This window comes from Diospyros lotus, chromosome 14, assembly GCF_014633365.1.
Source record: "Diospyros lotus cultivar Yz01 chromosome 14, ASM1463336v1, whole genome shotgun sequence".
NCBI lineage: Eukaryota > Viridiplantae > Streptophyta > Magnoliopsida > Ericales > Ebenaceae > Diospyros > Diospyros lotus.
The window spans coordinates 10,321,610-10,462,027 of record NC_068351.1 but is presented as its reverse complement, the minus strand read 5'-3'; the positions used below and the strand labels follow the sequence as shown (position 1 = coordinate 10,462,027).

General features: G+C 35.9%; 7 protein-coding genes and 2 non-coding genes across 18 annotated transcripts; 3 read left to right on the top strand and 6 right to left on the bottom strand.

Moving 5' to 3' along the window:
• The first annotated feature begins 13,618 nt into the window (after positions 1-13,618).
• On the top strand, positions 13,619-16,876 carry LOC127791193 (uncharacterized). 3 transcript variants are annotated; one of them, XM_052321033.1, is made up of 3 exons: positions 13,619-13,891; positions 14,036-14,146; positions 15,676-16,876. In XM_052321033.1, exons 2-3 carry the CDS (start codon positions 14,062-14,064, stop codon positions 16,506-16,508), a joined length of 918 nt encoding a protein of 305 aa, XP_052176993.1. In that variant the 5' UTR covers positions 13,619-13,891; positions 14,036-14,061; the 3' UTR covers positions 16,509-16,876. The 3 variants fall into 3 exon arrangements, with proteins under 3 accessions (XP_052176993.1, XP_052176991.1, XP_052176992.1); XM_052321031.1 differs by having other exon boundaries at positions 13,620-13,909; XM_052321032.1 differs by having other exon boundaries at positions 13,620-13,914.
• A 1,897-nt stretch (positions 16,877-18,773) lies between these two features.
• On the bottom strand, positions 18,774-42,392 carry LOC127790331 (folylpolyglutamate synthase). Of its 4 annotated transcripts, none has more exons than XM_052319786.1 (18): positions 42,211-42,392; positions 41,980-42,114; positions 39,377-39,491; positions 37,770-37,981; positions 35,942-36,007; positions 32,475-32,584; positions 31,750-31,810; positions 29,642-29,725; positions 25,430-25,486; positions 25,154-25,214; positions 24,764-24,810; positions 24,535-24,612; positions 23,828-23,986; positions 22,489-22,827; positions 22,286-22,364; positions 21,651-21,806; positions 19,528-19,721; positions 18,774-19,064 (listed from the first exon to the last, which is right to left on the bottom strand). In XM_052319786.1, exons 3-18 carry the CDS (start codon positions 39,474-39,476, stop codon positions 19,005-19,007), a joined length of 1,863 nt encoding a protein of 620 aa, XP_052175746.1. In that variant the 5' UTR covers positions 39,477-39,491; positions 41,980-42,114; positions 42,211-42,392; the 3' UTR covers positions 18,774-19,004. The 4 variants fall into 4 exon arrangements, with proteins under 4 accessions (XP_052175746.1, XP_052175744.1, XP_052175745.1 ...); XM_052319784.1 differs by having other exon boundaries at positions 39,293-39,491; positions 42,211-42,391; XM_052319785.1 differs by lacking the exon at positions 41,980-42,114 and having other exon boundaries at positions 42,211-42,391.
• Positions 42,393-51,857: 9,465 nt separating this feature from the next.
• LOC127791136 (peptide chain release factor PrfB3, chloroplastic) lies at positions 51,858-70,194 on the bottom strand. Of its 2 annotated transcripts, none has more exons than XM_052320925.1 (6): positions 69,923-70,194; positions 56,764-56,981; positions 56,325-56,525; positions 54,890-55,102; positions 53,668-53,824; positions 51,858-52,253 (listed from the first exon to the last, which is right to left on the bottom strand). In XM_052320925.1, exons 1-6 carry the CDS (start codon positions 70,089-70,091, stop codon positions 51,964-51,966), a joined length of 1,248 nt encoding a protein of 415 aa, XP_052176885.1. In that variant the 5' UTR covers positions 70,092-70,194; the 3' UTR covers positions 51,858-51,963. The 2 variants fall into 2 exon arrangements, with proteins under 2 accessions (XP_052176885.1, XP_052176886.1); XM_052320926.1 differs by lacking the exon at positions 51,858-52,253 and adding an exon at positions 52,269-53,552.
• Positions 70,195-70,625: 431 nt separating this feature from the next.
• LOC127791239 (uncharacterized) lies at positions 70,626-103,570 on the bottom strand. 3 transcript variants are annotated; one of them, XM_052321099.1, is made up of 14 exons: positions 103,326-103,570; positions 103,143-103,244; positions 102,729-102,797; positions 102,554-102,618; positions 101,240-101,337; positions 100,971-101,022; positions 99,267-99,359; positions 96,435-96,545; positions 94,285-94,618; positions 93,332-93,768; positions 77,359-77,468; positions 71,853-71,911; positions 71,568-71,755; positions 70,626-71,043 (listed from the first exon to the last, which is right to left on the bottom strand). In XM_052321099.1, the coding sequence occupies exons 1-14, from the start codon at positions 103,378-103,380 to the stop codon at positions 70,879-70,881; spliced, it is 1,938 nt and encodes a 645-aa protein (XP_052177059.1). In that variant the 5' UTR covers positions 103,381-103,570; the 3' UTR covers positions 70,626-70,878. The 3 variants fall into 3 exon arrangements, with proteins under 3 accessions (XP_052177059.1, XP_052177058.1, XP_052177060.1); XM_052321098.1 differs by having other exon boundaries at positions 70,626-70,997; XM_052321100.1 differs by having other exon boundaries at positions 70,626-70,997; positions 71,568-71,686.
• A 2,976-nt stretch (positions 103,571-106,546) lies between these two features.
• On the top strand, positions 106,547-107,923 carry LOC127790896 (UPF0481 protein At3g47200-like). The gene has a single exon (XM_052320626.1). It carries the CDS (start codon positions 106,547-106,549, stop codon positions 107,921-107,923), a length of 1,377 nt encoding a protein of 458 aa, XP_052176586.1.
• A 13,313-nt stretch (positions 107,924-121,236) lies between these two features.
• On the bottom strand, positions 121,237-123,664 carry LOC127790673 (protein EARLY RESPONSIVE TO DEHYDRATION 15). Its single transcript, XM_052320263.1, has 3 exons — positions 123,501-123,664; positions 121,834-122,215; positions 121,237-121,598 (listed from the first exon to the last, which is right to left on the bottom strand). Exons 1-3 carry the CDS (start codon positions 123,654-123,656, stop codon positions 121,447-121,449), a joined length of 690 nt encoding a protein of 229 aa, XP_052176223.1. The 5' UTR covers positions 123,657-123,664; the 3' UTR covers positions 121,237-121,446.
• Positions 123,665-125,803: 2,139 nt separating this feature from the next.
• On the top strand, positions 125,804-126,017 carry LOC127791286 (small nucleolar RNA U3). The gene has a single exon (XR_008020923.1). It is a non-coding gene; the product is annotated as a small nucleolar RNA U3 (small nucleolar RNA).
• Positions 126,018-127,728: 1,711 nt separating this feature from the next.
• LOC127791288 (small nucleolar RNA U3) lies at positions 127,729-127,942 on the bottom strand. The gene has a single exon (XR_008020925.1). It is a non-coding gene; the product is annotated as a small nucleolar RNA U3 (small nucleolar RNA).
• Positions 127,943-129,126: 1,184 nt separating this feature from the next.
• On the bottom strand, positions 129,127-135,488 carry LOC127790742 (tyrosine--tRNA ligase, chloroplastic/mitochondrial). Of its 2 annotated transcripts, XR_008020814.1 has the most exons (3): positions 133,708-135,488; positions 132,868-133,004; positions 129,127-129,486 (listed from the first exon to the last, which is right to left on the bottom strand). XR_008020814.1 is itself a non-coding variant. In XM_052320394.1 (2 exons), the coding sequence occupies exon 1, from the start codon at positions 135,310-135,312 to the stop codon at positions 133,714-133,716; it is 1,599 nt and encodes a 532-aa protein (XP_052176354.1). In that variant the 5' UTR covers positions 135,313-135,488; the 3' UTR covers positions 132,624-133,004; positions 133,708-133,713. The 2 variants fall into 2 exon arrangements, 1 of the variants encoding a protein (XP_052176354.1); XM_052320394.1 differs by lacking the exon at positions 129,127-129,486 and having other exon boundaries at positions 132,624-133,004.
• Positions 135,489-140,418: the final 4,930 nt, after the last annotated feature.

Below are 140,418 nucleotides of genomic sequence, written 5' to 3'. Positions count from 1 at the left end.
ATTACAAGAGATAGAGCCAACAATCAATCCCTTAATTTTATTGTAGATTCAATCAAACCTTGAAATTTTTCTAAAATAATCATGACTCTCCCTCCTTTGTATTAAATAAATTAATTATGCACTTTCTAAAATTTAAATATTTTTTAGACACCCCAAATTTTATTTTTTGCTAAATTGGGTTTTAAACTTTTTATAAATAGTCACAACATCCCTTTATAAGAAAAAAAAAATATCAATTAAACTAAAAACAAGGTAAAATTATCCATAATTTGTATTTAATTAAGTTAAATTAATTTAAATTTAATACAAAATAATAAATAAAATTCAAAAAATAAAAAAATGTCACAAGTTCATTGGAATCCATCATTGATATCTAGTCCCTTATTCTTTTTCCCTCTTTCTCTCGTTAGCATTTTAGAACTTAGTCCATTAGTGAAGATGACAATTAATTTATTTTATTTCTTATTTTATATTAAGTTTGACTTAATTAGATAAAATTATGGATAATTTAACTTAAGTTTGGTATAATTAATATTGTTTTTAATGGAGGGGTGGCGTGGCCATTTTGTAAAATTTTAGGGACCAATTTACTAAAAAATAAAGTGTAGGCGTGTTTGGGCTAAAGACTAAAAATTTAAAAGGTATATAGTTAATTTAATTAACACGGGCATTGTGATTATTTAAAAAAATTAAATAACTAATTTGATGAAAAATAAAATTTAGATAATATATAGGCTAAAGGTTCAAATTCAACAGGTGTATGGCCAATTGACCTTTAAATTTTACTTAATTAGATCTTATTTAACATGGTTTTGAATTAAAGTTCAAATTAGCTCTCTTTTTTTTAATTATGGTCAATTAGATTCAATTTTTAATTCATGACTTTATTAGGACAATACTTCTATTTTGTGGCCAATTAAACCTAAAATAGCATTCATTTCGGTGGGAAAGATTCACTCGGCTAAAAGAAAAAATTAAAATAATTTTTTGTAATTATTTAAAAATATTTTTAAAAAAATTACAACGCAAATAAATTGGGGCAGGCACAAGTCCTAAATAAATTATCAAGCAAATAAATTAACCTCTTACCCAAACACCTAGGGGCAGGCACAAGTCCTAAATAAATCCCATTTATGCCATCTCACGGTCCCATCCTAACGTGCACTTGTCACCCATGCACGGACATAAATTGGGACACAGACTCTCACACGAATCAACAACTCAACGCAGCCTGACCTATTCGATTCATCTAGACGTCCCTAACTCTACCCGATAACCTTGGTGTACAGGAACTCGTCCCTCAAAACTAACTCAACAACACTCTGATACCAACATTGTAAGCACCCCCTGCCCGGATATCCCCAACCACCAGGACTACCCGAACGGGAGCGCCTACGGGAGGAGAAAAGTAATAAACACAGAGACAAAGACCACCCCGGCATGCATACGAGAAAAAAAGAACAGCGGAAGCAAAGCTCAAGACATGCATGCACTATGGGTACCCCGCTAAAACAACGGTCACAAGATAAATAAATAAACACAAACTCCTGTGCCGACATACACAAGACTCGAGAAAACACCTGGCACAGTACGAAATAATAGAGTAAATTCTACTAGACATCAGAGTGGATAGGGATTGACGAGACTGCCTGTACACCACACCGACTCTGCCGTTAAAGCTGACTCCCTTGCCATGGCCCACGCCGCCACTACCTGGAATGATGGAAAGCAAGGTGAGTCGAGAGACTCAGCAAGCATAAGGAAGAAAAGGCTGAAGGCTACACAAAACCAGAAATCTCACCCCAGAATAAACCCCCAGGTACACACAAGCCATGAGACGCTACAACACAACAGCTCAATAGCATAATAAAAGCACATACCGGTCCTTGGGGCCCACATAAGACACTTGGCACCCAAGTCCCATACCAACCTGCCGCTGCCCTTAAAGGCAACAAATGTCTCCACAAACCTGCGCGCGCTGTCCCAGGCCGGTACTCCCGTCACCTGTATCCGTCGGTACTCCCGACAACCGAGCCATAGGCTCCCTCGGAACGGTACTCCCGTCCGAGAACTAAATACTACCAGTATCCATGCAATGCACATAGAAATGCAATGGCGTAGTGAGCATCAACGTGATACAAGGCGCCCATACATCCAGGCATCAGGCCATGCTCCGCCCACATAGTAAACCACACGCCATGCATATGCTCGCGGTGGATGCAACCTAACCAAACTAGAATGTCCGTGTCCAAGCATACTCAATAAATGGATATCCCAATATGCATCCCGTACCCATGTGCATATCAAATCATGAACAGTAATACAATGTATCTAATCATGCAGTAAATCACATACCGGCAGAGCTAGTCAGCAACGCCCGGCACCGGTCAACGGCCAGTGACTAAGGGTGTCCACCCGACGGTCCACATCAGGGCCGTACCATAGTCTACCCCAACGTCACCAAGCGGTTGACCCCTACCCCACTGCTCAACAGCTCTAACCAAATCATAAGTAAATCCGGGGAAAACCGTAAATAAAACCCGCACGACTAGAAACCTAGTTCCCCAACTGGGTTCAGCATCATTCCGAAAAGAAATGGGGGCGGTACAAACCCCCGTAGGCTCACAACGAATAAAATTATAGAAGCCTCATATTTACTTTAGATTAAAACAAATGAATAATAGTTCAACTAATAAGGCAAGGTGCTGAATTAAAGTAAGGGATGTGATAAAATACAGAAAATCACGGGGTCTTTCACGGGAATTAAAGAACACGAGAAGAGGGTTAGGAGTTTGTCTTTACACGGCCGTTTCTTCTCTTTCTTGCACTCCCGCTGCGAAGTAAAACGTTCGCTGGCAATAAATAAAATCGCAGCTTTAATTAAATAAATCTACCGTGTAATATAATTAATTTAGCTGTCTAAAATCCCACGTAAGCACACCTCAAATAAATTCTCAACGAATCTCATATTTATTTTAAATTAAATCATGCTAATAAAATCCTCGAAGCCAGCTTAATAAATTAAATTTAACTCAAATGTCCATAATTAATAAACGAATTGAAACAGACGAATGGAGGGTATAAAATATGAGAAATCACAGGGTTTCTCACGGGAATTAAGGAATACGAGGAAAGGGGTTGGAACTTGCCTGAAATTAGCTGATTCCGACTTCTCTCAAGCTCCCGAGGTAAATTAAATAATTTCCTAGCAAATAACACAACCGGGACCCAAATTAATTAATTTTAATCGCGTAAAATTTATAATTTAAACATATAATGCTTCTACTAATTTTTACCCACGTACCTGATCACTTCCCTTATCGAAAAATCCCAAAATCCATTTATTTTCCCCTTATTTTCTTCTCTTTTTCTTCTTCTTCTTCTTCCCTTCTCCTCCCGCGCACTACTCTGCGCGCCTTCTTCTTCTTCTTCCTCTTCATTTCTCTTCCTTCCTTCTTTCTTCTTCTCCTTCTTCTTCCTTTCTTCCCCCCGTTCTTCTCCCAGCGGCCGAACCAGCACCGCCGCGCCCACTCGCGCGTAGCTGCCCACCATGGACGGCCCTTGCTGCTCCAGCCGCTGCAACCTCCGACCGCCTTCGCTTGCCATAGCCGGTCATCAAAGCCCCCATCGACCCCCCCTTGAGCTCCAGCGTTGCGTCCATGGCAACGGCTTCCTCAAGCCGCTGCTACTTGCTTCAATCACCGGCCATGGCAGCCACTGCCATGGCCGATCTTTCCTCTCTCTCTCTCCCTCCATCTCGATCTCTCTCTCTTCTCTCTCTCGATTACTCGGCCCCCCCCCCCAGCTTCCTCTCAAGCTCTCCCTCTCTGTTCCTTCTCCATTCTCCATTTGACAGAAAACGGACACTGTTGATGGCTTGGAGACAACGCACACGCACCGCCTCTCATTTTTTATTTTCATTTTTGTTTTATTTAATTTAAATTAATTTAATTTATTCTTTTATTAATATTTTCAAAATTTGAGGATATTACAAAAATAGTCAGTAAATTTTGTATTAAGATATAAAAATATTATTAAATTTTAATTTACGGTAAAAAAGTTATTGAACTTTTTATTAAAATATAAAAAAATATTAAATTTTAATTTTATATATAATTCTATAATTATCGTTAAAGGAAACCAATAGAATGTTAACAAATCTAACAACGTGAACCCATATATGATATTAAAATGCCATATTATAAAAAGATCAGTGATATTTTTATATTTTACTATAAAATTTAGTAATATTTTTGTATTTAATATAAAATTTAGTGACCATTTAATTTTTAGATAGAGTTTAATTTTTAACCGTAGATGGCGATAGTTATGGACTTATATGTAAAATTAAAGTTTAGTGATCCTTTTATATCTTAATAAGAAATTTAATAATTTTTGTATTATAAATTAAAATTTAATAATTTTTTTATATTTTAACACAAAATTTAATTATTATTTTTTAAGGTTTAGGTTAAGGGGATACGTTCTGATTGTGGCAAGGGAATGGATTGGAAGTCCAACCATCACGTCTAATAGGCCAAATTTCTTCAGTTCTCACAGACCGCCTTCATCCAATCATTGAAAGTCGCTCACCAACTTATTTATAGATTATAATGCAACAGTTATTGTGAAGAGTTGGATAAGGACTAAGATTGTTGGCATACTCTCAAAACTACTCTCCCATACTCTTTAAGTCATTAATGGATTTGGTGGAGGATATTTGATTAAAAAAAATACAAGAGTGATAGAGTTCCTCACTAGTTTGGGTCTTGTTAATATTTTAAAACGTCACCAATTTATGAGTGGATTTATCTTATTTCCTTAACATGTTTTATCTTCTAAACTAGATTTAATTCCTCGTCCATGATTAGGGCTTTTTTTTTTTTTTTTTTTTAATGAGATTCGATCTATCCCTAACATAGGGGTTTGTCTTGATTGAATAATAATTACGTCAAAATTTAACTTAATTTGAAGATAAAATATGTTAAAAAAATATCTAGTGATGTAACATCCCGCATCAAGCGATATAAAGAATCAGAACAACTTACCCTGATGAGCCTATGCGAATTTTTCAGGGGGGTCATCCATTTTTAGATTTCCCCATACTAAGCACGCTTAACCCTAGAGTTCTTTGCCTGCACTTAGCCCAGAAGATATTCAGCTGGTATTGTTTCATTTCTTACTTATCCTCGATATATACTATTCTCCTCTGGACTCCCGGAGTATTACAAGTGACGTTATTATTTCCTAAGAGGGCGTTGTTAATCAAGATCTGGGGTGGAAAAATCAAGATATGGGATGCATTCCGGATTTCTATAATTTCTAATATGTTTGTTAAGTTTATTTGAAAATTGTTAAAAAAAATCATTAATAACTTCTTATATTAATCTTTCAAGATATACTTATCTCCCCCTTTCAAAATAAACATATTTTGGTTTTTATAGATAATAATAATAAAAAAAACATTTGTGTCCAATAAATGCATTTTAAAAAATTTAACAAATAGCTTAATAAAAATCTTAGAATGTTTTTTAGTTTTATCTTGATCATTTCATATCTTGATCCGGAATGTATTTCAATCATATCTTGATGCCTCTTATCTTGCTCATTTTAACAAACACCCCCCCTAAGGGGGCATTTGTTAATCAATATATGGGATAAAAAATCAAGATATGCGATGCATTCCGGACTTCTATTTTTTTCAACATATTCGTTAAGCTTTTCTAGCCATTCTAATTGAAAAAATCATCAATGACCTCTTATGTTGATTTTTCAATATTTGCATATCTCTCATCACCCTTCAAATAAGCACATTTTAGTCTCTACATATAAGAAAAAAAATGACGTTTGTATCCTCTGATGCATTCAAAATAATTTAACAAACAATTTGATAAAAATTTTAGAATATTTCCCAACTTTATCTTGACCATTCTATATCTTGGTCTGAAAATCATTTCGGTCTTATCTTAATACTCATTTATGTTGCTTATTTTAACAAACACTATCTAAAAGTATCTATATCACCACGTAGATGCTAGTCTAGCTTAACTAAGATTGTGAACTTTGACCACATGTTAAGTGAGACAAACTTTTAAAAATCATCAAATAATAATGTTCTGTTACCATTTTTATTTTTTGCTAATACGGGCTTAGTTCAAATGTACAAGAGTATATTTAATCGTCTTAAATTTGGCTCTTTAACCAAAATATAGGAAGTAATGTTGGTTATTATTTATTAATTTGAAAAATAACAAAAATAATAATAATACCAATCAGTTAAATTCGGATTCAATACTCTTATTTGTTTTTGCTTATCATTTTTTCTCCCTATTCTATCCCCACTTATTGATTAATATATATACTCAATTACCAAATTATATCTTAATCGAGTTACAAATATTAATCAAATATCTACCAATATACTAACTCATAAAAATATAACATAATTTATCCTTGAAAATTATCTTATATCCGGGTATTATATTTTAATCGAACATTATAGTTTTCTTGCCATATTAAGGTTTTCAATTTTTTTTTGCTAAAATTAAAAAAATAATGTAAAAAATAAGTTAACAGATAAAGTAACTAAAACATTTGAAAATAAAAATATATATATTATCCGGTCAACTTTAATAATAAACATAAGAAGATATAAACCCTAAAAGATCTTACTTTTAAACAAAAATTACATATGTGGATATAAAAAAAATAAAATTAAATGTGTATAAAATATATATATATATATATGTTCGCCCAATCCCACCCTAAGAGGCATTAGTGATTAATGGAATTCGAAGAAACTAAATAAAATATGGTTAGGAAAGTTTAACCCAAAAGTTGATTTTCCTTTATTCATCCTGATTAATTGGATTACCAGTACTTTTCAACAACATGATTCAATAACACACTTGCCATTTACACAAGCGACGGATAGGCATCCTGGGGTACATAAATTTGTGCACTCTTCAATCGATTTGCATGATCTGTTAGTTGCAACGATCTTCGACTCTTTCAGCATCATTTGACCGTCGACGCAAATCCCACCTTCCATTGCCGGGAATGGTAGCTCTGTTGAACAAATTTCAACGTTTAATTCAATTTTAGGGTAACAAATGATGGTGATTAGAGAGAGAGAGAGAGAGTGACCAGATCCGATCAAAAGGAGCACGGCGACGAATAAAACCACTTCGTAGAGAAAGCCCTTCATGTCCCTCTCGTATTGTTGTAGATGCAGGCAAATGATGATGATTGCGAGTTCCACTTTGGATTCACTGAGATTACAAAGATTTATTGTAATATCATTATAAATTTATATAAAAACGTGCCTATTTTCTTATTATAGTAATATTTTTGGGGGGGGGTAACGTAAGACTTTATTGCTTTTGGGGCGTTTGTTACGAGAGAAAATTTTAAATTCGTGAGATTCATAATCTTTGGGAATGTTCTTAGAAATTTTTGATTCGCAGAATTTATACAATTCTATGTTTGGATAAATTTAAACATTTTCAGGAATGTTGAGTATTCTTTTCTGAGAATCTTATCTTCCTATATTTGGTTTAAATGTAACATTTTTAGGAATTCATGTTCTTTTTCCAAAATTACCCTTATTTAATTTTTTATTTAAAAATAATAAATTTCTTCTACTATATAAAAATATTGGGACCCATAATATCTTTAGAAAATAAAAAAATATTATTTTTTTACACATTATGTATATATATACATAATATATATGTTTGTATGAATATCTACTTAATATATATAATATATTTGTATAAGGTTATAAAAGGGTCAGGGGTGTGTTAGTCTTTTTATATGTTAAAAACATTCCCAAGTTCATGGGAAACTTGGATTCTCAAACCTCCTATGAAAATCTTTTTGTGAAAAAGTTGCTTAAAAATCATTCCCGGGAATCCTATTTCCCATGATTCTTTTTATAACAAAGTTGTACCAAACATGAGAATACAGATTTCTAACATAACATTTCCAGGAATATTAAAATTTCTCCTGTACCAAACGCCCCCTTAAGGTTAGTAAATGAACATTGTTTTTAATATACTTATTATATAGTATCTTTAGTTTTTAAATAATTTTATTGGTTAAGAAAATTATTATAAAATACAATACATTTATTATAAAATAATAAAAGTGTTCTAAAACCAAAAATAATATGTAAAAACTATATTTTATCTAAAAATAAGATAAAATTATTACACCTTGATCAGTATTTTCAGAACAATAGTTAGCATTACTTTATTTTTATCGATAATGCTAAGCAATAGTTAAAATGTAGTAATGCACCTTATCTTCGTATGAATGTGTACGTGCATATTTCACTTTAAATTTCAAAAATATATTAGTTAATAAAATGATACAAAATATAATGTATTTATTACCGCTCAATGAGAGTATTTTTGAGTTAAAAAAAAGTGTAATAAATATGATTTTTTTGAAAACAAAGTTTACTTAATGCATATTAATCGTTGTCTAATCATCATATGCACCATCCCATGTCCTTATATGCTTCTACCATTAGATTTGTCGCCTTACAATCGTCATTTTTGTTTTTACCATCATAAACTTTCTTTCACTATCTCTAATATTATCAGTGACGATCATTTTTTGTCTCTAAAAATCTAATTTTTTGACCACCACGAGCAAGTATTTTGAATTATTTAAATGAATTTAACAAAATATTTACATTTATATCTACAACTAAGTGCAAAAGTTTAAATTTAAAATTATTACATTAAAATTTAAATTAATTGAAACAATATATGATATTTAGTTATTTGAATGTAAATTTTTCAATAATATTATCTTAAATTAATCTATCCGAAATATCTATCTATCTATATACTATTTACTAAATTTGTTTCACTTGCATGGAGAAATTGTCACGTGGCAACTCTTTATTAGCTTCCTTTTTGGCTAAACTTTGTTATTTTTATTTTTTCATGTTCTATTTATATTGCATTTATAATAAAAAAAACTATTTAAAATTTAAGTATATTTTTCTAAAAGATATCAGTTCAAAATAATATAATATAATATTTCTTATTTAAAATTATTCCACTTGAAAATATTACATCTCAAACTGAATAGTTTTGATAAATGAGTTTGAAATTTAATATTTCAAATATGATAAAAAAAAATGTATTTCAAATTAAAATATTCTAAGTTATATCATTTAAAATTAACATATCCAAATATTATATAATAATTTGAGATTATTTAGTATTTGAATAAATGAATTTAAAATTTAATTGAAATACTCGTGTTTGAAATTATTTCATTTGAATTTCTTTTTGAGTATTCCAAATTATCTGAATTAATTTAACCTATTCAAATACATTAAATAAGTGTAAATATGGGTAAAATTTCTTTATTTTGTTATGTTTTTGGTTTATCCCATACTTGGTATGTTCTGCATATTTTAATTTTTTTTGTTTGGAAAATGGATTGAATTTTCATTATAAGAACAAGTAAAATAAAATAATCTCTGAAATTACAATTCAAAAAAAAATAAAAAACCTTTCATCAAAATTTTTCACCAAAAACTTTGATTGAAATTACAATTTCTATGCATTTTTTATTCTAAACACAAGGGTTCATTAAATATTTGAAATTGAAATTTTAATTTAGAATTTTTAAGGTTTTACATATGCGATGCAAAGAAAACAAATGCTCTTATTGCATTGCTTTTAAGTTAAAGGTATCAAACAAGTCGAGTTCTCAGTCTCTTAGCTTAACGAGACACAATCTTATTATTATTGTAATAAACAGGTTGTGTTAACACAATTCAATAATATAGATTTGTGGTTTTCAGGCCATAACTCAAGTGGTTAAATCACGAAAAGTTAAGATTCACATTTGTAGATCGTGGGTTCAAGTTTTTGCCCTACTTAGTGTGACAAATCTCTACTTGTAATTTATCTTATCTGTTGAAATCGAGAATAAAAATGATGAGAAACTGTGCAAGAACGATGATTCCAATAATATTAATATAAATTTGTGCTGAGATAGGAGTTGTAACCCTTGATCCAACATGGTATGATCAATCATTTTGGCATAGTTGACATGACATGCTCGTGGGCCAACTTGTGACATGGCCACCATGATCCATTGGGCCTGTTTGAAGAAAATTTTTATAAAAATTACAAAAAAAAAATATTCTTTATAATAATTTAAGTTATTTACTTATTTGATCATCACTCATTAGAGCATTACAGACTAATCTCATGAATAATATTATAATTAATTGTAATAAATATAAGTTATACTTTTAAAATTATAAGTTCAATTTAAGGACTTAAAAACATCATCTTGTGAGCTCAAGGTTGTGAGTCTAAATGCTAATTTCATTAATATTTGGCTGATTTTATATTATACAATTTATAAGTTTAACTAAGAGAAGTTCAGGTAAAAGATAAGTCTTTCTCGTATTGAAAAAAATAAACATATTATAACTTTTTAAAATTCTAGGTGGTCTTTAATCAATTTACCATTACTAAGAGGACATTGGACACCACTACAAGAATTGTTGCTTAGAAAAATAATTCAAGAGGAGGGTTGAATTAGGTTTTTAAGTTTAAGATGATTTTTACCAAGTTATTGACTTTTAAAACAAGTTTAGTGTTTGATTTGTTGATAAATAGATAGCTTCAATAATTTCAACAATCAAACACAATTAATACAAAAAAATTATAAAGGTTCAGTTTTATGAGCTTACACCTTCTCTCTTAAAATTTAAAAATTTAAAGATTTTACTAAAATAGAATAAATAACCTTAACTTTTATATATGAGTTAGAATCTCAATTACAGTATAATCTTGCCAATAAGATCACACTTATATAGCAATTTAAATTCCTCACAAATGAAGATTACCTCACATGCAAGTAAGTAAATTATAAATGACGATGAGTGACTTACAACTCTTTAATCTTGAAACAAAGAAGAAGAATTTTGCCGTCCCAAATTTTGTACACTCGAATGCATTGATTACCTTCAGCTTTTAAGTGCACAAAAAACTCAGTAACTGAGTTCACATGCTAAAATGTGAGTTGCTTTAAAGTCATTAAGGGCTTAAGCATTGTGTCGGACTTTATTTTTTTTGTCATATGGATCGGGCTGACACAAACCATTTTTAAAAAGGGTTAAACTCGGCTTGCCTCACCAAAAGAAAGGGCCAAGTGGGTGCGGCCCGACCCAACCCACATATTTGACGCCTCTACTTTGAGGGCAATATTTAAGGTGAAAAAAATGCACATTGCTTTTTTTTATTTTTAGCTTTAAAATAATTTTATTAGTTAATAAAATATTTTAAAATACTATATATTTATCAGCAGTCAAAACGAGTGTTCTCAAATTAAAAATAAGATGCAATAAATACTACTTGTTTGGCGTGAAATAATTTTATTAGTTGATAAAATATTTCAAAATATAATTTATTTATCACCGATTGATATAAAGGTTTCAAAAGTAAAAATAATATATAATAAATATTTATTATATATTATGATGGTGGTTAGTACAATTATGATGGTGGTTATTGTAATTAATGCTGTTATAATGGTTGGTTTCTTAATTGGAATTTGGAATAAAAATTGTACGTCTAGAAGTACTTTTCAAATGTTTAAAAGTAAAAACAAATACTCAGCTCAAGTCCGCTTTTATATTTCTTTCCATAATAATGAAAAATTTGAAAACGAAATCCCTAATCCCTACAAAAATTACTTAATATTTGTCACTACATTTATTTTACATTAAATCTACTATTGAATCTTTAAGACACTTTCCAAATATAAAGATAAAAGTGTGGGTAAAGATGTAAATAAAAAAAATATCTAAATGGCTTTACACTAAATTCGGAATGAAATTAAGACATTGGTAATGGAATGATAATTAGAATGGAGGGAGACTGCTTGATGTTGAATCCATTTCCATCTAAAATCAAAAGCTTAGGCCTTATTTTGTTATTTTCAGACCTTTTTCACTTTTTAATTTTTAGTTTTTTATAATAATAAAAACGTATTTATTTTTATATTTTAAAAATATATTTTCAGAAATAAGAAAAAAATTTGTTAAAAAAAATTAAAATAATAAAAAAAGTATTTTAACTATTTTTATCACAAACATGCTCAAAATTTTTAAAATATCAAAAATATTATAAAATAAATAAATTTTTAGCAATTTCAAAACAGACATTCAAAATATAAATCTAAAATGAATTCAAAAATCAAAACTAAAACACAAAAAAAATATTCCCATAATTTTTGTTTTTGTTTAGATGAGAACGGGAGATAATGGACATAATAGAAATCGATAGAAAATCATTTAAAGCATGTCTTGTTAATGAACATAAATGAATCAAGTAAGAACATTATGAAGTAAAAATATATCGAAATTTATAGAGGTTCGATATCAAAAGTCTAGACACTCTTTCTTCAAGTTGAATTTTAAAAATTTTACTATAAATTGATAATAATAATAACCATATATTTTGTTTAGTAGATAGAATCTCATCTCATTACAGATTTCTTTTGTTAATAAAAAAATCCTTATATCAAGTTAAATCCCTCATAAAATACAAGTAACTTAAAACATAATAAATGACTTAGAGGCTTTTACAATGATCAAAAGATGAAGGAATAAACATCAACGGCATATATATAGCTCAATTGAATAGTTGAATGTTTGCACACTTTCAGTCTTAATACATGATAACTTACTTAGAATAAAAAAATTAAATTCTAAGTCGTGGACCTAACAAAATGAGACCCCTCATACAAATGAATGTTTCAGCACCTTCAGCCTTCATACATCATACATATATACCTGCGAATTTTTAAATTCTAGCTTGTCCTTATTCAATCATTAATTTATTATTATTATTATAGAAAAATTAGAAGATAGTTTGCAACCAGAAAACCAAGAGAATTACTTACTGCACCTGGCTGGCTAACCGCATACTTAGAATAGAATCGTTTACACGTCCTTTGGTTTCCAATTTCCATCGACCAGACAGACAGACAGACAGACCAGTTCAACTCTCGTAACTAATATTACAAACTGTAAGCACTGCAGAGAGAATTGCCATTTGCCAAACAACAACCCCACTCGTATCCTTTCCGTTCCACCACTGGCTAGCCTGCTGCTCTCTGTTGTTTTTATTTAAGGCGACAAGTGAATGAAGTCATTGTCTAATTAATTAACTCTTCCTCAAACCAAAATTGTTAGGTGAAGTGATATTATGATAGCCATGTTATAAAAATAAATTAAAATTAACCATGTCAACCTTAATATTGGAATAATTTTAGTACATTATGAATGGCAAAATTTCTATTGTACCCTTTTACTGAGTTGGGTTTAGTACGTAATTATAATAATGATTGTGAAAATAAATGTAAGGTTAGGATATCAGACGCTATATAATTGTTTTAAAAATAATTTTTTATTTACTAATAATAATAGCAACATAGCCCATCAGGACGCGAGACAAACGTGCTTTCGAATTTAATATGATTTTTACAGCCGCGTAGGCGACGCGACTCAAAATCACGTGGAACGGGGACTGGCTCGTAATTTAAGTGAAAAGGAGGGCCAATCCCATCGGAGGCGGGCAAAAACGTAACAGGGGGTAGCAAGTCGGGACGTTTCAAACTTTCCTTCCGGAGTTTCCTCTCTCCTCAGATCACTCGCGGAAAAACCCTCTCTCTCTCTCTCCCCTTCAAATACGCCACCGATCTCACCATTTTCAGCCTCCGATCCCTTCTCCCACCACAATCCCTTCTACCCACTTTCACTCTCTCTCCAAACCCGCGATTTTTGCTTCTCTTTTCAGCTTTATTCGAACTGTTCATCTCCTGTTGTGGCCGCAACGTTTTCTGGGTCGGTTCTGAGGATTTGGTTAGGTTTTCTGCCGAATTCAGATACCCATCTCTGATTTTTTTTTTTTTTGTTTTCTGGTTTGGCTCCGAAATTTAGTTAACTGAATATTTCTGGGTTGTTTTGTATTTTTTGGGGTGTTTCTAGGTTTGTTCTGAGGTTGTCTTCTCGTAATGGGTGGTTGGAGAGGGCAAAGGAATGAGAATTATGATCAGGGAGTTACCAGAACAAGATCACAGAACAGAAGGCCGCCTCTTGGTATGTAGATTTTCTGTTTGATTTTTTCTCCATTGTTTGATTTGTTATCAAGTTGATTCTTGATAATTCGTTTTGTGGTAGGCTGCAATTGTTTTTTTGTTTTGTTTTTGGGGATCTTTTGTGAAGGCTTTGTTTTGGTGATCATGAAGCCTGCTGTCTTTTCTCTAGGTTGGGCAATTTTGGCTCTTGGTATTTAGGGGTAAAAAAATTGTCTTATTTTGTAGCTTGATATTAGAAGGGTTTTAAATATATGCTCTGTTAGTTCTTGAAATTAGCTTAGTTTTTTAGGTTTTAAAAAACTGCGTTTGTGCTTGTAGTTTGAGCGAGTTTTGTTGCTTGAATTTCTCTCAGGTGAATGGGGCATGAGGACATTATCAATTGTAAAGTTTCTTTCACATGCTTGAATCCTAGCATCACTGACTAGCTAGTCTAACTTTCTTTTTTTGGTTTTTCTTTGCGTGTGAATAGGCTAGTTATATCTCGTGGCTAGCTGAAGTGGTTTTCTGGGGGTTTTCTGTTCTCGTCACCATACTGCTGTTGAGAATATTTGAAAATTGATGTTTGACATCATGTAGTTTGTATGTCTTGTCTAAAATTTTCTGATTGAGATTTCCCAGTTATGGAAATTTTTATGGTTTGGGGTATTCTCCTACCATAGACCATTGCACAGGTAATTTGAATCTCTTAACTGGCAAGTTTTCCATTTCTGGTCCTGTACCCCAATTATGAGAAGCATTTGGTTTCTTTATACCCAAAATCTTGTTTAATGCCCCGTGGAGAACGGCAAATAGGAATCATTGTAGAACTGTTGGGAAGCAACAGCACGTGAGTTGAACTAAAAAAAAGAAGGGCCTTTTTGAGGGGGCTTTTCATTTTCTCTTAAGTCAGGAAACAAACATCGTGTTAGCTTATTTGTTGGTAGTGTCATTGTAAGCAACAAATATAATGCACGAGAATAGTGGAAAATAAATAAATACATTCTTAGCCAGTTTTTGATGTTGCAAATTCAAGCACAAATCTCAGATGCCATGACATTCTTCTGCTCCATTCCTCTATTTTTTTTCTTTCTTTCTTTTTTTCTCTTTATGAGATTGTTCATTTCAGCTTAAAGGTGATATGACTGCAGCAAAAAAGGTGGGAAGCCTAATAGATATGATTGAATTTGTGAAAATCAGGACACATTTGTTATTGGTCTGTCCATAAGCAGTAGGTTTCTTTTACAGCTGGGGAAACAATTATCCAAATCCTGCAATCAAGACATGCCTTATTTCAGATGTTGCCCTTTCAGTACCTTTTGTTAATTTCTGGTTATGTTTTCTGCTAACTCCCATCATGGAACTTCTATTGCTTTCCATCTTTTATTCCATCTAATATTGCAGGAGTTGTTTCTTATTTTATATCCCTGCCTGGCAGTTTCCATCTTTAGGCTTTTATTTCTATTTTTTATCTTGTTTTGCAAAGCGGGGATCTCATGCACTGGGTGTGCCCTTTTTTTAATGGCATTTGACACTTCAATATTTTTCTTTTAGGTAGTTGGCAGCCTACTGTGCCTTCATGGGAAAAGCAATTTTGTATTGTGGTTGGTGCAGTTCCATGGCGAAAGGTCATAGAGACCAAGAAGCTTTTACATCTATATGATAATGTGCTAAAATGGAATGACTCTGCTGGTGAAGAGGCATTCCATAATGCGAAGACCCGTTATTGGGAAGCAATAAATGGGCTTCCTTGTGACATATCATTACCTGATCCTGATATTTATATTGATAAGATAGACTGGAACTCTGAGATTGATCCTGAGCTCATATTGGACTTGGACCGTGATTCTGTGGTACCTGATGGCCAAGAAAAAGGTGAGCAGGTAGTGATTCTTGGCGATTCTCTCATCCCAAACCAGCTGTTCTCTTCCACCGGCTGGGGAGATGCAGAATGGGATTTAAAGCAGCCAACTAATTTATTGTTGGAAAAGAAAGGAAATCCATGGGAACCCAACTGTGCACAGGCTAATGCAGCCCCTGGGGAAAACGGATGGGGTGAAGTTTGCGATGATTCACAGTGCAGAAATCTGAGTGATGGAGCCATGAAAAATGGTGGATGGACAGACAGTTGGAACAACTCCCAGGGCTGGAATCAGTACGGCAACAATTACGATAGGTCTGATAATTTGAAATATGGGAGAGATACCAGTGTTTGGCAACAGTGGGCTCCAAGTACCAGGAACGGGAGGAACACTGGCGTGTACATGTCAAGATACAAAACTTCGCGGTTTCCCCATGATGACCATCTAACAAACCCGGGTTGGAGAAACGGCAGGGGAAGGAAAAGGGTAAATTTTGCTCATGAACCAGTCATGTACCAGGAATAGATCGATGGAGGCAATGGAACTTGGCCAAGGAAAACGAGCAGTGGAGGTGCGAGACACACCACCGGTTGCTCGACTGTTTGTGAAGTAAATATATGAGTTTTGGTTGACATTCTAGTATATGAGAATAATACTGAATGCATCAGAATGAGTGGTACATAGTAGCCGTCTCAACAGCTTGTTTTGTGTTTGGTTGTGCTTAGATTTTGTAGTTTCCTTAGGCAGAGTTGCCTCCTCTGAGATTTTGATAAGGTTTTGTAGTGTCCGAGGAGGATGGATGATGTATTTTGTCGGGTGATATGATATGTGTGTTTTTGTATTGGGTTAGTGGCCCAAGTAGATTGGCAATAATAATAATCTCTGTTCTTTCAGCTGATTAGGCTTGTACATGCTTTTGTTGGAAAAATGAATACTCCCAATTATTTAGTCAAAATTGTTAGTCCTGATGGGGAAATATCTAATATATTTTGTATTGATTTGAACAATTGTGATCCTTAAAAATTAATATAAGGATGAATTAGGCATTTATTTGCGTAAGATAATCAATTTTGATTAAATGTCATTATTCATATTATTTTATTTTATTAGACATTTTATGTGTAGTACATGATATTTGGTCTAAAATTGAATATGTGAATACAAGGGCTAAATGAGGCTTTCACCTTGTTTTTGCCTCAAATATCATTGTTCATAATATTATTTTAAATATTTCTTATAAAAATTCTTTATGCCAGCTGAAACAAATTAAAATGGTATGTTTAAATTTTATTTCTCTTGGAGAGTCTTATGAGTTTTTATTGTGACTCAACTTCAATATAAATATAAAATAAAGTAATATATTTGAGGTATAGATATATTGGGAATCTCCTAGTTATCTGATTAAGCATGTTGTAGCAACTCAGTCTCGTTCAATTTCAAAAAGACTTAGGGTGTATTTGATAGCATTTAGTTGAAAAGAAAAACATTTTTCAACTTGCATAGAAAACAAAAATCATCTCTCCCTATATGAATTTTTTTATGGAAAAGAGGCAAAAACATACTTTAATAATTGTATCATGGAATTCAATTCCATGAAAAATATAGTGTGTCAAACACCAAAGATGAAATTCAATTCATTAGATGTGACATTTTCTATGTATTTTTCACGCTATCAAACACAAAATTAGGTTTAGTTTGACTAGGTTTTTTTTTTTTTTTTTAGAGGTTTTAAGGTAGGTAATGTTTAAATTATTTAATAATGTTTAAGTTAAGTAGAGTTTAAACTGATAATATATTTGGCTAAATGTGCTTTTAACCTGTTAGTTAATAGTTATGTGTTTGGTTTGAAATAACTGATAAGCTATTAGAATATAATAAAAAGACGAAAATAAATGTTATTGAATAATAAAAAAATACATAAATATTTATTTTTAATAAAATTAATTATAAATTTCTCTTACATAAATGTATATATATGTTAAAATTAATTAAAAATATATTAATATAATATATATGTATATGTATATATATCTATATATACAGAGACAATGATGAGGAGATGGATGGACGGCGATGACAGATAGTGGGGCGACAGTGGACGGTGGGGGGACGGAGGAGACGAGGGCGATGGCCGAAAAAGCTAGGGTGACGGTGGATGGTGGGGTTGACGGCGACGGCCAGAAAAGCTAAGGGCGATGGTGGATGGCAGGAGTGATGGCAATGGTTGGAAAAGCTGGCGGTGACAGTGACAGTGACAGGCGAGAGATTGAGGGTTGAAGAAGAAGTGCAATGATTTAAAAGATTGAGGATAAAATGATCATTTACCCGATCAATCCAACTTATTTAACAATAATTTTTTTTTCAAAAACTGATAAGAGTGAAAACTTTTGTAAAAAATTAATGTATGAATGTTGTTAAAGTCAAACACTTATAATAAATAAATTAAGTAGTTTAAAGTTACTATATCGGCTTATAAGCGATTAAACTGCCCAGCCAAACAAAGCCTTAAATTCTTCCTCGGGCTGGTAAAAATTATTATTCCTTTAAATAAATTGGATTAATGTCTTATGGGTAAGAATTGTCACCCCTGCAAACAAATTGGATTAAGGTCCCTGACTAGATGCTGTAGGCAACGATAGAGCTTGAACTCCTCACTTTCGCCTCTATTAAGCGCCGAATGGAAGGTCCTTTATTTGGCACAGAAGTAAGCAAAAATTGTAAGCGAAGTACACAAGCAGACAACTTTTTTGCTTAGAATTTATGAATAAATTGCAAATAATATCCGGTGAAGATAGTTGCAATGGTTCATCACTTATTTTGTGCGTACAACATTGAGTAATTTACACCAGCTATGAATTTGCAGTAAAAGCTGCCTTAAGCTACTGAGAAACTTGGCTGCTTAAACAATGTGGATGTAAGAGATTAAAAGTAATGAAGAAGAAAGAAAAAATAATTCAACGCATGTGATGAGGAACGGCTTTGGATAGGAAATAGTTGAAGCATCTTCAAGTTGAATTTGTATCATCTCCTCAGCAGCTTCAGTACGTCCCCAACCAAATGTATTGACCCGGTAACAAGAACCTGTATAAGATATCACTTGTGGTGAGAGAAGATAATATACTTTTTTTTTTTGTTGGTTTTGGAACATTCAACTAAAACCAAATGAGTCCTCTGGAATTCTCCTGGAGGCTTCGCATTATGGCATTTCACATATGACATATCCACCATGCCGTTTAGCCACTTTTTTGTTTCAAAAGTCTGGTATCCCCGTCCCGCAGTATGTGTTTCAGCCTCAGATAGAGGAGATGACACAATTTGATGGGGCCAGGGCTTGGCAGGTGAGTAGGTAGCTCACATTTTATCGTTCATACTTGCATATAGCGAGTAGGTAGCTCAAATTTTCAGGTTACTCTTTCAATTCTTCAGCAATATGGTTTCCTGTTGTTACTTTAGATTCAAATATAGAAGACATGCAATTCAATCCTAAGTTTAAAATCAATAATTGGATACGTAGTCATCTGAAAACCTGGGAGAGCATTCTTACCTGGATTCTAAGGGAAGGGTACCTTTTAGCACAATCCCTTAACCAATTAATTGTCAATGGTAATGTAGGAATCACTGCACTGCAAGCAAAATGCCTATCTGCTGGATTGCAATGAGATGAGTCCTGGTACAAGAATTCATGAGGTGGTAAGGTTTGTAGACCATCGATCTTAGACCCCTTGTCAGCAACAGCATCTGCTTAGGCAAAAGAACACAGAGAGAGAGAGAGAGAATGCTGCATAAGTCGACTATCAAAAGCTTAACCATTAGCACATTACAAATTGCATATCAACTACAGCCAAAGCACAGTTTGCTTCTTTGTGACTGAGAAGTGATGGGTTCCAGCTGTGAGAACAGTCTCTAAGCAGGGCTGAGTGGGTGGTTCTTAGGGTAGAGGCCAATGACTAGTGCAGTCCTCAATGTCTTCCACAACCCCCCCCCCCCCCCCCCCCTCCTTTTTTCTTTTCTCCCTTTTTGAGAGTGAGGGAGTGAGAAACAGCGAGGGGAGGACGTAGGAGTTTGAAGATCATAGGTTGCTGCTGAACTGCTGGGCTCTGACTGGGTGTTGCCATAGATCTATGGGTTTGGTCAAAGGGATCTATAACTTGGGTCTCCATAGGATTTGTGGAATGAAGTTGTCTTTTTAAGGCCATCGGACTTTATTGGGCCTATGCAAAGAAGTGATACAAGCCCATTTCAATAAGAGAATTTGGGGCAGCCTGCCTGGCTTGGCTGAAGGTCAGAGTGGTTCGGTTAGTGTTTGAGATTCTAATTCGGACTGAAAGTGGCCTCTGGTGTTGTTCAAGTTTCACTTTACAACTTTAACAATCAAAAGGGAACTTCAATGACTTGGGCGCAGTCAGAAAAGATAGGGAACAAGGTGTGTGGCCCACACATTGAGGCATTGTTTGGGATGCAATTTGCAGGGTTTATCTAACATGGGCATGTGGCTTATTTCTGAAGTTGAAGGAACAACAATACAAAGATGGGGGCAGTCCAGTGTGGGGCACAAAGAGGTGGCAATCATCTAGGAGCAGACCCAAATAGCATTGAAAACATATATGTAGGCCTGTCCCGATAAACATGCAAAATAATCAAAATATCTGTTATCACAGTCCAATTTGGACACCCATCATTATCTATTGAAAATTTACAAACTTCTACAATGGATTTCATATTATTGAAGACTCATGGAAAAGCTTTCTTAAGGTATAAGATGGGACTGTATTCAACTTACCTAGTTAAAACATTTATGGATGCCCATGAACACTTGCACAACTATCACAAAACGATCAATTCTCACTAACCACTTGGAATTTTAATAACCAACCCTTTTCCAAATAATATTAGTCCCAAACTTCTCAATAATGCTTTGAACATAGGATTCTGAGATTAAACTACCCTGAAGTGATCTTTCAAAGTCAACCCTTAACCATACTGTGCTGATTTAATTTTTTCAATGGACAAAAACAAAGGGAGGCTTCTGATATGCACTCTCTTTTATGGTGTTCTGACCAATCTCAGGATCTTCTCTTTTCCTTGGAAAGGGATGTGATTAGCTAATGCTCCCTCAAAGGTTGCTTCTTTTGTTTGAAGTATAGTGAGAGGCAGCATCCTTACCATTGTCAATCTAATTAGGAGGTAACTAATTTATGTGAATTGATGTTGCGTAAGCAAGCAAAAAAGGAAGCTAGTCAACCATTCCCTACGCAGTGATCCGAGAGTTGTGGTGGCTTACTCTTTTGATCATTGCGGAGTGATGTGGGTTCTCCTGAGGAGGACCTCTGAAGTCATAGGTTGACTTAAAAAAAAAAAAAGTCATAGTTTGAAGGAGCACCTCAGCCTACTAGAAAAAGAGGGGAGCTTGAGTTTAACTCCTAAATTTTTGATACACCCTATTGGTTGCACAGCAGTTATCAAATTTTTACTAGATTGAAGGGGCTATATTTAATATGAAGCAGAGAGGTGGTTACCTTTTGTTATGTTTGTTCTTAAGCAGGATGAATGAATGGATGTTAACCATCTGTACTTCTTTTAGTCAAAGACCTTTACTTGAGAGAGGGATTGGTAACAAAGAAGCAATTAAACATGCCCCTCTAAAAGCAATAAAATGGAGCAGGTTACCTTTCCCATGGATCATCTTCTCCCATATTTTTTGGAGGTTGAATTGCCATGACAAGTCCCTAGCAGGAGTATCTGCTGGAATGACAGACATACCAGAAGTAACCTTCCTGTATGTTGACATACTTGGAACAAAAATGGCTTTAGAGAAGTGAGTACCTGAGCAAGTTAACATCAAACCCTCATCATGTCAGTGCTCCAATTGTTACAAAAAGAGGAGAAATCAACGTGAGAATGAATATAGAAACTGCCAAAACTGTGTGAATTTTGCAACCAGAAGTAATCAGAGAAGTTTTAGCATGATATCTTGTTTTCTAGATCCGCATAAAGTTTCTATTATGTGGATCATCAACTGATAAGAAAGATAGGACCAGATAGATCAAAATGACAGTGTGAAGATGCAGGAAAAAAAAAAAATAAGGAACTAGATTGAGACACTGAGAAAGGTATTGTTCCATTCTTCCAATATAATGACCAAAGAGGAAAATGGAAAAATGTGATGGGCAGTTCTTGATGAAAAGTTCTATACGTTTTGCTTCTGCAAGATTTTAGGTATGCTAAGAGCCAAAAGTTACTTGAAGAAGCAGACAATATTTCACCAAAAATTTAATATGACAGGTGTAATATAGAAGCAATACCTGAGGAAGCACATGTATTCACGAGCTGTGGAAGAAGAACTTGAGGGTCTCTCACCTCCATGCAATTGAACAAAAGAACCTGCAATGACAGAGTTGGATGTGAGGATGAAGCTAGTGAATCAATACAAATGTCTGTGAAGGAGTGGAACCTTAAAACATATCTAAAAATCATGTTATTTGACACTCATGGTTATGGGTTATACCCGCTTTAGTATTTTGCCTGATTCTTTGTCCATTTCATGGTGAGTATAATCATTTCCCCCCAGTTTCTCCACATTGCCAACTTTATAGGAGGAAGATGATGATGATAAATGCTTGTTTACTTTCACAGCACTAGAGAACCATCTTGCACAAGCTTCCATGCTCTCAGGACTATGGGCTCCATCCAAGTAAAATATTAAATCGCCAGAAGAGTTTGCTTTAACTTCTGAAGAACTGCAAGAGCTTAGTGAAGGCTCATGAATAATTTGAGCCCTTCCAGAAAGACATGCAGTTGAAAGACCCCTCAGAAATGCTTCTGGCAAAATGTCTTCCTGGCTACCCTGTGTAATACTAGGAGTAAGTTAATCATATGACACCAAAATAAACACTAAATAACTAAAAACACATTCACACCTAAACAAGAAAGCCATAACATCACTTCTTGATGCCTAAACAGCTCCTTAGTGTTATATATGCAATCAAAATTCCCGAAATGATAGTCTAAAGATGCTATTTTTCTTTTAAATACTCCATTTCCTATAACACCAGTTCATGCCCAAATTTGCAATTCCAGGAACTCATTGTGGAGAATAAGCCACCTTCCACACCCCCCCCCCCCCCCCCCCCAAAAAAAAAAAAAAAAAAAAAAAAAAGAGAATTCTACAAGGTTTCAAGGACCTATCTTGTCTTTAACACGCTTGATAGCATTGACAATCTCTTTCTAACATAACATAGGAAATCCTCTTTCAACATTTCCAAGCTCCTCTCTTTCTCTCTCTCTCTCTCTCTCTAAGCATTGCCCTATATTATCCATCCCACCTCCTCCATGAGAAGTTTATGATGTTTGAAGTCTTGAAAATCCACCTAGGTTCATCCTTCCCACCAGACCCAAACACATTAACAAACAAACATTGTAAAAGTGTTCACTTCAATCAAATTCTCAGAAATTCTAAGAAACAAGGATGAGATTCTGCAAGTTCAGAAACCAAATGGAACAACATGTACTCCTTCCATTTTAGGTTTCTTACTAGACTGCACAAACTTTAAAAGATATATAAAAAAAAAAATGTACAAAGTTCAATTTTGGGAATTGTCATTGTGTTTAAGCATAAAAGTAAAGCAGGGTTATGTAGAAGCAATTTTTTTTTTTTTAAATTTTAATTTATCAAACTAAGACACAACCCCACCTAGTGGGATAAAGACCTGGGATTGTTGTTGTCGTATCAAACTAAGATACAGGTACAAATAGAAGGAAAATAACAAACACAGATGAGACAACGGGAAGGTTTATACATAGGCCACAGAAAAGGGTCTTGAAAAGGTGGGTGGTATTTAACTCACATTCTGGAATAGCTTTTGCCAATTCCCTGTACTACGAAGCCAGCTTTTGCAAAGGGAAACAGCAAGGCCAGCATTGATGAACTGGTGCTCACCGGACAAACCTAGCGTTAGGCCACCCAATGTTCTAGGGTCAAGTGGTGGTACCACTTCCAAAGGAATCTGCAATTGGTAAAAACAGGTTATTGGCAATTATACTACCTTAAGGAACAGCATTATAAGATGTTTATATCGTCCCATAAATAGATAAAAACTATCTACATACACATTTACTTGAGTTCATGTCCTTCTGATCTCACTTAGACTATTCGTACAAGGGAATATGGGATAACTCCACAATATATGTAACACAAATAAATTAATATAGTACATTCTCAAAACTTTGGACTTAGTTTGTATGCCACAACAACAATTATATTTGTCATACACAAAAGGCAAGAAATGGTGTAGTAAATTATTTGCATAGTATTTAAGTTATACATGCAACACAGATAAAGAATCAAGTCCCCTATCTGACAACAGCATGATAAAGTAGTATGGCTGTATTCGCTATAGATTGAAATTCAATAGTAACAGGAAATTAGTTACCTAATGAGTTGATTCGGTAACACATGACACCTGGGTCAGCACATATAGCATTATTTTAACTAGGATAACAAGTTCAAATATGATTTGTCCTAGAGAAAGGGTAATAAGGAGAGATATAATACCATCAGTTCACAGGCCCTTGCCTGAATAACATCCATTGCTTCAGAAAGCTGTAGTACTGTGAATGCAGGAACTTGTGGCTTCAGGAGCAGGGAAGACATCAACCAAATTCAGAAAATAGTTGAAAATTAAAACAGCCAATTGGGATATTCAGAACAGAAATTTGCAATAAATAATAAATTACCAATCAAACCACTTTCATGCTAGTATTTTTGAACAAGAGCTTTATACCTTGAATATTCCAGCTTTCTGTGAAGCAATCTGTCCAAGAGTATCCCCTACATATTTATTATGGCATAGCCCCAAGTTAAAAAGAGACAGCCTTCATTAGAAAGCGAGGAAGAAAAGAAAAACTGTCATAATAAAATGCACTATCAACCCCCCCCCCCCCCCACACCCCGCTCCTCCCCAACAAAAAAAAAAAAAAAAAAAATGAGAGAGAAGCAAATGAATGCTAAGTGAAGAATGATGCCTTCCAATGGAATATCGTAAATGTGAAAATAAAATAGTTGGAGAGCCCATTTTTAAATTTTCAATAACTATTTCAGAGAAAGTTTGTACATGAATGAGTGCAGAAAAAAAAGAAGAAGAGAATAATGAAATATTCAGAAGTGGGCATACCCAACGTTTCCATGTGATCCATGCCCAAAGAGGTAATGCCACAGACAACAGGTTTCTTGATCTGCACAAATATATCCAAATTCCATCACTATGGATAACAAAGACTAATTTCTACATTTTCTGCTAAGAAACCAAAAGAAAATAAATGGGACTTTGTTGAATTTTCTGCTATTCTCAATTAAACATTGCTATAATGTCTTTAACAATTCATAGAACTCTAAAATCAATCAGTCTGAATGAGACAGGTGAATCTAGGAGAAAGGCATTTTAGTTTACCACATTTGTTGAGTCATTTTCCCCTCCGAGTCCAACCTCAATAATAGCAACATCTACCTGTGAATAGGAAACTACTTTGTGAAACATATCATCGCACAACAAGAAGTAAAAGAAAAATAGTGATTGAACTACATTGTAAAATCAAGGAGCAACTTTCTAGTACAAGAAGAACCAAAAATCTAGAGTCTATCGCATACTAGATAAGTTAAGAATAGAATTTTTATTATGGCCATATAATGTATGGCTTTAGTGACAAAAGAATGCATACAAATATGGAAACACATGCATTTCCATTTTTTAATGCTAACAGAGTAATTCAAAATATACATATGTGCACAAAATACAACGAGAAATGGATTCCTCTTTCATCATATATGCCATCAAATTATAAGGCTACAGAGTAACCTGTGAGAAGTTAGAGGTAGAACTTCAACCTGAAAAACTAGCTTAACAGGTGGAGGGACTCTCCTTCGTATATATAACCCACTTCTCCCTTGTGGAGGCGATGTGGGATTCTCAACACTCCCCCCCACGCCGAAACTTCTCCAGTAACTGATACATGCCCAGGTGATCGGGCAGGGTACTGGTCCATGACCATGACAACCAAGGGTTAGCTCTGATACCATGTGAGAAGTTAGAGGTAGAACTCCAACATGAAAAACTAGCTTAACAGGCGGAGAGATCCTCCTCCTTATATATAACCCAGGTCTCCCTTGTGGAGGCGATGTGGGATTCTCAACATAACCCATCAGAAATCATGCCAATGTTGCACTCCCCTCTTTCCTTATCTATTTTCTGTTAAAAAGAAAAAGGTAAAATAAAAAAGAAAAAAGCACTTTCACTTTTTCTCTAATATTGGCCTATAATTCAAAAAGGACAATTTTGTGCATAGCTCTACATTGTATACTTGGACCACCTTATCTAGCAACTAGGATATCTTGCAAAGATATAAAGAAACAAAGTCAAAAAAATCTCTAATTTCCAACCAAGTTGAGGACTTATCATTATTATATTAAATGGGTAACCAAGTGAGGCAATTAAAATTGGACATTGACTATATGCCATCAATGGACACTAACATCCATGACTCATTTATCCTTTGTCTTGCCATTGCAAAACACCACTATTCTATACAATAAAAGCTAAATGTTTCTGAACAAAACAGAAAAACAGCTGATTGAAGCAACTTGAGTAAATTGAAGTAGTGGAGTAACTTAGGATGAATACTTGATTACAAAAAAAAAAGGTTTACTCGATGAAATGGAAATATGCTTCAATACATTATTGAACTTACAAATGGATATATACACAAGAATTCTTCTACAACATCTCCTAAAAAACAGGAAAAAATTGAATATCTTTGAAGGATAAAGTTTATCACTAAAGCTAGAATTATCACTTGTAATCAACTGCCTCCTTTTTCTTAGGAAACTTATCTCTTTATCAATTTAATCTTTTGTAATCTTTTTTTATCTCCAACCAACCTTATCTCTTAGTCTCATCCAAATATGAATTTTGATTTTCCAAATCTTAATCTCTTTTTCTCGATATTCCAACAGTTTCCTATACAATAACATTATGAAACCGAGAAAGCCAGAAATGTAGTTATGTTGTCTGCCACAGTTCAAGGTGGAAAAATGGACAACAGAAAATAAATGAAAAATTATAGTGCCTTTGCCCCACGACAAATCTTGAAACTATCATCATCAAACAAGCCTTAATACCTCTAGGTAGGTCGGGTACTTGAAATGAACTAATGCACATTATTATAGTACATGTACAGCATTACAAGAAATGCTTCTATGGTTGTCTTATCGTGCTGGACCCAGAAAAGAGTTCAGTGGGGGAAAGGAATAACAGAAAAGAAAAAGTTATGTGCTCCTTGGGTTTGGGGTGCAGGATGAACTAGAGACACAATACCAAAAAGAGCGGTGGATACAGTGCTTGACATTGTGCACTGCAGTGGGGCTAAGGTTAAGGGGTCACCTTATTGGTAGTAGCTATGGCTCAAACCGGGCATTCTCTAGCAAGAAAGGGCCCTCATGGTTACTCCCAAAAGGGGTTGCTATGCTTGTTGCCCCACCTTCCTCTTTTACTAAGCAAAATAAAAAGAGAAGAAAAAGTTATATAAACAATACATATCTATAATATTTCTCTATGAATCTTATAATAAACCTATATAAATTTGTCTCAAAATTAAAGGATAAAATTTTACTTGATAAAGATAAATCTTCAAGAGTGAAGCTTGAAAGAGATGAATAAGACGAGGGGGAAAAAAATAAAAAAATTATAATGAAAAACTAACCCCCTAAATCAATCAAATCATTCTCTTTGATCGTGCAAAGCAAAGAGCATTAAAACCTTAAAGACTTGAATCGCTCAACTTATTAGCATGATAAAATCGTGAAAACCTGGAATAGTAGAATTATTTAATGTATTAATGTTTGATAAATAAGCATTTAACGTGAGCTAGTATCTGCACCATAATAATATATTTATTATAAATAGTTAGAGAAGATGTCTAATCTAGATTATTTCTAGAATAGTTAAGAAATTAAAATAAAAGTTTTAAAAAAGTCAAATATTGGCTATAAGAAATTAAAATAAAAATAAACAAAACAATTACAAAGATTCAAACGCACACCACATGGTACCGATTTGAGGACTTAAAATCACTTGGAAGAAGTACCATCTGCATTAAGTAGCACAAATTAAAAGCTAATATATGATTTTAGAAATTAACATCAGCAATAAATTAATTTAAATTTTATTTTTCAGTGGGGGTGGCTGCTCCCTGCTTGGCCCTTCTTTGGCTCACTCCTGTGGACAACTATGTGAGACATGACTCTCATTGGCTATGTGTTTGACACTTGTCCAAACTTGTCATTATTTTAAGCTACCAAGTACCAAACACGTGGGGGACAACCTATGTCTATCATGGGATTTTGCATGAACATTGATTAAACAAATCAGAACCAAATTATAAGTTTAAAACATAAGTAAAGAATGTAGATTTACATATATAGATCTGCTACTCAGATTTTTAGTTTTGAAAATCATAAATTCCAATGCTTTTACATATACAAAGACTCTTTTATCATTCATAACTTCCTATTATCTAGAATGAGGTATTTTATCTATACACACATAAAACATATAATTATTTGACATGTCCCTTCGATGTTGTGTGATAATTTATTTGAAAACTGCTGTGTTGCATCATGTCCATCCAATGTCCATAGCCGTGTTTCTTAAATGACATCCTACATATGTAAGCACCAGAACAAAGACATGGAGAATGTGCATAATAAATTTTATCATAGAAGAGTACTATGATTATCACATAAAACAAAACAAAAATCTCACAAAAGTAGAGCTGGACCAGGAGACAGTAGCACACATCAAGGTGAAATTTGGGTCACCACTAGTTAAGGCATGGAAGAATGCAAAATAAATAACCAAAAAAATTCTATGTACCAGCCAGGCAGCCAATCTGTTTACATATCATCTGGGTAATTTTCTGTCTCACTACATAGAAACATTATGGATTTTCCCTGATGAGTTCTGATGTTAAATTTATCCACCTTGGTGAACTAGCCAACACATCTGGCATTCTCTATAATTAGGCATGACATAAGAAATTGTAATTCCTTTATGAGCCAATTGCAGATTCACCAGAAAATTTCAACTTGAAGATATTTGTTCAGCAGATCTCATAGATAACTCTTAACAGTCAAAAGTTGAATGAAAAGGAAAAAGAAAAATATTAATTTACAACTTCATAAACATTGATAGTAAACTGAAACTCAAGTAACCATAACCATAACCATAAGCATTCATTTGTAAATTTCTTATTTTTTAAATAACCATAAGCATTCATTTCAAAATATTTCCCAAACTTCATTTGTAAATTTGGTTACTTAAAATAAGAAATGATTCATATAATTTGTATTTATGAGGAATTGTTGTCAGGTCTGGAATAGGTGACAAATGTTTCAAATTTTATAAAGAAGATCTTCCCAAAATAGATGACACTAAAATTTAATACAAAAAAGTTGAAAAAATATTAGGCATTACTATTATACATCCAAATTTATGTCAAGGAGAACATCTTTTTCTTTTCTTACAGAAACAAATCACAAATACCTGACCAGTAAGTCAAATTTCATACAAATATTAAATCTCCATTAAAATTCAAACTAAACAGCTGACCTTTTCAGATATGAATATCTTAAATGCCAATAAAGTAAAGAACTGGAACAGTGGAGGCATTGGCAAGTCCTCTGAAATGCTTTCCTGCAAAATTGAAATTTCCAGAATAAAAAGCACATTCACTACAAAATTGTTATACTGGCGCAGGCACCATCCAACGATCAATGTTCATTTCAATTTGCAGCAACCAGCTACAAAACTGGGTGTACAGGAAACATTTTGAAAATACAAGGGAAAATATTAAAAAAATTGGAAAAGCATGAAAAAAGTTTGGAAACAAATTTATCCCAAAAAAAAAAAGAAAAAACTGAAATCAGTGTAATGTTTATACAAGTTAGAACATTAAATGATTCAATATTTATGAAGTTTATATATCTTTTTAGACAAAGGCTACAAGTAAACATTTTTTAACTAACTTCAGCCTTGTTAAATTAGTGCCAAACAAAGTAATTACATAAATCACAACTACCTATATTTTTAAATATGCACAAGATTCCAACAAAAAATGTAGAAAGATAACAATAATTGCTATATAAATTGTAAGAAAAATGCTAAAATATTCCCATGTTTTCAACATTCATAGAGAAACATCCTTAATTTTCTTTTCCATTATAGCATTAAGAATAAAGTTCAGTCAAGGACAATAAGTACTAAAAACTTGGTTAAAACTTATACTTTGGTTAACTTCAAATTTAGGTTCACCAGGAAAGCTAAATTGTACTAAAAGCAGATTGGGAAAAAAAAGAGAAAGAAATATCTATATAAGAAGTACCTAAATCTAAAAGAATAAGCAAGGCCCAATTTCTTGTTTATTTACATCGCTTCCCGACATTAATTTTTACTCAAAATTTATATATATATGAAGGCTTTTTGATTCTCAAATATATTCACATCAAAAAAATCAAGAACTCATTAGATCTTGCCCATTTAATAGAAATCAGTCATTGTTTCGGGACGTTTCATAGTGTTTAGGATATTTCAAATGGAAACATTAGAATTTTGGCTTTGAGTAAAATTTCAAGTCATTTTCTCTAGAAACAGACACAGTCAACCATTTCAATGGAACTAAAATGAAATTTTATTCCTTAGCATCACCATGAAGAATGGTGATCTAACATTGATCTAACTCCAATAGTCAAGCTGAAATCACTCCGCAGTTCCAAGGAGTACTTCCAATTGGAATAATAAAACAAGCTCTGACCAACTTTGACTTCATCATTTCGACTGTAAGAAATGATCCCACTGAATGGATAGAATTTATATCCCTCCAGACTAGATTTTTAATGTAGTTGGAAAAGTGTATTTGGTAGAAAATGTGGAAGCATAAATATTTATTTCAAGTGAAATATTGCTCAAAATCTACAGGTGCAAGTGCAAAGTTAGTCATTTCTTAGTGTGCTCTGATGGGACAAAGGGTCTACCATCAACTGGACAAGTGTGTTAGAGGATAATCTTTTACCAAACTAAGAATTTTTCTGCCCTTCTAGTGGAAATAGAGGATCCATTTTAAAAACCATAAATAGAGATGTAGTAACAAAAAAAAGTTATTCTGAAGCCTGTTATTAAAGAACTGTGGTGTAAGTCTAATTCATTTACTTAAGTGGGCGGGTGATAAGGAGTTTGGCTAACTTTAAACTTGTTAGTTTAGTCTGGTGTATGCCCAATAAATGGATTCCAGGTTATGACTTTCAGCTGAACTAATCTCTCCTTGTTCAATAAATTTAAAATCTTACCCCATAAAAAAGGGAAAAAGAAAAAACGAAACAAATAAGCAAAATGTCTAGTATTTTTTCATCATTTTGGACAGGATTAGTAACAGCAGAACAATTTATGGGGAAGCAATTTGTTACCTTCCTTTCTCATCATATATGGCAAAAGGCAAATGATGCTAACCCATTTTTGGATACTTGAATAAACATACAAATAACCCAGTGATTATCTAAGCAAAGCCAATCAGTTGGTGTATAACTGACTGCCATTAAGACCATGTTCCAGTTTTGGTGATAAAACTGTCGCATTGTTTGTGATGGAAGCAGAAATTCCAAAATTAGGATAATTATGTTGGAGGAATATGATGTTATTATTCAAAAACAAGGATAAAATGTCACCTTCAACTGGTTCCAGCATTCCCAAAAGTACAGTAAAAATTTCTCTACTGATATGTCCAACCTACACAACCAATTTAAAGACAGATGTCAACATAACATAACAGGAAGCCATACAAATAAACCAAGCAAAAAGCATCCATTTACAATTTCAGAGGAAAGATAATTAGTCGTGGTTCAGATCCAAAGGTTAACATTTAAACGTGTCAAAGGGCAGATATCAAGGGATGTCTTAAAGAAAGCCTCCTTAGCACCCTTTAACAGATATCAAGGAATGTCTTTTCGTAGAATTGGTAGCCTAAGTCTGTTAACTAACTCCTTTTAGATAGAGCAAAATAGATGCCCAAGTTAAATACGATATGTAATCATTTGCCAATAGTTCCTTGTTCGAGTTTCTAAAGCAACAAGAAGCTAATGTATCACTGACTAAAATGCTTTCATTGAATCCTTTCACATTCATATATTGGTCTTTACTCTTTATTACTACACCATGTTTTATAGCTGATCGAGCTCCCTTCTTGCCCCTATTAAAGCCTTTATGGCTCTTCTTATTTGCCGAATCTCCAACATTCATCCAAATCTTTCAGGGGCCATGTGGTGGATGGTGTTCCTTCTTTCTAATGTTGGAAAAGAAGAGATGGGTGGGGCAGCACGCACATAATATCTAAACTTGTAAACAGAAAACATGAACTGCACAAAAATATAAGGTGATGCATTTGAACACTGACCCATCCAAACGGAATCTTTCTCTCACATCAATTAGGTGAGGGGATGTAAATAGTCCAGTTTTGAAACCACTCTCCCGTAGAATGGCCTCACAGAATGTGCATGTTGACCCCTGCAATACATGGTTATAGCAGTAGTAAAAATATCATAAAATCATATCAATTACATAAAAAATTTGCATAATATTTTGCATTAGATTCACTTGGTAGAAACTAAAAAAATGATAATAAGCTAGATTTTAGAGAAATTACACACAGTTCCACAGAGAACAAATTGAAATATAGTGATATAATTAATTAGATAATTATTTTTAGAAATGTTAAAATTTGAATTTGCAAACAAAGTATGAGGTTAATTATAAGACAAAAATAAACACTTGACTCTGCTGGTTAGGTAGTGAAAGGTGAAGAGAGGTGACAAGTTTTTGGCTCGACGAACAACCAAATCCTATTCCAACTAGGAAGGGTTGGCTTTATGGATTTTAAGTCACCATTCATCTCTATGCATGATCATATTTTTCTATAAGGCCAATATATCCTATGTCTGTATGTTATACCTAAGAGTTTTCCAAGTTCTCTTTGGTCTTTCTGTACCTCTTTCATCCACTCTCCTGGCAAGACCATTTATTAGTCTTGATCACACTTGTAAACTATCATAAACATGTCTAGCATATCTTATTTTTGGTAAATAAATACACCAAAGCACCTCTGATTAGATGTACTTAGGTACTGCATCCATCATTAGAGTAAAGAGTTAAAGGAATTGTACAGATCTTTAATGTAATCTAGTTGTAACTGGAAAGTCTCAATATCTCCTCTGAAGTCCTACACATGTTTCTAGCTATGATATGCATCTTTAATAATAAAAACACCCTTTTCATCGAAACCCTCCATAAGACTTCTTTGGCGACTCATTCATAGGTTTTCAAAGTCTACAAACATCACATGTAAATTTTTTTTTTTTCCTCTCTAGATCCTCCCATTAGACACCTTAATAGGTAAATAACTTCCTTTGTTAACCTACTAGGCATGAAACCAAATTGATTTTCAAGGACCTGAATTTTTTTCTTAACCTTACTGTCACCCTCTCCAAAAGTTTTATTGTTTTAAGGATCACATTAAATAGTTTTGTTAACCATAAAATTCCTTTTTTCTCCCATGATTTCCATGCTTCTATCAAGATATTATTTGGTCAACTGCTTTGCCATTTTCATTTTTTTTATGGCACGTTAACTTCTTTCCAGCAAAATACATCTATAGAATATGTAATTTCTATATTACACAAAATTATTAAGATAATCCAACTTAAAATTTGTTTCTATATATTCATTAAATAGCTTGGAGAAATACTTCTTCCATCTGTCCTTAACCACCCCACAATTATCAATACTTATTGTCTTTTCCATTTAAACACTTTACTTGACTCAAATCCCTTATTTTTCTTTCTCTTCAACCACTTTGTATACGTCTCTTTTTCCATCTTTTATCTCAAGTCATTAATACAAATTTTTATAAACTTTTGGCCTGCTTCACTGACAAACATCTTTGCTTCCTTTTTAGTCAAAAGATACATATTCAAATTTTCCTCATTAAGACATGTATACAATGTCTTGTAGCAACCAGTTGAGCGCCATGATTCCTTTTGGTTTGGAGCCTTTTCCTATAACTCTTCTAAAACAATCTTTTTTGCATTTCAAATAGCAGTAGTCATCTCCAAATTGGATTAGCCTCAACCTCCACAATCCAATATCTTTTGCCACACTTTTTCCTTGAAAATATACATATGCCTTTTAAATCTCACCATTTGATTCTTGAGCTTCATTTCTTATCATCCTTCATTTTCTTTTGACATTGACATCAAGAACCATAAGGCTATCTTGAGTGGTCAGGCATGTTCCCGGTATAATTCTTACAACATTTTGGCTAAAAGAAAGTGCTGGCAATAATTTTCTGAGAGTTCAATAATACATAGGGGCAAAAACAACCAAGAACTTCAGTGGACTCAAATTCAATATCTTTTATTTTTCTATTTTTGATGTCTAATGAGAAGTAGTACTTTTCATAACGTGCTGTAATGTTAAATCAAACTGTAGGTATTTAGGAAGGCTTCCAATTCGTGGATGCGTACATGGCCCACTTCTGTGAAGGTTATGACATATCCTATGTCTGAATGACTGATTTTGCTTCTAGAAAGTTTAGGTGAGACTCAGTATCAAAACATCATCTGTTTTGTGTGCCCAGTGATCATTAGTTATTGAAGGTTCAAAATAGTTGAAAATCCAGACTAGCTATAGAACAAGGACAGCCTAATCTGCCTGGTCTTCCCATGATTCAAATTGCATCTGCAATTTATATGTGCACTTTCTCTTCATTGTCCCGGTAAAGTATAATTGCACAGAAACAAGATGTCTAAGGGGGTGTTTGGCTTACCCCTTTTTTGGGGAGTTTTTAAGCTGCTTAGCTTTTAAATTGTGTAAAGCTTAAAAATTAGGTAGCATTTAAGCTGATAACGCGTTTGGATAAATGTGTTTTTACGCTATCAGTTAATAGTTATGTGTTTAGTTTGAAAGAGCTAATAGTTATGTGTTTAGTTTAAAAGTTAGAAAATAAACATGTTGAATGGTATAAATAAAATTCATAAAAATACTAATTTTTAATAAAAATGTTAAATATATTAATTCAATATACATTAAAATATATATGTGTTAAATATATATATGATATATATATATAGTGAATGGAGGAGGCGGCAGTGAACGGAGGAGACAGTAGGGGCGACGACCACGACGAAAGGAGGCGATGATGGAGGCAGATGAATGGAGACGAAGATGAATCGTAGATGAACGGAATCGCAAATGAACGATGACTGGCTGAGGCGACGGGCTGGGGACATGGTGAGAGGCAAACGACTGGGGCGATGACGATGGTGATGGCGACGGTGACAGATGACCATGGTTGTTAAACTCTCGATTTTACGGATACGATTTTACGATTTTTTGCACCGAAAACCCTTACGATTTTACATGTCGAAGACCCTCTTACGATTTTACGATTTTAACCTTGCAGATGACGGTGACGGTGGTGGTCGATGATGGGTCTAGCAGCGGCGGCGACAATGAAGGCAAAGGATGAAGATGGGGGTATGGTGGGAATTATGTATTTTGTTTGAGGGTAAATTGGACATTTCGTTGGTCAACGCAATAAGCTCTTGGCAGCGTTTTTGGAAAAGCTGGGGGGGGGGGGGGGGGAGCTTTTGTCAAATGCTGGTGGAGGAGCTTTTAAGCTTAGTAGTGTTTAAGTTGTTGGATGCTTGCCAAACACTTAACAAAATAAGCTTGACAGCTTATAAGCTAAATGAATAGCTTATAAGCGGTCAAACCGGTAAGCCAAACACCCCCTAAATAAGACTGCATATGAAGCCAAAGTAGATTCATCAACCATATTCAATGACAGTAAAAGCAAGATAATACCTTTCCCTTAGTTCCAGCAACATGGATAATGTTAAGGCCAGCTATATGTTCCTCCAAGCCTAAAATCTGGAAATTTAAGCAACAAGAACAACATTAAGACCAGCTGTATGTCCATGATTTCTGTCACTTTCCAGGGAAAAAAAAAAAATCATATACTGCTGACCAAGTGGAACAACTATCAGTTAGCAGAATGAGTATAACTTTTCTGTTGAAGAATATGATTTGGTTCCGCAGGAAAACTATCCTCATATTCTGCTAACCAAGTGGAACAGCCATAAAACATGACGGTATATCTCCCAATGCTATAACAAAAAAAAAATAATTCAAGAATCATCAGTTTATGAATCCCTAAGAGCTCAACTGGTGACATTTGCAAATGAAAATTCACAATATCATGGCAGATAAGATCTATCATTAGAAAAGTTCCTAACAACTAAGGACATCGAGGGTCAGGTTCAGATGGAAAAACAACAGTTCAACTAGAATCTACAATATCCCATTTTCTGAAACTGCAAATCTTTAAACTACAAAAAAAAGAGAGCATAAATGTGATGTAGACTGCACCTTCAACATCTCATCCACCTACATATGCACACAAAAAGGGCAAATGGAGTGCATAAAGACCTTAGTAGAACGGTTATTCCAGCAAAACTGAATCAAACTGATCTTTGTCCCAGTCCTTCATGGGGTCAAGTGCATGTCATATTTGTGTAGTTAAGATCAAACATTTAAGTCCACTGTGCCAATGTTTCAGTATAGACAACATACCCAAGCAACAGCATTTTGTAAATGAAAACATTACACGAGAGCCTGGCAAGTACAGGTTCATTTTAAAAATATCCTCTCATTATTTCAAATCCAAAATTAAGATGAAAAAACTGGATTATTTCCAAGTTGGTATACAAACCAAAGTAGTATGTGTAACTCTGGTTGCTAGAAGTTTGTCTGTGGTACCAAGCAACAAAACATAAAGTAATTCTTTGTCAAAAATAATGGGTAACCGTGTGACCATGAGGTTAAAGATCAACAAACACATATCAGGAAGCTACACAAAATTTCCCACCAGGCAGGACATAGTAGCACAAAGCATTAGATTAAGGAATAGTAAAATATTGACTTGTATATTGACATGGAGACATAAAATTCAATCACGGATCAATTACTTTAGAAGAAGTATGTCCAAATCACATGGAACTGAAACACAGGTCTTTATGTTTAACTTTTTGGAAACTTATAGAGTTCATCTGTCCAACAAGCAGTAATCATTTTACAACAAAATCCTTTAAATGCATCACACAATATGGGATGGCATCCATTAATGAATGTTTGAAAAGAAAATACAAGGATAAAAGATGATAGCAACCATATTTTGGCAAGCACAGTTGCGGTGATAGTAGGTTGAGATAGGTGTGTTATCGAGAAAAGCACGGTTATAAGTACCATAACCCATTGTAAACTGCAAGAAAAGAGAGAAGGTTCTGAAAGGAGAAGAAAAACCTCTCTAACTCTATCAAACTATTATTTCAACCTAAATTCGCAATAGAAACAAAAAGAAACATAACAACAACAGGAATACTATTGAAAAATTGTGCCAATATAAACATTCAACAACAATAAGAATAAAGAAAACAGATACTGCTTTTGTTGATGAAACATCCTTCGGAAGTTCAAATATGTTACCTTCAAGACTAAAACCAGTAAGTTGGCATTTCTTAGTCTCTGACATGGACATATGGATTATACATCATCAAATGTACAAGGTACTCTTGATGCAATTAGTTTTCAACTGTAAGCACTTCTAAACATTAGCAGAACTCCGAAGTTTTACCTTAATATACATCATCATCCCATCCAATTTCCTATATTTAGGCTCAACAGCAGGTCTATCTCCACGTTTTTTGGTAGTAATGAGAGAGGAAAGTGCTTCCATCACAGTTTCATATGCAGGTGAAAGAGGCAAATCTTGCAAGTTTTCTTTGATTACTAAATTGCTTCCTGGCTTCTCCATAAATTCAGATGATATTTTTGTATATCTAAAACCTGAAGATTAACCAATAAGAAAATGGGAAACTTGAGTAAATTATTCAAATTAAGAAATAGTACACTAGGCTTTCTTCATTGACAACATTGTAGACAAATTATAAACCATTGATTGCATCACATAAATGGAGATTCATGCAGATAATAGGTTGAACAAAAGATGTAGAGAAATTATCAAATTAATGTGTTTCCTCAAAAAGAAGTGTGTTTCGGAATTTAGTGTAACAACGATAAAAAATGGGAAGTAATAATAGGCAGTAGACATGAGACATTGAAGAAACTAAAAAGGTAAAAAAAGTCATTGCTGCTTTCACTGATCAGCTATTCAATTTTACCTACCCATTAACTTGTCCTCTCTACTCAATGAAAGGAACTACAATTTCTAGAAATAGATTTACAGGAGACAGGAACTTCAGATATACTTGTTTCTATTCTTAAAAAATGTTTCATCCCCATGTCTGGCTACAAAGTATGAAACAAAAGACAGAGAAAATATATGATTCTGGTATTTACAAGCATATACAAAGTAAGGACTTTCCTTGAGCGTAAGGCCTATCTCAAGTTGATTTCCTCGTTTTGAACTTGCACACTGAAGCCCATGTATATATCACATACATGCCTGTGGAACTCATGTTAACAAGCACTGCACAAGCTAGGAAAAGAAAAGGCTGTACCAAAAAAAATGAATTGGGCCTCCTTCACAAATCTCTGTCCAGAATTTGATGAAAAATACCCTTATGGTACTCTAATCTCTTGAAGTAGCAGAGTTTTAGTAGCAACATATAGTAAACCATCACGACCTAATCCTACATTAGTAATACAGAGGTCTTGGGTATATCACTTGGTCCCAAAAACTCAAAAGCACCTTCAGCTAGCACTTCTGGGTGAGAGCTCGAAGCCAACTTGGGACAACTACCAAGTCGAAGCAGGCCAGAAAAATGTTCAGGACTGTCTTAGGTTAGATTGTGATATGAGATTTCTAGCTTAGCAAGGGCACCAGGAATTAAAGGAGGGCAGTTTATCAGGGCTCAATTCACATTGATAGTCTACTAGGGAGGTCTTGTGTATACTTGGTCCCATGAACCCAAAAGTCACTTTTAACCAGCACTTTAGGGTGGGACCCATTGTGTTATCCAAATGACCTCTGCTACTCCATTGGTTTTAATGCTTTTTAAAAAAGACCAATCACCCGAACAAGAAAAGGAAGCAACAAGAATTATATATTTGTTGTTTATGCTTTGTCATTTTATTTATTTATTTTTTACAAGTAAGAAACAATCATCATTATGCATACATTTTGATCCAGTATACCTTTGTCTGTTTTGTTTGCCTGCGAGTGGAGCTTGCTAAGTCTGGTTAGATTAAAGACATCTAGGCAAGCTGGAAAATATGAACCTGTTCCAGTCAGTCTGTGGGAATATTGGCATCTCCTTGGATGGGAGAACGTAACACCTGTTATTCCCTGCCTCAGATCAGTGTTTGTTTGAATGAACATGAGGTGAGATCAATCCTGCAAGATATATTTGACAATTAGCAGTATGAATTGCAAGGGAAATAATAATAAGCATGCTGAGATTATTTAAAGAATATCAAGTCAAAATTTTGGACACCTAAAGACTTAAATGTGAAAAAATAAAATGCCTATCATGAGCATTCACATTGCTTGGGCGAAATTATATGATTCAAACAGGTCACAGTATTGCAGAAGCTGCTGCATTGGGTGCTAAAGCAGGCACCGGGTTGCTCGGTTATGAATCATCCTAAAATATATAAATACGGACAATAGATATGTGTTGGCTCTAATTGACCTTGACTGTGGATGCATATATCTAAGAAAAGTCAAGCTGATGAAAATAAAATTTGGCGCTTCACAGGAATTCTAAAGTGAAAAAATGAAATTAGGGTTGATTTTGGTGCTTATCATTTACGTACAGAACAGAAAAGCAGTCAAGCTTGGCAGAAGTGAGAATCCCTCTAACAGAAGCAGGGAGTATGCTCTTCTCTTTCCACTCTGTCTGAACTTTAGCCTACTCTAACGAAAATTGATAAGAATAATGCTCTACTGAACTAGTGACACATTCATTCACCTGTTCATACATGCCCTACATGCAGCCCACCACATAGGGAACTAGTTTAGAAACTGCATACAATCACCTAACTCCAAAGGAGATCACTCCGTAACTAAGAAAACTTAATTAAGTACCCAATACAACTTAATTACAGGAAAATCAAACTATTTCTTCCTCTTTTTTAGACCATTTCCTCCACCAAAAATCCTGACAATGCATCAACACCCGCAAAAATTGGGGAGAACTCAACCTGTAGGTTTTGGAGTAGAGAAGCATAGTAACACCTAATCTTTGACCCCAAACCTTAGCATAGAAGTTGATGATCATTGATGTGATTTCACCACTAACAGAAATCAACAAAAATGCCATACACTTCATCGTCATATGGAATTGGCTAAATTCTTCTGGAACACTGCAATTGACAAGGCCAGGTGACTAGCATTCTAATATTAGCTTCTTCATGTTTTGGCATGGTAGAGCTAGTGCCACATGCACCTGCACTTTTATCACCATTGTGCTCATAACACTCATTGTCTACACCTTCTTCAAGAACTACATCACTCAGAAAGATTTTTTTGCTGATACCATATATGTTCTTTATTAGGCAAGCCTCATCATTTGCTTTCGGAAACCCTCTCTTAATATTTTGCAACCATTGAAAATTACTATTATTTTCTTTTCTTAGATTGTCAACAGATTGCTAAAGATTTCCAATCTTCACACTGTTTGTTTGAATCATTTCATTAACAAAGTTTATTGCAAGGTGAAACAAGGTCTTCAAGTTGCTCTAATTCCAAAACTGCACTAGTTGTTGGTTTTTCCAAAAAACACAATCGGAAGTGGACAAAAAGACAGTTGGACAAGGGTCAAATGTACAAAGTGAGGTTTCAAACTGATTTATGCAAAATCAAACAAGCATGACTCAAATTTCATGAGTTCCAGGGCTCATAGCAATCCCTAGAGGTCGGAAAATCAAGCTATAACATAAGTATCATATCTGAAACTTCAGTTTGTTCAAAACACTTCTTTATAAAAGTGTTACAACCATATGTACAAGTGACGAGGTTACTTGCTAGTGAGTACCTACTAAAGGAAAAAGTACCCAAAAAAACCCTCCTAATGGCAACCCTTCTAGTGCAGTTTAGTCTTTTGAGACCAATTTATAGTCTCAAACCCTTCTTGTTCCATTTGCCACCTAGGGCCAGTCAATAGAAGATGTGATAAGAAGAGATAACAACAATTGAAGTTTTACAATTGGAGTGAATGACACTATTTGCTTCACAACCTAATAGTTTTTTCTTGAAATTAAATTGCTTAGATATTCTAAAACCACTCTTCACTTTCTTCCACCACTCCGACCAAGGTTTCCTGTTCTCAATGTAATTCACTAACACTTAAAATGAGCATATGGCAAGAGGTTCAAAGTTTGGGAGATTTAAAACCCCTAAGTACTAAACTGTCCTGTTTCAGCAAAATTAAATCCATCAAGCTCAAAAAATCCTATCAATAAGAGCAAACCCACAATGAACATTCATCTACTACAGAATTAATCAGCCTCCAACGCGCAGATATATCTGAATAGTTTCAACATCTATTTGACTATCTCTGCCAAGATAAATTTTCATATAACACATAAAAACAAGCAGACACACATACATCCACATATGCACAAAATTGTTAGACTGAAATTAGCCTCTACATTACCAATGCAAAAGATTAATCTTTGAATTTCATATTGGTGTTTTCCCATTTCCCAGAAACACATTCTTGAGCTACATATTTTGTTATACCCACGTCAATTAAAATGTACCATTTACATCATTTTCACAGAGAGTATAAGAAATTGCTTTCAGACACCGCCCCCCGCCCCCCAATACACAAAAATAAATAAATAAACAACTTGAGCTTTTGTCTGTTCTTTTAACCTACTACTAACAGAAAACGCAAAAGTTGAATCTTCCCAATTCGAAAGGCCTGAAACTCCCACGCACGAACCATCACTGATCGCAATAGTGCCATTCAACCATACGCCAAAATAAAAGATAACCACGAACGGATCGTTCCCTAAAGAAATCATTTCAGATGGAAGAACATAGAGAAACGTGTGCATGCAGATGTATTTATATATGCCTAAAGGGGATTAAAGTAGAAAGGACTTACTGCAGAAAGGAGCAGCTATGAAGGTTGCCTGAGAAAGAAATTTGGCCGAAACGCCATTACCCTCTTCTCTATACGCCCTCTTATCGCTTGACTTACCTTCCTATTTTTTGTCGTCTATACGCCCGGTTGCATATTTGAGTTTTCCTGTGGCTGCTATAACGGTTCATGTTTCCTTCTATAACCCACAACTTTTCAAGACATAGATGTGCGTATCTCTCTCTCTCTCTCTCTCTCTCTCTATATATATATATATATAAAGAATGCAAAAAGGGAAATTTTTATATACTGAAATTTTATGTAAAATAATATGATTTAATTATTTATGTATTTAAAAAATATATTGTAAGTACAAAAATTCAAGTCATTATATATAATAGAGAGGTGACTTGTACTAAACACTTATAAATTAAAAAAATATAAATTTTTTAACAAAAAAATATTTTTAAAATATGATTTTACGGATTGTAATTTAATTTTTATTTTTAAAAATAAAATGATAATGTAAGAAATATGAATCATAGATCCAAATCAAACTTACTAATAAGTCATAACAACAGGCTTTTGGGTCAAAAATAACTGCAAGATAGTTCCTTCCCACTTCTCTGTAAATGTGATGGTGATATCTTTTTAAAAAAAGAGAAAAAACTCTGCGTATTATTTTTGAATACTTTCTCTGCTTATTGACTGCTTATTGTTGAAAGCAAGTCATTTAAACTATAGATTTGAGACGGTTTTCACCTTATCATCTTAACTAATAACTCAAACTCTTTAGGTTTATTTATTTTCGCTACAAAAATCTGTGAGTATTATTTTCTCATTTTCCTTATTTATAACAGTGGTTTGGTATTAGAGTTAACTCGATTTGTTTTCTAGATTGAATTATATTTTTTAGTGTATGTATATAGTGAAATGTTATATTATTCACATTGAATAACATAATGTTTACTTAACGCGGACAATCTCAAAGTGAGACCCCTCTCCCCCCGCACCCACCCACTTGCATGCCCATGTCCAACAACAACATATCACCATCTGCATGTATAGTTTTGTATTTTTTTTTGTTCGGTGCAAATATACATATATATATATATACATGATTGTATATGCATTCTTGTTGTATGGTCTCTTGTTGCCACGAATTGTCCGCGAAAAATCCACAAATCACTCATCCGAGAAGTGCTAGCGATAAATTGTGGCGATAATGGTGGCAATTGTCGACAGTCATAAATAGTTATGGGCAGATGACTAGCCAGGTGATGATGGCTCTGACAACGATATTATGTCCCTTCAGTGTCTCAAGTGATGACTATTGTGATCTTACAACGAGGCCCTACCCAAATGCCAACACAGACAATGGTGGAGACATTGGAGGATCAGGTGCGGATCTAAAAATTTATGTTAAAATTATATATCACAAATTTTGGGGTGAATTGTAATTGTTTTTAATGAATTATTATTAAAGATTATTATTATTTATATTAAAAAATTAATTTTAATTGTGAGCTCATGTTTGGATCCGCCCGTGGATGATGTCTACAGAAATGGCTGCGACCCTTCGTCTTGTCTTCTCCAGTGTACGGCGGCCAAGGCGATTGCAGCGGCGTGTACGCAATCCTTCCACCTTCGAGAGTCGAGGCACGGGTCCGGCGCGAAGGCATCAGGCTCGTTGGCCTTAAAGCGGAGGGCACCGCGTGAGATTGGCTGGCAGAGCCAGCGATCAACCCCGCTCTTGACAACGGGTTGGTTCCCACGGTGCCCTTACAAAGCCTGTACCGGCGGCCACTAAGGTTCAGTTTGCAAGAAGAAAATTTTCAGCAGCCAACACAATGTATGTGTGACGTGTGCAAAACTCTCCAACCATCCATTTCAGGTGTTTGACACCACCAGCGCATAGCTAGCTCTCCGGAAATTAATATTTTTCAATATTTAAAATTAATTTTCTAAAAAAAAAATATATATAGAAAAGAAAAAAAGTCTATGTGACTAAAATATACATTGTGGCCAAGTTTTGAATTTATTAGTTAATCACAAGTGTTTGAATTATCAATATAAGTTGTTTATTAAATATTTCCATAAACAATTTTCAAATTTAATAACAACTATTATCTAACTTACCATTATTATTATTTAATAAAGATAACTTCTTTATTAAACAATGTGGTTTAAGGAATTTGGCAATCAAGTTCTTAATATGCTATTTTTCTTTAATTTAATTTTTAAAAAATGACACTGTTTGTCAGAACCTTAAAGGCTGTTCAAACTTTCACTTAAAAGAGCAAGAGTTATGGAGATGAAGAAATAATTGAATGATTATAAAATAACATTTAAATAAAATGTGCTTGAGCATATTGTTACCATGTGTAATATAATTTAATAATTCATATTTACCATGGTCTAAGAATTTGGAATACAAAAAGCAAAGTATCTGTTTTTGTTTGTCACATTGATTTGGGAAGTTGGTACCCCGACCGAATAAGACAAATAACTTGTTGGTGTATTCTTTTTTAAATAAGTATAAAGGAGAGAGTTAATAAGGGTATTATGTTCAAGTGACCTACCATTATTGGATATCGTTAGGGATATTGTTGATGGGGCTTCAAAGGGTCTCCCTTGTGAGGTCATTCACTCTATTCATGGAGATTATCTCTAGACACAACACCTCAATTAGCTTTTACATTTCCTTCTGAGTTTGTATTGTAATATTTGGATAGTATGTTAAATATTTCTTTTTCTATGAATGGAATATGTTATTTATTTTCAAAGCATGATTAATGTTGATTATTTAATTCTTATGATTGAATATTTGCATATTCCATTGATAATTAATCAAGTGAAATATGTTTTTGGGTGGCAAACACAAAAAAATAAAACATAATAATATTTGAATAATTGGAATATGAATGATGACGGAGAACATAGTCAATCTTAGACTTTGTAATTAATTGTAAATTTATTATTAATTTTATTTAATAAAATAAATGTGAATAAGGCCTATTAATTTGGTACATGAATGTCTCATATAAATTACATTTGAACAATGTTTAAGTCAAAGATTATACCCAAAGACTCTACAAGAAAAAGAACAAAATGTTTAAGTCAAAGACTATACCTAAAGACTCTACAAGAAAAAGAACAAATCGCAAGGGATTCCTTATTCCAACGATGTGAGTAGTTTTATATATGCAATGATATGAACAAGATTGGATATATATTTAAGATTATCGTTCTTGCACGATTTTTCGTCGTTCGTGCCTTGAATTTCAACAAAGGAAATAAATTATAAATGGAGGCTTTGCCTCACTACGTAAGGCAATGAGTCGAATTCATTATCTACTTATATGAATCTCAATTTATCATGCCCCAACCACTTGATCTGTGCCCTAGGAGCAGATTTGATATATACTTTATAGTTGGCATGGTCAGTATATATTAATCTAACTTACAACCCCATTGGAATGTTGTCAAAAGAATAACGAGACATCTAAAAGGAACAATGGATTATTCCCTTTGTTATCAAGAAAATGATCTGCATCTTAAGGGTTATATTGTTAATTGGGGGAAGAAATTTAGATTAAAGAAAATCTAACTTTTGATATATTTTCTTACTTGTTAATGGATCTATCTCCTAAAGCAATAAGAAACAAACTTATGTAGTATTATCAATTGTAGTACAAGAAGTTATTTGACTTAGAAGATTTTTGAATCAAGTGAGCTATAAATGATGCATCAAACTCTCTAATAGTAAATTGTAATAGTCAATTTGCGATCACATTTACAAAAGATCCCAAGTATCATTCAAAGAACAAACACACCAACACCAAATATAATTTTATTAGAGACATAGTTGCACAAAAAGAAGTGAATTTACTCTACACATAAAATGACAACAAATTCAATCACAAAACCTATTCTAGGGGATTTATTCCATGGCCATGTTAAATATCTAGAAATGCATAAATATTAGATAAATTATTTTATTTTATGAACAATAACTTATAAATCTTATTTTCCCATTCAATGTTCATGAATGAATTATGTTATTACTTAATGCCTTGTGTTTAGTACTCTTTTTGCTTAAGCCTACACACATATATAATGCTTTGTGCATGATGCTAAGTGCAAAAATATTAAGTGCAAGAATTAAAAGTATGTTAGACATTTGATTGGCCTTCTTACCTAAGTTATCATATCTATAACTGAATGGTGCATAAATGAAAGATAGTTTTAAGCATATTATAAAAGAAAGCTATTGAGAGCTCAAGGTTATAATAAAATCGTCTTGATAAGACATCAAGGTGAGGCTACAATAATATCTAATTAGTCAAAAGGTAAAGATTTCATTTCTCCCATTCTCTGTCTCAAAGTGGCAAGTCGAAGTCTTGTTTATGAATTTGTATGAAAAGTAGAGTTGAGCACTTTAGATACTAAGTATATCTAAACTATCACCTATACAATATTTATTTTATAACAAACACATGCTAGATGGGAAAATGAGAAAAATACTGTAGCACATGTTTTATATCATATGTGTAATATGTGGCAAAAAATAACATAACTAGGAATATCAATCTCTTTTTTTAGTTGTGTGAGACTCTCGAGTTCATAAGAATCTCGTAATAACACCCTTAGACCTTTAATTGTTTCTTGAAGTTATAATTCAATGGTGCTATATTCAAATGCTATCTAAGATCATGTATGATTCAAATTAAATGAGGCATATCTAGAAAAATAATTGAATTATGATTGAAAGATTTTAGGAGAAAGGGAAGACCATCTGAGTATCACATTTACCTGTATTCACAAGTCGACTAATTATATTTTATGCATTCAATTATAATTGTGAATATAAATAATGTGAGACAAATGATTAAATAAATAAAAATTTGAAGGTACCTAAATGTGATTTAGTAGATCTGAGGTGTAGCATACAAACTTTACATAAATATTGGAACTACTATAAATACCTAACAATTATATAACAACAAGCTCTCAAAGGAAAATTTATGCTGGCCACATAGCCTATCTGCTTATATGAAAGTTGTAGAGAAATGATAATATATAATAATGGGTATAGGAGCATTATGACGAACCAATTATGTACGAGTGGGAGATGTTAAGAAATATGAATTCAAATTTAGACCAAACTCATCCTTAAGGGATTCACGGGTCAAAAGTCATTTCTTTATAAGTGGAGAAGATGCAGAGAAAAGCAATTATATATAGAAATATATATAAAGACAAATATAAAAGTGATCTTTCTTTGAAGAAGAATCTTTTGTATACTCTCTCTAAATACTCTTTCTACATATTGATAAAAACAAGTCATTTATACTGTAAATTCAAGATGATTTCCATCATGTGATCTTGTCTATAATTAGTAACTCAAGCTACTCAAAATTTATTCACTTTTGTTAGAAAAACTTGAGTAAATATTATTTTATCTTTTTTATTATTTATAACAAGTAACAAGTTTCGACGCAATAGTAAAATTATTGTTTTTTTTTTTTTTTTTGTGATTTGGAGGTTATAAATTTAAGTAAAATAGCTTTTTAATTATTGTATTTTTTAAATAAAATATATAAAAAATATTTTTAAAAATTAAAAATTTTGGTGCATAGAAGAAAGATGGATATATGTGGCCAAGATGAACGAGGCAATGAGCAACGAAGTCATGGAACGATGCCAATAACAATTGAAGTGTTTCCATCAAGCAACAACTTTCAAGCAGTAATATCTAGACATGGCCACGGTTCATGAGCCGCCGGTTCCGGTTCCGGTTCAAGAAATCTTTGAACCTGAACCGAACCGCCCAAGGGCGGTTTGGGACGGTTCGGTTCCGGTTCCGGTTCGTGCCGGTTCGGTCAACGGTTTGGACCGGTTCGGTCAACGGTTTGAGCCGGTTCGGTCAACGGTTCCGGTTCCGGTTCAAATCGAATTTTTTTAATTTTTTTTAAATATTGTTGTATTCAATTTTGGTCCTTGTTCCGTTGTTCGGTTCGGTTTGGTTTCGATTTTTAATTGTTAAATGTAATTGTAAATATAAATATTCTCAACCATATTTTTAATAAAAAAACACTACTAAAAATTGAAGAAATATAAGTAATAATTTCATTAAAAATAATTAAAACAACTAAACAAGTATGTAATACAAGTAATTAATTTTTACAAATGTGAAAAATAAAAAATAAAAAATAGAATTAGACTTAATTTCATTAAAAAATAATTACAACAAAAATGTAATACAAGTAATTAATTTTTACAAATGTGAAAAAAAATAAAATATGGACTTGGATCCTACGCATCTTCATTGGAGTCGGAAGTCGCCGTTGTTGAACCATCATTAACCCATTCGTCAGATGATGATGAATGGATAAGTTCTTCTTGACGTCGCATGTTAGCTCTTTCCCAATCATCGAGGCAAACTTGAGCTTCCAATGATTCTGGAGCCAATCTTGATCTTCTTTCGTCCAAAATGTTGCCTCCACTACTGAATGTTTGTTCAACGGCTACAGTTGAAGCTGGAACTGCAAGAAGTTGACTTGCAATAATTGCAAGAGTTGGAAATGTCTCCTTGTGCCTTTTCCACCACTCAAAAATTTCAAAATTTAAACCTGTATCATCACCAAACTCAAAAACTGTGGTTAGATAAGTTTCGAGCTCCGAATGTGAGCTCGATCTAGGTTTTTTCCTCCTTTGATCTAAAAATTTATGACCCCATTTCATTGGTTGGGAGGAAGAGGAATGCGGAGCCATGGATGGAAATGATTCTTCACTACTAGGAGCAATAACATATGCTTCATATAATTGATTGCATAAAGTTCTAACCTTAGAAATTATAATATTCACATCAATTTCTTCATTATTTTCTAATCCTAACAACGAATAATAGTTAGACAAACACTCAATTAAACCATCAAATTTACACCTAGGATCAAATACCATAGTAACAAGAAAAATTTCAGGAATAAATTGATAATAACGTAACCATTTTTCTCTCATTTCTAAAACAGCATGACAAATTTCTTCAACATTAATTCCTTCCATTAATACACCGGCCACATTCATTGCTTCTATTAAAAATTGATGTGAAGTTGGTTTATAAACACTACTAAGTGTATGAGTAGCATCATTAAAAATTCATAAAATATTCAAAATTGAACTACAAACATTCCACATAGTTGGAAAAATAGGATATTGTGGAATATAATTTGCTGCAAAAGAACACAATAAATCTTTATATTCAAAAGATTGATTAAGTAATTTAAAAGTTGAGTTCCAACGAGTAGGGACATCTTTTGAAAAACGTTTTGGGATTTGACCATTGGAGGTGCAAAAATGTGCCCATGCTTTTGCAGTTCGAGGGTGTACCCAAATATAAGAAATAACATTTCTAATTGGATCTAAATAAGAATTAAGTGACTTAATACCATCTTGAACACATAAATTTAAAACATGACATGCACATCTAACATGAAAAAATCTTCCACCAAAATTTGGTTGGCAAATTCTTTTCAATTCATTAATAGAAGCAGTATTAGCTGATGCATTATCAAAAGAAATTGAAAAAATTCTATTAACTAATCTATATTCTTGTAAAATTTGTTGAATTAATCTACAAATATTTTCAGCATTATGACTTTCATCAAAACATCGATACGCAAGAATTCTTTTTTGTAAAACATAATTTTCATCAACCCAATGACAAGTAATACCCATATATGAATGAGTTTGCCAATGATCACTCCAAATATCACTACAAATAGAAACATTAATATTATTGTTTTGAAAATATGTTATCAATTCAATTTTTGAGTTTTTAAACAATTTTAACAAATTCCTTTTCAAAGTATTTCTAGGAATTGATTTAAAACTAGGATTAACAAAGTTTTGACAAAATCGAGTAAAACCTAATTTTTCACCAAAACTAAAAGATAAATGATCAATTGCTACCATTTCAGCTAAACCAGACCTACAATTAGCTTCATTATAATGAAATAATTGAGGAGAGTTTGAAGAGGTAGCAAACCCGGATATTTGTGTTTGATCGCGGCTCAATCCAACCTTGAGCGGGTGCTTTGTTTGCAAATGTCGGGCGAAAGTACCATATCCACCTCCTTGCTTGAATTTGTATACCTGATTACAATAATTACAAGATACATCAAATTTATCATCTCCTTTTGGTATTTTCTTGAAATGAATATTAAAAATATCAGAAGTAGAAATTTTTCCACCTCCCTTTTGTTGAGTTTCACTCTCTTGTGTTTGAAAATTTTGAGCTTCAAACTCAACATTTTCAACATTTCTACCTTCACTTGCCATTTTTTTGAAAAAAGTATGATAATAAAAAAATATAATAATGATAAAATAATATAGTAACAAGTAATAAATAATTAACAATATAATTGAATAAATTGATAAATAACAAAATGAGAAGATTGAAGAAATTGAAATTAAAATATTAAATGAGAAACAAAATTGAGAGAATAATAGCTTGAGACTTGAGAGAGAGAGAGAGAGAGAGAGAGAGAGAGAGAGAGAGAGAGAGTGTGAAAAATGAGTGGGGGAGGGAGGGGTATATATAGATAGGAATTATAAAATTTAAAAAAAAATAAAATAAAATTGGCTGGGGGTGGCAGCCAACGGTCCAATTTTGGACCGTTGGGGGGGGGCCACGGGGGAGGGAGGGGGGGGGAGGGGAGGGGGGGCACGGCCGCACGGGGGGGCCACGGGGGAGGGGGGGGCAACGGTCCGATTCCGCGGAACCGGAACCGGCGGTTCCAGTTCCGCAGAACCAGCGGTTCCGGTTCTCCGGAACCTTGAACCGGAACCGGACCGAATTTCGTCGGTTCGATCCGGTTCCGGTTCCGGTTCCGGTTCCGGTTCCGGTTCGGCCGGTTCCGGGTCCGGTTCCAGTTCGAACCGCCGGTCTGGTTCAATTTTGGCCATGTCTAGTAATATCTACTCAAAGCAATAACCTTTTCACAATGTAATTTCATTTTCAATTGTTATTTCACAATAAATTTGTATCTTAAATTGAGTTTCTAAATAATCAGGATTTAAAATTAACACTAAGGTTTGACCTAAAAGAGTAGATTAATTTGGTCAAGTGAGTAAAATATATATCATGTTTTCATTCAACAATAGTAGATTACTATATATTATGTTTCAATCAGTCTAATTCTTAAGCTAAATATCATTATTCTTCTAAAATTTTAAGTTTATTAAAAACATTAAATTTTGGCCTTTTTTATTTTATAGATACTTGATTTGATAATATTGACTTTGATATAATAATAAAAAAAATACAATATTTTCTTGGGTAGATAACTGAATATTTCTCTATGATTTGTGCATCTTCATTATGTATATTGTTTCTTTATTATGAATAAGATCTCATAGTTTAGGCAACTGATATTCTCCTATAATTTGTGAATATTAACATACATTTTCTTTTCTTTGTTAGAATAGAAATGCATTAAACTCAATTAACTATCATATTTTCCATCCCCCAACTGCCTTTGTTGCATAATTAGCGAAGCTGCCAGAGAAGTAAACCATACCTTGGAAGAATTACCTTACCTTACTATGTGCTCTTCTTCTTTACCTAAGAAGTTAAAGGCATGACAAATTGGAGAACAAGCAGATGATTTACATCCAGATTTTCCAACTGGATACAGAACAGAATACAAAAGCACCAAATGATCAGCAGGAACAGGAAGGCTAAGAAGAGTGAGCTACATATGCCAGCTTCATTCAGCCCATATCACTTGCTTGTCTACTATTAATATTAGCTGCAATAAGAGATTCAATATTTCCATCCAAAACAGAATTTAGGTCCGGCAGTTGCATTCCGGTTTTTACATCTTGTACAAGCTTGTGTGGGTGAAACATGTATCTTCTAACCTGATGACACCACAAATCAATGATGTCATCCTTCTTGATCTTCCTTATATCAGAAATCCCGTGGTCTCTCATAATCACAAGCAGTTTGGCCATCAGTCGATTGAGCGCCTTGATCTTATTTGCAAACTGGCTCCTTTCTCCTACAAAATTGATGGGGCACATTCTCTTATTACTCACTGAAATTATGGACCAAACGCAGAAAAGAAGAGTCATCTACAGACAAGATAGTATGATGAAGTGTAAGGAACAAGGTTTTAAATCGAATGGTGAAAGTGAAATGGTTCCGGTGATAATAACTTTCTTATCCTCTTCTCAAGTTAATCTCCACATTTGTTGAGCTGGAAAAGCCTACAATAGGGTACAAACCATATAGCAAGGACTTAATAAACGATTACCGCCACCATCTGTCTGTTTATCATAAAATCTTTTATATCCAGCACCCTTTGCCATGGCAAGCCCTTGCACATGTACAAGACATGTTCCACCTAAGAACCACAGCCGCATGTACCGATTTGGAAATATGACCACTTGGAAAACTGACTTACAAGCAAGGAGATGGAAGGAGAAAATGAGACTTTTTGTCTAGTGTAAACTACAATTACCAGTCTTCATGTATGTCCCTAGTACATGTTAGTTACCCTCTTGTTCAAGAAACTAACCTGACCCCCTTTATTTGGAAAATTATAGACAATTATAAAAGCACTCAACAGCTGATATAGCCTTAAGCTGTAACTAGTCCTCACTATAGGACAAAATCATGGCATGCCATGTTAATAGCTCACTGAATGCTTGTCTGGCAGGGGCTGAATTTATGAAACAACATATATTTATGACAGATCATGCTTCACATAGTCCAGGCATGGAGCTATGCTGTGTTATTTGAAATTATTTAGGCACCTCGTGCACCTTGTATTTGAGAAAGCACTGAAACAGGTAGTCTTCCGATTCTGTACATATGATACATAAGCAACCGAGCACAAGATAGTTAAATCTATCTGAAGATATGTTAGCAAGAAACTGCAAGCACATTTTACCTGTCTGACTGACTATCTGTAAGAAAATAATTAGTGGCGAGGAAGTGTATATAGCAAAACTTTCGCCAAATGCTTTTCTCAATATCTAGATACTCTTTCATGAGGATGCTAATAGGATTGAAAAGATGAACACTTTTATTCTTGGTCATCCAAATGTTGTTTTTTAACAGCAACCTTAGATTGAGGTCACTCAAAATTGTCTCGAGTACAATAAGGAAACTAGAGCAGAAGGTTGTCCCCAGTTCAATGCTTCTTGAGTTGATTCCTACTCCTAGCATGCCAAATGCTTTTCAAGTTGATTTCCAGGACTTAAGATTTCCCTTCCCCTCCCTCTCTGTGTGTGTTTATGTGTATGTGCAAGCATTTGCCCACATGTCATAATTCTTTTGCTTTCACCATGATAGCCTAAACACAAGCATCATACATGGAACAAGAGTAACAAAGCATGGATTGATAAATAAGATAAATTAGTATGATTCAAGCTTAACAAAGTTTTGAGTAGAAGGCTCTCAGAAAGGACCTGAGGATTCTACTCTTAAGCCAGTTGGAATATGCTGAATGCATACTGTGGATCCAGTTTGACCCCTTGATGAGATTAATAAATCTTCATCATCAATTTGTAGGTCAGGAATTGTTTCCAGGAACAGAGGAATAACATCAACTGCTGCCATGCTAGCCTGTAACAGATTAAAACTACCAAGACAGTTAAACAAGAGAACTTATTGCAGACATGACAACATGAAGCTAAATCATTTTGAAGAGTTGTGCTGAGTTTAAATCATTGCCCATATGAAAGCTTGGACTTGTGGTAATTCAGGTGAGAACATATAAATCTTGTGAACCAGTAAGATTTGACTTAACAAACAATTTTAATTTGAATAGTTAGGCTTATTTGACCTAACAAACAATTTTAACTTGAATCCAGGCAAGTGAAACATGATTTGTAATCAAGTTGTTTAAAAACGTACAATTTTCTTGCAGCCTATGACACAAGTTACAGAGTAATCGGATTGGAGTAGCTCGCTCCGGTTGATATCTCTGCACAGGATGACCAATGTTTTGACTTTGCAGCCAGATGAAGCCATCATGAAAATTGTGTTTTCAGATGACACATCCATGGGAAATATAAACCTGTTTTTTATATGTCTTCAACGGGTCTGAATAGATAGTGAATCACAAATAATTAATCTGAAATTTCTAAGAAATTTTAGAATATGTTGCATGGTCAGTGGACCATACTGATTGCATATATTTTTATGTCAAAATGCACCAGCAGCATAAAAGGAAAGCATAAGTTGTTTGCATTTTGTAGCAGAACCATGAGATGTTACCATCTCCGTACCAGGTAGCAAACAAAATGCAAAACTGCTACAGCAGAACTGGCAGAAACATTTGAATTGAGTTCTTGTCCAAGGCATTTAAGTGTGCACATCTTTGCCACTTGAGAATTTGGTGTTAAATCAGCCTCCACAAATAAACATGTCCTTGGATCATGTCTGACAGACTAAAAGAGATTCACAATTGAGTTTGAAGGATGAACATCAGGATTGTGTACAACCACGGTTCCTTCATGATCAGTCAGTATTTTAATGGTATTTTAAGAGGGTGATAATAGGAGCTAAACGATCAAAATAGGCCAGTATAAAAGGCAAAAGAGTTGGTGCATTGAGGACCCAAGTCATGAATAAGGCTGGTGATAAGATTGACATCTGACCTTAAGATCAAAAGCAAGTGATCCATACCTCCTGAGAAATTGGTGCATTGAGGTAACTGCTTATCATGCAGTGAACACCTCTCTCCCCGGAAAGATATCCATAGGAATACTTGGATTCTAACTCAATAGTTGCAGACTTGACACCACCATTCTCTGAAAGATGTTTTTCAACAACCCTTCCACCAAGACCTTGTTTGTCTGCCCATCTAACATACAACCGAAGTAGCTGTTCAGCCCAGACCTGGATTTGGAATTTTGCAAAAGTTCAATTTTGAGGTCAATAGAATAACATACTAGTTAGAATTAAATACAAGAATACAAATCTAACGACTCAATCCCAAAAAGCCTTGTCCAACTTCAAGGACATCGAACTAATTTATTGGTTTTAACATATTCAGTATTACTCAAATATTTGGACGCAGATAATACTATGTTAGGCAACCATGCTAATGCGATCTATTAGAAAGAAAATGCAGTAAAGAGTCGATAGAGCTTCTGTAAAGGAAAAGGTTTTAGTGATGACAAAATAAAGACAGTAGCGTTGATGAGAGAAATAATGAATAATATTTGGTATTGACATATGAATTTTATTTTGTAGGTCAACATTTGAACGATGCAAATCAATCTTCCATGAAAATCAACCCAAAAAATAAAATATAATCTAGCAAGTCAGTTGGGTTGAACAGAAATGACCCAATGCAAAATCATATCAACTGTATACCATTCTTCACAATAAGAACTAAAAGACATGGCCAATAAGAAAATTAAAGAGAACAAGACTTAAAAGTTAATCAAAAGCAAATAAGGTATACGTCTGTATTCTCAAAGTCAAAGGTAAACTCAAAGAAGGGTAAATAAAGCCTTTCAAGTTCCAATTTACATAGGAACTAAAAGAGCCCAACCTATTTTTAGAAGGTTCAAAAGTACTTAAAGAAACAAAAAAGCTAACAGATGGGAGCACTAAAAGAGTTAATAAACAGAATGCAATTTATGTAGCCTGAACACTGCGGGACTACATCAATTTAAAGGTTCAGAGTTCAAAAACCACAAGAAAGATTCTTTTATATAATTCTCTAGTTTTTGGCCTTTGTCTAATCCATCTTGTTCATTAGACAACCCAAAAGGCATTCATATATGACCTGGACCTTGAGGCCACATTCGATTTCACCTCACCTTATGCTAAATGTGGAACAAAGCAAGGTTTTATATTCTCAAATCAGAACAGATATATCCTTGGATACTAAATTAATTTGTTAGAGACTGAAAGCATAATAAAAGACCTTTTAAAGTTAGGTGCATTCAATATGGCTAATTTCAATTTAGCTTGAGATGGAATTTACTAAGGGACTTCTATGGAAATTCAAAATCATGATGGGTGTACATAACTCTAATCTCAACCTATTACTTGTGATATCCAGGTCACATGCAGCGCAAGCATATTAAGCAGAATATAGTTATCAAACCTCAGGGTAGAAGCCCGAAGTTCCAGCTTTAATTATAACACATGCTCCCTCAAAATCATATGGCCCTCTAAGAAGTTTGGACATCTCATACTTGTCCAAGAACTTGCTAACATCTAAAGAGGCACCATACGCCTGCTTAAAAAGCCTATAATTTATAGCATCCATCTCTGCCAACTGAGTGATCAACTTAGCTTCTTCAGCCTGCATGAAGAAGAGTAGACAATAATTCGAATCCTTCAGCTTCATGGCTTATATGAGAAGAGAACATAGAATTGATGAGATATAATGAATCCAAATTTACAACAAAGTCCTTACATGCATGAACTGCTTATAATTTGAAGCTGGGTAGATAACAATCATGATTTTGCATTACACAAGGATCATTATCAGTGCTTGTCATATAATGGATTTACAGTTAAGTGAACTGGCTTCAGATTACCTTATATCTTAAGTCTTTAAGAGCATCAACCATTTTTGAGCTATCCGCTAACTTCAGGAGGATTTCATTTGATTTAGCTAGATCATCCCACAAGTTATATTGACGTATTGTTTCTTCCTGCTTAATACGTCTTGCTTCTTCAAGGTCTAATGCTGTTGGTGCCAAGGTTTCAGCTTGGAGAACTGCATCCTCAATCTTCTTTCTTAAGGAAAACATACCTGAACATAACTCCATTAACACACCAATTCCAAATAAATTTCACATAAATAAATGATAATTGAAAAGACAGAAGAAGAAACAGATTTCCCCAGGTAAGATACAATGCTTCATTCTTCAGGGCAAGCTGACAATATTTCCAGGAGAACACCTAAAACATCTGATATGTGGTTTAGATTCAAAAGTCTGTTTCCAAATTATGGTCATAATAATTCATGAGACTAGTCAAAATACATGTGAGAAAACAACTAGAAGGAATGTCCAAGGATAATGAATTGGCTAAAGTTGAATGCAGTTGAAAGTTGTCTATGGAGTTGAAAAATACAATTTTCATGTGTTATTTATTAACACGTTCTTAATTGTTTTCTTAAGTGTGATTTTGACTCCTTTTTATGGATAATTTATTTTTATAAAGGTGTTTTTTGATGGACAAGTTATTGATTAGTGAATTCAAATATTTAATTATTTATTACAACATGATAGAAGAAATAGTCTCAACCTTTATGAGGAATGATGTTTAAACTGAATAAAATTGAACTACTGTTAATTTCTCATAACATTTCTGGATTACAGTTAATATTTTTATAGACAGCAAATAAAATTATTATCTTTTTATTGTCTTTTAGCAGTGTTTGCATCCTCACATTACCAAATCATAGCCTCTGCCTAAGCTGTGTTTCTCTTTAATGGTTCGAGACTAATGAATGGCATAGGACCCAGCATGGGCTCTCAAGCTCAGTCTTAATCAGCAAATTCGTCAAAATCCTCATCACCTTTTGGTAAAAGCTCGGCCTTCCCCTATGCCTGAGCTGGGGAGCCAGCAACATTATTCTCAAATGACAGGAAGGCTTTTATTCAAGATGATCGGACCAAACACGTGCAAACTCTATAAGGAAGAAAAAGGATGACTTATAAGCCTCATCAAGCAAAAGTGAGCTAAAATATTCATCGTTGTAACTCAATTTCATGATTAACGAAACAAACTCACTATAAGTAACGACAACATAAGCTAGACATGAAAAACCTATTTGCTATGGGTAAACCCTGATCAAGTTTACCATGGCAAAAGGATTGTCATGGTGAGAAGACCCATTAAGATGTTTGGGGGTCACTTGCGTCGACAAACGAAGAACTGGCCCCAAACACACGCAAATGATCAAGAACAGTTAAGATGTTTGGGGATAACTTGGGTCAACGAATGAAAGACTCACCCTAAATACACGCGGATGATCAAAACCCGTTAAGATATTTGGGGGTCACTTGCGTCGATGAAAAAAGGATTTGTCTCAAACCCATCTGAATGATTAAGGCCCATTAAGATGTTTGGGGGTTAATTGCGTCGACGGACAAAAGACTCGCCCCCAAACACATGTGAATGATTGAAGAAGACCCGTTAAGATGTTTTGGGGGTTACTTGTGTTGATGGACGAAGGACTCGCCCCAAACACATGCAATTGATTGAAGACTTGTTAAGATATTTGGGGGTCATTTGCATCGATGGATGAAGGACTCACCCTGAACACAAGCGGATGATTGAAGAACCGTTAAGATATTCAAGGGTCACTTGCATTGATGGACGAATAACTCGTCCCGAACACACATAGATGATCAAGACTTGTTAAGATGTTTGGGGGTCAATTGTGTAAACGGACAAAGGACTTGCCCTAAATACACACAAATGATCAAGAACCATTAAGATGTTCGGGAGTTACTTGCATTGATGGACGAAGGACTTGCTCTAGAGTCTAAACACACATGAATGATCAAGATCCGTTAAGATGTTTGGGGGTAGTCACTTGCATCGATAGACAAAGGACTCGCCCCAAACACACACGGATGATTGAAGAACCGTTAAGATGTTTGGGGGTCACTTGGATCGACGGACGAAGGACTCGCCTCGAACACATGCGAATGATCAAGACCCATTAAGATGTTTGGGGGTCACTTGCATCGATGGACAAAGGACTCGCCCCAAACACATGCGGGTGATTGAAGAATCATTAAGATGTTCGAGGGTCACTTGCGTCGATGGACGAAAGACTCACCCCAAACACACACAGATGATTGAAGAACCATTAGGATGTTCGAGGGTCACTTGTGTCAACGTGACAAAGACTCACCCCGAACACACGCAGATAATAAGAAAACCGTTAAGATGTTGAGGGGTCACTTGCGTCATCAAACAAAGGACTTGCCCCAAACATGCACAAATAATTAAAAAATCCGACAGCACTCGTACGCAGAAGGATCGACTTGTCAAGACTTAAGGGCTACAAAGTGACGAAGGAATCTTCCTAAATACATGAACAACATTAATAAAGTCTCATGATGAAACCAGTTGTCATGCACTCACAAGGGAGATAGTAGAATTAGAAATATTGTAATAAAACAGAATTCAGTTAGTGCAGTAGGGGTTTGTACATGGGTAGCGCTAAGGTGTGTAATACATAGGCGGTTATAAATAATTGGCGGGAACCTATGTACATGTGCGGGAAGGCTATAAATTGAGGCCAACCCTTCTATTGGAGGCATCTGGAAATGGAATGAAAACTCTCTAACTCTCCCGCCATTCTCTCTATCTTTATGTTCTCTGACTCTCTCTCCCCCCTCACTTTCATGAGAATTCTCTCGTTTCACCAATGATCTCTCTCTCCTTTTCGAAGAGATCAGAATTAATAATTGCTAGATCCATCCAGATTTAACAATTTTGGTATCAAAGTCGATCCTTGGCTAAGCAATTGAAGGAGATGACAATGGCTAAAAGGACGAGAATGAAGAACTTGGAGACTCAGGTGCAACAATGCACATACGATGAGTGATCTGCAAGCACGAGTGGATCAATTGAAATCGGAATCCAATCGGAACCATGAAGCCATCATGGTTGTCGACAAGAAGTTGGATGTGACAGTGACACAAATCCGAGAAGAGCTTTAGGGGTTCATGGTGATGTTTGCAAGGAAAAACCAAGTGAGTATCTCGCCTGACTTCCCTCCTAGGGAGAGAGCAGAATCGATTTTGCTAGGGCAAGGTAGACCGGATCCAATTCTATAGGGGAGAGGAATGAACTGGAGGATAGCCGAGACCTCTATAGCTGGGGAAGATCATGGAGAGCCAGGTGAGAATGGTTGGGAACAGCGACCAGAGGTGTCGGTGGGACAAAACCAACATGGTTTACCTATGCCACACTTGGAGATCCCACTATTTGATGGAGTGAGTCCACGTTGGTGGATCAGAAGGTGTGAGCTAATGTTCGAGTGGTATGGGGTAGCAGGGAGGCAGAAGGTTGACTATAGCAATAGCATACCTTAATAATGTCGGGGATGCTTGGTACCAAGGGTGGTCTAAGGTCCAAGAGGATTGCAGATGGGAGGACTTCGCAGAAGAATTTTGTGAGAGGTGCAGAGATCGGGGCTTATCGGATCTGGTGGAGGAATTCAACAAATTAGGCAAGTAGGGTCGGTGATGGAGTACCAATTAAGGTTTGAAGAGCTAAAGGCCCTAATATTCAATCACAACCCCTATTTGACGGAGGCCTACTTTGTTCCAAGCTTCATAAGCGGCTTGAACAGGGAGTTGAGACCAATGGTGAAGGTGCTCCAGCCCCATACTCTCAAGCATATTGTTGATAGTGCCGGGCTCCATGAACTAAAGGTGGAAGCACTGATGAAGAAGCAGAGGATGATAACTAAAGGAGTGCCCCTAGGGAATCTACTACAAGGTACGAGCTTAGGAAGGGGATACCCTGGAATGAAGAATTTGGCATTACCTGCCCCCACAAACCACAGTGGGAAAACTAGGGAACAAAGGAGGTAGTTGGCCTCTGTTTCAGGTGCAAGGATAAATATTTCCTCGGCCACCAATGTAAGAAACAACTCTTGTTGTTGGAAGGGGAAGAAGGATATATAGCTAATGAAGGGGAAGCATCTCATCCCCAAGAAAAGGAAGAGGAGGATAATGGGGAGATATCCTTGCATGCCTTGAAGGGATTAACTAACAGTAAGATAATCAAAATAAAGATAGACTTATAATCCTCATTGATAGTGGGAACACCCACAGTTTTTTGGATGAGGGCACGGCTTGAAGATTGAAATGCTCCTTAATCCTTACTCATCCATTGACGGTGACAGTGGCCAATGGAAATAAAGCCATGAGCAAGTCTGCATGTATTGGGTTCTATTGGGAGATGCAAGGGGAAGGGTTTGAAGTTGATTTGAGGCTCCCAAAATTGGGAAGGTGTGAAGTGGTGTTAGGGATTGATTGGATGAAACATGTCAGCCCAATTTGCTTTGACTTTAACAAAATGGAGGTGACATTCGAGAAAAAGGGAAGGAAGATGACACTAATAGGGAGCAAGAAGCTGGGGATTTACAAGATGATTACGGGAAGGAGATGGCAGAACATATTTAAACACAAGATGAATCGAGTGGCTTAGAAAGGGAGTTTATGTTGATCGTCAGCAACCCCCTACAAGCTGACACTGAGGTATACTACTTTGATTTGCTTAATATGCTACTAGCTGAATTTGAGAATCTTTTCATAGAGCCTCATTCCTTACCCCCAACCAGATCTATTGAACACACGATCAACCTTAAAACCCAACACATACCCCTACGAATACCCTACTAACCAAAAGACATAAATAGAAAAATTGGTTAAGGAGATGTTCCATAAATCACTCATAAGGCCCAGCCATAGCCCTTTTGCATCCCCAGTGATGTTGGTAAAGAAAAAGGATGGTTCCTAACAGTTTTGCATTGATTACCGCCAGCTAAATGAAATAATCATCAAGAACAAATTTCTCATCCCACTCATTGAAGACTTACTAGATCAATTAAAACATGCTACCATTTTTTCTAAGCTTGACCTAAGATTCGGTTATCACCAAATCCGGATGAACCCCCTTTGTAACGCCCCACTTTTCCCAAGCGAGCATTACCTCGAGATTTCGGGAATAATTTTTTTTTTTTTTCAATATTCTCATACACACAACATAAGTCTCTTGATATACATACCTTCATTATTTCCCGACAATCTCGATTATACCTTCTCAACATAAGAAAATAACATACTAAGACAGGTATTATCAATCACATCAGCGGAAGCAAGATCGAAACCTCAATGATATATAATTGACAATTCCTTTTACAATTATCCAAATCGATGTTTCACATGAAAATATCAAAATATTACATAACCCCTGAACATTGTAATCATAGACAAAACCTACGAAAACTAAACATAGCAGCTACATCTCGATGACATTCTTTCCCTTGGCGCCACTGCATTCACCTGGAACGTTTGAATATTCCAGGGACATAGTCCAAATTAGATGCTGAATCATCTAAGTGAGAGTTCAAAAACATTTTCATGAATATATGCAAAATCATATATCAAACCGACAAGTCCCGACATGCACCAGCCTAAGAGAATCCCACATAGCACTTAACCCTAACCAGGGAAAATGCAATCTCTCTAAAGGCGACACGACCACTTCGGCCCATTGGCAAAACAATCCTGCTTAAGAGGGACAACCTCGACATATGAATCCGGGAATCACCCATTGTCATTGTTAGGCTTTACGCTCCTACTCAAAAGTATTCCAAAACCCAACCCAACGCAACCCTAACCCCAAGAGTGTCACATCAGCACTATCCCCGAAATCCACGACACCTCGGCCTTAATGCTATTGCTCAAAGAAACCTGGGGTGGTGTCCACTCTCAGCCCCGCCACTTGAGTACCGTAGGATGAAGTCCGTCTCAGCCCTGTCCCAAGTGGGTCACATAGCATTAACCCTTGGCATGCATTCCGAGTGCTGACACTCGAGAGCTACGTCACAGGTTAACAACCCACGTCCCACATGGACAACACAACATGCCAATGTCGAAAAATCATAACATGCATAAAATCAACATCTCAATGTATGCAATTTACCGTACGAAATATAACACAAGTGTAAGTAATCATTTGTAAAACTATCAATAAACCTAGCCATGAGGATAAACACTCACAGTAAACCATTCATACGCCACAAACGAGTTTTTCGATAGAATCACTCACCTTGGGCTAAATTCAAGATTCCTCGAAATGCGTGCCCGATCGACCTCGATTCTCGTGCCAGGCGCTCTCTAGTTCAAATTCGAGCATCAACGATACCCTAGACATCATATGCATTCAAAGGGAAATCAATATCTATTTTCCCAATTTTTTTCATTATTTTTCTCTAATTTCTTCCTATTTTTCTCTCGATAATTTCAAGTAAATACCTCTTCAAGCATTTTTTCTAAATTTTTCTCCACAAAAATTCATAAAACAATATTTATAAGCCTATGGAATTTTCTGGAAATTTTCCAGATTTTTCTCCTATTTTCTCAAATTTCCATAATTACTTTTCCTTGAGAAAATTTATTTCTCATTGATTTCCTTCGAATCTACTTCAAGAAAAACCACCAAAATTCATAAAATAAATTCCCTATCCTTCTGTAATTTTATAAAAATTCCTCCTATTTATTTTCTATTTACCTTTCCTTTCAAAAATCCAAAATAATTATCTCCTCAAGAAATTTACAAGATAAAAATTCATCCAAATAAACTATTCTTTTTCCTTGAATTTCTGGATATTTTTCCAGAATTTTGATTCCTTTAATTCTATTTTTTATCGAATTTTCTATATTTTCAGCATTTAAAAAAAATACAAAAAATATCTCCGGTCATCTTCTCCGACGACGGCACACCGAAAAATTGAAGCGACGACACCAGGCTGTTCCTCTCCCTTAGTCGATCCCAATGGTACCCATCTTGCTCGAAAAAAACGACCGGAAGCCTTCCGATTTGGCCGAAAATAGTCGGCCGAGACTATCCTGCCATCGAACTCCGGCGAATCAAATTGGCCTTCGATTCAAACTCCGATTGACACGAAACTTTCCAGATTTTCTACCCATAGCCTTGCGACCAAAAGCCCCTTAATAGATCATTCGATCGATCACTCTACAACCCGATTTAATACTTCACGCAATATGTATATATATATATACGGCCGAATGTATATATATGCCAAAACACTCCCTGCACTACTCCAAAAACCCTCAAAATTCCCAGAATTGCTCCTCACAACCTGGGGAACAAAAGCCCCTTATCCCCGACCTCTAATTTGCTCCCAAAAGTGAGAAATCCGAAGTAAAATTTTTGATGCAAACTCTCATCAAAAATCGGCTATTTATAGCCAAATTCGTCCGATTTTCTGACCAATCAAAGGCCATTGCTTCACCCCTACGCAACCTTGGCCATGCCCTATCGAAGAACAGCTGCAAATCCCCGGATTTTTCGGCCACAAATCGCGGCCAGATCTGCCATTTTTGAGCAGATTTTCGAAAATTGCACTTTAGCCCCTTAGAAACTTTCTTTTGCATTTTGGCCCTTATCCTCAAGCCCCTTAATTGTCCAACTATACCACTAAGACCCACAATATTAGTACTTCTGATTTCTCTCTTGAAACTCTCGAAAAATTACCGTTTTGACCTCCCTCAGGCAAATTTAGAAAATTACACTTAAGCCCGATTGATCGTTTTGACCTCAAATCCACTCGATTCAACCTGAAACCACTTAAGGGTTGTTCTATACATCAAATATTAGTCCTAGACACGTTCTGTTGATTTTTCGGACATCGTCTATAACAATTCGATAATACGACCTAATTGGCAGCTGTATTTTTGCTGTACCAAAAACTATTCCCGATCTCATTTCTTTTATCACTAAAAATCATAATTTAAATCACTCGTCGATACTACACCATTTTTCTTGGCTATCTAGGGTCCGGGGTACTCCCTCTGACTAATTCAGTCGTCCAAAGTTGTGTTAGTGTAGCCTATAGTCAAAATTCCATTTATGTCCCTTATCAAATATCATTTTTATCCTCAATTTATTCCTGGGTATTACACCCTTAGCATACCTAAGACTGCATATAGAACCCACCATGGCTACTATGAATTCCTTGTCATGCCCTTTGGCCTAACAAATGCACTAGCTACCTTCCAATCACTAATGAACCAGATTTTTGAACCCTACCTTAGAGATTTTATCCTTATGTTCTTTGATGATATTCTGATATATAGCCCGACCTTTGACCTTCATCTAAAACATTTAAGGACTACATTTGAGATTCTCAAACTCAACCGGTTGTATTTTAAGAGATCAAAGTGTGCCTTCGCACGGGGCCAAGTGGAATATTTGGGGTACGTCATATCTGGCCTAGGGGTGAGTACTAATCCAAAGAAGGTAACAGCCATAACCAATTGGCCAAGGCTTACAACTATTGAGACTTACAACTATTAAGGCCTTAAGGGTTTTTTGGGGCTAATTGGCTACTATAGGAGATTTGTGAAGCGGCATGGGGGAATTAGCAAGCCACTCACAGATTTTCTAAAGAAAGACAGCTTTGTGTGGGATCAAAAGGCTGAGGTAGCCTTTGAATTATTGAAGAAAGCAATGAGTGAAACTCTAGTACTGGGCCTACCATATTTTAGTAAGACATTTGTGGTAGAGACTGATGCAAGTGGGATGGGTATAAGGGTCATCCTCATGCAAGAAGGTAGACCCTTAGCCTTTATAAGTCAGGCCTTAGTCCCAAGACATATGGGTCTCAACATATATGAGAAAGAGTTATTAGCAATCATCTTTGCAGTAAACAAGTGGAGGCACTACCTGGAGGGGAGGGGGGTAGGTTCATCATTAAGACCGACCACGAAAGTTTGAAGTTTCTACTACAATAGAAACTTCACACTCATTTGCAAAGAAAGGGGATGACTAAATTGATGGACCTAGATTATGTCATTCAATATAAGAAGGGAAAGGAGAACATTGCAACAGATGCTCTCTCTCGATGCCATGAAAAGGGGACAACTGCCTCAATTTCAGCTTTAGTTCTGGAGTGGTGTTAGGAAATGGCCAAGAATTATGAGGAAGATGATCAGGCCAGGACCCTCTTGGAGCAATTAATAATTAATCCAGCAAGTAAGGAAGGATATACACTGGCAAATGGGGTGATAAGGTTTAAAGGCAGGCTGGTTGTTGGGAACTGCACAAAGCTGAAGAAGAAGAAGATACTACGAGCCCTAAATGAATCCCCAATTAGAGGTCACTTGTGGGTACAAAACACCTATCATAAGGTGAAGCAACTATTTTGCCAGCCCAAGCTCAGAAAGGAGGTGATGAAGTTTGTTTTAGCATGTGATGTGTGTAAAAGATGCAAACATAAAACTGTGGCTTATCTAGGGCTCTTACAACCTTTACCAATTCTGGGGCAGGTATGGGAGAGTGTATCAATGGATTTCAATGAGGGGCTAACAAAATCTAAAGGGAAGGATTGCATATTTGTAGTGGGGGACCGGCTCACAAAATTTGCTTATTTCCTAAGTCTTACTCATCCTTACACTGCATAAGAAATGGCTTAGGTCTTTCTAGATCAAGTGGTGAAGGTGCATGGGATCCCAAAAACTATAATTTCTGACAGGGATAAGGTGTTTACTTGTCTCCTATGGCAGTCCTTGATGAAATCCTTAGGGGCTAAGCTTAACCTATTCTCTGCCTACCATCCCCAAATTGATGGACAAACAGAGTGAGTCAATCAATGTCTAGAGACTTACCTAAGATGCCTGTGATTTGCACACTCGAAAGGTTGGCACAAGTGGTTATTTGTGGCACAATGGTGGTATAACTCTAGCCAACATAGTACCATTAAGAAGCCACCGTTTGAGGCCCTCTTTGGTTACAAACCGCCCCTACTGCCAGTCCTACTAGGTCCCACAAGTGTGGCAACCGTGGATGAACATTTGCAAAAGAGGCAGCAGATCCTCTAGCAGCTTTTTAAAAGAATCTGGCCATGGCTCGAAATTGGATGAAGCAATTAGCTGACAAGGGTAGGAGTGAAAGAGAGTTCAGTGTGCGAAAGGCAATCTATTTGAAGCTAAAAGGGCCCCATCTCAAGTCTTTATCCCCTGGCCCAATCTCCAAGTTGAGCCCTAGGTATTTTGGCCCTTTTCCTATTATGGCTAAGGTGGGCAATATGGCCTATAGACTACAATTACCGGAGGGAACCCAGATCCATCCGGTGTTTCATGTCTCACTGTTGAAAAAAACTGTAGGGGCACAACCATTCAGTTCTCAGTTACCATAGGGAGCTTTGGACATCAGCCCTTCCCCAGAACCAGCTACATAGATGAGTGGTCTGTCAACAAGGTGCTCCGATCATACAAGTCCTAATGAGGTGGTCCAACATGCACCACAACAACAACACTTAGGAGTATCTCCCAGACCTGCTTACTCAGTCTCCTAAAGCAGCCAACCTCCTAACCATTTCTTAAGGACAAGAAATGTCTCAAGGGGAGAGTATTATCATGTACTCACGGGGGAGATAATAGAAGTAGAAATATTGTAACAAAACAAAATTCAGTTAGTGTAGTAGGGGTTTGTACACGGATAGAGCTGAGGCGTGTAGTACATAGGTAATTATGAATAATTAGCGGGAACCTATGTACATGTGCGGGAAGGCTATAAATTGAGGTCAACCCTTCTGCTTGAGGCATCTAGAAATTGAATGAAAACTCTCTAATTCTCCCTCCATTTTCCTCTCCATTCTCTCGTTCTCTCTATCTTTTTGTTCTCTAACTCTCTCTCCCCCCTCACTTTCACAAGAATTCTCTCGTTTCACCAGCGATCTCTCTCCTTTCCGAAGAGATCAGAATTGATAATTGCCAGATCCATCCGAATCTAACACTAGTTCATTTGAAGGACAAGGGAGCGACGAAGGAATCTTCCTAAACGCATGAACAACGTCAATAAAGTCCTTCGACAAAACCAGTTGTCATGAACCTAGGGTTTAGCCTAGGGTTGGATTGGGAATCGGAAGGATTCGATTGAAGTAAGACCAAGAACAGAATGATTGGAGAGGGAAATTGGATAGAAATGGAGGAAGAAATTAGAGAGAAATGAGAAAGAGTTGCAAAGGGAAATGAGAGGGAGAATGGGAGAGAATTCTAGAGAGAGAAATGAGATATTTGTTTATCAATTCAAGGATAACCTCTCATCCTCAGCTGTGGCGCATATATAGCCTACAGCCTCCCACATGCACCCATGTGCAATACAAAAACAGCCTAATTGCCTATTAACTAAGGACAAAGCCTTATAACAAAAAACAATAAAAGGAAATTACAATTATTGTATAATGCTTGTAAACTCCTAGTATTATATTTACTAATCTATCATTGGAGTCATGAAACCAATTCTCCCAAAGAACTGGGGAGCAATCTACATAAATGGGCATGCAACATTAACATCACAAAGCAAAGCAAAGCGAAAAGATAGCAAGTTCATCAAACAAAAAAATTGGTACAGAAAAGAAAGTCTACAAAGAAGAAATCTTAGCACTAAAGGAAAAAAAGTGCTTTTACAACACATACAAAACTAAAAAGGAAAAAAAGATGGCTTAGGGGTTCAATCATGTCGTCGAAAAAATATGTAACCCGAAGCGAACAAAGAGCCAAAGCTGTAGAAGAATGAGTCGAGCCACCAATTACATCATTTTCTAAACCCAAATGGGCACCAATCTACTTAAGAGCTCCTAGCTCGCTTTTATATAGCTCCCAAGGACTCGATAGATTCTCCAAAATTACTCGAAGAAAGACTTGAAGAAATAGCTTCTAGAAGACTAAAACATCGAAGGAAATTAGAAACTACTCCAAGAAAGAGCTATGGAGGCCAACAAACTCCAAGAAATGCCATGAGCAAACTTTTGGAAAACTGACGAAGGCAATGATAGATCAAGAAAAAGAAATAAAGGCAAGTCATAATAGTCTACTCTTCTCTCTAAGAAACTCGAATAAAAGATTAGGGAGAAATTGATGTGTCATGATAAAAAAGGCCAAAAAGAATTAATTCAAAAAATAAACGGGTCAGCTGGATTAACTAGGTCAACCCCGACCCACCATCAAAAGGTTGCGGGAGATCAAGTCTCTTGCGGTGGATGGCAGCCAAAACAAGTACAAAGATGCATATATTACTCCTCTCAACAAATTATCCTCATATTTCAGGACAGCCTCCCATTCCTGAAATCTATTATTTATTATTCTAATTTCTCATATTTCTTTCATAACCTTCTCAACAAATTATGCTCCTCTCTCCTCTGAATCTCCTTACTTCTCTTCACTCATCTTCATATATTACTCCTCTCTCTCAGTATTATTCTTCTCTCTTTTTCAACCTTTTGAAGTTTTCCCCTATCAGTTGAAGTTCTGTAGCTCAGAACCTTGGTGTGAGCTACAAGCCCGCATCAATCCCTCATAAAACCATTTGAAGATGCATGCTCATTTGAAAAGCTTGCAAACAAGTGAATTGCAACGAGCTTCTAAACCCAGGTTTTACTTGTAACATGTTCTCTTTCCGACAAGACTGTGGAATTAGCACAGGATTTCTAAGTCCAATATAAAGAAAACAATTCAATTACAGGATAATATTTTCTCAGCCAGAAGACTCAGCACTTACTCTCCAAGAAATTAATGTCTTTACAAAGTCGTCCCTGCAAATTACTGTATGACTCATCAAAAAGAGAAAAAAAAAATGACGTGAAATAAATAGAATATTCCTGGTTGAAAGCCTTAAGGGGAAATCATTAATCTAAAATTCTTTTTGGTTACAAAAAGAGTCATCCAATTAAAAATGGCATTTCCAATCATCATGCTTACAATCGAAAAACTAAACAGAACAAGCACAAAGATTTTAGGATTTATTGCCATACTGTTTGAGAGATTTTCTCAAACACTCGATAAATTGATATAAAATCTATAACTTACGCATTAAGACCTTGGGCGTGCGTGTGTGTGTGTGTAATATATATTTATATAGATAGATAGATAGATAGATATCGAGAGAGAGAGAGAGGAAAAGGAAACAAACCCAGTTCTTTGTAGACCTTGTTTTTGTCCTGGATGGGGCGGGAAGCTCGAGTGGTGGAAGAAAGAGGTGGGGAAGCCAGGGACTTGAGCTTTGTAGAAAATTTCCATTTGGGGGAAAATGGAGCATTCGAATCAAGCGGGCATGAGCAGAGCAGTGATTCTGTGCCCATTTTAGCAATTCAAATTTCAAAGAAGAGAAAGCTTTCCCTTGCGCTATCCACTCACCACTGAAAACTGTTCAAGCGCCCTTCCCTTCCAGAAGCCTGCGGTCCCTTAAACATCGCAATTGGGGGGGGTGGCTAGACAAGATATTGCCTCGCGAAGAGCTTTGCGTAAATTACTCTCAGAACCCCCAGTGTTTACTAAAAGTACAGCCAGCACCCATCATACTTTTAAAAATAACAAATATCTTCCTTCATTTTTTAAAACCGATAATATTTTGCTCCCGCCATTATTAAGTACTGTTAATTTTTTTTAAAAAAATCAAAAACACCATGTGGGACTTAGAAGTGGATGAATGTTGTCAACAACTAATGTCTTTTTTGTGATCCCGTTATTTATTTATTTTTATTTTTTTTTACTATTGTTGTGAATCTATACAAAATTAAAATCAGAATAGATTTAAATCAAAATATATTTATTCATTTTTTTTAAAAAAAAACAAGTTATTATAATTGAATTGAGTAGAAAACAATGTCCCGTCACAAATTAGTTGAAAATAAAATGTCCCATGAGTCAAAGGCATCTAGCAATAACCATTTCTGCTAAAAAAACAGGAAGGTTTATATGATCAATGATCCCAAACCACTATCATCGTTGTTTCAGTCTGTTATTTCAAGCAATATATACAAAATTGCGATGCTAAGCAAGATGAACAGCAAGGGGAATTAGAGGGATTCTGCAAACTGGGGGGCCTCCAAGTCCAGCTCTTGCCTCATGATGCAGTTCATAAACCAGTCACAATTGAAAGTCCGTATCCCTTTCTTTATTGCTGAAAGTGCTTCCTCCATATCCTCTTCGCATGCCAGAAATATGGTTTTTGAAGCTTGATTTATTTTTTCTAGTTTGCTTATCACCTGAATTTGCAACTTCCATATCAGGAAAGCTTGAAGCAAAAGTTACCTAGTAAAAAACTTGTTCAAAAATGCTGCCCAATTTAATGCAGAAAATTCATCAACAGACTAAAATGGAATAGTGAAAGCCACTAATAGGATAAGATTAGCATAAACAATTAATATATAATATATTAAGTCTTAATCTTATTACCTAGGATCCGCTAATTAGAAAAAGATGTCATGAAACCAATAAAAAAAAATCCCTTTTTTCACAATAAGCAACCAGGATGAAGCAAAGGATTTGGAAACATCACAAAACTTGCAAAATGTTTCATCTGTAGTCAAGACAAAAAAAAAAAAAAGAGTTCAACTTGCCTTCATTTTGCTATTGTTACTTCTCTATGGCAGCATCCTAAATTCCTAAAAACTAAGATATAGGCAAACTATCAGCAAAAATGATCAACATTCATATTGAGTTAGACAATTGTTGATTGTGGGCATGTCGGATGCTTTGGATTTTCTTGCTTCGAATGTATTTAATTAATGCAAATTTATAGACCAGTAGTAAGATTCATCAAGATTCTAACTTACATCTCCACCAGCAGACCTGACAATAGCTGATAGTGTACCAACTGGAGGCTGAAGATGAGGTGCCAGGCACACTTGATAGCCACTAAATAGTGCTTGTGGCCTTTCTCTCGCTCTCTGAACTGCATCCGTTAATTCAGTTCTGTACTTCAATTCATATTCTTCATCTTTCAAAATAAAAGGCATTTCATCTGTAGAAATACAAAAACCACTAGACAGGTAAAATAACACACTAATTACTAAAGCAAGGACCAGATATAGAAAGCTGGGTGGGGACTTGTGACTCACCCACGAATCGTCCCTCCCGAAAGCTTTCTTTAATCCAACTGGGCGAGATTATCCAAGCACTGCATAAGACAGTTCCAAGTTAAAACAAAACAACCAGCACATCCTCAAGTAAAACCAAGTTTGAGGTCACACGGGAGCAAGCAAAAGTGCTCCGCAATAAAATAACTATAAAAGATACATGGCTCAACAACAAAAGACTATCAAGATACACCAAAATTTAGCACCCAGAAAATGATGACGACGACAGGGCTTTGTTATTATTGCTCTGTTAAAATTGTCACTATTCTAGGCTGTGAACAGTACGCTGAGAGTAGTGTTTTCTGAAAGGCAGCAACAGAAAATGATGCGCCCTTGCCCCCAATCCCCCAAAGAAAAAAAAAAAAAAAAAACCTCCTTTGACTATGCTCAACTGTGGTAGGGCAGCATCATGCATCAGAAAAGTTTCAGATTCTCCAAATCTGAACTCCAATGAAAGAATATACAATTTTCTAGACAATGCTGACTCCTAATGGTATCAATACCATGACTCACGTTTTAGGAAACTAAGAAAATTTGATCAACCACAACATTCTTGATATCTTGATGTGAGCCAATAACAATACTTTTGGCCCGTAAAAACCTAAGACCTACAACCCATTTCTAGCAAATTACTTTCCATAATAAATAACTACAGAAAAAACAATGGGAAATGGTCTAGAAACATTTTTTACTATAAGACATTAAAAAGAATTAATTCCATCAAGTATGATTTTATGAAGTTAAATGGTGCTCCATATGAAATTCGGTCATTCGTTCTCTATATGCTTTGCATCATTGTTATTCATGCTTAACAACTGACATGATATTTCTAGGAATCTAGAGGTTTAATATATATTAATAGTCACATCTTCATTTAAAGTTGGCTTACTTTTAAAAAGCTGAAAAAAAGGTTGCTATTAGACAAATGCACAGCCAAAGCATTACTCTGATCCTATACAACTTAAACATAGGTAAAGGTATTAAATAATTCCCCAACCTGGGCAGAAAAGTATATAAATTTCAGAAAGTAAAACACCGTTCAATGCAGCTTCATATTCCAATATTTAGGAGATAAACATAATATAGTTTCAAAAATTCAATGATATCTTTGTTGACATTGGAAGTTAAAGCATGGACATCTATTAAACATGTGTTTTGAGTCCATGTCAAACTCATGTAAGACTGTGGCACTCATTAGAGATGCCCTATCACATGTCAAACATGTGGCTGAATATTTTCTATATTTTCAGAGCTCAACATGCGAAGCAACACAATTTAATTGCTTATTAACTTGGGGGTAAAAATTAAAATAAAAAAATATTGATTTACATCCATTAATCACTCCACAATCATGCCCTTTAATTTCAGAAATTCTGAAACTTAAACTTCTAATATCTTTGTTAATAAGCTTTTTTAAGACAGATAATGGACTTAATATTCACACTATTCTAAAGTGCAGAATGTGAACATATATGACTCACTATATAAGTGTATTTATTACATAAACATGAAGTTTTATTAGTTCCATTATATGTAAAAACAATTATGTGATCAAAATTTTGTCTTGCCATGTCCCTGATTCACATGTCAAGTATCTATCTGTGTGCTTCATATTGTCAATCAAAGCAACATAAAAATGGTAAAATTTGTCCAGTAACTAAAATCATCAAAAGTCCAGCTCCAATCACTATTTGCCAAAACCCATTATTTTGTTTCTTTTCATCTGCAGATAAAAATTGTAAGATTCAAAATCATACTTGATTCTTATCTTTTTTGGGACATTAGTAACCATCCATCTCAACATCCTCTCAGCAGTGTTCTTGTAAGCTTTGTGTTTCTATACAACACGGTAGTCATGCATAAAGCATTGGTAACCTTATAGCCATTGAACTTTTTACCATTCAATATACATATATTTCTTCCATGAAAAGTATGCCCTGCAATTTTCACCTATGACAATTACTGTAATTAAACCCCTAAATACTCACAACACAACCCATCAATTAAAATCAAGGTGATGTGTCATAGGCAAAAGGCCATTAAAGACCAAAAAAGCCCAAAAGGCCCAAAACAATTTGGGAGCTTTTTGGAGAATCATGCAAAAGGCTAGGCCCGGAGAACTAAAGGCCAAGAGACCTTTACAGTCTCTCGAAGACCGGGAGCCAAGAGAGCACAAGGTCTCCTGAAGATCTTAAATCGAGAGACCACAAGGTCTCCCGAAAATATTAAATCAAGAGACCAAGGCCTCCCAACAACCTATACCAAGGGACTATTTCTATCGGGAGATTGTAAGTCACCACGTAAATTTTCCCTTCATTGGGGAGAGGTCCTAAACAAAGCGCAAACAGAATAACTCCAATATCTGAAAATCCCTCCGAGAGTTCTGCAAAAAAGATAGACATTATTCATAAAAATTTTAATCCTAATGGACCTCAAAATATTATGATGGACATTATCCGAAAGAATTCTAATTCTAGTAGATCTCAAAAAGCTCTATACTCCTCTATACATAAATAAGCCCTCATTCCAAAAAAAGTATGTCTCTGATACTAATTTTAATACGACATTCGAGTCTTCAATGTAGAAAGTGATTATAGGAGGTGACTTAAATGGGCACGTGGGTAGAGACGGAAACGGATATAGAGAGGTACACGGAGGGTATGGATTCGGGGAAATTAATAATGAGGGTAAATTTATCCTAGATTTTGTTATGGCATATGGGCTCATTATAACCAATACTAGGTTCAAAAAACGGGACGAACACTTAATCACATATAAAAATATCACCTCAAGCACCCAAATAGATTACTTCCTCATGAGACAAGAGGATAGGTTATGTTGTAGGAATTGTAAGGTGATACCAGGAGAGTGTTTGACTACTCAACATAGACTTCTAGTACTTGATGTCTAAATAAGAAATTGGAAGAGAAAAAATCACATAAAACAAAATCCAAGAATCAGGTGGTGGAATTTAAAAGGGGAGAAACAACTAATCTTCAAAGAAAAATTAAGGGGTAGAAGGGAATGGAATGGAGAAAGACAGACAAACCAAATGTGGAAAGAAATGGCTAATGCTCTGAGAAGCACAGCAAAGGTAGTCCTTGGAAAGACAAATGGTAGAGCCCCTAACCTTAAGGAGTCTTGGTGGTGAAATGAAGAGGTACAATTGAAAATTAAAAATAAGAAAACTTGCTATAAGGCAGCAAAAAGAGCTATTAGTGAAGCAAGGTCAAAAGCATATGAGAATCTATATAAACGACTTGATACAAAAGATGGAGAAAGGGATATATATAAATTAGCTAAAGCAAGAGAAAGAAAAACACGGGATTTAAATCAAGTGAAATGCATAAAAGATGACAATCAAAATGTTTTAGTAAATGAGGGAGCGATTAAGGAGAGATGGAAGGAGTATTTCACAAAATTATTCAATGATGGTGGTGACACAAGAGTTAGGTTGGGACATCTTAGTAACTCCGAAGGGAATGTGAGCTACACATTCTATCGACGCATAAGTTCAAATGAAATAAGGCAAGCATTAAAAAAGATGAAAAATCATAAGGCAGTGGGACCAAATAATATACCAATAGAAGCATGGAAATGCATGGGAGAAGAGGGCATCTCCTGGCTAACGCAACTATTTAACGCCATCCTTAAATCAAAAAAAATGCCAGATGAGTGGAGGAAGAGTATTTTGGTTCCTATATACAAGAACAAATGAGATGTTCAAAACTGTGAAAATTATAGAAGAATTAAGTTAATGAGTCATACCATGAAACTCTGGGAGAGAATAATAGAGCAGAGGCTCAGAAAGGAAACAAATGTGTCAGAAAATCAATTTGGTTTCATGCCTGGTAGGTCAACAATGGAAGCTATATATTTACTGAGACGTCTAATGGAAAGGTATCGAGATCATCAGAAGGACCTACATATGGTGTTTATAGATCTAGAAAAGGCCTATGATATGGTCCCTAGAGAAGTATTATGGAGGGTTTTAGAGAAGAAATGAGTCAAAATAGCCTATATACAAGCCCTTAAGGACATGTATCATGGTGTAGAGACAAGGGTCAGAACATGCGGAGGGAATACTGAACCATTTACAACTACAATAGGACTACATCAAGGTTCTGCACTAAGTCCATACTTATTTGCCCTAGTAATGGATGAACTCACTAAAGATATTCAGACAGATGTGCCATGGTGTATGCTATTTGCAGACGACATAGTATTGGTGGATAAAACAAAAGAAGGAGTGAACACTAAGCTTGAGTTGTGGAGAAACAATTTAGAATCTAAGAGATTTAAATTAAGTAGAAAGAAAACAGAATATATGGAATGCAAATTTAGTAAAAATGCAAGAGTGGATGATGTTATAATAAAATTAGAAGACCAAATCTTACAAAGAAAAGACCATTTTCGATATTTGGGATCAGTGATTCAAAAAGATGGAGAAATCCACGAGGATGTCGCACATAGAATTAAGGCAGGTTGGCTAAAATAGAGAAATGCATCGGGGGTGTTATGTGATGGTAAAATCCCATTAAAATTGAAAGGAAAATTTTATAGGACAGCTATAAGACCAGTCTTGCTGTATGGCTCAAAATGTTGGGCAGTCAAATACCAGCATGAGCAAAAGACGAGTGTAGCAGAGATGAGGATGTTAAGATGGATGTGCGGACATACAAGAAAGGATAAAATTAAAAATGAAGTTATTCGTAATAAGGTAGGAGTAGTGCCAATCGAGCAAAAGATGAGAGAGACTAGACTAAGATGGTTTGGTCATGTGAGAAGGAGACTAAGAGACGCTCATGTGAGGAGAGTTGATGAAATGGAACAATTAGTCACAAAAAGAGATAGAGGTAGACCCAAGAAGACTTTGGGAGAGACATTAAAATTTGATATGAAATATATGGATCTAAATGAGGATATGACAAAAGACAGAAATACATGGAAGTCTAGAATTCATGTAGCCGACCCCACATAGTGGGATAAAGGCTGGATATGTTGTTGTTGTTGTTGTATTCGAGTCTTCAATGTCTAATTTAAACATCAGTGTATTTGCATGGAGACTACCTTGTACCCTCTAATCGTTCTCTTTCTTATAAAATCCAAGCAATTTGACGATGATGTTTCCAATTAATAAATTCATTATTTGTGTTCGAGCAACAACACAATGGTTAACTCTCATTTTAAGATTTGTAGCATTTTTGAATATTCATTTCCAGAGTAGCACAAGAGCCATCCATACTTTTGTGCATCTTAACCACCAATTATAAATACTGATAATAGATGGTGAATGTTACATTAAAGAAGGCAAATTTAATAATAGAACTACAAGAAAAGGCAATATTAAGATTGGATAAACTTAGTGATGTTCACATGTGCTTATTAAGAAACTGAGATTCAAAGTAAAGCAAGAGAATGCAGAAACTACAATTCAAAGGAAAGCAGTAGAGTGGTTAACTTCCTAAAAATCTACAAAGAAACTGACCCCGAAGAGAGAGCAGTACAGAAATTCAGTGTTTTTCTCACTTTTCCAGTGACTACATGTGTGCTTAAACTTCCATCAGAGATGACAGCCCCACCAAGGTCTTCAATTATCTATTTAAACATGAAACAGTAATAGGAAGGATCAGAAGTACAACTACGATATATATATACATGTAGTCACCATGAAATCAATGCATGGTAAAGAGAACACCAAAAACTAGTATATGGCTAAATCCAAAACTCTTCTAAGGCATGGAACAAATAAAAAACCTACACACAATGATAAATATTTCAAATAACCAACCAGCCATTAGAATTGCAAGAACTCCTAATTGGAAATGCAGACAAGAAAATGATACATTTGTGAATTATAAAAATTTAACCTTTACAAGGCAACTTAATGCTAATATAGCAAGAATAGTTTATTGGCTGGAAGCTTACTGAACTAACACATGCCTGTAACCACCAGTACTTAGTCAAATTCAGGAGGAAAGAGAGAAGGCAAGTGCAAACAAAAGGAAAAGAGCAAGTTGTTTGCCCCAATTCAAGCTCTATAATTCCAACAAAAAATGTACAGTAAATCTCTAAAACAACAGAAAAATAGTGTACGACATTGTAGTGTTTTGCTTCTTTTTTACCAACCTCATGACCATAATAACATAATTTCCAAAGAATGTGCACAAAGATATTTGGGATTACCGCCCTTACACGGTCCTCCGCCACTCGTGCTCTCGATTTTGGTAGAGGAGGTAAATCGCAGGCAAGCCTTTGGCCCTTGCCTAGATCAAGTATCGAACTCGTGATCTATTGGTACTAACCCCAACATATCACTTGCCCGCCACTTGACCTATGCCCCGAGCGCAATGTGCACAAAGATATTTGGTTAGTAGGAAGCTAGAACAAATAACATAGCACCAAGGGCTTCTTGCAGTGAGAAGTTTTAAGGATCGAGTAGTTAGGCTAGAGAAAGAAAGAGATGACAGTGATGGCAAATTGACATGTCTAATGGTAATAACTCATGCAATGCATAAAGATACATGTGAAACAATGCCACACGGTGCATTGATAACTTGGCCATAGTTTGGTGTCTTTAAACTTAGAAGTTGGAATCTTACTTTTTTATGTTTTTTATTTTTTTTATTGATGCAGAAGAAAACTGAAAATTTGGTATATTTTTTACTTCCACTTGATTACAATATATATAGGAGAAAAAAATCAACCTGATAAAATATATTCTCCTTATTTATCTTGTATTTTATCTATCTTGTACTTTATCTTTTTCTTATTTCTTTCTTGATTACGTTTATTTGTATTTTTCTTTGTTGTAATCTAGTCCCATAAAATAGAAATGTAATCTCTAAAATCTAGGAGAATTCTTTGGAAACTCTTCTATAAATATTTTCCATTCGTATCAATAAAATAGACGGGAATATCGCTTCTCTTTCTCCTTTTTCTACATGGTATCAAAGTCTTGTTAATAGGCTAATAAAATAAACCCTAGTGCCTTCATTGCAAAGCTTCAAATTGCACCGTCACTATTCACCATCACCGTCACTATTCACGTCGAAACGTCTCTGTCCGGCAACCATCTTCTAGCACCGCCACCACTATTGGGTTCACCATCATCAGATCGGCTGACCACCGAAGAACCACCGCCATCAGAGTCCACACGCGCCGCCGTCAGTTCGCTTCCGACTCCACACATCGACGCGTGAAGGAGCGTCCACAACCCTTTCACCTCCGGCTACACCAAATCTACTCTCCAACGTCTTTCTAGCCGATCCCTGGTGTCAAAATCTTCCGTTGATAGGTGCTTCTTCCTTCCGTTGCTGTCTCAAATTGCCGATTCCATTGCTGTCTCATTTTTCTTCTCTACTCCACCTGAGTCTTCACCATGACAGACACTTCTGAGACAAAGAACGGTGCTTCATCTGACATGCCAATGGGGAGTTTGTCTAACAATGACCTTCCAGGGTTACATCAGTCTTATAGGCTTGATGGAAGGAACTACTTACAATGGGTGCAACTTGTGCGGACTTTCTTGAAAGGAAGAGAAAAGATGGCCCATCTGACCGAGCCTAGTCCAAATGCTAAAGACCCTAATTTTGCTGCATGGGAAGTAGAGGATTCCTTGATAATGTCTTGGTTGTGGGGCTCAATGCACCTTGAGGTAAGTAAAAATTGCATGTTCTTGTCTACGGTTAAGGATATTTGGGATACTACAAAGCGTACTTATTCTAAAGTGCAAGATACCTTGGTTATTTTTTATATCAAGATGAAAATAAGTGGTACTAAACAGGGTTCTCTAACTGTCACCCAATATTATAATAAAATGAATGGATATTGGCTTGAGTTGGATCATTATCAAGAAATCAAGATGAAATGCAATGAAGATGCAGCCACCATAACTGCAATATTTGAAAGAGATAGAGTAGTTGAATTTTTAGCAGGCCTTAATGCTGATTTTGATCAAGTAAGGGTGCAGGTCCTAGGGAAAGACAAAATTCCTTCTCCAAATGAAGTCTTTGCTATTGTTCGTTGTGAGGAGTATAGGAGAATAGCTATGCTAAATGAGACATCTCTTGAGGGATCTGCAATGGCAACTAACAAGAAAGATGCTTCTCGGTTTAGGTCACAACAAGGTGGGAATGTTTTTAATCCTAAAGCTCAAAATAAAGATGGTTTATGGTGTTCTTTTTGTAAGAAACCCAGGCATATCAGGGAGACTTGTTTTAAACTCCATGGGAAAGAAGCGGTACTGAATAAGGTAGGAGGGATGAAGAATCTTCAGCCCCGACAGCAAGTTCAAGCCTATTAAGCTGCCAAAGAGGAAGAGACTGCATTGGAAAAGACAAATTCAGTTACAGCTGATTCATCTATCATGATTGAACAGCTTAATGCTGAAGAAATCAGCAAGCTTAAAAGCTTCCTAAAGACTATTCAAGGTGGTTCTTGTTCCATGACCCAAACAGGTATTTGCTTGAATTCTGAATCTAGTATTGCCTCACATACTATTAGGAATAATCTATGAATTCTAGATTCAGGGGCTACTAATCATATGACCTTTAATATAAATGTCTTCGATTCCTATACCCCAATAAGTAGCTCCAAAAAGATAACGGTGGCCAATGGTAATACAATTTCTATAGCTGGACATGGTAATGTAAATCTCAATTTCTCATTGCCTATGCAGCATGTTCCTCATGTCCCAAATCTTTCTAGCAACTTGATTTCTATTCATAAGCTAACCAAGGATCTAAATTGTTGTGTTGTCTTTTTCCCAAACAAATGTGAATTTCAAGCACTAGACACGGGGAAGAAGATTAGAGTTGGTGAGGAATGGAATGAGTTGTATTTTCTGAAGACATGCAATGCTGATCTTAAGGGGGAGAAACCTTCATCTTACTCTTCTCAACCAGCTTCGGCTTCTTCAATTCCTATTCAACCAGCTATTTTGATTCATGATTTTTGGCTTCAACATTGTCGTTTAGGGCACCCTGCCATTAGTACTATGTAGTCTATGTTTCCAACTATGCTTAGAAATTTGGACATTTCTAATCTGCATTGTGATGTGTGTGAACTTTCTAAACATCATAGAGTTTCATATCCTGTGAGTAACAATTTATAATCTCTTCCATTTAGTTTGATTCATTCGAATGTGTGGGGAGCATCTAAAATTCCTAATTGTTCTGAGGCTAGGTGGTTTATTACCTTTATTGATGATTGTACAAGAACAACTTGGGTTTATCTCTTAAAGAATAAGACCGCTATTTGTTCTATCTTACCTATTTTTTATAAGATGATATCTACTCAATTTCGCTCTCAAATTAAAAAATTCCGAGCTGATAATGCAAGAGACTACTTCAATCATCACTTGCATAACTTCTTCCAACAAGAAGGTATAATTCATGAGTCTTCATGTGTTGATACTCCTCAACGGAATGGTGTAACAGAAAGAAAAATGAGACATTTGCTCAATGTTATTAGAGCTCTCTTACTACATCATTCTGTCCCCAAGTCTTACTGGGGGGAGGCAATTTTGACTCCTGCCTACCTAATTAACCGAGTTCCTTTTACTCTTCTAAAACACCAAAGCCCAATTCAATGCTTGTCCTCCTATTTTCCAGCAATGTTTTCTCATACTCCTCTTCCTTTGAGAGTCTTTGTTTGTGTTGTTTTTGTCCATGTATCGAAACATCATAGGGATAAACTGGAGTTACTGGACCCTCGAGCCCTCAAATGTGTTTTTTGGTTATTCGCTCACTCAAAAAGGGTACAAGTGTTATCACCTCGCTACTAGAAAATTTTATGTGAGCAAAGAGGTTACATTTGTTGAAAATCAGTCATTCTTTGGTCCTCCTAGTACTGATATTCAAGATACACATATATCTTGGGCTGATATAAATAATGATCTTCCCATTTTGGAAACCTCTCATGATTTGCAGATTCATGCTCCATCTAACTCTTCCTTAGATGAACAAAACCAGCCGGAACCTCCAGAAGAACAATTGCCATCCACTCCAATTCAATTTGAAGGATCTCCCTATGTATTTAAGAGGAGAGCACAGCAACAACAGCCCATTCTAGAACCTCTTCCAGCACCAGTTTCCTCTCCTAATCCAGATAATGAAACCTCACGTTGTTATCCCTCTGATTCTCAGCCCAATTCTGCCACATCTAATTCACTGCCTGCATCAATTACTAATGATCTTGATCTGCCAATTACCCTTCGCAAAGGGAGCAGAAGCTACACCCAACACTATTTGGCCAATTATGTCCTATCACCGCTTATCTCCAAATCATAAGGCTTTTCTGACTTCCTTAGATACAATTCCTATTCCTAAGACAGTTAGTGAGGCTTTCCAAGATCAGAATTGGGTTCAAGCAATGCAAGTGGAGATGAGGGCCTTAGAAAAAAATCAGACATGGGACATTGTCCCTAAGCCAAAGGGAGTCAAGCCCGTAGGCTGCCGGTGGGTTTTTAACCTCAAATATAATGCAGATGGGTCCCTAGAAAGGTATAAGGCAAGGCTAGTTGCTAAGGGATACACACAAACTTATGGTATTGATTACCTAGAAACTTTTGCTCCGGTAGCCAAAATCTCAACTATGCGTATCCTATTAGCCTTGACACCGCACTATGGCTGGAAGTTGCACCAATTTGATGTAAAGAGTGCCTTCTTGCATGGAGATTTAGAGGAAGAGGTGTTCATGGAACCCCCTCCCGGCTTTGATAAAGGGTTGTCCGAACAGGTATGCAAATTAAGGAAAACTCTTTATGGCCTTAAATAATCTCCTCAGGTCTAGTTTGATCGTTTTTCTAAAGCCATGAGACATATGAGTTATTCTCAAAGTAAGGGTGATCGTACTCTTTTCTTTAAGCATTCCTATGGGGGAAGGGTAATAGCTCTTTTGGTTTATGAGAATGATATTATTGTCACTGGAAATAATTGTGAGGAGCAGGTACAACTTAAGGATAATCTGTCCAAGACTTTTGAAATTAAAGATCTTGGCATTTTCAAGTATTTTTTGGGTATAGAGGTAACTTATTCTAAAACAGGTATCTTCTTATCCCAAAGAAAAAATATTCTTGATCTATTGCATGAGACAGGTTTGCTAGGTGGCAAAGGTGCAAGTACTCCGGTGGAATTTAATGTTAAACTATGTGATCAAGGTCAACCAGTGGATAAAGGGAGGTATCAACGATTGGTCAGCAAACTAATCCACTTATCTCACACCAGACCAGATGTTGCCTTCGCAGTAAGTTTGGTTAGTCAGTTCATGCATTGTCCTACAGAAGATCATATGCAAGTTGTACGACGAATTTTGTGCTATTTAAAGACAACTCCAGGTAAAGGAATCTTATTTAAAGTTGGGACAGATTTGGATATCAATCTTATTTAAAGTTGGGATAGATTTGGATATCACAGGATACACTGATGCAGACTATGGTGGGTCTTTGGTTGATAGACGCTCTACCACAGTTTATTGTGTCTTCTTAGGTGGAAATTTGATTTTTTAGAAGAGTAAAAGGCAAGGGGTAGTAGCGCGATCAAGTGCTGAAGCCGAATTTCGAGCACTAGCAATGGGCCTATGTGAGTTGCTGTGGTTGCGAATTATTTTGGAAGATTTGAGAATTTTCAGCCATGGGCCAATCAAATTGTGTTGTGATAATAAGTCAGTTATAAGTATAGCACATAATCCTATGCAGCATGATCGCACCAAACATGTGGAGATAAATAAACATTTTATTAAGGAAAAATTGGAAGTCGGATTGATTTGCATTCCGTATGTGTCTTCGGAAGAACAACTGGCTGATTGTTTGACCAAAGGGCTGCCTCCTAAATGGTTTGAAGACTTGGTGTGCAAGCTAAGGATGGTTGATATCCATTCCCCAGCTTGAGGGGGAGTAATAAAATATATTCTCCTTATTTATCTTGTACTTTATCTTTATCATATTTCTTTCTTGATTAGGTTTATTTGTATTTTTCTTTGTTGTAATCTAGTCCTATAAAATAGGAATGTAATCTCTAAAATCTAGAAGAATTCTTAGAAAACTCTTGTATAAATATTTTTCATTCGTATCAATAAAATATACGGGAATACCGCTTCCCTTTCTCATTTTTTCTACAAGTTTTGTACTTTCATTACCCTCTGGCCTCTAGAGAATGCCTGAAATTAGTTGCTCAATTTCCAACCCTCAGTCAATGCCAAAGGAACAGTCTTTAATGTTGACTGTATCTGTCGCCAGATATTATCTTATGTTGCTTGTGAAAGCCTTGATTTAGATTTGATTACTAATTTCAAATCCAGAGATTTGAAATCTGCACAATAATCCTCTTGTTTTAGAAATCATTATTTTGGATATTGAAGTTAGTCTACCTAATTACGCATATATTTATATAATCAATCTTCATTGTATAGTTATATCTGTAATTGAGATACTGGTGCATGGTTCCAGAAATGTGCTTGGCCTCAAAGATAGAGGAAGGGCAGGAGGGTAAGGCATCATCACCATGAAGGAATTGAAAATTGCCATGGGTTCACAATATTTATGACAATATTTCATCTTTGATTCTTTGTACAAATTACTAAAAGATGCAACTGAAGTTAGGAGGACCAACTTGATTTTATTACCCACGATTTCTGTCAAAGAAAAACCACAAAAAAAACTGTTGTAAATGCAAAATTTGTGCGGGATTGTGTGGACCCCACTGGACTTGATCCAGAACAAGTCCACATAGAAAGGGAGTGTAAGTAAATTACCCCATCTTATTCTAGAGGAGAAATTCCAAGCTTTCCACACTATGCAAAAGTAGGCTCTCAAACCTCGCATACACCTCCTTGTACTCAAAACTGCCTGTGGATTCTGGTTAAAATGGCTTTAGTATTGTTGGCATCACCAATCGACCTATTAGTCCAGAGTAGGGAAACATGTATACTTTTGTATCAAGACATTGTTTTGATAGTCATATAGATGTCATGTCTAAAATTCAAATGGGCAGTCAATGACTCGGTTTTTTCCCTACTTGAGAAGTTGTACAAGTCAAAAAGAGAGGGGTTCTTTCATACTATTATGAAGCATATCGATGAAGGCTAGGCATGAATAAGGAAATGGGACACAATTATCTTGGAAGAGATGAAGATGAGAATACGCCAAAAATTATATATTTAAATATTTTTATGACTATGTCCATAAAAGTAATATCAAAAGGTGATTTTAATATTACATTTAATCATAATTCAATGCAGTCAATAAGTTTAAAAATCTTTCAACATATAAAAACTAACATTATTTTATCAATCCAAATGTAGAAACACTTAAATCCAAAAATGATGAAATTATCCATCACAAATGGAAAGGCTTAGAAGTCAAAGACATTGATTAATGTCAATTGTCGTGAATAAAGACTGTGATTATGTGTATGATTGGTCAGATATTTTGTAGATTTAAAGGCTGTAACAATCCCACAATCTATGGCATTGATTACCAATCCCAATTAATCTCTCAATTTATGGGATTGATTATAATCAATCTTATCCCACAATCTATGGGATTGATTATAATTAATCTTAATTGTTGGGATTGATTGATTGATATAAATTAGTAATTGATCTAATTAGGATTCTTTTTTTTTTCCTTAGTTATAGGGATTTGATTGATTTCTTTCTCTTATATATATTATAATCAAGTGAAAGTGGAAAATATACCAAGTTTTCAATTTTCTTCTATATTTTCAATTTTCTTCTACACGGTATTAGAGCCTAAGAAAACCTAGGACTCTTATTTCCGAGCCTTTATCGTCGACTATTCTTCTACTGCCATCAATAGCCTATCACCAACAACCTTCATTGTTGCCCAGCCTTATCTGTTACTACAGCCATCACAAGCAGCCTTCATTGCTACAATAGTACGTTATTTCCCATTCCTCCCTTGGCCCTTCCCATTAACCAAAGATGTCAGCCACCACTGATGAAGCTAGTTCCCATGATACAAGGGAAACACTAGCACCCATGCTACTTCAGCCATTTGGAGAATTGCAACAAATCAATGCTACCTATCGGTTGGATGGAAGGAATTATTTTAAATGGTTCTAGTCGATTCGAACCACTTTGAAAAGGAAAGGAAAGATTAACCATAGTATAGGAACTGAACCAAAGAAGGGAGATCTAGCCTATGCGGCATGCGATGAAGAAGATTCCATGATCATTGCATGGCTGTGGAGTTCCATGGCTCCAAAAATCAGCAATACTTGGATGTCTTTGTCAACAACAAAGGAGGTTTGAGAGTCTATCCAACAAACCTACTCGAAGGTGAAGGATGCAGCCTAGATCTACGAGTTGAGGACCAAAATAGCAGCAACAAAGCAAGATAACAAAACTATCACCGAGTATGCTAATTTCCTAAAGGGACTATGGCAAAAAATGGATCACTATAGGGTAATTGAGATGAACAGTGATGATGCAGCCACCTTGAAGGCTTTTATAGACAAATATCCCATCTACGATTTTCTTGCAGGCCTAAATGTGGAGTATGATTAGGTGAGGGTTCAAATCTTAGGCAAAGATGACTTACCTTCACTTAATGAAGTGATTTCAATTATTATAGCTAAGTAAGAGGGGTGTCATGTTGGACCCCAAACCAGTTGAGGCCTCAGTAATGGTGGCAAAAGGAGGAGGAAATCATGGGTTTAAGGACCAACTGCTTGGAGAAAATGGAAAAGCAAGTCTCAAATCCATGGGCAATGACAAACGTGAGAACATGTGTATTTTCTGTAAGAAACCATGGCATACTGGGGAGATGTGTTGGAAGCTACATGGAAAGCCACCAAGCAAGGAATGGGGAAATAGAGGTGGACAACATCAGCATAGGAGCCAGGAGCAAGTTAATATGGCAACTCCATAGAAGGAAAAATAGTTCAATGAACCAAAAGAATTTAACGAGGAGATTGAAAGGTTGCGATACTTTTTAAGTACCCTTGAGGCATCCTCTTCAGGTACATGCTCATTACAACAATCAGGTAAAACCCTAATTTCACATGCTTTAAATGCCTTTGATACATCTCTTAAAGACTCATGGATTATTGACTTCGGAACTACAGACCATATGACTCCTCCTGGTTTTTTCTTTTATACTCACTCTGTTCTAGCAATCGAAAAATTGCTACAACTGATGGTTTTTTTATCACAGTAGTTGGAATAGGAGAGATCAAAATCAACCCTTCCTTGACCCTAAAAAATGTCCTTCATGTGCCTAAACTATCCACCAACTAAATCTCTGTATCCAAGCTATCCTATGACACTAATTGCAGAGTGTTTTTTCTTCCTTCTTGTTGTTGGTTTCAGGACAAGGACTCGGGATTGATGATTGGACATGCTAAGGAATGGGATGGTTTATACTATTTTGAGAAATCTGAGAAATTACTTGTTGGCAAGTGGAAGCAACCCTTAACATGTCTTTAAGAACCACATAACCCCCCCTCTCCCAAGGACACTATTTGGCTGCATCATTACAAGTTAGGACATCTTGCTTTTTCTACTCTTAGAATTTTGTTCCCTTCGTTGTTTCAAAATCTTGATATTAGAGAGTTTTATTGTGATGTCTGTGAGTTTGCCAAACATAGACATGCTATTTTTCTAGCTAGTAATAACATATGTCTTACTCTTTTTGAATTGATTCATAGTGATATCTAGAGTCCATCAACTATTCCAAATGTTTCTGAGGCATGTTGGTTTATTTCGTTCATTGATGATTGCAAAAGAGTTACATGGGTCTTTCTTCTTAAATCTAAATCTGATATGAGCGATATTCTTCCTAATTTCTTTTCTATGATCCACAATCAATCTGGAGCACAAATCAAATGGTTTCGATAAGACAATGTAAGGGATTATTTCAATCAAACCCTTTCCCACTAGTTCCTTCAATGGGAGTTATTCATGAATCTTCATGTGTTTCTACCTCTCAACAAAATAGGATTGTTGAATGAAAAAATAGTTATCTCCTAGATACTATTAGGGCATTGTTGTTTCACAAAAATGTGCCTAAATAATTTTGGGGAGAAGTTGTCCTTACAACCACTCATGTCATAAACCGATTACCCTCTCAAGTGTTACATTTTCAAACTCCTATGGCAGTCTTATCCTACTTCTATCCTGCTCTTCCTACCACAAATTAGTTTAGTCCTAAAGTATTTGGGTGCATTTCATTTGTTTATGTTCATAGCTCTCATCAGGGGAAGTTGGATCCTGAAGCTCTTAAGTGTCTTTGTGGGCTATTTTCTACACAAAAAGGGTATAAATGCTATGATCCTCTGACTAAAAAATTTTTGGTTTATGCAAATGTTACCTTTGTTGAAACTGAACCCTATTTTACTCACCCTTCTCTTTAAAGGGAGACCTCAAGTGTGGAAGATAAGGATGAGTTGCTCCTTCCTAACTTTTTGCCACCAGCTCCAGCTCCTAAATCTCTACTTGAACAACCTGCATTTGACTCTACCTCACAAGCTCATGAACTTAAATCCTCCCTCCAACCTGTTCTCCAAATTGTTGGGGAGGAGACCACCACCGACGAACGGTTTGTCCAGATTTATTCAAGAAGAAATAATCTAGAACTTGAACCAAGGCTGCACTTATCATCAATTCCAATGTCTGGAAATGAGGTAACATCTATTAACTCACCTTCTAATGTTGATTCCATGGCTGATATTGGCTTTCCTGTAGCACTAAGGAAAGGAAAGGAATTAGAGAGTGCACAAAACATCCTTTATATCCACTGTCTCACTTTGTATCTTTTAAAAGGTGTTCTCCATCTCATAGAAGCCTTCTTACAAACATACAGACAACATCCATTCCTACCACATTATCAGAGGCTTTAAATTGTGAAAATTGGAGGAATGCCATGAATGTTGAAATGCAGGCTCTTGAGAGGAATAATACATAGGAGATTGTGGATTTACCAAAAGGGAAGAAACCTATTGGGTGCAAATGGGTCTTCACAATCAAGTATAAAGCAAATGGGACACTTGAAAGATACAAAGATAGGTTGGTAGCTAAGGTTATACCCAAACATATGAAATAGACTACTAAGAAACCTTTGCCCCAGTAGCCAAAATGAACACGGTGAGAATTTTCTTATCCCTAGCAATTAATTTTGATTGGCTTTTGTTACAATTTGATGTGAAGAATGCTTTCTTGCACGGACACCTTGAGGAGGAAATTTATATGGACATACCCCTAGGATTCAACAAAAACAAACTTGGGGCTAAGGTTTATAGACTCAAGAATGCACTATATAGACTAAAACAATCACCTAGAGCTTGGTTTGAGAGATTTTCCAAAGTATGCAGGCCATGGGTTACAAATTGAGCCAAGGGGACCACACTATATTCATAAAACACTCAGGTTCAAGTTTTGTCACAACTCTTATTGTTTATGTTGATGACGTTATAGTGATAGGAAATGATGAAAAAGAGAGGTAGAACTTGGGTAGATGTTTGACTGAGGAGTTTAAGATCAAGGAATTAGGAAATTTGAAGTATTTATTAGGTATTGAAGTGGCACGGTCCAGACAGGAGATATTTATATCCCAACACAAGTATGTCCTTGATCTTTTACAAGACAGGGAAAATGGCTTGCAAACCATCTAGCATTCCAATTGACCCTAATCACAAACTTGGTCAAGCTAAGGGAGATAGAGACACAGACAAAGAGGCATATCAAAGGTTAGTCAGCAGGCTAATTTACCACTCTTACACACGGGCAGATATAACCTACGCCATGAGTATAGTGAGTCAATTTATGCATGAACCCAAGGAACTGCACCTACAAGGGTATTCTTGGAAAGGGAATTCTGTTCAAAAAGGGGGAAAAACTCACTCTAGAGACCTACACTAATGCAGATTATGCAAGCTGAGTGATTGATAGAAGATCTACCTCGGGATATTGTACTTTATTGAGTGGAAACTTGGTTACTTGGAGAAATAAGAAACAATCTGTAGTGGTCAGATCAAGTGTAGAATCAGAATTTCGGGCAATGGCACATGGGATATGTGAACTATTATGGTTAAAGATTATTCTGGAAGATCTAAGGCTCAAGTGGGAAGGTCTTATGAAGCTCTATTGTGACAATAAGTTGGCCATTAGCATTGCACACAATCTTATGCAGCATGATCGAACAAAACACATTGAGGTGGATTGACATTTTATTAAAAAAAAAAAATTGGACAATGGTCTTATCTGCACGCCTTATATACTAAGCAAATCACAACTAACTGATGTTCTAACTAAGGGATTTAATAGTCAGGTCTTTCACAAGCTTACAACCAAGTTTGGAATGGACAATGTCTATTCACCACCTTAAGAGGGAGTGTCGTAAATCAAGGTTGTGATTATGTGTGTGATTCGTCAAATATTTTGTAGATTTAAAGGTTGTAACAATCCCATAATCTATGGGATTGATTACCAATCCCACAATCTACGGAATTGATTATATTCAATCTTATCCCACAATCTATGAAATTGATTATAATCAATCTTAATTGATGGGATTGATTGATTGATGTAAATTAGTAATTGATGTAATTATGATTTCTTTTTTTTTCCCTTAGTTGTAGGGATTTGATTGTGTAGAAAAAGGAGAAAATGAAGCGGTATTCTCGTCTATTTTATTGATACAAATAAAAAATATTTATACAAGAGCTTCTTAAGAATTCTCCAAAGAATTCTCCTAGATTTCAAATATTACATTCCTATTTTATAAGACTAGATTACAACAAAGAAAAATACAAATAAACCTAATCAAGAAACAAATAAGATAAACATAAAGTACAAGATAGATAAAATATAAAATAAATAAGGAAAATATCTTTCTTGTTAGTTGCCATTGCAGATCCCTCAAGAGAAGTCTCATTTAGCATAGTTATTCTCCTATACTCCTCACTACGAACAATAGCAACGACTTCATTTAAAGAAGGAATTTTGTCTTTCCCTAGGACCTGCACCCTTGATCAAAATCAGCATTAAGGCTTGCTAAAAATTCAACTACCCTATCTCTTTCAAATATTGCAATTATGGTGGCTGCATCTTCACTACATTTTATCTTGATATCTTGATAATGATCTAACTCAAGCCAATGTCCATTCATTTTATTATAATACTCGGTGACAGTTAAAGAACCCTGTTCAGTACCACTTTTTTCATCTTGATATCAAAAATAATCGAGGCATCTTGCACTTTAGAATAAGTACGCTTTGCAGTATCCCAAATCTCCTTAGCCGTAGACAAGAACATGCAATTTTTACTTACCTCAAGGTACATTGAGCCCCATAGCCAAGACATTATCAAGGAATCCTTTACTTCCCATGCAGCAAAATTAGGATCTTTAGCATCTGGACTAGGCTCGTTCAGATGGGCCATCCTTTCTCTTCCTTTCAAGAAAGTACGCACAAGCTGCGCCCATTGTAAGTAGTTCCTTCCATCAAGCCTATAAGACTAATGTAACCCTGGAAGGTCACTGTTAGACAAACTCCCCATTGGCGTGTCAGATGAAGCACCGTTCTTTGTCTCAAAAGTGTCTGTCATGATGAAGACTCAGGTGGAGCAGAGAAGAAAAATGAGACAACAACGGAATCGGCAGTTTGAGACAGCAATGGAAGGAAGAAGCACCCATCAACGGAAGATTTTGACACCAGGGATCGGCTAGAAAGACGCTCATTTACGCGCCGATGCGTGGAGTCGGAAGCGAACTAACAGCGACGCGTGGGGAGGCGCGTAGGGGTGCGTGTGGACTCCGATGGCGGTGGTTCTCCGGTGGTCAGCAGATCTGATGACGGCAAACCCAATAGTGGTGACAGTGCTAGAAGGCGGTGGCCGAACAGAGGCATTTCTACGTGAACAGTGACGGTGACGGTGAACAGTGACAGTGCAATGAAGGCACTTGAAGCTGTGCAATGAAGGCACTAGGGTTTACTGTATCAGCCTATTAACAAGGCTCTAATACCATGTAGAAAAAATGAGAAAAGGAAGCAGCATTCCCGTATATTTTATTGATACGAATGAAAAATATTTATACAAGAGTTTCCTAAGAATTCTCCAAAGAATTCTCCTAGATTTTAGAGATTACATTCCTATTTTATAGGACTATATTACAACAAAGAAAAATACAAATAAACCTAATCAAGAAAGAAATAAGATAAAGATAAAGTACAAGATAAATAAGGAGAATATATTTTATCAATCACATGATTATGGTATTTTTCATTGAAAATTTTTGTTTATATTCCACTAGGTTGCTTACTATTGGAGCTCCCATCAAGCCTTCAGTTATGCAATTCTAATCAAGTTTTATCCAGACCTTCAGGTTGCCTATACAAAATCAAGAAAAGAAAATGTAACCTTTCCACTTTCTCTCAGTGATGTACTAGCAAAAAAATTGCACCCTTTATCCTGAAAAAAAAAAATTATTCGTATCTTTCTAAAACGTTCCGTTACAACTAGCACTAAGAACTCATATCAGACACAACTAGGTCAGGGGATTAAAGTTTTACACAATAAATAATGTGCTTGCAGGGCTCTTATTACATTTTAGGATAATGTGCAAACATAAGGGTCTCTTAATTTCAAGAGGTGATTATATAGTAGCTCAAGAAGCACAACTACAAGCAACTAGCCTTCCTGGTGGCAGATTACACCATGGGACTCAGGAAATCTGTCCCCATAAGATAGCTTTCCATCTACCTTAAAGAAAGAAATAGCTCAAATGGAATGGTTCTCTCAGAAGATTTGGAAGATAACCTTACAGTGGTTGAGGATCTGTCTGGTTTAAGCTTAATTACATGTCTGATAGTCTCATAAATGCTGTTTTTTTTTTTTTTATCATAAACAAATTTTGAAACTTTGGAGTGGTTCATGTCAATCCAAATTATCAAGACACAAAAAAAAAAAAAAAAATTGAACTCTTGAAAGCAAGTATGTCAACAGGCCAATCAAAAAGATGACATCAAGGCTTATAAAAGCAAAGGGGCAAATTGCATTCATTAGTGTGGATTTAATTTTCAAATAAGAAAGAGGAGAAGAGGTTGAAAAACAAAAACAAAAAGGAAAAGCTAACATGGATTTAGTTTGCTCCTTAAACAGAATCTAAAATATTTTACAAGTCATAAACAAAGTTAAAAAGGAAATGTCACAGTTCTTACACTTTAATAAAATTACTTTACGACAAGGAATCAGTCTCTCAAGAACAATTTTCAGAAAAATACTAATGGTGTGCTCTCATGTAACATAAAAATACAAATTAGACTTTGAAAACACAAACTTTTGAATCATCCCATTCTTTGAAACTGTTTTGCTCAAGCAAGAATCTCTACAGCAGAAAGTTGAACTGTATATACTACTGATTATAGACAAACTCAAGCTATAGATGCCATGGAACTTCCCATTTTTGACCTACAGTAAATTAAGTAAAGAACTCGGCATACCTTGGACAGTTTTGATTTCTTAGCATCATCAGCAATATTCATCAACATAATCCTAAAGCTTTTTCCTCCTGACAGTAGTTTCTTCTGGCCAAGCCCTTCTGATATGATGTTAGCTGGCTGGCATTCCTCAGTTGTCTTGTCCAAATAACTATATGCAATGGGCTCTCTAGGTGTCATTTCTACCAAGAATTTATTTCTGGAAATTCCTGAGGGGCATCCATCAGAATAAGAATCTAGTTGGCAGTCAAATTGATGACCTCCCTTTACTTTTTTTGATTTCAGTGATGTAAATGAAGACTCCCAAACCCTCTTCTCTTGGCCTAATGAAGAACAGGAACAATACTTTGCATCAATACCAGCTCCAATTTTGGTTGTTCCAGAATCATCATTCATGTTGCTAGAATCCATGCCATCAAAATGAAAGGGGACTTGTATACCTGGAATAACAAAAATGTGACAAAAAAGTGATAAAACGGGACATGACAATATGTTTGCAGAAAGATATTTTCATAAAAAAGAAAATACTACCTCATACAAGAAACATAAGATTAATTTATGCTTATTTTTGAAGTGGGTTCATTTTGAAAATAAATCAGATCCCCATATGGTCATTCTCAAACCCAAAAAAAAAAAAAATTTACTGCTTTAGGCAATGATTTCATTACACAAAGGTAGGTTCTATTCAGTCAACAGACTTGTGCAATTGTAATGTGGAGGGAAATAAATTTTCTTCTTCCTTATCTTTTCAAGAAAGGTGTGGCTTAAAAGCTAGAGAAGGAAGGTGTCATTTGCAACTAGAATGAACCATTATGTAATATATATTCAGAAAAAGAAGCAGCAGAAAATATTAACAGAAGTGCACATATTAGCAATAGAAATACTGAAATATAGTACCCCCCCCCCCCCCCCCCCCCCCCCAAAAAAAAAAAAAAAAAAAACAAGGCTACACCTACCATCCATTTGAAATCCATTTTTCACCAAATCTTGAGGTTGAGAACATTCAGTTCTGACCAACATCTGATTTACTGCGTTGACAGGAGCAGAAGTCTCATCCAAGCCTCCTACCTCATGATTTTCAACAAGAACAGATGGCAAAGAAATCTCAAGAGATTTTAAGAAAGAAAAAGGTTTGACAGGCTCTTCAAGGTTGGCTGACTTGTCCTCTATAAGATTAGAAACCATGAGGGTTGATCCACCAGGAAAGGATAATGCCCTACGAATGTTGGCCTTGATAGGCAGTCTACGAGCTCTACCTTTTGTGTCAACTTCACCTATTGACATGAAACCCTGCATCCATTGCCCTAACTTCACAAATGCCAAATTAAGGGGAAAAAACAAACAAACAACAATGTTTTTGCACTTGGAAGGACAATAGGTAGGAACCATGAACACATGTGACAAAAACAATGCAATTTTTAGAAAAACAGGAAATTGTGTGCAGGAAAATAATGATAAATAAATATGTAATTTATATGTGCACATGACATCCAATGTTATAGTTACATAGTAAGAAATTATTTTCCACATTTTAACAGGAAATAACTGCAAACAAAAAAATCCTAAAATATACTTTAAAGAGCTTCTATGATAAACAAGTTGAAAGTTCCTGTCTTCAAAATTCCAGAAATAAAAAGTTACTAAGGAATATGTAAATCCACATAGTTTCCTTTTTATGATTGATTTTCAACTTTTGCCAAACTTGTTATGTGGTTATACTTTGTTAAATAATGGACATGTTCCTGCTACAAGCACTCATGTTTCCCAAATGCCCAATAAGTTAAAAACAATAGAACATATTGAATGATTGTCTAACAGTTATCCAGAATTGTCTAGTATATGATAATTGATAAGACCTTGGAGATATCCATGCTTCCAAGAATTGCAGTATCTAAATTGTCCAGTATGACGCAAGACTGTCTTAGAGAGCCATGAGTCCAAGTAGAGATGGCAAAATGGGCCCGGCCCGACGGGCTGGCCCGTTGGGGCCTGGCCCAGGACCGGGCTAGGGCCAGCAGTTTGCTGGCCCATTTAAGGCCGGGCCGATTTGGCCCGGCGGGCCAAATGGTGGTGGGCCGGGCTGGCCCGCCGGCCCGTTAATCGCCCGCGGCCCACAAAACCCCCCCCACCCTCAGCCTCGCCTCTCTCTCGCCCTCGCCCTAACCCTAACCCTAACCCTCGCCCTCGCCTTCACCCTCGTCTCGCCCTCTGTCATTCTCGCCCTCGCCCCTGGCTCTCGCCCTAGCCCTAGCCCTCGCCCTCGTCTCGCCCTCTGTCATTCTCGCCCTCGCCCTCGCCCCTCGCCCTCGCCCGCCCTCTGTCTCGCTCTCGCCCTCGCTCGCCCTCTGTCTCGCCCTCGCCCTCGCCTGCGCCCCTGTCTCGCCCTAGCCCTTGCTCGCCCTCTGTCTCGCCCTCGCCCTCGCCCTCGCCCGCGCTCGCCCTAGCCCTCGCTCTCGCCCTCGCCCTCGCCCTCGCTCTCGCCTGCGCCCCTCGCCCGTGCTCGCCCTCTGTCTCGCCCTCACCCTCGCCCGTGCCCGCGCCCGAGCCCTTGGCCCGCGCCTCTTGCTCTCGCCCTCGCTCTCGCTCTCGCCCGCGCCCTTTATGATATCAAAAAAAAAAAAAAAAATTGGCGGGCCCGCTTGGCCCGCGGGCCCGTGGCGGGCCGGGCTAGGGCCAGCAATTTGCTGGCCCGTTTTTAAGCGGGCCGATTTGGCCCGGCCCGCGGGCCACTTGGTGGCGGGCCAGGCCGGGCCGGCCCAGCCCGTTTGCCATTTCTAAGTCCAAGTACAAGGATAGTAGTTCCAAAATATTCAAAGAAGTACTAACTAGTATTAACTGTATGTTATACTTTAGCAATATGTAGAGAATCTGAACCAAGGTTCTTTCATCAGTTTCATGCACATGCATAGTGTAACTAATCAAGACTAACAAGACCACATATTTCCACCCAAACCTGTAATGCCTATTTGATAAAATTTGCCACATGCCTAAAGAAAATATCTTTTGGGCCAATTTGTGACTGGAAAAATGGGCATTAGTCATCCATTAAAGGCTAAATCTGACTAGTTCTGCACTACTATTTTGAGAATTACCACTTACAACGTACCTGCTTAAGCCAAAAACCTTCAGATTCCTTGTCCCCCCAGCAAAATATAGTGTGAATACCAACATTTTTTAATCTCTTTCTCAATTCATCATACAGTAGGCTGCCAATCCCCTGCAAAGTCATTAAATCACATCATTGCCTTCCATAAGAAAACTCTTTTATCAATAAAATAAAGAAAATAGCTCAAGATTATGGAAAAATGAAGTTGAACAGGTGCAGCAAATACAACATTTTATTAGTCAGATCATGAATACCAGATAAAGGGCAAAAGAAACTCATAATAATTGTGAAAGAGATGGAAGTACAGTGGCTATAAAGGCTGGACCCAATCACAATGTACACATATGCTGATCATAGAAGAACTAATGGGGCCTTTTGTTAGTGGAATTATATACTTAATTTGAGGGCCATTGTGTTCTCGCTTTTGATATTGTAGATATTATCATGGCTAGGGGTTTATAAGTGGAGTTGGGCACTTAACTTGGAGCCAATGTTTCTGCTCTGAGACTGTAAATATTATCTCACCTAGTTCAGCATTTCTTTCTCAAGTGTATGCAGTAATTTCTATTTTGTGCATTATAGGAAAACTACTAAAAGCCAACAATAAGTGACATTATTCATCACAATACAGGTAAGGCAATCAATTTAAAATTGTAACACTCCATGCCTTGATTTGAAGAAACAATGAGAAACTAGGAAAGAGAAGAAACCAAGAGTTGGCCAATAGATGATTTAAGGGATCAGCTGAAAGAACGAGTGATCAAAGGTAGGCATCAGTCAAGAAAAACATCAGCTTAAGAATCAACTGAAGGTGGAAAGTGCCAAAATCAACCAACAATCAACTGTTAAGATCGACCATGTCACCTGAAAGAAAGATTTTCCAACAGATTGTGAAGAAAGTGCCAGGTTTGAGGAATAATTTGAGGGGTCAAATGAAGGGAGATTTGCACCATTTTAACATGTTCTAGGCCACTCTAAAGAGGATATGAGAAGTTATATTTTGTGCATTTTGGATATGATTTGGTCAGGGAATTAAACATACTAAGAAAATGACTTTCATTTGTTGACCTTTTGGACTAAGGAAAATTAAACCTGATTACCCTAACCTAAACTTGTCTGGAGAACCCAGGATATGCTGGAAAATGCCAGAGGCCTCTAGAAGGGGGTAGAAGGTACCAACTCAGCTGAAGCAACTACCAAATGGCACTAGCAAGGCTAATAAGCAAACCAGCTGCTAGGTGGCACTGGCAGCAAGAGGAGCAGCCACCCACCTGCCTGCTTCACCTATTTCCCTTCAGCTTCTTCTAGATCACCATAAATAGGGCCTCTTGGACCCATCCTTGAGCTAAGAATCAAACAAATCAGTACAAAGTGAAGAATGAAGGGAAAGGCTGGGAAAACTATATTAAAGAATAGAGAGAAGCTGAGAAATAAAGCATCAAAATAGTCAAGGTAAGAAGGATGCTATAGTCATTTTAATTTTGCAGCATGCATAAGCTATGTAATAGTTGCACCAAGCTCCCTTTGGCTTGATGCAATTGTATGGTGGCAGCTGTTGGAGACAAAGGGTGGGGGCATGAGACTTGAACCGAGGGGGTGTCGACAGGGAAAAGGAGTTTCCTGCAAAATGAGACTGCCACCATGCCATGTGTGCTTTTGCATCATCTTATGTTGCATGCCTTAGCATGTTCTTGTAGAGAGTCCTGTTATGTGCATTTTTAAGTCATTTATAAATTATTTTTCTGAAGTGAACATGCTAGTTATCTCTTTGATGATCTTCCTTCATAAACTTGTAAAACTTGATGAATGTTGATAGTTTAATGATGAACCTCATATAATTCCCATTTGATATATATACCATGATGTTTGGTATGATATGGTTACTCAGATTGGGAGACTTCAGTTATTTATGTATGTTAAATGACTTGGCCAGCAGTAGAAAATGAGGTGGAGTCAAGTTAGAGTCAACTAAGGAGTTAATTGAACATAGAAATAAGCTACAAAGGATAGAACAATTGACTGGTGGGCCAACCATGAGGCACCAGAAGGTTTGGAAGGTCAACTTTGGAGGGGCAACAGTTGACTCCACAATCAACTATGAAGAAGAGCAGCAGACTGTAGGATCAACTGAGACATTTTTTTTAAAGAGCTCTCTGGACAATCGACTGTGGCGGTCAACTGTGGGAGCAACTGTGCCCTAAAGGGATTGACTATCAATAACAGAATGTGTTTTACATCACACATTCAAGGAAAAGTCAAATGTTGAGGTTAGCTGAGGAGTGGAATGAGCAGAAATCAACGAAGCCAAATTGAAAGGTGTATGGCAAAGCCACATAACCAACCAGGGCGCACACTCTAAGTGAAAAGGGTCCCAGATATAAATCAATAGAGTCCCTATTTCCCCGTTACGGTAGGGCTGACAGAGAACCTGCCAATTACTGACATAGGTCTTGAGGGAGGCTACTCAAACCTCAAGTCTCAAGTTGGTCTTGTGGGCATAGGCGGTCATCACTATGCCGCATTACCATCAAAAGAGGGTATGCTCAAGGTTAGGTCAGGGCACTGCAGAAGCAGCATATTGAACAGAAAGGGTGAAAAATACCTCAAGGTTTTATTAAATGAAAAGAGTTGCCTTGCAGCCTTTAAATACAATAGGATGCCCTGCTCCAACCACTAATTAATTGTACTAACCGTACAACTAAAACAAACAAGTGCTAACTAAAACATACAGTAACAAAATACAAATAGTTTGTTACGGCATGATATCAACTGGAAGATTGAATCCAGTCCTGCAACTAGATTGAATAAAAAGAAAATGTAAAAACACAGAACCTTCTGTTGGTATATTGAACAAACAGCAGCAAGTGGAACCTCAGCATATTGCGTATCAGCAGGGATTATCTGATAAGTAATTGCAGCAATGACCTGAAAAATTGGGGAAAAGAAAATGGGAATCATTATTTACCCAGGGATAAAAAATAACTGATTAACCGATAGAAGTCAGGAGGTACAGGCACTTGGGACCATTAAGAAACATTTCTAAGCCACCTTTGGACTCTAGCCACGCTTTGTAACCCCAAATCAATATCTTGTTATGTTATTATAGTACTAGTTCATCTCCCGTGCGATGCACGAAAGTTCATATGTATTGAATTTATTTAAAATTTGACAATCTCACAACCATAAATTCCATCTACAGGTTTCAAGAACTACACATTTTTCACAAACTAATAATTAATTTAACATATGATAAATATAAATAGCTTATACAAAATAATAAATAATATGACAACATATAATAAATTAGTAACATAAATAATAAAAATGTAAAACATAATAAAATTTTCAAAAGAAATATGACAACATATGATAAATATAAATAGCCTATACAAAATATTAATTTTGTCAAAATAACTTAAACTACTTATTTAAAATAATTCAATTTTGCCTAAATAACTAGTTTAACATAACCTACAAACTAATTATTTTTCAAAATTAAGTAATAACATAAACATATATAAGATTTGTACTTTTTTTGCATGGTTCTGAAACTAATTAAGGGTTTTAGAATTTTGAGTGATAGCTTTATTGAGAGAGAATGAGAGGTAAATTATGGGAAATAAAATAAAAAATTAAATTTATTTTTTTAAAAAATTTACTTGGCAGTCGGTATTTGGCGGAATTACCTAATATCTCAAGATTTCTCCCGATTTAAAAAAGTCCCATTTTTCTGTAATTTATTTTAATTAAAATTTTATGCTAATATTTAAAAATTAATAATATGGATTAGATCTTACCTCTCCATATACCAGCATGCTTACACATTCTCCAAACACTATTCAACCATAAAAAAAAACATCTACAAGTTCCAAGAACTACACGTTTTTCATAAATCTAGGCTTAATTAATGACCTGTAAAAATTTCATTTCAGGTAAGAAAAAAATAAACAAAATATAATAGAATATCGAAATAGAAAGTGGAAATAGGCGGGAAAAAGATTTGACAGTTGTTTTGTTATAATATATATATAGATATAGATTTGTTGTTTGGGAGTTAATTACACTTCCCAGATTTTCTGGACAGGTCTAAAGTGCCAGCCTATTTGTCACCTTGACTCATTTGCATCCCAGTAAAAGCTTTTAGCTGGTTTTAATGTGCCTCAAAAGGAAAAGTCCTAACTTGTTTCAGTATCAGTGCCATTGCCTTGGTTTATTTACCTAGCATTGACAAGTAAAAGGAGACACAGTCTAAGTGCAATGTTAAATGCATATCTAGGTACAACGCCTAGCTTCTTCATCTCATTGTACTACTACCATTTAAACCTATTCATTTTAAGCCATTAAAGCCCACAAATCTGGCTTCTTCATCTTCTTGTACTACTGCCATTTAAACCCATTCATTTTAAGCCATTAAGGCCCACAAATCTGGCTAACCCCTCACCATGTCTTAGAAACTAGTCTTAAATTTCATTAACCAGTTAAACATAGTTCATAAAATAACTACCGGTAACAAAACACTGGCCAACACAAGCATACCTTTCCAGAATCTTCCTTAGACTTGGATTTCAGAAGCAATGTGCAATATTTCCTGCAGACAGATACAGTGGGAGACTTTCTTAACAACCAATGTAAACTTGGTTGTAAGGATGAATTTGCTTGTCCATTTTATATGCTAAGAATTCAGTGAACAAATTTGCAATGGTACTCAAAGTGAAATTTGGTTTACATGTGAAGAGAAGTAATATTAATACCACAGAGACAAGTTTAGAATACAGCCAAATAGAGGGTAAGGGCAAAGAACTTACCCATTTGATACACATCTTTCAAGGAACATTGATTGCTTTCCAGTATTTGCAGCATAATTCATTGTGGGAAGCTCTTTTGTGTATATGTTCAGTACTTCCTGCAGCATAATAAAAATAGAATAATGAAACATCAAACTACTAAAAGAAGGCAGCTTCTTCAAGGAAATAAAAACAAACGGGTTACTGAACATCAGCTATCCAGATTACCAGCTGTTAAAGTTATCTAGATAACAAACAATTAAAATGACGGAAGAAAACTAAACATGTCCAATAACTGCATGCTTTCCCAATAAGACAATTTTTGAACTCTTGACAGATATATACAACAGGACTACATGCCTTAAGCCCCCTCAACTCCATGTCATTATGTAATATATAGTGGCACGTGCACAAGAAACAGGAAGCCAATCCAGAAAATACCATAGCAGCAGTAAAAGACTGCACACCTAATGTAAAAAGTAAGTTAATATGCCCTGTAAGCTATAGTATCTACTTGGGACTTAACTGGATGTCTTGAAAAAGGTTCCATGTACGATATGTAGTTTTGATTCTTCTCAACAGGTCAGACCTGAAAACTACCAGGGTCACTGAATTATGTCATTGAGACTTACTAACAACACAGCAAGACCTTCTCCCTCTCTCACATGTCAGCCTTGGGGTCATCTCAAATCCCATTTTCCCAATAGATCAAAGGATCTAAGTAATGATATAGTAGGCCTGGACATTGAGCAGGCTGGACCTTGCACTAGTTTGAGCCGAAGCATTGCACTAGTCTGAGCCAAAGCATTATCCAAGATTGGGCCTAATCTTAGTTTCCTAGCCTGCCCAACAAAAAAAAAATGAAAAATTCCAGGTGCATTCGTATGGCCTAAAGTTTATTTAAAATTTTAGTAGTCTAATAGTTATTGTAGTATATAAATTTTTAAGCAGGTTGGAAGGACCAGATTTTTAAAAATCATCCTAATCTAGTTGCACCTAATCTTTTGCTCAAGCACGAGCCAATAACAGTATACATTTAAAAGAAGTCATACAAAATAGGGTGGGCTTTAGCAAATTTGGCATTTGCTGCTAGGCCAATATCCACCCCGATGTGAGAAGTACTCCGGCATGCAGTTAATGGATACATTTGGCACGCTACTAGGCTAATATCTGCTTCTCTGAGATAGGTACCCCAATGCTTTTAGAGAAGCTATATGTGGTGATTCTTAATATTTTAAGGAAAATAATCATTGCAACAAGAAAATAACATGACCCAGTTAAAGACTAATAATCCTAAGACAGGGAAAGATGGAAGGAAAGAGAGTGAGTGTTTACCTGATGCAGATATTTGGCTTGGCTACCAACATCTTTGGGGTTAACAAGCACAAAACACCAATCTCCTAAATGAAGTCATTATATTCATCAAAAAAAAAAAACTTTGGAACATGATCAACCAATTATTCCCACTATCAAACTCAAAACTAAACCTATTTAAAAATCGCGCAACAACCTGAAGTACATTCCTTGGTTTCAGAATTCCCCGGATCATTAGAGTTAGTTCTGTGTTTGTCCTCTATCACTGCAAAATTAAATTAAACAACTTTAACGTATTTGATTTCTCACCCAAAAAAAAAAAAAAAAGAGGAAGAAAAAAACCACGGAACCTCTGATTAGCTCCTAGAAAATAATGGAAACAACCGATACTGACATAGAACACAAAGAACTCTAGGTCCACTGGAAAAGTAGAAAGAAAAAAGCGCAAAAAATAATGGCCTTATCTATCAGTTTTTCCGCGCCCCAGGAACAAAATTCATAAGAAAAACGAAACACATTTAAGATTCAAACAACCTCCCTTTTGCTTCAATTTTCTACCATTTTCTGGGGGGGCAAACGCAAAACTCATCGTTGTTAACAGAATCAGTACCAGATATTTTGATTTTTGTATTGTTGGGGAGAGAGATTTGAAGGGCATTATGATGCAGCTCGGGTGTGAAGGTCTTCGCTTCAACAAGGACCTCGCAGTTCCCTGAGAAAAATGGAGAGGACAATCAGAGCATATGCTATGGATTTGTAGGGTTTCAGAAATTAGGGAAACATTCTCTTGTACCGATTGGTATGGGCGATGGAAGCGAAGAGCAGCGCTGTCTCTTCTTTGGCGCCATGAAAACAAGACGGGATTGGGAAGAATTTCAACTTTTATCTTCTGGGCTGCAGATTTCAACTTATTTTGCGGTGAGTTTTGAGGAAACCACCGCGCTTCTGATTCCGATTCCTTCATATAGTAAGTGGTTTTTGAGCGGGAAAGTGGCCTATCAGTGTTCAGTGGAATTTGACTCCCGGTTCTGGCTACGGGGAATTTAGCGGTCTTTCACTTTCTTTTAGGATAAATTATATCAAATTCCCATACATTTACGATTATACGTAACTTATCTTTCTTTACTTTTAATTAATTATATGAAAAAATCTCCTTATATTTTTAAAATATTACAATTAATCACAATTTATTTTTATTTTACATAATTTTATGCAATATATTAGTTGATTAATGCAAAATTTTATATTTTTTTGATATATTAAAATTATATATGTAGAATTATGTATTTTGTATGTAGAGTATTGTATAAAATTATGTAAAATAATAACAAATTATGGCTGATGGCAACATTTTGAAAGTATAAGGGAATTTTTTGATACAATCGAAAACACAAACGGATAAGTTATACATGGCCCTAAGTGTAAGGAGTTTCATATAATATACCATTTCTTTTATGGATAAGTAATACCAACTTATATGCTTTGGTGTCTGCAATCACATTGTATTAAAATTTAATATAATTTTAAGTAAAAATTTAAAAATAACCTTACACAACCTTCTTTTTGTGTCTAAGTTCAGTTCGGTTCGATTAGGTATTTTGGCCTAATTTGGTTCGATTATAACCGAATGCACACCCCTAATAATGAGGGTGGCATGATCGAAATGGATTGTCAAATCTAGTAAGGGGATTGGGGTTCACCAAAACTTTGGCGAATGGATTTGACAATGGCAAGTAGCCCTCCAAATTGGGTTGCCTCGCTATCTATTTGGCTTTGCGAGTAATTCGGCAAAATATTAAAGGCAATCTTAATTAAAAAAATGTCATCTTCCGTTTCCCTCTTACTCTCACATAAATATATATATACATAAAGAGAGAGAGAGTTCAAATGTATAATTAACTCGAAACTGCATAGTTTAAGAGTGTTTTTGAAATAATAAAAAGTTTTAGTATAAATAAAAAAAACTACATAGTTTAATGTATAGTGTAAATATACATTCTTTGATTGAGTTGTTTTATAAATAAAAAAATAAGAAATAAATGATTTATAAAGGAAAAAACAAAATATTATATGAATAAGGATATAAAATATCTTACCTTCTGTATGCTACTAGTGAGAGGCTCCTAGCATATTTTAGTGTGTTGAGTATTGAGATTTTAGCAAAGAACAAAAACTACGTTGAACAAAAGAGAAACATGAGAGAAAAAAAAAAGAGAAGTGAACTAACAAATAAAGTTCAAAGAGAAAAGGGCGATTCTATGTTGGACTTATCAGGTTAGAAAGGATGCACCACATATCTTTTTTCTCTCATATTATAAAAAATTTAATGCAACAAATATAACACCATTTAGTTTTTTATAATTATAAAGAATTTTCAAACTAAGATTCCTTCATCTCTTGGTCTTCTCCAACGTCACCTCTCTCTCTCTTTGTTTGATGTCTCATGGTCTCTTCATTTTTTTGGGCTTTTATTTTTTGTAGGGACCTTAGACATATATTTTAGTAGCCCATGCTTTGAGTCATGTCCGTATAACAATAGTTTAGTAGTTGAATGCATCACTAGAAGATCCATTGACAGATTTTGAGCCTATATTGACAATTTTTATGCTATAGTAAATGTTGAAATTGAAAAAAATGCTTGTTGCATAAACTAGACATAAGCGCTTATTTTTTCATTTTTAGTTGAATATGCATATCCCAAAGGCTCACACTCACACTGACACACATGCACTCAAGGACAGGGCACATCAAACTCCAAAAACAACAATTAATTAATTATACTAAATTATTATATTATTTATATCAAATAATATAAAATTTATTCAACGTAAATAAAAAGAGGGATTTCTTAATTAATTATAATAAATTATTATATTATTTGTATCGAATAATAATATAAAATTTATTCAAACCCTAACAAAAGAATTTACCCAATGCAAATAAGAGGAGACATTCCTTAATTAATTATAGTGAATTCTTATGTTGTTTGTGTTTTATAATAATAAACAAAATAAATATATATCAGCTTAACCTTTCCCACAATAAAACAAAATCAGAACAACACAACCACGATAAAAGCCAAGGGCTTATTAGGAATCGATGGACGAAAAGCAACGTGCCATGTTGCAAAGCCATTTGGTACATCGATTAGCGAGTCAAACTTGGACCACTCAAATTATCTATACGAATTTGAGTTGGTACATCCATTTCAATATAAAATTAGTAACTTGTAACCATCATCATAAGTGCCTAAAAAATATATTTATGGCCAAAGTGATACAGGGATAGCGGAAAATTTTGTAGGAAGATTTTAGTGTGGCTTGATTCTTGAGAGAAATAAAATACTTATTTCTGGGGAAAGACTTTAGGAGTGATATTAATGGTGTTTAGGTCTATTACCCTGAATATTTGGGCACATCCCTCGATTTACCTCCTCAGTGTAGCTCTAGGGGCAGGGTGGCTTAAGACGTCAGTAATGGAGCGTAATAAAAAAAATATATATATATATATATTTATGGTCAAATTTATAAAATATTAGATATAATTTTATATCATAACTAACTTTCAAACTAGGAATTTTAAATCAACCAAGGGATCCTAATACTGCGTTCACGTTATCATTATATATATCGTTTAAATTATATTTAAATTTCTTATAATTTTGGTGATCATTTGTGGTTTAGAATATTTCTGGAGTTATTCATGGCTTATTTTTTCTTACACAAACATCTTTATTTCAATAAAAAAATATTTAAAATGTTATGGTGTTAATTGGGTTCGCATGTTATTATAATTCATTCAAATTTATTAAGAAAATTCCCATTCATTTGAATACAATTTAATTGACCCCGTGTAATAATCACCCACCAGCCGGCTCGTTATACAAAGAGCTTGGCTGGGATGTTCCAAACCTGAGGTTGGTAAACGAAGCTTCTAGGTTTGTATTACACCCTGGCAGCTTTGACTCATCTCTCTTTATTCCTGAGTCCTCACACATAACATAAGGAAGCAGAAATGCAAGAAGTGGAACTGAAAACTAAAATTGGTGAGGATCATTCTCTAGTTCAGGTGGTAAGAAGTGAAATAAGGGAAATGGATTCAAATGGTGATGCTTCCACTGGGTCGGCAGAGCGTATGAAACAGAGGGTTTCGTGGATTGTTGAGATCGAATCGAACATGAAACGCTATGTTCAAGTGGAGCAGCGACCGAAGATCCAGAAGGTTCCGATGACCATTCGCGAGATCGAGTCCAACAAGAAGTGTTTCGATCCCATGGTGATTGCGATCGGACCTCTCCACCACGGCAAGCCGGAGCTAGAACGAATGGAAACTTTCAAGATTCAGTTTGCTTTACAGTACGCGCATCAAAGTAAAAAATCAATGAAGGAATTGTATGATGCGGTAGAGAAGCAAGCGTTCGATGCCAGGAACTGCTATGCCAAGGGCTCAACAGATGCGTTTGATGATGAGAAGGAGTTTGCAAAGATGATGTTCCTCGACAGTTGCTTCGTTCTTCAGTTCATTTACAGTTGTGTGAATCCCGCAGAGGATGATGTAAAGATGAAGATCAACGACAAGGCGTTTATTTTACGCGATATTACGTTGTTAGAAAATCAACTCCCTTTTGAGTTCCTGAAGGCATTGATGAAGTTGAGGTTCGAAGGAGGGGAAGGAGAGCAGATGATTGACGACTTCATCAGGCTAATCATGGAAGAAAATGCAAAGCCGAAAGGGGGCGAGAAAGAAAAGGAGGAGCCTGTTCATCTTCTTGAGCTTGTTCGTACTAAATTCGTCGATGTTGATGAAATAACAAGGGGTAGTTGCGACTCGTCTTCAAATTGGTGCTCTTATCGCTCGGTTACAGAATTGAAGTCAGTGGGAATCAATTTCAAGTGTAGTTACTCACGGAGGTTTTCTGATATCACGTTCAAGTCTGGATCCTTCTTGTCTGGATATCTCAGACTCCCTCCCATAACCATTGACGACGGCACCAAGTCTTTGCTTTTGAACTTGGTGGCTTGGGAAGCTTGCCCCGACACTCCTGACGATTTTGGGGTTTCTTCTTATGTTTATTTCATGGATACATTAATCGATCGTGCTGAAGATGTGAAGGAATTACGATACAACGGCGTAATACTCAACGGGCTGGGCAGTGACGAGCAGGCTGCCGAACTTTTCAACGAGATCGGTAGAAATTTGGTGTCCAATCCTCAGGCTTTTGGGAAGGTTAAGGAGTCTATTTACGGCTACTACAGCAGTCGCCCTAGCTTGTGGTTGGCTGAATGGGTGCACACGCATTTCAGAAGCCCATGGGCCTTAATTGCTTTCATTGCTGCAATTTTTGTACTCTGCTTGACTGTCGCACAAACAGTACTTTCTGCCCTTCAATAACAGGAAGCCTAATGCTACGGCAAATTATAAGTTGGGAAAATTCTATTTATAACCATCAATTTTGCTCTTCGTGATCTATTTTTAATATTTCTAAAAAATTCTCACATAAAATCTCATATTTACCCTTAATAAATGTTGTATGTTCAACCACTCAGCATTTACTCTTTCAAGCGCGCGTGTACGCAATTTCTCACCCACCGTCGCTACAGCCACTTTATTCACTATATCACCATATCTGAACACTTTTACTCACTCATTTCGCGCAGCCATTGTTATTCAACATACAACAAGCATTACAGAACAACTATTACTCACTCAACACGAAAGATTGCTAAGCACAGTTCAGCTCGTGATAGGCAAGTTATGCATGGAAGATTATCATAAACAAATGTTTACGGAGTTTTACAAAGAAGATAATAACTATTCATGTTCTGGCGAGAAAGAAAATAATGAAATACATGAGGTATTTGAAAATTTGTTGTATTTCTAAATTTATTTATAAGCAAGAGTTGAGAAACTCTGAAGGATATCCCAAATCCTCGGGGGGAATCAGTGTGCCCCGAATCCTTCGATTCGGGGACTCCTTGAGTATCCGAACCGAAGGATTCGGGAACTCGATGATGCCCCGAATCCTTCGGTTCGGGGGAGTCAAGTAACCCGAATCTAATGATTCGAATATTTCATTACTTTAAATTATTTATGTTTTTTATTTACATAATTTTTATTTTTTGTTCATATTTCATCAATCAGCTGTTGAACAGTTTACCAACAATCAGGTATCATACATTATTAAACTTTCATTTAGTTATTATGTGAACAATGTTTTTAAATTATTTATGTTTTCTATTTACATTCTTTTTTTTTTCATTTCAACAGTCATTTGATACTATTGAACCATTTACTACCAATGAAGTATCATACATTTTTATTAAATTTTTATTTCATTATTATTTGAACAATATTGAATTCTATTTTTTTATCAGTTGTTTAGCAGTAAAGAAGAACTTATTGGATGGGTTAGACAAGTTGAAAAAGAAAATGGAATTGTTATCGTGATAAAGGGTTCTGAATGTGGAGGTCCCAGAAGACCATTTAGAGTTCGTTTTGCTTGCGAAAGAGGTGAAAAATATAGACCATCAAAAAAGAGAGAAGAATCAGGGGAAGAATTAAAACGTAAGTGTACGAGTTCAAAGAAATGTGATTGTCCATTTCAATTAGTTGGCCTTAAAGTTTTAGATGAAAAATGGAAGTTGAAGATTACATGTGGATTTCACAATCATGCACCATCAACTCAACTTGAGGGTCATTCATATGCAGGACGGCTTACAGAAGAAGAGAAAAAAATATTGAATACAATGTCTAATAATCTTATGAAGCCTAGAAATATTTGGATGGCTATAAAGTCACAGGATCATAGAAACGTAACTACTATCAAAACTATATATAATGCACGTCAAAGATATAAACTTATAGAGAAAGGTGGTCGATCACAAATGCAACAGTTGATGAAGAAATTTGGAGAATGTAATTATGTGGAATGTCATAGATGTGAGAGATCAACAGATTGTATTACAGATTTATTTTGGGCTCATCCGATGGCTATAGAGTTATTAAAGGTATTCCCCCATGTTTTAATAATGGATTGTACATACAAAACTAATAGGTACAGATATCCACTGCTTCAGATTGTTGGTGTAACATCCACTGAATTGACTTTTCCTGTTGCATTTGCATTCATGGATCATGAATACGAGGATAACTATACATGGGCAATGGAAAGATTATAGAGTTTGATGGGATCTAATATATTTCTGAGAGTAGTTGTTACGGACAGAGAATTAGCATTGATAAATGCAATACATAAAGTGTTTCCAAATGCTACCACTTTATTGTGCAGGTGGCATATATCAAAAAATGTACTCGCTAATTGTAAGAAGTTCTTCGATAGAAAAGAGACATGGGAGAAGTTTATATTAGGTTGGCAGCTTGTTATGTTTGCCTCAACTGAGAATGAATATGAACGTCGGCTTCATGACTTAACAGTTGAGTATCATATATATGACAATGCACTTGATTATGTGAGAAATGCATGGTTGAATAATTATAAGGAAAAGTTTGTTGCAGCGTGGACAAATAAGATAATGCATTTTGGGAATGTTACTACTAACAGGTACTATTTATAAAACTCAGATCTTATATATCTTTACTTATTATTTATATTATAATATACTCAAAAATTAAGATATCTGATATATCAATATGATTTTGTTCAAGGACTGAGAGTACGCATGTGAAGCTGAAAAGACATCTTGGATCATCTCAAGGTGATTTTGAGTCATCATGGACAATCATCAACTCTCTTATTGAGTTACAGCATACTGAGATCAAAGGATCGTTTGAGAAGAGCTTAACATTGGTGCAACATAATTTCAAACCAGAAATTTTCAGAGAATTACGAGGTATTATCTCTAGAAATGCAATGAATATGGTGTTAAAGGAAACACAGATAGCTCAGAAAATTTGGGTGGATAAGATTTCATGTGGATGTGTGATAAGAAGTACACATGGTTTGCCTTGTGCACATGAAATTGCAGAGTTCATCATTCAAGGACGACCAATTCCCTTATCAGTTGTGCATTCTCATTGGAGAAAGTTACATTTGATGCAGACTACTTGTGATGAAGATATCTCATCTCTACTGATGATTGAGCCAGAGATAGATACCATATATAAGAAGTTTCAATTAGAATCAGAGGCAGGTAAATTGGTATTGAAACAAAAGTTGAGAGAATTAGTTGATCCTGTTACAACTTCATTGATGGCGCCAAGTGTTAAAGTTAAAACAAAAGGTAAGCCATCCTCAAAGAAAAAATATCACTTTGATAGTTCTACCAAGCGTGATCCATCTTATTTTGAAATAGTACAGTCTTCTCATGATAATACAACCCCAGTAATACAGAGTTCAAGTAATACAGTCTTCTCCCGAACACTGTTGTTCGGGGGAAATTTTCTCCCGAACATCGTTGTTCAGGGGAAATTTTTTCCCCCAAACAGCGATGTTCGAGGGAAATTTTTTCCCCCGAACAACCCAATTCGGGGGAAAAATTTTCCCCCAAACATCGTTATTAGGGGAAAATTTTTCCCCCGAACAGCGATGTTCGGGTGAAATTTTTTCTCCCGACAAACCCAGTTCGGGGGAAATTTTTTCCCCCGAACACTAAGATTCGAGGGTTCCCCTGAATCTCAAGGTTCAGGGGAACCCATCCCTCAAACGCCCAAGTCTGCCGAATCAAAATGAACAATAAACAATATGAATCAAAATGTTTACCTATTTATGCGATTTAGGGGACTCCAACAGGCTGGATGAGGCAAACAAAGTGGGCGAGGCTAAGTCGGTGGTACTGTCACAGAAGACAAAGAAGAAGAAGAAGAAGGAGGAGGAGGAGGAGGAGAAGAATAGGGTTTGATGCGCGTGGGTGTAGTTTTTGAGGGTTGAGTGTGTGGAGGGTATATTTGGCATGTAAATGGTTGCAAAAAGGAATAAGTGTGGCTGCAAATAGTAAAATTAAATATTTTAGTTAGAATGGTTACAAAGAGCAAATTCTATGGTTGCAAATAGAATTACCCTTATAAGTTTTCTTCTTCGCAATCATTACAAATAAAATATTAAAATTTATTATTTATAATCACATTTATTATTTTATCCAATAATTTATATACCAAATATACTCTCCAAATAACCATCCCTCAAAAAACACACCTCAAGCGCATCTAAACTATTATTCTTCGCATCAAACCCTGGTCTTCTTACTGTTCTCCTTCTTCGCGCTTCAAACCCTGTTATTCTTCTTCTTCAGACCACTCTCATAGACCACCGCCAACCTCTCGCTGTCGCCCACTTCGCTTGCCTCGTCCACCCGCTTCGTTGGGGTTCCCTAAAATTGTAGAAAATGCCTTTCTAGTTAGGGGTTCCCGAACCGCAGGGTTCGAGGAACCCCTTACCCCCTGAACCTCACTATTCGGGGTGTGAGGGCTTCCCCGAACCTTGCGGTTCGGGAACCCCTAACCCCCCAAACAATGAGATTTGAGGGGTATGGGATTCCCGGAATCTCGCCCTTTAGAGGTAAGGCGTTCCCTAACTTACCTAATTTCGCATAGTGAAATTTGGATTAGGTTGAGTTATTAGTATCAAAAATTAAAATTTTATATATATTATAACTATATTTTAAGAAAAAACAAAAATTTTATTATATACATACATATTATAACTATATATATAGTTATAATTATATATATATAATTATACATAAACTATTATATACATACATATTATAATATATAAAATATGTATATATTCTCCTGAAAAAGTTCAAGAGAATTCAGGTTTAGGAGATTTGATTTTCTCCAAATCTATGGCTTCGGGATTCTTTCAACCTCTTGAATTTTGGGGTTCGGGGCTTGGGGGATGCCCTGAACCTCGGGGTTTGAGGAACCCCAAATCGCCCAAACCCCAAGGTACCCCAAGGTCCATCCCCCAGTCCTCGAACCCCGGGATTTGGGGCTTTAAGGCACTCTCGAAAGGTATTTTTTATTTTTTAATTAATCTTATTTTTTTTAATTCAATCGTGTATGTAAATTATGTAATTTAACTAGTGATCGATATTATAAATTATGTTATTTTTAAATATAAATTATATAGATGCATGCTATTTGATAATATTAAAAAATTATTTTAATTTTTAAAAATATTAATAATTTTCTACTATTTTATATTGATCTACTATAGCTACTGCTATTTGAATAATAGAGTAAAGTGGATGTGGCGATGGTGGGTGAGAAAGTAGGTGCACGCACTTGAGGAGTAATGGTGGATGGTTGATCGTCAACGATTTAAATGAAGGGCAAATATGAGTTTTTATCTCAGGATATTTTAGAAATATTAAAAGTGGGTTACGAAAAATAAAAAATATGGTTACAAATAGAATTTTGCTAATGCTATTTCCCCCCCCCCCCCAACACCACTCAATATATAATTACAAATTTATCCCCTATGATAATTACAAACATACCCTCAATACATAATACTCTCAATATTCTAGTTTTCTCTCACACACTCAATATTCATCCTTTTTCCCCACCCACATTCTCTCTTTATCTCTCTCTCCCTCCCTTTCTCTCTTTCTCGCTCATGCGACCACTATTGGTCGGAGTCCCTTAGATGCAGTCTCCATTGGGCCCGATCTACAAAGAGGCAAGTCTTTTAATTTTATCAGCAATGATATACATATATACACGGGTGTTGAGTTTGGCTGAAAGTTTAAGTTTAGATCTATGGAGATTTGGCCGTTGGATCTTATTGATTTTTGGGTATGTTAGTCGATGGAGATAAGGGTGTCAGGTGGTTGCCTCTGACGCCAGAAACCACCAGCTACGGTGGCTGGTGGCGATTAGCAGTGCATTTACACTGGTATTGGATTTGGTCGAAAATTTAATCTTAGATCTAGGGAGATTCGACCGTTGGATCTTGTTGATTTTTGGGTATGTTGGTAGATGGGGATAGGGGTGTTGAGTGCGTTTTTTAAGTTGTGGCCGAAAATTAAATGTCAGATCTACAAATATCTAACCAATAAATCTGACCTATTTTGGCGTATGTTAACCCCCTTGACTTAGTGTTTCTAACGGCAAGCTCTGATCATAGGAGTTTTTGGCAGGCGATGGTCGTCGATGACTGCTAGTGGCGACAGTTGTGATTGGTTAGACTGTTTTTCACGTCCATACATACATACATATATTTATATATTCTCCTTTATTTTATATAAATTTTTCTTGTTTGCTTATGCTATGTTTTTATGACGGCAAAGACGATTTGGTTGTTGAAGTGGTATTTAAAAAATTTGATTTATTTTTTTAATTGTTTTTTGCACGTAGATGAGAAGAGTTTGTGTCTCATTTGTAGGAGTGGGTTTGCAAATTAGTGTTTAAATATTATTTTGTAATTATTTTAATTCATGATGTGAATGTTAATATTTAGTGTGATATTTAATTATAAGTTTGTATTTCAGATGTTGAATGTTAAGTTGAATATTAAATTTGTGATGTTTTGAATATTGTGAAGGTTAAAATAAAATTATTAATTGAAATTTGAATGTTAATAAATTGAATTGGTTTGTATTTGTTTTGTGAATTTTTGATGTGAAATTATTAAATTTATTTAATAATTGAACTGTAAATAGTTTTTACTAATTTTATTTGAATTTAGATATTTATTAATGTGTATATATATTTTAAATTTATATTAAATAAAATTAAAAAATATTAATTAAATTTATAATATTCATGTTCTAAATCAGTTTTCAAGAATTTTGTTAGCAATTCTACATACAAAAAATATTCAAAGTGATAATAGTATGAGTAATTATTCAATTAGATATATTTTAAATGTAATTAAAAATTTGATCAAACATTTGTTATAAAAAACTATTTAAAAAAATCTAGTCAAAAATTTAAATATTTGAAAAATATAAAATTATTCATGTATTATACACTCGTATTTTACATATTGTATAGTATATAAATTAGAAGATATTGATAATGTTTCAATTTTAGTTAAATTTTACTTTTAGGAATTATAATTTTCAATTTGGTACTACACATCATGAATTAAGATTAATTTTAAAAGAAAATTCTTGACATGTTGGTTTAGATTTGACGATTCTTATTGAACGATTTTAACATTTGATGAAAAAGTTCATGTTGACCAAGCACTCTCTTAATTTGCATGGTTAGTTATGTTGTTCACAAGATTATCACATATGTTTAGATAATCGTGGATTAAAATTTAAATTTGTACTAATTTATTTACAATATATGATTTCTTACTGAAATGATGTGAAATAAATAGACATCTCATCAATTCTTAAATATTACATTAATTAGATTATTATAATCAATTAATACATATTTATAAATATACATTACTCTTAAATTAATGTTCATTCCAATATACTGAATGCATAATTCTTTATAATACATTTAAATTCACCCCCCCCAAAAAAAAATGCCCACTTTGCCATATTTCACCCACTTGACCACTAATTCAACCTAAAAAATTATTATTATTCTTTTATATAAATATTTATTTAAAAAATAAATAAATAATGAGCATTATTTTTGAATGAGCAGGATGGCCGGAAACCCATAATTAAATTTCAATCAATTTATTAATATTTAAATTTCAATCAATCATTTCATTTTAACTTTCACAATATTCAAAAGATCACAAATTCAATATTCAACTTCAACATATACAATACAAACTCATAATTAAATATAACATTAAATATCAACATTCATAACATAAATTAAAATAATTACAAAATAATATTTAAACACAAAGTCTTAATTCTCCCTCTCCTTTGCGAAACCTCAAACTCCTTATCTGAATGCTTCTCATCTGCATTCACATAACATAATAAAAAAATAAATCATTTTTTTTAATTTCCACTCCAACAACCAAATCATCATCACTCTCATAAAAAAAACAACATAAGAAAACAAGAAAAAATAATGCAAAAGAAAGGAAAATATATAAATATATGTATGTTTGAATGTATGTAAACAGCCTAACCAGTCACAATCATTGCCGCCAACGATTGTCGGTGACCACCGTCGGCCGAAGATTTTCACGAATAGAGTTTATTATTAGAAACACCAAGTCAAGAGGATTAACATACAAAAAAATGGGTCAAATTTAACGATTGAATTTTTGTAGACTTGAATTTTAATTTTTGGCCACAATTTAAAAATGCACTGTCAGCTGCCATTGACCATTGTGGCCGGTGATTTCCGACGATTAGAAAAAAACACCCAACGCCTAAGGACCCATTGACCAACATACCCAAAAACTAACAAGATCTAATGGCCGAATCTCTGTAAATCTAAGATTAAAGTTTCAACTAAACTCATAGCGTGTATATACGCATTGCCAGTTGCCACCGTGGCCAATGATTTTCAACGATCAATGGCAATCATCCGACACCCAAGGGCCTATTGACTAACATACCCAAAAACAAGCAAGATCTAATAGCTGAATCTCCGTAGATCTAAGTTTAAAATTTTAGCAAAACCCAAATAGCACGTATATATGTATATATCATAGATGTATGCTGAAAATCATTGTGGAGAGAGAAAGAGAGAAGGGCAGAGCTGCTACAATGGAGAATGCTCGGTCGCACGAGTAGGAGAGTGAGAGAAAGTGAGAGAGAGAGAGAGAGAGGGGGATGGGGGGGGGGGAAATGATGCAAAAGATGGGAAGCATGGAGAGAGTGAGAGAGAGAAGAATAAATTAATTTTGTTGTTTGCAAAATTTTATTTTTAAATATCACGATATTTCATGGGGTAGCATTGAGAGTAGCCAAATGGCATTACTATTACAAGAATAATATCTCATATCATATTTATAATTGTCAAATAATATTCAAATACAATTAAGATGAGTCAATCTTATTAGAAGATAAGTTATCTTCCTAAAATATAATTATCTTTAAGTGAGATAATCTGATAAAATTATCTCTAAGTGAGATAATTACGAAATTCAAATATGGGTTGATCTTCAATTCCTAAACTTGATTAAATAAGATTTTTTGCTCTAGTAGTGTTTGTTGATAAAGATATGGGGTGAAAAAATATTAGATAAATGAAGTATTTCGGATATTTGTCATTTCCAACGTATTTGTTAAATTTATATAATTTTTTTTAAAAAAATCTCACGTGACTTTTTATCTTACTTTTTACAGATAAATTATTTGGCTCCATTTCAAATAAATTTATCTGATATTTTACAAATAAGTCTAAATTACCCATATGCCCATTTTAGGATAATTAATTTACTTTAATACATTTTTAAAATTAAAATTTTTTAAGTCTTATTTTTATAATAAGGTTGGTTTTAAAAGAACTTATTCATTTGAGTCTTATAATTAATGTAATTTAATATATTTTTAAATTGTCATATGTTTTGGTAATTTTTAAAATTTAAATAAAATTATTCCTTTCATCGATTTTTAAATTTTCTCTCTCTCTCTCTCTCTCTCTCTATATATATATATATATTATCATCTAATACAAATTCATTTCATCGATTTTTTAAATTATTTTATTCAATTTTATATTTTATTATCTATTATGAAATATGTTTTGGTAATTTTTAATTATCTATGTGGAATTATTGTAATTCCATTAATAATTATTTTTACTTCTCAGTCTTTTTAGAATCTATTTTTGAACATAGATTTAGAAAATAAAATACTATTTTTAATTTTAATTTTTTGACAATTTACATTAATCATAAAACACTATTTTAATAATAAGTTTGTTATTGATATTAACATACAGTTTTGAATGAATTTGATAATAGAGATATTTTGATAAAAGTCTCTTATCTTGATGCTATTTATATACATTTAACAAACATATGAAAAAAAATAATTTTCAATAGATTTCAAAAAATTTAACAAATAGTCTAATAGAAATTTTAGAATGTTTCCCAACCTTATCTTCACCATTCCATATGTTGGTCCATAAAACATTTTAATTTTATCTTAATACTCCTTTATCTTGTTTATTTTAACAAACACTACCTCTATAAATAGAGGTTCCTACATAAGGTTTGGGATACATAGAAAAACACATAAAATCACATAGCATTGTATATTGTGAGTGTTCTTATCAGTAGAGTGTGTATTTGGCTTGCAATTAGAGTGCACTTTAAGTACTGTGATTGGGCACCTGATCTGAAAGTCTGAGGAGGCTTGTGGCACGTCAAATTTTGAAGATCCAATGTTTCATTACTAACCAAGTAATTATTTGTGTGATATTTATAATTTATGCATAAAATAGCTAACAAATGGTATTAGAGTCACGATTTTAGAAATTTGTTGTTTATTCTTGTTTGCTTGCTGCTCATCTCACCATGGTCGAGGCTTTGTCGTCGGTGGCTGAGTACGTCACAATTGGTGGGATGGAGTTTCCATCGTCCGATTGCAAAGACTGAGGTTGTTTCGTCAGCGATCGCGTTCATCGCAACCGGTAGGATGGATCATCGCATCTAGGTCTTCCATGGTGTGGTTCTTTTGTGTAATCTCCATGGTTGTGTTGCAATTCGTCATCATTTTCACCACATTGTCTCAAGTAGAGATGGCAAAATGGGCCCGGCCCGACGGGCTGGCCCGTTGGGGCCCGGCCCGGGACCGGGCTAGGGCCAGCATTTTGCTGGCCCATTTAAGGCCGGGCCGATTTGGCCTGGCCCGGCGGGCCAAATGGTGGCGGGCCGGGCTGGCCCGCCTAGCCCGTTGGCCCGCTAATTGACAAAGACAAACCCCCCCTCAGCCTCGCCTCTCGCCCTCACCCTCTGCCTCGCCCTATGTCGCCCTTGCCCTCACCTCGCCCTCTATCTCGCCCTCACCCGCGCCCTCACTCGCCGTCGCCGTCGCCCTCGTCTCGCCCGCGCCCCTCGCTTTCGCCCTCGCTCGCCCTCTGTCTCGCCCTCGCCCTCGCCCTCGCCCTCGCCTCGCTCGCCCTCGCCCTCACCCCTCGCTCGCCCTCGCCCTCGCCCTTGCCCTCGCTCACCCTCTGTCTCACCCTCGCCCTTGCCCTTGCTCACCCTCTGTCTCACCCTCGCCCTCGCCCTCTGTCTCACCCTCGCCCCTCGCTCTCGCCCTCGCTCGCCCTTTGTCTCGCCCTCGCCCTCGGCCCTCGCTCACGCTCGCCCTCGCTCACGCCCTCACCCTCTGTCTCGCCCTCGTCCTCGCCCTCGCTCGCCGCTCTCGCCCCTCGCTCGCCTGCGCCCCTCGCCCTCTGTTGCCCGCGCCCCTCGCCCTCTCTCGCTCACGCCGCCTGCCTCTGGGCCAAAAAAAAAAATAAAAATTTGAGCGGGCCCGTGTAGGGCCGGGCTAGGGCCAGTAATCTGCTGGCCCGTTTTTAAGCGGGCCGATTTGGCTTGGCCCGGCCCGCTTGGCCCGCGGGCCACTTGGTGGCGGGCCAGGTTGGCCCGGCCTGGCCAGTTTGCCATCTCTAGTCTCAAGCAAGAATGGGCGACTGCGTACGTCGAGGCTATTCATGTTGCTGACGAGCGCAAGGCGATGGCTCAAGCTTCTGCCATGTCTTATGGTTCAAGCTTTTGCCATGGACGATGATTCAAGCTACCCCTTCTTCATCACACACGTCGCCAATAGTAGGTATTACTTGTCGTCGCCATCGATTTATTAGCCTACGCCATCGTTGTTGATTGATTAGTCTCCTATATCAATGTCGCCTCTAGTTGTCGTGGGTTGGTCATGGCCACCTTTTCATCGTGAGTTCATTGTGGCCGTGGGTCGATGGCATCTTGAAAAAGTACTTGTAGCCCTAGTTCTTCGGCCTTCTCGACAACATGAAAATGTCACATATTTTACTATCACATCCTCACCATTTCTCTAATTCATTTTCCTAACTAGAAAACCTACGTTATATGCATATCTCTTGTAAAACTCAAAAGATTTCATTGGCATCCTTAAATTTCATCCCAACCTCCGGCACAATAACCTCAATGTCTTCTCCTAAGATTTCATCATCCAAACCATCCCAATTCTCCCTTAAAATATCATCTTCATCGTTTCCCAAACTTTTGTCATCCACAGCTTGTACATTCATTTCTATTGTCTCATTATCAACTTTTGTAATGTGAAAATACCAAACATAAATCAAACAGTATAGAAATGCTCAAAAACATAAATCAAACAGTACATAAATCTAAGAAATTACCTGACAAAGGAGTCATTTTTCTCCAAATGATTATCTCTCTGTAAAGGAGCGTTAGCTGACGGGTGGGGGTGACGGTAGGTGCGACTATCGATGGTGGGTGCAGTGGTTGGCCAGTGGTTTCCCAATCTCTCTCAAGGCCTCAAAAGTTGTGGGTTTCGTTTTGGAGATTTATGGTTTTTTGGGCAGTGCGACGAGTGGCGATGACGAATTTCATGGTCGACAAGTAAGGGTGATGGCGGTGTGACTGACGGAGGTGACGAGTTTTGCGACGAGCGAGTGGGGGCGACTGCGATGTGACTAACGAGTAAAGGCAAGTAGTGAGAGAGAGAGACAATTGTGAGAGATATTTTTTGATCGACGAGAGTGATGAGAGACAATATGAAGAGAGAGAGATGATCGTGTGTGTGTGTGAGAGTGAGAGAGCGAGCTAACATTGGGTGGGAATAGAGATGGCAAAATGGGCTCGGCCCAACGGGCTGGCCTGTTGGGGCCCGGCTCGGGACCGGGCTAGGGCCAGCATTTTGCTGGCCCATTTAAGGCCAGGCCGATTTGGCCAGGCCCGCTTGGCCCACTAATCGGCCACAAACCCCCCTCTCAGCCTCGCCTCTCGCCCTTGCCCTCACCCTCTGCCTCGCCCTCGCCCTCTGTCGCCCTCTGTCTTGCCCTCGCCCTCACCCTCGCCCTCGCCTGCGCCCCTCGCCCTCGCCCTCGCCCTCGCTCTTGCCCTTGCTCGCCGTCGCCCTCGTCTCGCCCGCGCCCGCGCCCCTCGCTCTCGCCCTGGCTCGCGCCCCTCGCTCTCACCCTTGCTCGCCGCCCTCGCCCCTCAGTCGCCCTTTGTCGCCCGTGCCCCTCGCTCTCAGTCTCGCCCCTCGCCCTCTTTCGCTCACCCCGCCTGCCTCTGGGCCAAAAATGGTATAAAAAAAAAATATTTGGGCGGGCCCGTTTGGCCCGTGTAGGGCCAACAATCTGCTGGCCCATTTTTAAGCGGGTCGATTTGGCCCGGCCCTCTTGGCCCGCGGGCCACATGGTGGCAGGCCGGGCCGGGCCGGCCCGTTTGCCATCTCTAGGTGGGAGGCATTGTATTGGGCCTTGCAAAGAAAAAATATTTAAAAAAAAATTAAATTCTTTCCGTAACCGAAGGTGTACCGCTGAATACACAAATGGCAATATCCTAAAATGAAACTCCCCCAAGTTGGCCAAACAAGGTTATTCAGTCGCTCACCCATGCCGTAGCCATTAATAAACGTGAAAAAACATTCTAACGCCCGTCTGGCAAATAAATCATTATTTAAAATTTAATTTAGCTAAATTTGGGCCGGCCGGTACACTTCTTCCTCTAAAGCTTCGAGTTCGATCGAACTCAAATCTGATAACTATTTTTCAGATTGCCAAATCCAGATTGACTCCTGATTACTTGGGGTAGAGGCCGACAAAAAAGCGACAAGACTGGCAAAGAAGATCAGTCAGGCCAAGGGCCAAGAGCCAAGAGCCAAGGGTCAGGGTTACAATTGATGGGAACTAAACAAGCTTTCTTTCTTCATTCAAATTCTACACTTTTTTTCTTTTACATTTTTGTTAAACTTGTCAACCGAGTAGAAAGTAAAGACACGACGAGAATGAACAAGGCTAAATACAACAGTTGAGACCTTGCTCTATACAGGAATTACAAAGCGGGGCTACTAAGTACTTTGTTGGGTTGACTTGGCCGATTAATAGCATAGCACTCAACGGGGCTGCTGGATAGAACGGGGGCTGCATTTTGGGCTAACATGCTTTGCTGGCTTCTCCCAATACTTTGCTGCCTCCATAGACTTGGGACTCCTTTCTTTCGAAGATTTTGACAAACTCAGGCTCCTCATCAACGCGTCTACAGAACCTGCAAGAAGATTTTCAAATAATAAGCCTCCATAAACTACTTCGTTTATACTGGGTAATATGCCACACTTGAAACCCTGAAACTCCAAAGATTCCAGTATGATTATGAGATCTAATGGAAGTTGCTGCATTGGTCTCATCTTTCTTATTTGTTAATATATGTATAACAACACAGCTAGTAAGTTGTTAAGTAACAATTGCGTGATAATTATAGCAAAAGCAATAATGTTCCTCACCAATTTCAGGTGCTCCTTTCAGTACAGAAATAGAGGATACGTTTGTCTCTCCAATTCCAGATGACTGGATGAATTCTTCTAATTGTGCTTCCATATCAAGATCAATTGTGTCTGGCAATAGATCAACAACATCACTGCTGTATCCATCATCATCATTTCCAAAAAAATCCTCACCCGGGTGCTGGTTAAGCCAATAATCACGGAACCACGCTGCAGTTGTTATAAGTTCCCACCACTCAGGTGAGAAATCCTCCACTTGGCGAACGGCAGCAGGGATAAAGAGAGGTGCATTTGGGTTCAATGTAGACCTGCCTCCAGAAACTAATGCCATCCTTCCTTTCAACCACTTCAAGACACGTCTTTGATTGTAACCCAAATTTAACTGCAAACGTGCACATATGTTAGCAAATATAAACAAAAACAGGGAAATAAGATAAAATGCACACCACCTTAACCTTAGCAAGCACATCTGATTGCACATGCTATGGATCATGTATACGTGGGCAGTATTCAAGAAGATATCTCAAGTTCTCCTACCACGCCTATAATAGACACAGCATGATTCTAATGTAATTGCTCACCTATAGATTAAATGGTTAAAAATCCATTCCACCACAGGGAGATAGGAGTTGTTATCTTGGTCTAAACCCAGTAGGTTTTATTTAACTTCCCCTTGTTGGTCAATTAACTAACTGTCACGGGCCAATAATCATAAAGTCTAGAAAAGATATTTCAGCTGCTTTAGTTTCCAGACAGCGTGGTTTTGTTCAACAGTCAATAGGTAAAAATCAGAGGCCACGCCAATCAGATATTTCAGTGCCTTAACAGACAAGTTGGACCGGTGGATTACCAGCAAGATAACCCATTGCAGAAGTATAAGAAATATGCACACGCGTAATATTGATACAAATGTTTATCTAACTTGGACATAATTATGTAAAATTGTGTTATTTATTTCTTCATAAATATTAAAAGGATTAAAGAATACTGGCATCAGATTCAGAAATCACATAGAAGTAGACGACTTTTTGACAAAGAAATATTTACCAAAATGCAGTGAAATGCCAAGAAGCACTGGAGAATACTTCTCACTTTATTTTATAATCGCATAGAATAAACAGGGCACTTCCACATCCAGCATGTCAAACAACAATAAAATCAAACCCCAGGTTGAGTGAGAAAACTACTAATAAACACCACGTTAAAAGGGATATCTTCAGAAAGCAGAAAAGTATCCATAAAAACCGAAACTTTGCACCAATATTCACAAGATCAAGTTACACCAACGTGAGCATACCAATAAAACATATATAAACTCGAATGCGCAGGGGAACATAATATATACAGATGCACATCTATATTAAATAAATAGTCTGCAAATGGAAACAAAGCAACCGAAACATAGTCGACGGAGATCTACCATAATTTGAATCAATATCGAATAGAACCTAATCCGAGTACACATCAATAGTAGCAAATCAAAACCCTAAAAATTTCAGTCAGTCAGATCCGATCAATCCTTTTCAAAATCAAGAATCGTGTCCATATCATATTTCGAACCTTATCAGGATCAGAGATCGAGAGCCAAACCGATTCACAGATCATGGATTGGTTTAAATCAATCGAGAGTAATACAACTATACAGCAAGAGATAACGATTACCGTACCTGTGGAAGAGTAAAACCAAAGAGACGAAGAAAAATATCTGAAAGATGATCAGACCATACGGTCCCTAACCATGGCCTTATATATAGAAAGATGTGGTGAGCCTTGATGCCTCTGGTAGCAAACCTGAGGTTCGGAAGGGTCCGAACCAAGGCCATTGGTCGATGAGCCAGCTGTGGTCTGGCTCGGGTTTTTTCCGGTCAGCAGCCGGTAGTCGGTCAATATAGCAGGGCCGAAAGCGCGTTGGGTGAGGTGGGGCCCACCACTTCCGCGTGATACGACGCCGTGGGCCCATGGTAGAAAGAAGACTTCTTTATCAACGGACCAGAATGTCTTTTCATTTGATCAGACGGCCAAGATTGGTTGGTGTGATCGACTTTTCCTTTTCTGTGGGCCCAGGCTAGGGTCTCGATCATTTCCCGGTAATGCGCTTATTTCCACATGGCTTGTTGGCCGGTGAGGTAAGCTGCGATATGATTGACCATACAATATACGAAAAATTAACTTCAATAATTTTAATTTGTTTTTTTGTGATAATGATTGTGCTGAGGTGGCATACCCCGCCCCCCCCATAATCTGTGTGAGAATTGCTCAAGTTTAAATCATGTGTGTTATTTATTGGTTTATTATATTTTACTTTGCTCTCTGATCTCTCCATTTACGTAAACGTCAACCCATTTTTGAAAATTCAAGGGATATTTATGATTGACACCTTTTAGACTTAGAAAAATGCAGTTGGCACCCTTATATTTTGTTGGAATGACACAACTTTTTTGAAAGTTAAAAAGGCATCAAATAAACATGGGTGATGCTAAGTAGTTGTATTGAATATATCTTATCTTTACACTAAAGACAATGATTAATATCACATAGTAATTATTTTAGCTTGCTTTTTCTTTCTTTTTTTTCTCCTTTAATATATTTTCTATATTACAAAAATAGATTTGATAAGTATATATAATGATTTAATTATATGAAATACTTTAAAAGATTATTTCAGTTATAACAAATATATATTTAAAAGTGTATAAAAAATAAAATTTGTAATATATATATATATATATAAGCTGCAAATTGATCTCCAATGAAACTAAACCTGCTTAATTCTCGTGCTTTTAGAATAAACGTTTAGTTAAAAATTAAAGAAAGAAAAACACCATGAGGTCTTGCCCAAGCAATCCATGGTGGAATTCGAGAGTGGTTGATTTGCCTATTTATTCTCATGTGTGGTCTCCCTTCTCTTCATTTTCTCCAAAGTTATGAAAGCCAACAACCATTGAAGTTTAATGAATGATTAGTTCAATATTTAAGATGATCCCTTTTAAGATTTAGGATTTAAAGCGTAATCATCTTAAACAAATTTAGATCACGTTTTAAATTTAATGTAAGTGAGTTACCACAATTCCTGCTTTTACACACTTTAAGATATTCCTCAAGTATTACACACTCACTCACACAAAATAAGACATAATTTAAGAAATAAGAAAACAACACAAAACTCAAACACACATGGGACGCAGAAAGATTTATCCTGTTTTAAATCTCCTATTTTAAGAGATCATATGTTAAGTGTCTTGGCTTTACTATCTTGAAAAGTAAGAAAAAAAAATTACATGCATTGCACCCTCTCATAGTCTTATATACAAGTTGTCTTAATTAGAGATTACAAAGTTTTAACACAATTTTTTTTTTTCATATATACATCATATACTTTTTTTTCTTAAGATAGAATGAAAATCAATAGTTAGAATGAGACCATCCCAGCCCTCTATTTATAAACAATAGAGGGCGAGAGTTATAAGAATTTAAACGGAATCGATAGACACCTTATACACTTAACAATTACCGTTACAATATATAACTAATGGATTTCTAAAAGTCTGTTGGTATTTACTTAAACAATCCTGAAAAGTATTGATTGAAATTAAACAGACTCTTTTTATTAAAAGTTAAAAAAAAAATCAAGAAAATGTTGAAAACATTGTAATGATCCTTCTTTCACATTATTTCAAACAATGACAGAAATGAACCAATAAGCAAGACACCTCAATGTAGCCAATTCACAGATAAGAAGGCTTAGATTAATCAATTTGTCGCCTGAAAAATTTTAGAATAGCCCCAAGGAAATTTTAATAATAAATGTTGTAATAGCCGAGTTACTCATGATTTTTTTTATTTTTGCTGCATATTTCAGGCTCCAATGAAAAAGATAGAATCGGCCTCCAGCAATAAGAAGCCGCGTCCCACATCGAAAGAAAACTAAATGACGCCCAGTATATAGAAAGGAACCAGGACGTTAGCGGTCACGACCTTACTTGAACAGGATCTGTTCTATAGGCTCGTACCTCTGTGTCCTTGAGTTCTAAGGAGACAGGAACCTAAGTCTGGTGGATGATCTATGGCCGCGTGACCAGAGCGTGATTAACGGTGCCAGCGGCGTCATAGCCGTCGGAACTGTAGAGGATCGTTCTCGGCCGGCTTTGCCTGGCTGGGATGGTCTCGCGGCGGTCTGACAGACCCCATCCTTTTTACTCTGTTTTTTTATCTGCAATTTTGTCAAAAAAAATCAGTTTATAGCGGTGATCGTTGTGAGAAGGGATGGCGAGGGTTGCTGCAAATAACAAGATTGCCAATAAAAATGAGAAATTTTGCATTCGCAATTTGGGTCGCGAGCGATTTTAAGGATGATAAGTTACGTTGGAACATCTTTGATCGTTCCCCTCGCTAAAATTTTGGCTTAGCGAAGGGAATTTGTTAGGTATCGATCCTTCCTTCAGGTTCGTAAGTTTTTGTTAGGGATAATAAATTAATTATAAAATCTTATTTTGGCTCTCAAGAAACATATTAGGACACCAGTTTTATTCTTCTTCTACTTCTCCCTTATTTAATTATGCTTTCCTTTGCCTTCGTTCTTCTATTGTGTTATTTGTCTGCGTAGAGGGTTTTGTTTTATGTTTGTTGGTGGTGGTGATGGTATTTCCAAGGCCATCGTATCAGATTTATTAATTGCTTTATTACTCTGTTGGGTGGGTACATGATTTTTCCGTGAGAAAGTAGAAGGAAACATTCAATTCACATTATTTCAAAGTAAAAGGAAAAGGAGAAAGAAAGACACATCATTGTTGCCAATTCACAGATAACAATTGATAAGGATTCAATCTATATCTTTTGTTGCCTAACGTCAATGGTACTTGAAGAATTTTAGCTAACTCTCGTTGTGTCCAAAAATACCTACAATTCGTCAACATATTTTGAAACTAATTCGTTTGCAGACAATCCAAAAACCTAAGGAAAATTTTATTCATCGCCTTTTTTTTTTTTTATCTTTACAATCATATTTTAATATACCTAAAATATCCTTTTTTAAAATTTCATTTTTACTCTTACAGTCACTATCTCCCTCAATCAATTACTTGTCGATCATATGCAACCACCCATTCATAACGAAGACAATATAACAAAAAACACTAGATCCGATGCGATCGAAAATGAAAAAATAGATAAAAATATAAGAATAGAAGAACACATATATACACAAACATAAATATATGTATATATACACACACGGGGGGCCTTGAAGGTCGGCTCCACTGATGGCTATGGCTACCCCATGACTGTCGTTTCCTGTATATATATATATATATATCTGTCATGATAGCGATGGTTACCAACGATCGCGATGGAGGCGGCCTACACCCTCACCCACATAGTCGACCGGCAAACACCGGTTGGGGATTTCATTTGTTGATGTATTTCATATGTGTGATAAAAGAGGGTATTTTTGAAAAAAAATTTAGCTGTAAAGAGTTATCACATCACTAGAAAAAAATATGAAATTTTAATGGCTGCCAATAGGAAAAACAGTGGCTATGAATAAAATTTTTCAAAGAAAAATGCTATTAGTATTTCATGGACTACATCATGTAATTAAAATGTCTAAAATATCTCTCATCTAAAATTATGAAATGAAGCGATAAAACGACATAAAATGGTGAAGTACATGAATAAAATACCATGTATTTAAGATACTAAAGTGTTAAAAATATTTTTTTAATTTATAATGCATTGTATAACTCGTGATATAACCTATAAAATGCTTATACTGCATGGTCCTTTCCCAAACCCTAAACCCGGCATTCAACTGACCAAAAGAATCGTGACGTTGATGCTCGGGCCTGGTTGGTTTCTGACAAAACTGTGGAAAAAGAGTTTTGCGCATAAAAATATTAGGGTCTGTCAGACCACCGCAAGACCATCCCAGCCAGGCGAAGCTGGCCGAGAACGATCCTCTACAGCTCCGACGGCTGTGACGCTGCCGGCACCGTTAATCACGCTCTGGTCATGCGGCCATAGATCATCCACCAGACTTAGGTTCCTGTCTCCTTAGAACTCAAGGACACAGAGGCACGAGCCTATAGAACAGATCCTGTTCAAGTAAGGTCGTGACCTATTGTCTTGTGGTTCCTTTATATATACTGCGCGTTTTTCAGTTTATCTTTCGATGTGGGACGCAGCTTCTTATTGCTGGAGGCTAACTCTTATCTTTTTCATTGGGCCCGCTCATCATTCGCAAATACAAAAATATGCAGAAAAAATAAAAAATCATGAGCAACTAGGCTAATAGAAAATTTATTATTAAAATTTCCTTGGGGCTATTCCAAAATATTCCAGGTGACAAATTGTTTGATCTAATCTTACTAGACTTCGAGGGCATCTCATAGAGAGAGGGGGAATTTTATGTTGCAGGTGGTTCAAAACTCGATTTGAATTTATTGCATAATATTGCATTACGAGCAATAGGATGCTTCAATTTTATGCATATATACATATATATCGTCCCCGATACAGCATCAATTTATTTCACGCATGAAAAAGGAGAGGGCACACTAAATGGCATGACATAGTATAATAGTTGCTTTTAGTCTGCTAATGTATTTTACATCTATCCATTTCCAATGATGTTCCCAATTGAAAATTATTATGACTACTGAACTATAGATGCACACACACTCTTTTTGGGATTTTTGTTCTTGTGTGGACTTCCACAATTTATACTTTTGATTTTGATAAATGAGATAAATCACAAATCTACAATCTATTGATACAAATTATAACTTATTGTGATCTAATCATTTATACTGTACCTTAAAAGTCTGACAAACTCTCTTCTTATGCATGAGAGAAGTGTACGTGAAAAAATTATTTTATAAAAAGCATACCATCATTAATCAAAAAGCATACTACTGATAGATAGATAGATAGGTAGATCGCATTAATTACCCATTGAAATAAAAACAAACACATAGTAATCTGTAAAATGGTATAAAGATAGCACAGATTACTCGCAGCCAAGCAGAAAGTTGAAAAAGAAGGGTACCACCACCACCACCACATGAGTATGCTGCATATATTTACTATTTACACAAGGATTACGCTGCTGCTGCTCTAGTGTACATTGTTTCAACTACGCGAATTGAATGAGGGAAATAGCCTCCAATCATCAAGAGCTAAAAAGCCAAGTCCCACATCAGAAATATAGTTTAAAGAGGCTGGCTCAGTGTGTGTGTGTGTGTGTGTGTGTGTGTATATATATATATATATATATATATAAAGAAAGCAGATGAATCGAGGACTGCGGACAGCACGCCCTCACTTCAGCAGGAGCTCTTCTATAAACTACATGATTCTACTTAATATGGTTTATTTTACAACAATCAAATCAATTCTCAAATAATTACAATTTCTCCAACTCCAACTTATCTTAAAAAACACAAATACTACATATTCTGGTGAATCTTATTTCTTCTTCCAGAGCAACTAAATGAGCAAGCAAGAGTCAAGAGAAAAGAGTGGGTTCCCCTGAGTGATTTTTCTTTTCCCTTCGGAACACGAGAAAACATCTTATTTTCCTTTACTTTCTCACTAAAAATCCATGCCCCAAACTGATTGTGTAGCAATTCATAAACCTCATGCAAAAGCCCTGGAATACTGCCACCAACAAAACCGAAGACGCAGAAAGGAAAAGTAGAAGAAAGGGGGAAACAAAAGCATAATTAAATAAGGGAGAACAAGAAAAAGAATAAAACTAATGGCTTAATATGCTTCTCCAAAGCCAAATGAGACTTCATTTCTTGTCCCTAAAAAATCCTTGCCAATTTGGAAGAAGGATAAGTGCCTAACACTGACCATGACATCTCAATGAATTAATAGCATGTTAGTTCTAACTGTCATAAAAAAAAGACTAATATCTAAACCACCAGAGCAAGTGTTGCTTGGTTCTTAAAAATAAATAAATAAATAAAACTCAACCTTTTCCCTGTGAAAACTCAGTGTTGATGACAAATGACCCAGAAACAACAGCGAATACATTAGTCAGCAGTGAGGCCAAACAACTTTTCCTGAAATATAGCTGCCAATTAATTTAGTCACTTATTTGAATGTGATTAGTTTTGCATATGAATGCATGTATGCAAGTACAGCTGTGCAGATTATATGTATTAACAACTCCATGACAGTGGCTATTTAGGGTAGAACTTGAGAATTAGAGAGAAAATGGAGAGAGAGAGAGAGAGAGAGAGAGGGGGGGGGGGGGGGGGGGGGGAAATCAGAAGGGAACGAGAGAGAGAACAGAGTTGACAGAGAAATAAGAATTCAATTATCATATCAGAATCACTAATTCTCTAGGTTACAGCCTATTTATAGGCTTTCTAGGTAAACGTACAAATCAGCAATGCAGAAAAGTACAACAAAGGAAAATACATGTATTAGACAATTCCTAATATATCCATGGGTTGTGACACTCCACAACCTACTAAGACCCTCATTGCTATAATTAGGATAATCATTTTATAGCCCGCTAGGTGATCTGAATCACCCAGCCAGCGCTAAGATATCACTGTCCATAAAATTTTCAGAAAAGGATCAAATTTCTGCAGCAAATAAATTCTATACAAAATTAGCACATAAACTCCCTTTTGGTACAATTGCTAATCATGAACACAATACACGTATGAAGAATAGTAGAATACTATGCAAGTATGTGTGTGTGTTATGGTACAATACTCTTCTATATTTGAAAGTCCTAACAAAATTGAGTACTTAGATCCTCTAGTTTCTTATAGCATTGAGAGATGAACAAACTCATGTAGGAGGGAAAGGGCCAATTAATTGCCTTGGCAAAAAATAAGATTTATTCTTATCTCCACCCAATAAGTCATTTGAGGATAAGAAACTTAAGCCTTGTTCTCTTTGCTGTTTTTAGGCCATTTTCAATTTTCCAAAACAATGAAAACGTGTTTACTTTTATATTTTCAAAAACGCATTTTCGAAAACAAGAAATAAAAATTTGTAAAGAAAACTCAAAACAAAAAAAAAGTCATTTTGGCTGTTTTCATCACAAACACGCTCAAAATTTCCAAAACGCGGAAAACACTACAGACAAAAAAGAATGTGTTTTCAGCAATCTTGAAACAAACATTCAAAACACAAAACTAAAAATTGAAACATGAAGAGAACCCCTTAGCCCAAGGTCCACCAATCTTTTGAGGGTCATAAACCTTGGCCCCTGGTCCAACATATAAACAAAGGTGAGATCATATTTCAAAGGATTGGTGATGTTCATCTTCATAGCCTAGGCCTTGGATAAGGCATTCCACCTATTCCTTTGACTGAGCTAATTCATTCTGAAAGGCAGCCAAGCCTATTGCCAGCTACCTCCTTAGGTTAGGGTTAGCTCACGGCATTCCCCTAGGCCAATGGTTCTAATGCCTTAATTTGCCACATGGAACTCAATGCACCAATTAATGGAGAATTAGTGCCACATGAACAGGTCTGCTAATTCAGTGGCTCACAACTTGGATGCTCGGGTGAGAACTTCCAATATTTTATCTACATGGCAGCCTCCAGAAGTCCCTTGTAGTATTGCTGAATATCTGTAGATCGAGCTAATAATTTTGGTCAGAATTTGAGTGTCGAGGATCCCTTTTGTTCTCTGGATCCTGAAAGGGATAGACCTATTGTTGATGATTTTATCTCTCCTGCTAGTTCTTTGTACGGCATTTTTATTTGGCAAAAAAAAAAAAAAAAAAAAGGCATACTTCAATTCTATTGTAAAAGCAAAGAAATACATGAAATTATATAAGGACTGGGCTTTCAAATTCAATTTAATAAGCACCCTAACCAGAAATTTATACCAAAAGCACGATAAAGGAATACCCTGCCTGGTACTAAAAGGCACCTGTACCATTAGCATACAAGATGATTGCAACAATTTCTCTTTTCTAATTTTTGCTCAACATCAGGCTGTCCTGGAAATCTATTTGTCAAGACAGAACTTCTCCAACTATTCTTATAACGAAATAAGAAAAAAATTAATTTGCGCATACACCAGAGGAGAAGACCTGACATATCTGGAGCAACTGGTGAAGATTTTGGATCAACAAGTCCAAAATTCAAAATTCTACAGAAGAGGGTTAATAATCACCACTCCATATAGTCTTATGTAATCACTAGATACTAAATAGACAGGTGATAACTCCAAGTGCTTGAAAAGTAATTTTACCTAGGTACGCAGAAAAATTAATAGAGGACATGATTTCACATGTGGCCAATAACTCCCAAATGTCTATAATTGTTTGTGCCTAACATGATGACCTGAGAAAGGACAAATCAGCTCTTGGAAATGTCCGTTGATGTTCGATTACCACCTTTCATGTTTCTTTTTTATTTTTTTGGTGTCAAAAGTATGCTAACATATTTTCCTCTCTTTGTGAGGTTACACAATTAGGCAAGTGAGTATGTCCCACCATATGAGAGGGGACCATGAACAGCTAGGTTTATAGATAGAGCCCCCCTGATCAAAACGTTTTAAGATGTACTAGTACTACCAAAATAATTAAGATTTTAAATTTAACCCAAATACAAAATAAGCACTAGGTTGTGCACACATACTCATTTGGCAAGAAGTACCCACATTATAACAAAAAACAAAACTGATAGAACGCCATTCTTGTGCAACTAGACATAGTATCACATCCCCCCGCTACAGCCATTCTGGCACACTATTTTCCATTCAAAACGGTTATTTCCACAATAATCATCAATTTTTGCAACTTGGCACCACCTCATTCAAAGAACAAATTAACTTCAATTTAGTTCACATTTTTCATGTACAAGTTGAATAAGTGTGGTTTTACAATGATAAGCATGCAGGATTAGTTACATCCTAAAATTGGCTAAATTTAAGATTCAACTCTGGTCCATATAGCTTATACCTACCTGAACACCAGATTGGATGAAGAAAGTGAAACTTCATCACATGCAAAGGAAACTATGACATCCAAAGAAGAAGGCAAGGACAAAACACATCACCCAAACAAGAAAAATGAGGATGCAGGTTCAGCAGACAAGAAATGGTTTGGCCACCAAAGCCTGCACTTTCTTCTCATTTTCATCTCATTTTCATCTCATGATCTCAGCTCAACCTTGCACCAAAGCTTGTGAATATCCTACAGAGAATGATATAAACCATGTTAACAGTTTTTTAAGTAATCATTAAAAAGAAAATGTAAATATCCAAAAATTTTATAGGGTAATAAAGGAAATATATATTAAATAGAAGAGAGAGTAAATATGAGTGTATATATATAAAATAAACAAACACAACAAACCATATCCTGATGGCATATACATTCAGCAGTAGCATAACCAAGATAGATTTTGAATCACAAATTGTGTATATAATGCACTAAGATCCCAACCACAATGCACACAGAGAGATAACAGAGTGTGAGATGCAGAGTATAGACAAAGAGAGAAATGGGACATAGCAGCCAGTTAGAGATCACTCTAGATAGTAGTTATGTTTTCACAATTCATATTCACAAGCTTCCAATAAAAGTTAACAGCAGTTGCCATCCTAAACAAGACATGACAACTTGAAGTGGTAGATACAAAGAAATAATGTCGTAAGTGGATTATGGATGGATATCTTTTTATAAAATAGTTCAAATGTGAGGTACGACAAGTATAATGTATACATTTTTCTATTTACCTTGAACTTTCATATGCAATTTCACAGTATATGAGAGTTATGTATATTTATATATCTACATGCATATTTATAATTTTATACACATTCATGTAAATCCAAAATTCATAGAGATATGATCAAATGTACAAGAGCTCCAACAAAATATTAACAGGGATGACCTCAAATCAATACGATATTCTCACGACAATCTTGTTCTTCTTGCCAGCCGATAACAGCAGAATCTTCCCATCAACAATGTCATCTGCCTCAACCCTCTTCGCATCACTATCAACTCTGCCATTATTCAGATACAGCCCCCCCTGCTTCACCAGCCGCCGCGCAGCTGATTTCGTCTGCATCAAACCAGTTGAAACCGAAAGATCAACAATGGATGTATTCAACACCTGGCTGTAATCCAGAGAACACGACGGAATATCTCCCGCTATCCGCTCGATCGTCTCCCAATCCAGTCTCTCCACCGCCGCATTGCCGGGCCTCAGCGCCTCAGTAGCCTTGATCGCCTCCTCCAATCCATCCTCGCCGTGGACGAAGCGCGTAACCTCCTCCGCTAGCCGCCGTTGAGCGGAATTTGGCACGTAATCAGGCCGCCGCATCTCCCTCTCCACCGTCGCTATCTCCCCCATGCTCAAGAATGTCAGCGTCTTCAGGAATCTGACCACGTCTGAATCCGGCACCGAGAAGAAATGCTGATAGAATTTGTACGGCGACAACATGGCGGGCGAGAGCCAGACGGCGCCGTCTTCCGATTTCCCGAACTTGGTGCCGTCGCTCTTCAGCAGAAGCGGAAACGTCAAGCCGTACGCAGCGGCGCTGGCGTCGGATTGAACAATCTTGCGGATGAGGTCGGTCCCGGCGGTGATGTTGCCCCACTGATCGCTTCCCCCAATCTGAACATTCACCCCTTCCTTCTCAAACAGGTGGACGAAATCGTATCCCTGAAGCAGCTGGTACGTGAACTCCGTGTAGCTCATTCCCTGCTCCGATTCCAGCCTCTTCCTCACGCTCTCCTTCGCCATCATCGTTCCTACCCTCGCGAACCGCCCCACTTTCTTCAAGAAATCGAGCAGTTTCACGTCCTTCCACCAATCGTAGTTGTTGAATACCGCAAAGGAGGAATCGTCTGGGCCAAGAATCCGGCGTAGGGTTTCCACGATGCCGGCGGTGTTTTTGCGGAGGGTTTCGGGGTCGAGTTCGGGGCGCTCCAAGCTCTTGCCGGAGGGGTCGCCGACGCGGGCGGTGGCGCCGCCGACCAGGGCGACGACCTTGTGGCCGCAGCGGAGGAACCAGGAGAGGACGATGATTCCGAGGAGGTTGCCCAGGTGGAGGCTCTCGGCGGTCGGGTCGAAGCCGCAGTAGACCCGGAGGGGAGGGAGATCCGGGTCGGAGCAGGCGACCCGGAGATTGTCGCTGGTTAGGGATTCGAGTAAGCCCCTTTCTTCCAGGGTTTCGACTACATTGATGCGGCGGCGGCGGCGGCTGAGCAAGGGCTCGGGTTCCTTAGCTAATTGGGTGGACAGGGTTTCTTGAGCGCACCTCAAGGAGGAAGAAGAAGAAATAGAGGAGAAGGAGCTGCTGGTGGTAAAGCCTCCGGAGGCGGAAGAGGGAGGCGGATAGGTGCGGATATTAGTAGCAGGGGAAAGTAAGGGAAATTTGAGGAGAAAGGAAGAAGAAAAGAGCAGTCTTGGATTGCCATGGCAGAAGCAGCAGCAGCTGGTGCTGCTGTAGCCAAGGAACAAGGCCCTGGAAGTGGAAGCAGCCGCCATCTTGTATTTTCCTCCTTTCTTCTTCTCCCTATCTATACTATCTGTATGATATGATCCTCTTGGATGCAAATTGCATCATGCAAATCCCCGCATAATACAAAAGGGGGAGACATGAAAAACTCTCGTCTATTTTTTTTTTAATATAAAACCACTTCTCACACACACCAGCTAGCGTTTTAATTCTTATGTTTAGCACTTGCAATAGTAATTATTCAGAGTTTATTTATGTCCCTTCTAACATGGTATCCGGATAGAGAAGAAATGTGGTATGGTATCCCGATGCATACTTTCCATTTAGTTGGCATCTCCTGAATCCTGATTGCTTTTTAAAACATAATAAATTAATAAAAAAAAATTCCAAGGATTACTTAACAAACTTTGTTACCATCAACCACCACATGGTAAATACAGAAACATATAAATAAATGCTCCTTTTTTTTTTTTTTACTGCTACTTCACATCTGAGGTGTTCTCGAAAACATCTATTCATACACGCCTTTATGATATAAGCATGTCTTATTAAAAAATAAATAAATTTATCAATATGTATTATCTTTTAATTATTTTTACCACGTATCAAATTCAAAGTTTGATTTGATTGAGAAAATGAAGACGTCGACACGTTTGCACGTTAAATATGGAGTTTAAAAAAGTTTTTGTAGTTCTACGCGCATGATTACTGGGGGGGGGGGGGAGATTAAAAAACATAACTATTGTTTCACGGCTGTATAGCACGGTTGGTATTCAACTATCAAATTTTAGTGCGTCCTAGTTATGGTTGTTGTAGGGTAGGAGTTTATTTTTCTATCGGGTGGCTTCTTGTGAGTATTATATATTGTGTCTTCTGTCTAAGGAATCGCTGTGTACCGTGATTTACCTCTCTCACGTGCGTGAAATAATATGTAGAGTCCTTAAGGTGAGGGAATTCACCTTTGCAGCCAAAAACATAATTATTGTGTGAGTATTTAAAAAATATAATTATTGTTAAAAGATAATATTTAATTGAAAGATAATATTAAAATTAGAAGATAAATTTGACATGAATTACGTTTAATGTTTAAATCTGAATGTGTATAGATTGTGTTCATATCTATATTTACTCGAGAGTGCATCATGGGAAGATCACTCGTCCTTGAGGATTAGTCGGGCAAAACTCAGACACTTCAAATAAAAAAAAAAAAATTTATGAGTTTGTAAAATAGACAAAAAAACAAATTCCAAATGCTTCACATGATCCATCTAATTTTTACTATAAATAAGGATATGATAAAAAAAATACAAGAACAAAATTTCTTAAATACCTTTTGAATATCTCATTCACGGGAGATTGAAATGTTGGTAAGGCTAAATTGCATTACCAAAAATTTATAGTTATAATGCCTTTGATAAGTACGGAAAGCCATCTTCTTGTCATCTTGTGGATGAACCTTTATTTGATGATAAACGAATTGAAAGTCTAATTTCAAAAAATATTCAACAACATTTAATTCATCCAGTAACTCATCGATCGATGAGTTAAAAGTATTCAACCACAAAAAGTTGTCATCTTGTGAATGGATAAATAAATTGAAAGTCTAATTTCAAAAAGTATTTAGCCGCATTTAATTCATCCAATAACTCATCAATTGATAATTAGAATTTGAAACTTATCCTTTATTGTAATTTTGTTTAATTCTTCATAGTCAACACACATTCGTCATGAACTCTCATATTTTTGTAACTAAAATCATAGTTAACAAACCTCTAAATCGCTTTGCAATATGCTTTGTTCAATGATTATAATTATTTTTATATTAAAAAAAAAAACCTCTAAATCGTCTTTGCTATATGCTCTATAACCATGCATATAGCTAACAAAAATGCAATGAGCTACGGGGGCGTAGTAGGATCACATCACAGGCACAGACGAGCAATGTAATGCAACATTAACTTGTGACCGGTACAGGTCCAATTTTTTTTTAAAAAAAGAAAAGTAAAGTTGGACCGACACAGCACACTAGCCCAGCCCATTCTAGCCAGGCCATAGGGTTGTTTCAAGCCATCCCTCTCTCTCTCTCTCCCCTCTTCCTCACTGGATTACTAGTTTAACCATCCCTGGGCTCTGCAATCGGTTTCACCCTCTCGAACATAGAGCCATCCAAGGGGCTGTTTAAGGCCCGCATTTACAAAGCCCTTAAAATTTTGTAATTTATATATTTTTTATTTTTTTAATAATAAATATTTTATTAAGAATAATTTAAGCACAAAATTTTTTTTAACTTTTAATCCAAATTTTAAACAAATATATGGACACCCAATTTAACAATTAATTTGAAACACAACCAATTTACAATGTTTTATCTTCTCTATTTTCTCTTATCTTTTTTTATCATTTCTTCTTAAATATTTCATACATTTTAAGACTATAAATTTATTTTTAATTATAAATCTCTCAATTACAGTCTTAAAAAAAATCTATCAATTACAAACTTTCAATGAAAAATAATAACAATTATCATAGGCTCTTGTTTTTCTTGTTTCCATTATTTGTTTTTTCTTAAATCTTTGATATTTTTTTGTGGTGCTCCCGTCCCATATCTGAGGTGCCACCGTAATCCATGGTTACAATCTCGATCACTAGCCAAATTTGAAGGTCGCTTATGCTCTAACAAATTAAGAAGCCTTGAGTGGGAACTAGATTTTGCCGCCTTCACCCACCAAGAACTCAAGTTTCAAAGGAAAAATAGGTAGCGAAAGGCTCTCAATTCTTGATTGGGTTAAACATTTACAAGGACTTAGAGATAGAAGCCCAATAAAAATTAATTTTCATAAAATTACTCTAAGTCTCATTTCTAACCTTAAATTCTTATTTGTCACACACATATTTAATACAAAATTAGTAAAATAAAATACTTGTATAAACTTGTAGTACAACAAAAGTCTTTTTATGGTTGGTCAACCACATTCACCTGAGAACTATTCACTACCACCATTTTTCCTTTACTAGGGTTTGAGTCATTTATGTAGTTAGCGATAAGAGATGAGTCTTAAGACCCAATAAATTTTATATGTAAAAATAACAAATTATAACTCATGACAAATATAAAAAAGTATAAAGTGAAACATGCATAACAAATTATAACTCATGACAAATATAAAAAATATAAAGTGAAACATGCATAACAAATTATAACTCATGACAAATATAAAAAAGTATAAAGTGAAACATGCATGCAGACCTGTCCACCTTATCCATTTAAGACTCTTGATGGCCTATATGAATTTCTATAGATCTTAACACGAGCTCTATTATGTCCTCAAAATTCATAACCTTATCTCTAGACACTTCCTTATTATTATATGCAAGTCATGGTAATATAATTTGCACAAATAACATATTAACTCTTACCACAATAATGTCTATGACATTTTTTAACAAATTCCCCGTTAGAATCACCAACATCACTATTCAAAATTTCTCTAAGAAAATTAAACACAATAAATAAAAAGAGCTATTTAAATAAATACTACTAAACCCAAATTTATATAATACTAGATACATCTCACTTACTTTTGTTTCTCAACTTTAACTATTTTCTTTCTTTTAATTTCTTCTTAAATTCACGCTCGTCTTCTCTTTTCTAATTTCTCCTCCGCTTGCTCTTCACCATTTTATAACCAGTTTTACACACTTTTCAACCATAATTAAAATTATCTCATGTCCTACGTCTTCCTCTTGAAATCTTGACCTTGCCTTTAATTTATTAACTTGTCTTACTTTTCTACACTTGATTTAAGGTGAAAATTTTGCGAAAGTGGAGCAACAACATGTCATGAATTAAGGAGATTGTCTATAATAGAGGAATAAAAGAATATATTGCGTGACAATCTTTAAGAAGATGTGTTTGTAGATAAAAAATATAATAACATATTAAGTGACAGCCTTGTTTAAAACAAAATCCAGCTTTACTCCCTCAAAGGATTGAATCCTAAACCTATCAACTCTCTTGTATATAACTAACCACTGGGATACAAGACCCTTTTAATTATAATTTTTGTAATAATTAATTTTATACTAAAGAAATTCTCAAATTCTAACTTTATATTTAGATCCTGAAAATTCCAAAAAAATTCAATTACTACCTATTCAAAATTTAGTGTCCTCCTTTAAATTCCACAATGCTACAAATTTTTAATAAATTATCTCAAATAAAAAAATTAATTATAATTATTTTTTAAAATACCTAGATGTTACATTTTACGAGTCACTCATAAAAATTATATTATTGTAAGATAAATTTATCTTCGTTATTTCTTAATACTCTTAAAAATATCTTGACAAAATATTTTTATGTAAAAATATGTATTATTTATTTTTTATAAAAAATTTAATATTTTTTTAGAAAACTTGGATAAATTTTTTCATCTAAAAATTTCAAATTGGTCTCCACGCGCCTAAACAAGTGAGGAGTGTATATGCAAGGACCACCAACCATCTATGAAATTACGAATATATATAGTAGTATAAAGAGTAAGTTTGTTAAACAATGAACCACGTGTCATTCTTGTGAAGACACTTGGGTGCTGGCAGTAGTCACGAGCACGATAACCCCCTGTACCAAACGAACTAATACGTCCCCTAACTGAAATACCAACCAAAAGCCCGGCGGTCCTTCCCGAGGTCTGCCCGTCCCCCCACCCCCGGAGGGTCCATGGGCCATGCCACCGTGGCTCTTTCCTTTTGCTACAGACAGAAGAAGATAGCAACAGACGGAACCAGCCTCCAGCCTGCAGCCACCCCACATGTCGCTTAAAAATATTGGTCACGGGAGTTCTCATATATCTCTATCTATATATAATAATATATAGTTGCACAGAAAATAATGACCAAAACTGTCACCACCTAGCTAGTTCTCTCACGCTCTTCAAGAGGGATGCATGGTGTTCCAATTCACTCCCTCCTCCAGTTTAACTCTGGTTCTATTGTTGGTGTTATATTTTTGTGACTCATTCTTCAATATTTAAAGGTTGATAAGGTGTCTTGATTTTTTTTTTTAAAAATATTATTAATATAAAAATGTTATAATAAATTTATGTGTTGAAGTAACATTTTTATTAAAATTCATT

Coding starts and splice junctions, on each gene's coding strand:
- LOC127791193 (XM_052321033.1), top strand. CDS start 14,062: ATGGGTGGTTGGAGAGGGCAAAGGAATGAGAATTATGATCAGGGAGTT. Junction 14,147..15,675: donor GAACAGAAGGCCGCCTCTTG/GTATGTAGATTT, acceptor TTTTTCTTTTAG/GTAGTTGGCAGCCTACTGTG.
- LOC127790331 (XM_052319784.1), bottom strand. CDS start 39,476: ATGTTCATTCAAACAAACACTGATCTGAGGCAGGGAATAACAGGTGTT. Junction 32,585..35,941: donor TTGCTGGAACTAAGGGAAAG/GTATTATCTTGC, acceptor CATGTATTGCAG/GGGTCAACATGCACATTCTG. Junction 22,365..22,488: donor CAGGCAAAATACTAAAGCGG/GTATAACCCATA, acceptor CTGTCATTGCAG/GTTCTTTTGTTCAATTGCAT.
- LOC127791136 (XM_052320925.1), bottom strand. CDS start 70,091: ATGGGCACAGAATCACTGCTCTGCTCATGCCCGCTTGATTCGAATGCT. Junction 53,825..54,889: donor ATGCACCAATTTCTCAGGAG/GTATGGATCACT, acceptor AATCTGTTACAG/GCTAGCATGGCAGCAGTTGA. Junction 52,254..53,667: donor CTTAAGAGTAGAATCCTCAG/GTCCTTTCTGAG, acceptor TCAATTTTGTAG/GAGAAAGGAGCCAGTTTGCA.
- LOC127791239 (XM_052321098.1), bottom strand. CDS start 103,380: ATGGCGCCAAAGAAGAGACAGCGCTGCTCTTCGCTTCCATCGCCCATA. Junction 94,619..96,434: donor AAGGTTTTTGGCTTAAGCAG/GTACGTTGTAAG, acceptor CAATGGATGCAG/GGTTTCATGTCAATAGGTGA. Junction 71,912..77,358: donor TGTACTGCTCTCTCTTCGGG/GTCAGTTTCTTT, acceptor TGTCTTATGCAG/TGCTTGGATAATCTCGCCCA.
- LOC127790896 (XM_052320626.1), top strand. CDS start 106,547: ATGCAAGAAGTGGAACTGAAAACTAAAATTGGTGAGGATCATTCTCTA.
- LOC127790673 (XM_052320263.1), bottom strand. CDS start 123,656: ATGGCCTTGGTTCGGACCCTTCCGAACCTCAGGTTTGCTACCAGAGGC. Junction 122,216..123,500: donor TTGGTTTTACTCTTCCACAG/GTACGGTAATCG, acceptor GCACGTTTGCAG/TTAAATTTGGGTTACAATCA. Junction 121,599..121,833: donor GAAAGGAGCACCTGAAATTG/GTGAGGAACATT, acceptor ATCTTCTTGCAG/GTTCTGTAGACGCGTTGATG.
- LOC127790742 (XM_052320394.1), bottom strand. CDS start 135,312: ATGGCGGCTGCTTCCACTTCCAGGGCCTTGTTCCTTGGCTACAGCAGC.